The sequence below is a fragment of the Crocuta crocuta genome, unplaced genomic scaffold (genome assembly GCF_008692635.1).
Source record: "Crocuta crocuta isolate KB4526 unplaced genomic scaffold, BGI_CrCroc_1.0 scaffold64, whole genome shotgun sequence".
Lineage (NCBI taxonomy): Eukaryota > Metazoa > Chordata > Mammalia > Carnivora > Hyaenidae > Crocuta > Crocuta crocuta.
The window spans coordinates 10,637,914-10,747,696 of NW_027530640.1; the positions used below are offsets into that span (position 1 = coordinate 10,637,914).

Sequence of the window (109,783 nt, forward strand, 5' to 3'; positions counted from 1 at the left end):
GTATATAACATTTTGGGGCACCTATGTGGCTCAGTTGGTTAAGCATCCGACTCAGGCTCAGGTCATGATCCTGTGGTTCAGAAGTTTGAGCCCTGTGTCGGGCTCTGTGCTGACAGCTCAGAGCCTGGAGCCTGCTTCATATTCTGTGTCTCCCCCTCTCTCTGACCCTCCCATGCTCATGCTCTGTCTGTTTCTCAATAATAAATAAATGTCAAAAAAATTTAATAAAAAATGTAAAAAAAACAGGTATATAACATAGGAATGTCTCATTATCAGTGATGTGAAAAATTTACCACTAGATTATGGTGATGACAGTCAAATCTTTTCTTCTCTTGTCCCCAACTCTATTTATGAATAAAGTACAGAAAAGTTAAAACAATAGTACAATGAACACTTAGGGTGCTCACCACCTAGACTGAATAATTGTTAATTATTTTGCTAACTTCACTTTATCAAAAATGTATAAAAAATATTTTTAAAAAAAGGGGGGGCGCCTGGGTGGCTTTGTCGGTTAAGCATCTGACTTTTGCTTAGGTCAAGATCTTGCGGTTCGTGGGTTCGAGCCCCGCGTCGGGCTCTGTGCTGACAGCCAACTCAGAGCCTGGAGCCTGTTTCAGAGTCTGTAACTCCCTCTCTCTCTGACCCTCCCCTGCTCAAGCTGTCTGTCTCTCTCTCTCTTAGAAATAAATAAAAATATTTTTAAAAATGTATCAAGATTTCTTGAAAAACCATTTGAAAATAAATTGCAAACATCAAAAACTTAATCCTAAATATTTCAGAATGTATCATCTAAAAATAATTACATTCTCATTATATGATCATTTTTGACCCTATGAAATTTAGCAAGTATTCCTTACTACCACCTAATATTTAATCCATATCTAAATTTCCTTAATTGTCCTCTAAAGATTTTTAAAAAATTTTTTTAATGTTTATTTATTTTTGAGAAAGAGTGCAAGTGGGGAGAGGCAGAGAGAGAGGGAAACACAGAATCCAAAGCAGGTTTCAGGCTCTGAGCTGTCAGTGCAGGGCCTGACACAGGGCTTGAACTCAAAAATCATGAGATCATGACCTGAGCTAAAGAGGGAAACTTAATGATTGAACCATCCAAGAGCTCCAAGATTTTTTTTAAGTTTATTTATTTACTTACTNCAGAGAGAGAAGGAGAGAGAATCCAAGCAGGCTCTGCACCAACAGTAGAGTCCAATGTGGGGCTCAAAGACATGAACTGTGAGATCATGTCCTGAGCTGAAACCAAGAGCTAAATACTTAGTTGACTAAGTCATCTAGGAGCCCCCAAGGATCTTATGTATAGAGATAAATATTTTTAAGTTTACTTATTATTTATTTTGAAAGAGAGAAAGCACAAAGTGGGGAGGGACAGAGAGAGAGAAAGAAAATCCCAAGAAGGCTTCACACTGCCAGTGCAGAGCCTGATGTGGAGCTCAAACTCACAAACCATGTGATCATGACCTAACATGAAATAAAGTGTCAGACACTTAACCAACGGAGCCACCCAGATGCCCCTATGTGTATGTGTGTGTGCGTGTGTATATATATAATATATATGTATACATAATATATATAAGATTTATTTTTGAGAGAGAGAGAGAATACAAGCGAGGGAGGGGCAGAGAGAGATGGGGACAGAGAATCTGAAGCAGGCTCTGCATTGACAACAGCAACGCAGGTCTCAAACTCATGAACCATGAGATCATGACCTGAGCCAAAGTCGGACGCTTAACCAACTGAGCTACCCAGACACACTACTTTAAAAAAACAAAAACACAGGATCAGGTCAGGATCTCATGAGATTTGGTTACGATGCTTTTAGTTGCTTTTAGTTAAGATGCTTTAGTTTTAGAGGTCTCTTTAGTCTCTTAATGTAGAAGTTCCTCCACATTTCCAATTTTTGTTTTATTATGACATTGACTTTTTGAAGAGATTAGGTCAGTTCAAAATTCTGTTAATAAAGCGCTTTACAAACTGTTTTTGAGTAAATTAAAATTTAAGAACTGCTCGGTGCCTGGCTGGCTCAGTAAGTAGAACATGCAGTTTTTGATCTCAGGATCAGGAATTTGAGCCCCACGTTGGGTGTAGAGATTACTAAAACAAATAAACTTTTAAAAAAATTTAAGAAGTGAGAATTTTACATTTTCTTTTGAAATGGGTACCTTACCACAAAAACATAACTGGGAAACACTAACCTAAGGACTGTTTGGTAAAGTGACCAGCATTTCATTTTGCTCAGAGCTAAGAAAGCTCCAGGATGCACAACTTTCAGTTATACAACCAGGAAAATCCTAGGTAAACCAAGATGAATTGTTACCCTACTCTCTGGTAGCCCTTGGAGTGCACTTGTTGAGGAAATAGTTATATACAACTGATTGGATAAAATCATAATCTGGTTCTGACCATTTTAATTATACAAAGTGATTTACTTAAGCTTTTTGAATGAAACTGTCTCAAATGTGGATTAATTACGCATTTACGTATAGGATAAATGCTTAGGAAAATATCATAACCAAAATTCTTTCTTGGGGTGCCTGCATGGTCATTCAGTACAGCATGTGACTCTTTTTTTTTTTAAACATTTATTTTATAATTGAGGGAGAGAGAGAGTGTGCACGCATGAGTAGGAGAGGGGCACAGAGAGAGGTGGACAGTGAATCAACATGGGCTCTGTGCTGACAGCAGAGAGCCTGACATGGGATGTGAACTGAGGAACCATGAGATTATGACCTGAGCTGAAGTCATATCCAGGGCATATACTCTTGATCTCAGATTCATGAGTTCAAGCCCCATATAAATCTTAATTTAAAAATAAACTCCATGTCTTACTTCTCTGACTTAAAAAAATAATAATACAGCAACATTTTCTATCAGTCCCCTATTACTTAATGTTACATCATTGTTAAAATCATACCATAAACTGACAGCCATTGTAGTAGACTGAGCTCCATAGAGACAAAACCAGGGTAAGTGAGAGTCAGATGCGCAACGTGTGACTCTGTGTCACACTGAAAAAAAATAACTAAACATGGGCAAAGATCTTAAGAGACTGAGAAGCAAAATATGCATTCTTTGTGCAAGCTTGCCAGGAGGAACACAAGCAGCAACGAGAAGCTTCAGTCACCTTCTCAGTTTTACAAAAAGCTCTCAGAGATGTGAAAGATCATGTCAAAGAAAGGTAACTTTGAAGATATGGCAAATGCAGACAGGCAGGTATAAAAAAGATAAAAACCAACATTATTCCTAAAGAGGAAACAAAACGAAGTTCAAGGATTCCAAGGCACTGAAGAGGCCACTTTTAGTCTTTTTGTTTTTGAGTATTGGCCCCAAATCCAAGGAGAACATCCTGGCCTATGCATTAGTGATGCTGCAAAGAAAGAGAGAGAGAGATGTAGAGTAACACTGCTGCAGAGGACAAGCAGCCTTAGGAAAAGAAGGCTGCTAACCTGAGGTAAATTATATAAATGCAGTTGCTGCAATACCAAAATATGAAAATACGCCTAGGGAGCAAAATAAAAAAGTCATCAAGGCTAAAAACAAAAAAAAGAAGAGAAGAAAGATGGGGAGGATGAGGAAGAACATGAAGATGAAGACTATAAATAAACTGGTTCTACTTTTTTTCTCGTCTATAAAGTACGTGAGCTCCCTGTACACAACTCACTCCTTTTGAAGAAAAAACCTGAAATGTAAGGCTGTGTGAGACTTGTTTTTAAATTTTTAAAAATGTTTTATTTATTTCTGAGAGAGAAAGAGAGAGAGACAGCGTAAGCAGGGGAGTGTCAGAGAGAGAGGGAGACACGGAATCTGAATGAGGCTCCAGGCTCTGAGCTAGCTGTCAGCACAGAGCCTGAGGCGGGGCTCGAACTCACGAACTGTGAGATCATGACCGGAGCCGAAGTTGGATGAACTGACTGAACAACCCAGGTGCCCTGAGACTTGTTTTTAAACTGTACAGTTTTGGGGCACCTGGGTGGCTCAGTCAATTAAGCTCCGACTTTGGCTCTGGTCATGATCTCACAGTTGGTGAGTTCAAGCCCTGCTGACAGCTCAGAGCCTGGAGCCTCATTCAGATTCTGTGTCTCCCTCTCCTGCTCATGCTGTGCCTCTCTCTCTCTCAAAAATAAATAAACATTTAAAAATATTCAGCTGTACAGTTTCAGGGTGCCTGAGTGGCTCAGTTGGTTAAGCATCCAACTCGATATTTTCTCAGGTCATGATCCCAGGGTCATGNAGCTTAACCGACTAAGCCACCCAGGCGCCCCAAAACACTAAGTTTTATATTATGCAAGACTATCAAGTAGAGATCCAAACTGACAAAGAAGTGAACTATTTCCTTTTACAGAGGAAATAATCCTATATATATAGAAAATCCCAAAAAATCCACAAGAAAGAAACTACAACTAATAAATGAATTTAGTCAGAGTTGAATGTAGGTAAGATGACTTCAAAGACCATGTTTAGTAAATGGAACCATAGGTATCTCTTTCTTCTTTACATTTTTCAGTAGTTTCAGTTTTCTTACTAAATGTATGTTACTGTCACAATGAAAAGAAATCATTAAACAGGGGAGCCTGGGTGGCTCAGTCGGTTGAGCATCCAACTTCGGCTCAGGTCATGATCTCGCAGTTCGNCTGCTCATGCTGTGCCTCTCTCTCTCTCAAAAATAAATAAACATTTAAAAATATTCAGCTGTACAGTTTCAGGGTGCCTGAGTGGCTCAGTTGGTTAAGCATCCAACTCGATATTTTCTCAGGTCATGATCCCAGGGTCATGGGATCCAGCCCTCTGTGCTGAGTTTGGAGCCTGCTTAACATTCTCTTTGTCTCTCTCTCCCTGCCTCTCTGTCTCTGCCCCTCTCCCTGGCTTGTGCACTCTCTCTAAAAATTAAAACAAACAAACAAACAGTACTGTATCTTCTTTCATATAGTGATAACACTATCGAATGTATCTTTAGCTAGCCTTGTCCTAGTGGCATTTTCATCAGCCACAACCCTTGCTGGGTACAGTGTGGGAGTGTAAAGTAGCATGGAAATTTAAGACAGGCTCTTGTTGGCACACAACATAATTAGTTATACATGGAGACGATAGTCTTTTCATCTTCAGTTATTACTAATGCATCATTTTTAATGTTTATTTATTAATTTTTGAGGGAGGGTACAAAGAGAGAGAATCCTGAGCAGGCTCCACGCTGCAGTGTAGAGCCTAGTGTGGGGCTTGAACTCACAAACCACGAGGCCAAACAAAGCCAAAATCAAGAGCTGCCTGCTTAACTAAATGAGCCACCTAGGCCTCCCTCTAATGCATCTTATATGAATTAACTGTTGTTCTCTTAACCGAGTACCAGTCTGCAATTGCAAAACACAGCTGTTTCATTAACATTACAAATACTTCTAGATAAAATCAATTTTCTTGTTAGAAAGCAAAAACCATAACTGAAACCTGTATTTTACCTTAGATAATGTTATCTTATGCACAGAACAGTCATTCTTTTAAAACTTATATTTTTATAGACAATTTATTTTGCATGCAGTTACTTAAACCCTTAGGAAGGTTTGTTTCTTTTAAAGTAGAAGCATGTTTTTTATAGTAAGATAGTGATTTGCTATTTGAGGAACTTTATTTTACTAAGGTTCTTCTGCATGTGGATTGTGATAAAGCTTTGGTTTGTTGGGATTGTTTTTCAGCAGCCAATCAGCTTTCCAAATCTANAAACAGGGGAGCCTGGGTGGCTCAGTCGGTTGAGCATCCAACTTCGGCTCAGGTCATGATCTCGCAGTTCGTGGGTTCGAGCCCCACGTCAGGCTCTGTGCTGACAGCTAGCTCAGAGCCTGGCTCGTTTCGGATTCTGTGTCTCCCTCTCTCTCTGACCCTCCCCTGCTCATGCTGTCTCTCTCAGAAATAAATAAAACATTAAAAACAATTTTTAAACAAATAACCTGGGGGTGCCTGGGTCGCTCTGTTGGTTGAACATTGGACTCTTACTAATTTCATCTCAGGTCATGATCTCATGGTTCATGGGATCGACCCCTGTCATATGAGCTCTGCTGCCAGCACAGATTCTTCTTGGGATTCTCTCTATCCTTCTTTCTCTGTCCCTCCCCTGTGGGAATGTGTGCATGCTCTCTCTCTTAAAATAAATAATTAAACATTTAAAAAAAGAAAGAAGACTTACCTAGGGGGACCTAGCTGTCTTACTTGGTAGAGTGTATGACTCCTGATCTCAGGGGTCGTGAGTTTGAGCCTACGTTGGATGCAGAGATTCCTTAAAACAAGTAAATAAAATATAATAAAAAAAGAAATATCCTATCTTTTGTTTTTGGTAAAAGTGACAAAATTACTAGGAAAAATTAAATCTTTGTCTTCCAAAGAGTATTCCCTTTGAGAATGGTAAAAGAGGCTACAGATATTATTTTATCAAGGCTGATACTGAAATAACCTTCCGCAGGGGTGCCTGGGTGGCTCAGTTAGTTAAGCATCTGACTTTAGGTAAGGTCATGATCTCGCAGTTCCTGAGTTTGACCCCTGTGTCAGGCTCTGTGCTGACAGCTCAGAGCCTGAAGCCTGCTTCGGATTCTGTCTCCATCTCTCTCTGCCCTCCCTACTCATGCTCNTAAATATGTACTATAGCAATTTATTTGTTGTTATTGTTGTTAAGTAGGCTTCATGCCCAGTGCAGAGTCCAACACAGGGCTCCAACTCATAACCATGAGATCAAGACCTGAGTGAAGATGAAGAGTTGGATGCTCTTCTTCTAAGTTTATTTATTTTGAGAGAGAGAGAGAGAGAGAGAGAGAGCACGTGCATGAGTGGGGGAAGGGGCAGAGAGAGAGGGTGAGAGAGAATCCTAAGCAGGCTCTGCACTGTCAGCACAGAGTCATGTATGAGGTTGGAGCTCATGACCTGAGCTGAAACCAAAAGCCAGATGCTTAAACCACTGAGCCACTCAGGTGCCCAGGTACTATATCAATTTAAAACTTAGCTTGCAAAATCATTCGAAGAATGAGAACATGACTATTAAAAAATTGAAACACAAAGTTTTTTTTTTTTTTTTAATTTATTTCTAGGAGAGAGAGAGAGAGNCTTCGGATTCTGTCTCCATCTCTCTCTGCCCTCCCTACTCATGCTCTGTTTCTCTCTCTCAAAAACAAAATATACATTAAAAAAAATTTTTTTTAAATAACTTTTCCTGAGGTGTCTGGATGGCTGAGTGGTAAGAGTATGCCACTCTTGATCTTGGGCATAGAGATTACTTTAAAAAAATAAAATAACCTTTCCTCATTGTCTCTGAGTCTTCAAATGAGTGAGAGTACCTGTAAAGAAGGGACCAGGAAGACATCTGGCCCTGGACAAGCACCCTAGTTCCTCTTATCCAACCATCTTTCACCTGACTGAGCAATATTAAAGTATCTAGGGATGTGAATAAATGTAAATTTTCTAGGGGTGCCTGGGTGGCTCAGTTGTTCCAACTTTTAGTTTCAGCTCAGGTTATGATCTTATAATTCATGGGTTTAGCCCTGGGTCAGACACCATGCTGAGAGGACAGAGCCTGCTTGGGATCCTCTCTTCCTCTCTAACCCTCCCCTACTAGCTCTGTCTCTCTCTCAAAATAAATAAGTAAATGTTTAAAAAAAAAGCTTTCTATGAAAAAAAGTTAGATATCATTAAAAATAAAAATGTTGAGAGGGGCTTGGGTGGCTCAGTTGGTTAAGCATCTGACTCTTGATCTCAGCTCAGGTATTGATCTCAGGGTAATGAGTTCATGTCCCACACTGGGCTCCCTGCTGGGCATGATGCCTACTTCAAAAAGATCATTTTAAAAGCAATATTGAACTAAATTTAAATATATATCTAATTTTATCATTTGATTATATAAATTATACACAAAAACAATGCTCTGCAATTGAAGGACGCAAAAACTGAAAATGTATTTAGAACAATGTTTTTTCTTTGTTTTGCTGGAATGTTTTTTTTAATGTTTATTTATTCTTGAGAGAGAAAGAGCGGGTAAGTGAGGGAGCATGAGCAGGGGAGGGGCAGAGACAGAGGGAGACACAGAATCCAAAGCAGGCTACAGGCTCCGAGCTGTTAGCACAGAGCCTGATATGGGCTCAAACCCATGAATTAAGAGATCACGACCTGTGCAGAAGTCGGATGTATAACCTAGGCGACCCTAGGATCAATGTTTTTTAAGAGTTAAAACACAGTAAGAGAATAAGTAATCAAAAGTTATACATACAAGGGTATCTAAAATGTATTTGAAATATTTTAAATGCTCTGAATACCTTCCTGTTTCAAAAAATTCAGTGTTTTAAATATGAAAACTATAGACAATTTCTTTAGGGTGAATAAAAACATTTCTTACAAAAGGATCTGCTGGTTTCTCCTTACAAAGGGCTGTGAGTCCTTTAAGAAGAGTTGGTGTTACATATAAATTTAAATAGTCCTTAGCAGCTTGTCCAACTGGAATGGGCTCAATAATCACTGTAAATACAAATATATTACCATTAAAACTAATACAAATGATGAAATATTATATAATCATTACAAAGGGAGAAATTTTAGTGGCATGATATTTAAAAGTTTTGTTTTAAAGGAAACAGAACTAGATAAATAGCATACATAGTTTTTTCAAAAACACACAAGCACATGCAGAGAAATAAGACTACATAAGACTGGCAAGAAACATATCAGAATGCTAACAGTGATCATGTACAAAATTATGATGTTGTTTTCTACTATATCCTTGCCTGCATTTCCATTTCCATGTTTTTTATAATAAATATCACAATGGACAATGTCATGAAAAAGAAAAATACAAAGATCATGTAAAATCTAGAAGATTAATTCATTCCAACAATTAATTCCTGCCACAAAATAGCAGGCACTTTACAAAGTGGTATAGATACAACAGTGTACATACATTTTGTGCTTATAGACTACTAAATATACACATAAAACCTATTTCTATGTAATATATATTAACATTCCTGCTTATATTTCAAGTTTTTAAATAAATTATGTAAGATCTAGGAAAATTTTAGTCTTTTTAGCTTTGTTTGAACACTATGCAGGTCAACCAGACCTGTAGTATCACAAATAATATATTTATATAAGGAAGAATGTAGTTTATAAGTCTTAGTAAGTCTTTTGAGGATGACCTCCATCAATGGGCTACTTTTTTTTAAAATAGTTTGTCAAGCTGGTTTCCATATAACACCCAGCGCTCATCCCAACAAGTGCCCTCCTCCATGTCCATCACCCCCTCCCCCCTTCCCCCACCCCCATCAGCCTTCAGTTTGTTCTCAGCATTCAAGAGTCTCTCATGGTTTGCCTCTCTCCCTCTCCCCCACTATTTTTCCTCTTCTTCTCCGTTAAGTTCCTCCTAATCCTCCTATATGTGGAAACATGGTATCTGTCCTTCTCTGCCTGACTTATTTTGCTCAGCATTAACACCCTCAAGGTCCATCCAGGTTGCTACACATGGCCAGATTTCATTCTTTCTCATTGCCATGTAGTATTCCATCGTATGGATAAACCACATCGTCTTGATTCATTCGTCCGTTGATGGACACTTAGGCTCTTTTCATGTTTTGGCTATTGTTGAGAGTGCTGCTATGAACATCGGGGTACATGTGTCCCTATGCATCAGCACTCCTGTATCCCTTGGGTAAATTCCTAGCAGTGCTATTTCTGGGTCATAGGGGAGTTCTATTGTTAATGTTTTGAGGAATCTCCACACTATTTTCCAGAGGGGCTGCACCAGTTGACATTCCCACCAACAGGTAGGAGGGTGAATGGGCAACTTTTGATAAAGAATTTGAAAAGCTAATGGTCTCACATGTTCGGATCTAAATCATCACTGGCCCAAGGAAAAAGAGGGTGGGAAGACATATTTCTGTACGACCAATATATGGGCTCAGTCTCAATGAGACAACTAACAATAGGAGAGTCCTTTCCCAGGATGGCAGGTAAAGCTAGAAAATGTCGCAAAGGACTTGAATAAAAGGTTCCTTTCCTAGTAGTCTCATTATAGCACTCTTTTTTGTACTGATCATTGTAATAATTTTTAGTTACATAAATATTTCTTTTATTTTTGAGGAGACACAAGAGCACATGAGAGTGCATAGGGAGGGGGCAGAGAGATAGGGAGACAGAGAATCCCAAGCAGGTTCTGCACTGTCAGTGTAGAGCCTGCCATGGGGCTTGAACTTACAAATCTTGAGATTATAACCTGAGCCAAAATCAAGAACTGGACACTTAACTGAATGAGCCACCTCAGTGATTATGTTTTTAACACATTTTCCATGCATTTATCAGCCATTCATGCATCTTTTGTGAAATGTTTATTCAAATCTTTTTTTTTTTTTTTTATTTCTAGGAGAGAGAGAGAGAGAGAGAGACAGCGTGAGCAGGGGAGCGTCAGAGAGAGAGGGAGTCACAGACTGAAATAGGCTCCAGGCTCTGAGCTGGCAGTCAGCACAGAGCCCGACGCGGGGCTCAAACCCACGAACCGCGAGATCATGACCTAAGCGAAAGTCAGACGCTTAACCGACTAAGCCACCCAGGCGCCCCTATTCAAATCTTTTATGTGGTTTTTATTTAAAAATTTTTTAAGGTTTTATTATTTATTTATTTATTTTAGAGAAAGCACAAGCACGCACACTTAGAGGAGAGGAGTAGTGGGAAAGAGAGAATCGCAAGCAGGCTCCAGGTTCAGCACAGAGCCTGATTTGGGGCTGGATCCCATGATCCTGGTATCATGACCTGAGTTGAAATCAAGAGTTGGATGCTCAAATACTGATAACACATTGAGGGCTGAAAGAGGTGGGGGAGAAGAGAAGGGGGGTGATGGGCTTGGAGGAGGGCACTTGTTGGGATGCGCACTGGGTGTTATATGGAAACCAACTTGGCAATAAACTATTAAAAAAAAAAAAGAGTTGGATGCTCAACTGACTGAGCCACCAAGGCGCCCTGTAAAGGTTTTATTTTTAAGTAGTCTCCACACCCAATGTGGGGCTTGAACTCACAACCCTGAGATCAAGAGTCATATGTTCTACTGACTGAGCCAGCCAGGTGCCCCTCATAGTAAGTTTTGAATTCAGGTTAGTGGAAGTTATCCAACTTTGTTCTTCTTTTTAAAAATTGTTTTAGCTTGTCTAGATCTTTTACAATAACATATAAATTTTAAAATCAGCTTATCAACTTCTGCATAAATGAATGCATGGATTTTGACAGGGATTGCATCAATTGATCAATCTGGAGAGAAGTGCCATCTTGATAACACTGACTCTTCTGATACATCAACATAGGGGGTCTATTCACTTTAGATAGTCTTTGATTTCTCTCAATAATGTTTTGTACTTTTCATTGTATAAGAATTGCATTTCTTTTATTAAATTTATTCCAAAGTATTTTAGTATTTAATTCCAGTATATTTATATACAGTGTATTACATTAGCTTCAGGTGTACAATATAGTGATTCAAAAATTCTATACACTACTCAGTGTTCATCAAGATAAGTGTACTCTTAATCCTCATCACCTATTTTACCCATCACCCCACCCAGCTCCCCTCTGGTAACCCTCATCTTGTTCTCTCTTTTTTGTTGTTGTTCCTCTCTATTTTTAAGTGTCTACTTTTTTGGTCTCTTTTTTACTTTGTACATTTTGTTTTGTAAATTCCACCTATGAGTGAAATAGTATTTTATAATTTTTGCTACTATTGTGAATGAAATTATTTCCTTAACTTCAGTTTTGGATTGTTCCTACCTCATCTATTTTTTCTGGCCATTTATTATTTGTCTTTAGCAACTAGTGATGGATGGATTAATGTGAAAATAAAGTTTTCACGTTTCTTACACATATGAACTTTCATTGAACTTTTTGAAGCTTTCTAATAACATTTATGGTTTATACACTGCATTGTATATTTATTTTTATAGATTTTTAAATGTGATCATCTTGAGAGCAGGGACATATTCTTATTCATCTTTGTATTTCTATCACATAGTAGGTAATACAATAAATTCGTTGAAGGAATGGAATATAACAAAACTTTGAATTAGTCCTCTCAAATGAAAAGGAAGCAAACTACATTTTTCAATGGTTAGGAACATATCTTTGAATATCTTTATAACTTGCTTGAGTGACTCATCATCCTGGGTTTTGCACATAGTTCTTTTTTTTTAACGTTTATTTTATTTATCTTGAGAGAGAGAGAACATGTGAGGAGGGGAGGAGAAGCAAGAGAGGGAGAGAGAGAACCCCAAGCAGGCTTCACATTGCCAGCGCAGAGCCCAATGCGGGACCCAAACCCACAAACCACAATATCATGACCTGAGCCAAAACCAAGAGTCAGATGCCCAACTGACTGTGCCACCCAGGTACCCCACTGCACATAATTCTTCAGTGACTGGTAAGCAAGAGGGAGCTCATACCCCAAACTCTTCAGAATTTACTCAAAAGAACTTCACATTCTCAGCAAAAGATCTGCAACATGGTAGATAATTAATCATTTATATTTATCTTGCAACAGCTGCTTCTCAAATGTCTAACTTTATTTCTTAAACTCATGTTTAGATGACTAATTAATGGTAAAATCAAAAGCAATCTAAAATAACAGTTTAGGAACAAAATCCTATGAATAAGAAGACCTTCAAAAAAAAAAAAGGACTAGAAAAAACAAAACACTAATAGGAGTTATGCATCGGACATTTTAAGAATTTTACATGTATGTGAAACATTCAACCCTAACAATATCCCTATTAGGTAGGAAGGTACTAATCTATTTGCATTTTACTGATGAGAAAAACTCACAGAGAGGTTAGATGTCTGGAGTCAGAGGAAAGGTCTAATTCATTAGTAGGACTAAATCTAAGTACTATCACATTAAAAAGACATTTCATGGGGGCACCAGCTGGCTCAGTCATTACAAAATGTGACTTTTGATCTTGGGGTGGTGAATTTAAGCCCCAGGTTGGACATGAAGCCTACTGAAAAAAATAAAGGGGGTAGGGTGTGTGGGTGGCTCAGTCAGTTCAGTGTCTGACTTCAGCTTAGGTCATGGTCTCGTAGTTTGTGAGTTCAAGCCCCATATCAGGCTCTGTGTTGACAGCCTGGAGCCTAGAGCCTGCTTCAGATTCTGTGTTCCCCCTGTCTCTGGCCCTCCCCTTCTTGCACTCTGTCTGTCTCTCTCTGAGAAGTAAATAAACACTTTGGGGCACCTGGTGGCTCAATCAGTTGAGTGTCCGACTTTAGCTCAGGTCATGATCTCATGGTTAGTGAGTTTGAGCCCAGCATCGGGCTCTGTGCTGACAGCTCAGAGCTTGGAGCCTGCTTCAGATTCTGTGTCTCCCCCTCTCTCTTGCCCTCCCATGATCATGCTCTGTCTCTCTCTGTCTTTCAATGATAAATAAACATTTAAAAAAAATTTTAAAATACATTTCATGTTTGAGATATAAGTCAAAACAATATAGAAGCATGAGAAGTATAAGTAGAGGTTATAGATGAAATAAGACTGACTACAATTGTTTAAGTTGGGTAATAGGTTCATTAGGGGTTTATTATACTATTCTGTCTACTGTTAGTTATGTTTGAAGTTTTCCACAATAAACAACTCCAAAAAGATACCCTAATGGAATAGATATGTGACAAAAATTAGTAAGAACACCAATCTAACAACGAACAAAAGAGCAGTTCAAAAATCAGAGGAGGGGCGCCTGGGTGGCTCAGTCGGTTGGACGTCCGACTTTGGCTCAGGTCATAATCTCATGGTTACTGGGTTCGAGCCCCATGTCGGGCTCTGTGCTGACAGCTAGCTCAGAGCCTGGAGCCTGCTTCAGATTCTGTGTCTCCCTCTCTCTATGACCCACCCCTGCTCACGCTGTCTCTCTCTGTCTCTCAAAAATAAATGAAAACACTAAAAAATTAAAAACAAAAATCGGAGGGAAAAAAAGAAAATTCTGAGGAATAGGTCTAAATGACTTAAGAAAAAAATAACAGGCCAAAAAAATATTCAAAGCTCCCCAATGCTGTAAGTTTTTAAAATATATATTTGTTTGAGAGAGAGAGTGAGCGCACACATTTGGGGGAGGGTCAGAGAGAGAGGGAAACAGGATCTGAAGTGCAGGGCTCCAAGTCACCGTCTGTGAGACCATGACCTCAACCGAAGTTGGATGCTCAATAGACTGAGCCACCTAGGCACCAAAATGCTTTACATTTAAAAAAAAATGTTTATTTCTTTTGAGAGAGAGAGGATACACACAAGCAGGGATGGGGAGAGAGGGAGGGAGAGGGAGAATCCCACGCAGGCTCTGCAATGACAGATGGGGCTCCATCTCAGCAACCATGAGTCATGACCTGTGCCAATATCAAGAGTCGGATGGTCAGAGTCACCCAAGTACCCCTACATTTTTTCTTTATAACGGAAATCACGAAATTTTCTTCCTGATCTAAAAATATTACTGAAATAAACTAAAAATCTCAATGTTCTTTATTATGCCCAATTCTAAAAGGTTGACAGCATCCATAAAAGGATGGAAAAAAAAAATGGGCCTGAAGCTATTAATTTCACAGGTGCATGAGTGTTCATTAGGCAAACAGTAGAGAAAATGTTAAATCTATCATAATTTCCCAAGGAGATCCTTTTTTCATGTGTAACAAACTTTACTGATGCTTTAGGGATAACTTAAATAACTGCAACAAAGGAGAAGAGAAACCCTACATAGAGCTAGTCTAAGAGAAAAGAAAAAAAAAAAGAAAAAAAAAAAACACCTCTTCTCAAAAGATCCCCTAGAGGGCACAATTTAGTTTTGAGGGAAATAGTGAGTTATCCATTCTTGGCTTTAGGTTTTTAAGTACCTATAACTTGAAAATATGACAAAATATATTGGAGAAAACTCCTATTTTCCTTCCCAGCTACATCACCCAAATAAAAGAAAAAACAACAGGAACATTGTAACTCACCTTCAGGAAACATGAATCGAATTTCTCTTTCTGCTGCAGCAAAGTCATTACTCCCATGAAGTGCATTTCTTAGGTCATCTGTGCCATAAATTGCCCTTAGACTAAAAGCAAGTTAGAGATAATAACCATCCAATTTGCTGTCTTTTCCTTACTCTTTACATATCCATTCTATTCAGGAAATTTACAGAATCATTAAGCTTAAATCTATCTAGAGGGTCAAATATATTTAAATCTGCAGAAGGAATACACTGGGAAAATAGGAGTTCTCTGGGTGAAGAAGAAGTGTTGTTTTGTGAGAAGTGAAAAGGCAATGTATATTCAAAAGTGCCAGAATTCAATGTCCTCAAGTTTCCAAACTTTAAAGATAATGCTGAAAATCTGGTTTTATGGCCCTCTATTACCAGTATTATTTTAAAAAGCCATGACAATTTTCCTATGAAAAATCCTATTTCAGTGATGACTTCATTCAAGGATGACAGAAGAATGAGGCTAATCAACCATAAATTAGACATTCCCTGAGGCTTTGTGGTATTTGGTATTAAGATAGGCATTTAAATAGGTACACTTTAAAAATGATCCCCTCACCCCAACCAAAATACCAAAAAGCTGATTTAGGAAAACTTTCAAATGAAAAGAGACTCCTATTATAATGAAACCAGTTTTGGGGTTTTTTTTTTTTCGTTTTTGTTAGATTCTCTTTCTCTCCCTAGGAAAGTTACCTGTCTGGATGTGTCTCCTTAGCTACGAAGGTATTACTTGGTCCCAGAAGTTCTTTCCAGTAAGAGATGGCATTATGTCTAGCTAATATCATAGCAACAAGTGGTCCAGAACTCATGTAAGCTGTTAAATTGGGGAAAAACATTTTCCCATACTGTTCCACATAAAAGTTACTACAGTGCTCAGGGCTGAGGTGTAGTTTTCTTCTCTATAAGAGAAACAAAGTCAACAAGAGTATTTAAAATGACAATTCAATAATAACTCATTGTCATTAGTAACGATATTAATACCAATCTGATTACAAATTTGAGATTTTTGTATTATGAAGAAAGGGAGAGGTAAGAAAATTAAATGTAGGGTATTAAGTTATTTAACCCTTGTTCATTGTTGATGTGAATGTAAACTGGTGCAACCACTGTGGAAAACAGTATGGAGGTTCATTAAAAAATTAAAAATTAAACTACCATATGACCCAGTAATTCTACTACTGGGTACCTAACCAAAGAATACAAAAGCACTAATTCAAAAAGACATAGGCACCCTTATGTTTATTGAAGCATTATTTACGATAACTGGACCATGGAAGCAACCCAAGTATCCATCTAGAGATTAATGGATCAAGATGTTGTGTGTATGTACATTTGCATATATACAATATATACACTTTATATATATATATATAATAGAATATTAATCAGCCTTGAATGAATGGTATCTTGCCATTTGTGACAACCTGGATAGACCTAGAGGGTATTATGCTAAGTGAAATAAGTCTGAGAAAGACAGATACCATGATTCCACATACATGTGAAACCTAATAAAACAATCAAATTAAAACAGATTCTTAAATACAGAGAACAAACTGGTAGTTGCCAGGGGGAAGGGAGGGATGAGCGAAACAGATGAAGGGAACTAAGAGGTAGGGACTTCTAGTTAGAAAATAAATCACAGAGATGAAAAGTACAGCACAGAGAAGAGAGTCAGTAATATTGTAATAACCTCATACGGTGACAGATGGTGACCACACTTACGGTAGTAAGCACCTAGTGATGTATAGAATAGTCAAATCAGTATGTTGTATATCTGAAACTAATATAGTTAAGTTAATTATACTTAAGTAAAAAAGAGCTATCTAACTTACTGAAGAAGAATTATTCCTATTTGGCAGTCTCCTTCAATATATGGTTTAATGATGAATTCAGCTTATCTCCTTCTTAAAAAACTCCTATCACCAATATTTTCTTAATACATACTTTGTATACATTAAAGTAACAAAATAGGATTTTAAAATATTCCAAATTCATCTCTATCTATTTGTGTGATATTTTATTTATTATGAAATTTCCCTACATTATTTTAGGAAGCTGGTCTCTTTACGGTAATCAGAAATAACACACAGTAAAGTGATGCTGTAAACAAGTTTTTCTCTTGAATGTGAAAATTGTGTATTTATTCTGGTTCTGCCATAAATATGTTGATTCACTGTGATGTTGAGAAAAAACAGTTGGGGGGTGCCTGGGTGGCTTAGTCGGTTAAGTGTCTGACTTTGGCTCAGGTCATGATCTCATAGTTTGTGGGTTCGAGCCCCGCGTCGGACTCTGTGCTGATGGCTAGCTCAGAACCTGGAGCCTGTTTCAGATTCTGTATCTTCCTCTCTCTCTGACCCTTCCCTGTTCATGCTCTCTCTCTCTCTCTCTCAGAAATAAATAAAACATAAAAAAGAAAAAAAAAATAAAAAAATAGTTGGTATTAAGTTTCTCAATTTGAAAGAATATAAAATGTTGGGGGCAAATAAATGATATTTTTCTTCACAAAAGAGACTATATGAATCGTTAAAAAAATCACAGAAATGAAGTTAGCCATCCTTCTGATTAGAGATCAGCTATCTGAATGCTTTTTAAAAATCATCCATTAACGGGGCACCTGACTGGCTCATTTGGTTGGTGTCTGACTCTTGATTTTGGCTCAGATCATGATCTCATAGCTCAGGAATTCGAGCCCTGCAACAGTGTTGAGCCTGCTTGGAATTCTCTCCTAGTCTCTGTCCTTCCCCTGCTCACGCTCTCTCAAAAATAAGTAAATTTTTAAAAAATCATCTAATACTACTGTTTCTCAGTTTCAATAAAGGTGGATCATGAAGGAAAAGACTCAGAAGAGAGGGGTTCGAAGTCCTCATTAAGGAAAACTTGTGGCTAGAATAAGGATGATGAGAATGTGAATAAATCACTAGGTCAAAGCTATAAATCTCCATAATTAAGGCAGAAAACTATCTTTCTAAAGTGGGTTAGATGTTCCTGAGAGTATAGTGCAAAATTTACCAAGTGATCTCTTAAAATTCCTTCTAATACTATCATGTGTTCTCAGGTTTCAGAAGCTTGGCAAATTTGCTTGGTTTGTAGTAAGGAATCAAAACTGCCCAAAGCAAGAAATGGGAAGATGCTTACCTAGATGGGTCAGCATTGCTGTAAATAGGCTCTACTGACAAACATTCTCACCAGCCAAGGACCAGCTACCACAAAATAGGTGCCTGTATCTGTTCTCATACTGAAATTCATATAGTCAAGAAAAAGAAACTCGAGAAATTATAAAACTGCCATTAAACATAAACATAAACATTGATTCTATTATTTAAAATTAAGATGTGTCGGGGACCCTGGGTGGCTTAGTCGGTTGAGCGTCCAACTTTCGCTTGGGTCATGATCTCGCGGTTCGTGGGTTCGAGCCCCGCGTCGGGCTCTGTGCTGACTGCCAGCTCAGAGCCTGGAGCCTGTTTCAGAGTCTGTGACTCCCTCTCTCTCTGACCCTCCCCTGCTCACGCTGTCTCTCTCTCTCTCCTAGAAATAAATAAAAAACATTAAAAAAAATTTAAAAAAATAAATAAAATTAAGATGTGTCAGTATTTATGATTCTTACCCATATTGGTATGGGGGGGGTTGTTGCTGAGTTAAAAATAAAAATCTGATCTGTTTAAATGTAAGCCCTTATCACACACCCCTTAAAAAGCAAGGGAACTCAACATCTGCAGGTGTGCCACCTAATGCAGCATACTTATAAAAATTAAGAGCTCCTTTTATTTTTTTTAAAGTTTATTTTGTGAGGGGGGCGCAGAGAGAGAGGGAGAGAGGAGAGAAATACAGGCAGGTTTTGCATACTCAGGGCAGAGCTCCATATGGGGCTCAAACCCAGGAACCGAGGGATCATAACCTAAGTCAAAATCAAGAGTCAGAAGCTTAACCAACTGAGCCACCCAGACACTCCAAAAGCTCCTTTTAAACTAAAATTGAGGGGCACCTGAGTGGCTCAGTTGATTAAATGTCTGACTTTGGCTCAGGTCATGATCTTACCATTTGTGAGTTCCAGCCCCACATCAAGCTCACTGCTGTCAGTGCGGAGCCTACTTCAGATCCTCTGTCCCCCTATCTGTTCCTCCCTGACTTGTGTGCTCTCTCTCAAAAAATAAACTGAAATTAACACTGAATCTGTAATTATATTGGTTGAATTAAAATTACATCAGGGACACCTGACTGGGTTGGTCAGTGAAACATGCAACTCTCGGTCTTGGGGTTGTGAGTTTGGAGATTTGTTTGAAAGTAGGAGCATTAAAAAAAAAAAAAAACAAACCATTAGGTAAAACTTTTTGGAGTCTGGGTGAATATTTTCACAAAGAAAAGCAGTATTAAATGATATCAGAAAAGGAACCATTAGTTTCTAGAAGAAAAAAGACTGCCACCTACTGAAAGGATACATCATTTTTTCAGAAGGTTTTCCCTAGACAGGACAAGAAGGCCTCAAGTTCAGTGGACTCCCAACTATAGTAAAGTCTGTTTTAAAAGAATAAATACTATACAACTCCACTTACATGAGATATCTGGAATAGTCAAATTCAGAGAGACAGGAAAAGCAGAATAGTGGTTATCAGAGGCTGGGAAGAGGGGTAAACAGAGTAATTAATAAGCGCAGTTTCAGTTTCAGTTGATGAAAAAGTTCTAGAGATGGACAGTGGTGATGGCTGCACAATAAAGGCAAGGTACCTAATGCTACTGAACTGTACACCTAAAAATGGTGAAAATAGTAAATTTTATGTTGTATATATTTTATCACAATTAAAACAAAGAAAAAAGCATATGTATATCAAGGCTTTGCTATGAAATTTACTGATTAGGAAAAGTGTTAAATTACACAAGTCACAATAATTTTTAATTCATACTTCAGTTTTCACTAATAATTTTTATTAAAAAAATTTTTAATGTTTAGTTTTGAGAGAGACAGAGTGTGAGCAGGGGAAGAGCAGAGAGAGAGGGAGACACTGAATCTGAAGCAGGCTCTAGGCTCTAAACTGTCAGCACAGAGCCTGACTCAGGGCTAAAACTCATGAGCCAAGAGATCATGATGTAAGCTAAAGTCAGACGGTTAACTGACTGAGCCACTCACGCGGCCCTATGTTTAATTTTTTTTAATATTTAATTTTTTTAATGTTTTTAAATTTATTTCTGAGAGAGAGAGAGACAGCATGAGCAGGGGAGGGTCAGAGAGAGGAGACACAGAATCCAAAGTAGGCTCCAGGCTCTGAGCTGTCAGCACAGAGCCTGACGTGGGGCTTGAACCCACAAACTGTGAGATCATGACCTGAGCCGAAGTTGGATGCTTAACCCACTGAACCACCCAGTTTTTTAAATATTTAAATTTTAAATCCATTTGGAGTTCACCCTGGTGTACACAGTATAATATTTGAATCCAGCTCTTTTTTAATGGTTATCCAATTTTCCTAACATTTATTAAAAATTTTTTTTACCTAGGGCGCCTGGGTGGCTCAGTCAGTTAAGCGTCCGACTTTGGATCAGGTCATGATGTCACGGTTCGCGGGTTTGAGCGCTGCATCAGGCTCTGTGCTGACAGCCAGCTCAGAGCCTGGAGCCTGTTTCGGATTCTGTGTCTCCCTCTCTCTCGGACCCTTCCCTGCTCATGCTGTCTCTCTCTCTCTCAGAAATAAATCAAACATTAAAAAAAAAAAAATCTTTACCTAAGTCTTTTAAATACATTAAATATTTTTATTATACATTCCTGCACTATTTCCTTACACTTTCTTGTACCATTCCTACCTTGAGCCTCTATGTATCCTTCTAAGCTTACCTGAAATCTCCCATCTTTCCTGAGGACTCAGTTAAAACACTGACAAAACAGACAATATGACACTGCAGACATATAAGAAAGTAAAAAACCCTGGAATTTCAAGTACGGATGGTTCAGAAAAGGATTATTTAAAATATCCAGGGGCACCTAGGTGGCTCAGTTGATTGAACATCTGGCTCTTAATTTCAGCTAAGGTCATGATCTCACCACTGGTGAGATGGCGCCTTGCACATCTGTACAGAGCAGGGTGTACAGAGCCTGCTTATGATACTCTATCTCCCTCTCTCAATCTCTCTCAAAAACAAATATTTTCAAAAATCCCATTATACCTGATAATCTTTTCCTAAAATTTTATTTATTTATTTAGAGAGAGAAGGAGAGAGAAGGAGAGAAAGGATCCCAAGCTGGCTCCACACTGTCAGCACAGAACCTGATAGGGGCATGAACCCACAAAACGTGAGATCATGACCTCAGCTGAAATCGAGAGTTGGACATTAATCGACTGAGCCACCAAAGCACCCCTAATGATAATCCTTAACAACACTCTTTTGACATACATTTTCAAACCTCTACCAACTGCAGAATAAGGCTTAGCACATTAAATGTTTGTAATAATTGAAAAAGAAAATATCAACAGTCCATCAATTGAGGAACAAGTAAATGAACTGTGGTTCATTCACACAGGGAAATATTATACAGAAGTTAGAATTAGAAAGATTCAGATGTAATAACATGGAATGTTATCTGAGCAACTTTGTAAAAGGGGGGTCAATGGAAGAGAACTGTATTATTTTATGGAGGAAAATGTTTATAAATGCATAGAAAAATCCTGAAAGGACAAAAAGTGTTAAGTAGATGCCTTTCCCTGGAAACTAAGACTTCGGTGGGAGAGGAAGGTGATGGAAAAAGGAATTTTAATTCTCATTTTAGATCCTTTTGAAGTGTGAAAATTTTTAAAACAAGCACATACAACTTTTATACTTAAATGTTAAGTTTAAAGCTAAATACTAAGGAAATAAATAGGTTAACATATTTACATAAATATTTAAAAAAGAAGCAAAGAGAGGTAAAAAACATCATCATGCCCAGAAGTTACCTGAACAATGGTGAATCCAGATCTGAGAATAATATCTTGTATCTCCTCCTCTTTGTCAACAATATCTGGTTTGATAATAGCCAGAGTTTTTTCTACATATATCTGAGGCGGGGACATTGATATCTCCATTCTGCCTTTTTTTTAATGTAAATTTAGGAGATTCTCCGCAGGAATCAACTGCAATGACATGCATTAACCCCACCCCATACTTAATGTAATTGTGACTAAGAACAGTTATTAGGTGCTTGATTTTATTAACTTATAAAGTTAGAAACTGCTGAGTGTTTTTCTATGAGCAGTGTCTTGATAATATGATATGAGGTTGGGAAGGTGCCTGGCTGGTTCAGTTTGAAGAGCATGAGACTCTTGATCTCTGGGTCATGGGTTGGAGCCTCAGGTTGGGTGCAGAGATTACTTAAAATAAAGTAAAAAAAACCAAACTAACAAAAACCATTTCTCCTCTACTTCTAATTCATGCCCTTGGTATTCCTAAGCCCATTACTTGAGAGGGAGAGGCAAGGGGCAGTCTGAAGGCTTGGGTCTGGTGCAGACTCTAAGAGCTGCAGGTGAAAGCTCTGTTGGCCACTCTGCAGCAACTCTCTACCCTATTGGCAGGTAACCCACAGCCCCCCATTCCCGCCCTTCTGGGAAGACCACACATAAGGTCTGTCCTGGTTAGAAAGCAGGATCGCCAAACTGCAGTGCCTTTCCCTCCACTGCAGATTCTGAACACTCACCCTAGCGCCTGTTCCTCCAGTGCCACCTCAGCTTGTTGCTAGGAGACCTGAGGCACAGTTCAGGGACGGTGGCTGAACAGGGCCAAACTAGCAGAGGGCCAATCCAGCAGATTACTTCACAGGCTCTGGGTGATTTCTTTTATCCAAGAGAGGGTGCCAGCCTACAGATATCTTTATTTCCCCCTGGGAATCTTAAGAGCACTAGATGTTTTTTTAACATTTTCATCTTATTTCACCCTCCTAGCCATTTGAAGGATGCTTCAGTTATCTCAATCTTATAAATAAGGAGACAAATCATAAGATACTCTCACTTCATCCTACACCATCCTAGTGCAGACAGTATATGTAAGAAAATCCAAGCCAAGTACCTTACTCATTCCATCAGACATTATCCCCTCTAATCCCAGACTCTGTAATCAGTAAAAAGCAATCTATAACTTGTGAAATAATATTTATTTATAGAGCAGTTATAAGACGTTTAATTTAGTTACATCTAAATCAAGCCCATGGAACAAAAATGTGGGCAACATTTACAGCTTGGCCCCAAATCTGAGCTTTCCCTGCTTTATGTTATGTCCACAGGCACCCATGACTCCCTGGTTGTGAATTAAGGCATTTTTCTTATTAGAAAAGACAACAGAGAACTGGTAAACAAGTACTGGGATCTTCTCTAAGTCTCAATAAGAGGTCCCAAATCCAGAAAATGTCAGGATAGCAGCTCCTGGTTAACAAAAGAGGTTTTCCATCATCCACAGGGTTGACTGGTTCTCATTCCAAACTATTTAAGTCTCTTCTTTTGTCTAACCAAATACTCAGCACCTATAGAGACAAGGAAACAGCAAGCTATGAATCTTAAAAACTACAGAGATTTGATTGCAATTTCTTTTTCTGCAATAAGCTATGACTATGCTTTTTTTCTTTAAAGTATGGTCTTGCCCAGAAAAGAAACCCTCTGTCCTCTTTTGTCTATCATGTCTTACCCCTAGAGATGAGACAGTGTGAACATACATTAATACCAACAAGTATAGGAACCAAAAGATGGATAGTGATTCCAGCCTTTGGTTTACATGTTTAGCCCTCTAAGCTGAGGCTCTGAAAGTAGGAGCTCCTGTTACTTATCTATTCCCAGCTCTCTTGAGACTTCACTGCTGCTGGTCTTCCTATACTACTTTACTTCATTATCTATTAAAGCTGGTCCTACAGAGGTTTAAGGTTTTCCTAAGCAGTAGGTACAATGTCAATACCTCGGGGCTTTTGATCACACCTGAACATAAACTCTGAGAACACAACGTCATTTTAACATCAATCTTATTCTCAAAGACTTAGTAAAATGAGATTCCAGAGGCTGTACTCCCTTTTTCTTACAGCTCTCTTACATATAGTACCTGAATCTGCTCCAAGACTTCTCGCTGCATCTCCACAGCCATATGGTACACATGATGATCAGAGTCATTGTACATCACAGCATTTTGGAACATCAGCATCAGGTCACGCTGGAACTGAGCCATGGTACGAATCCGTCCCTTAGACAGATTCCTTTTCAGGCTAGTTAAGTCCATGGGTCTACAGGTGGCCAACAAAAACGAGAGGAAATCAAACTTTCATGTTGACTATGTGGGACCTAACATGCTCTCGTGGAGAACCAGCTCTCCAAGTAGTAAATGAATACAGTAGTAAATAAAACAGTAGCAAAGATAACAATTTCCATCAGATAATAAAATGCCAGCAGCAGCTAACATCTGACGTCTTACAACAGGGCAAGAGGTGTGCTAGGTACTTTCTATATTCACTCACCTGTTCCTCTCAGTAAAACGATAAGCTAGGCACCTTATTATCACCTATTGGCAAAGAAGAAACACATCTAGAGAGATTAAGTACTTGCTCAAAGTCACACAGTTTGGATTCCAATTCAGAGGCAGCTTGACTCCAGAGCCCACAAGCCCAGCTACTACATTCTATTACTGTGGGAAGAATGCTGGCCCCTGGTACCAAAGTTGTAAAGAGCTCCAACGATTAGTCTGTTCCATTGTACTGACTGACTCACTGATTGTTAACAATGTATAGTCATAAACTAGTTGTTTAATCTGCTTCTCTTACTATTTAATCAAAAGTTAAAAATGTTTTTCTCCTTGTGTGGAGATGAAAAGTGTGTGAATCAAGTCAATGTTTACCTAAATAATTACTGAATGAGACACAAAGAGTGGGCATATAATAGAAAACAAAGCACTGTAGAAAGAGGACTGAACTACAAGTTAAGAATTGGGTTTAGTAATCCCTATCAAAATAACACCAGCATTCTTCACAGAGCTAGAACAAACAATCCTAAAATTTCTAAGTAACCAGACAGACCCTGAAGAGCAAAGCAATCTCGAAAACCAAAGCTGGAAGCATCACAATACCAGACTTCAAACTGTATTACAAAGCTGTAGTCATCAAGACAGTATGGTACTGGGGCGCCTGGGTGGCTTAGTCGGTTAAGCGTCCGACTTTCGCTTAGGTCATGATCTCATGGTTCGTGGGTTCGAGCCCCGCGTCGGGCTCTGTGCTGGATGCCAGCTCAGAGCCTGGAGCCTGTTTCAGTCTGTGACTCCCTCTCTCTCTGACCCTCCCCTGCTCACGCTGTCTCTCTCTCTCTCCTAGAAATAAATAAAACATTAAAAAAAAAAAAAAAGACAGTATGGTACTGGCACAAAATCAGACACTCAGATCGATGCAACAGGTTAGAGAGCCCAAGAAATGGACCCACAAACGTATGGTGAACGAATCTTTGACAAAGCAGGAAAGAATATCCAAAGAAATACAGTCTTTCCAGCAAATGGTGTTGGGAAAACTGGACATCAACATGCAGAAAAATTAACCTGGACCACTTTCTCACACCATACACAAAAATAAACTCAAAATGGATGAAAGATCTAAACGTAAGATAGGAAGCCATCAAAATCCTCAAGGAGAAAGCAGGCAAAAACCTCTTTGACCTCGGAGGCAGCAACTTCTTACTCGTCTCCAGAGGTAAGGGAAACAAAAGCAAAAATGACCTATTGGGATCCCATCAAAATAAAAACTTATGCACAGCAAAGGAAAACAATCAGCAAAACTCAAAGGCAACCAATGGAATGGCAGAAGATATTTACAAATGACATATCAGATAAAGGGTGAGTATCCAAAATCTATAAAGAACTTATCAAACTCAAGACCCAAAAAAATGATCCAGTGAAGAAACGGGCAAAGAAATGAAGACATTTCTCCAAAGGAGACATCCAGATGGCCAAATGACACATGGAAAAATGCTCAACATCACTCATCTTCAGGGAAATCAAAATTAAAATCACAATGAGATACCACCTCACACCTGTCAGAATGGCTAACATTAACAACTCAAGCAACAACAGATGCTGGCAAGGATATGGAAAAAGGGGAACCCTTTTGCACTGCTGCTGAGAATGCAAACTGGTGCAGCCATTCTGGAAAACAGTATGGAGGCTGCTCAAAAAATTAAAAACAGAACTACCCTACAACCCAGCAAGTGTACTACTAGGTATTTATTCAAGGGATACAGGTGAGCTGTTTCAAAGGAACACATGCACCCCAATGTTTATAGCAGCACTACAGACAATAGCCAAAGTATGGAAAGAGCCCAAATGTCCCATTGACAGACGACTGGATAAAGAAGATGTGGTATATATACACAATGGAGTATTACTTGGCAATCAAAAAGAATGCCATCTTTGCCAATTGTAACTATGTGGATAGAACTAGAGGGTATTATTATGCTAAGCAAAATTAGTCAGAGAAGGACAAAAATCATAAGACTCCACTCATATGAGGAATTTAACATACAAAACAGATGAACATAAGGGAAAGGAAGCAAAAAGAATATAAAAACAGGGAAGGGGACAAAACATAAGAGACTCTTAAACACAGAGAACAAACAGAGGGTTACTGGAGGAGTTGTAGGAGGGGGATGGACTAAATGGGTAAGGGGCATTATGGAATCTACTCCTGAAATCATTCTTGTACTATAAGCTAACTAACTTGGATGTAAATTAAAAAATTAAAAAAAAAAAAAGAATCGGGTTTAGATCTAGTTCTGCTATTCACTGTTGAACATTCCCAAGTCATGAGAATCTCTAAACCTTACTTTCCTCATCTATTTTTTAAAAAATTTTTTCAATGTTTTTATTTATTTCTGAGAGAGAGAAAGAGAGAGAGACAGTGTGAACAGGGGAAGGTCAGAGAGAGAAGGAGACACAGAATCCGAAGCAAGCTCTAGGCTCTGAGCTAGCTGTCAGCACAGAGCCTGACGCAGGGCTCAAACCCACGAACCATGAGATCATGACCTGAGCTGAAGTTGGACGCTTAACCAACTGAGCCACCCAGGCGCCCAACTTTCCTCATCTATGGAATGAAGGAGTCTGTCTCCAAAGGTCCTTTCCTGATCTTTTACATTCTATTTACACACTGGTTTAGCACAGCATTTTAGGTGAACTAGGCTATAAAAATCCAAAATAGTGGTATCAACCAATGTTTGTAAATAAACATTTGGATTGGCATCTTTGCCTTAGCATCCCTATAACTGCTTGAAGGAATATTGCATTCTTTTTAAAGTTTTGTTCCAGGGGTGCCTGGGTGGCCAGTCGGTTAAGCGTACAACTCTTGATTTCAGCTCAGATCAGGATCTCATGGCTCATAACATTGAGGCCTGCATCAGGCTCTGCACTAATAGCATAGAGCATGCTGGAGACTCTCCCTCTTTCCCTCCCCCCCCCCACACCTCTCTCTCTCAGAAATAAGTAAAACATTAAAAAAAATTAAAAATCAATAAATAAATTTAAAGTTTTGTTCCAAAAGAGTCGTATCAAATATTATCAAAGACTAAGATGGATATTACTTATAAATCAATACCAATAAAGACAAAAGCCTATTATTATCCTTTGTCCCTTGCATTTCTTCTCAAATAAAGACCAAGCTTACCAATACTTTACAAACGTGTTCAGCTGTAAAATATATCTTGAGCTTATGAGTAATGTAAATGAGGGGCGCCTGGGTGGCTTAGTCGGTTAAGCGTCCGACTTTCGCTTAGGTCATGATCTCACGGTTCGTGGGTTCGAGCCCTGCGTCGGGCTCTGTGCTGACTGCCAGCTCAGAGCCTGGAGCCTGTTTCAGTCTGTGACTCCCTCTCTCTCTGACCCTCCCCTGCTCATGCTGTCTCTCTCTCTCTCCTAGAAATAAATAAAACATTTTAAAAAAATAAGTAATGTAAATGAAATAAAGAAATAATCAGGGCACCTGGCTGACTCAGTTGGTAGAACATATAACTCTTGATCTTAGAGCTCTAAATTCAAGCCCCACGGTGGGTGTAGAGATTCTTAAAAATAAAATGTTTATGGGGCGTGTGGGTGGCTCAGTCAGTTAAGTGTCTGACTTTGGCTCAGGTCATGATCTCAGGATCCACAGATTTGAGCCTCATGTTGGACTCTGTGCTGACAGCTCAGAGCCTGAAGCCTGCTTCAGATTCTGTGTCTCCTGCTCTCTCTGCCCCTTCCTCTCTTTCTCTAAAATAAATAAAACATTGAAAAATATATTTAAAAAATAAAATCTTTGAAAAAAGAAAGACAGGGAGAGAAAGAGGAAGGAAGGAACTAATAGATGGGAAAAAGAAGTATGAAAAGACAGGTATAAAAGCAACTAACCTTTTTTGACCCCTTTTCCACTAACCTTTTCACCACATCCTTGTATCCCGGGGCCTGCCTTTCTGACACAGGTTTCAGAAAAGGACTGCTGAACCTGTTAAGGAACAAACTCTGACAGGATGAAGAAACCCTGGGAAGTCACTCTAACTGCGAAGGGTGGCTGTGAATGCCAAGAATGGTGTGGAGACCCACCTGTGACTGGCAATCATCTTCCAGACTGGCAAGAGAGTCTTCTTAAATAGCAAGTGATCCTGAACAGGGTCACTGTGGCCTAGATCAGACCTATGGAATAAAACAGGACAGAAAGGAAGCAGTAACTTCACAAATGGTAGTCTGTCTATTCCAGGTGGGTAACGAGATATTCCTAATACATAGCACTCCTAGTTAATATCTGAAGGAAATACCACCATAGGAATAAAAACATTATTTAATGCTTCTATAAGACATTCCAACCTCTATAAATAGTCTCATTGATCACTAGTACTCGAGTACTATCACGTTTTGTATTCCAAGTTAAGAGAAGCTGTTTTAGTATTTTAGAAAGAAGTAGAGTTTGAGTATTAGACTTAAGGGACAACCTGACTGAGCAATGTTTCCTGAATAAATATAGTAATCAGAGAGAAAAGTTATATATCAAAGAGATTCTCAATGTTGATGAAACAGAATTTTTTTAAGTAGGCTCTACACCCCATATAGGACTCAAACTCACGACCCCAAGATCAAGAGTCACATTCTCTACTGACTGAGCTAGCCAAGCACCTGAAACAGATTTGTTTTTTAAGAGGAAAACATAAAGACTTTGATTTGTACAATAAAATTATATTTAATTCTACTTCTAGCGTTTTGCAATTCTAATTTCCTTTTTTCAATTTATAAAAGTAGTCCATGTTCATGGCAACAAATTCAAATAGGCATAAATAAAATTAAAAGTCTGAATCTTAACAACTTTGGATAAAAATCCATACTTACGACTTTGAGGAGGTAGCACGGCTGAAAAGGATATCCACCAGAGGAGTCTTCTGAATGCTGAAGCCATCATCACACTCACCTGAAGAGGGCTGGTCTTCCAACTCTGACACATACCCTTCACCCTGGTCCTCCTCTTTGGATTCTTGCTCAACCTCTCCCTGGGAACGCCAGGCAACAAAGGAAACTTTAGAAAGAGATTTACTATCAGCAAGGTAATTCTACCTGCATGGGGTAAATCAAAGCTGACCTTAAGATGGGAAGAAAAAAAGTAAAGCTATAAAAGAAATTAGAGAAAGGTGATTTAAGTAAGTCTACACATCAATGATTTCTTGGTAACAATATGGCTGGAGAACTGTGATTCTGTACCCCAAGAAAAAAATGAAAAAGCAATATATTAATTTCTACATGGATGCTGTATTCTTTTAAAATTGTCAGTATGACTTGTGGCCCTTGAGTTAACTAGTCTAGCCGATCAGATAATACTAATGATAATGGCATTCTAAATTTTACTGATCTCTTACTATGAGCCAGGTAATGTCTCATTTAAATTTCATTATAACCTAAGGTAGAGAAAGCACCATTATTTCATTTACAGGAGAAAAGCTGAGGTTCTAAGATGTTCACTGACACACCTAAGGTCACACAGCTCATGGGTGCTAAAAGCAGGATTTGGACCCAGGTAGCTAAACTCTCTGGAGATAGCCTATGTGCAGTAACCACCCTGTTCTGCCTCCCTGGGCAGAAGACCAATCAGCGAGATGGTTTAAGTTACCCACTTACTTCTTCACTCTCTGTGGATAGTTGCCGAATAGCACAAATATGTGAGTGAGCTGGAGCCACCTCTGGCCTTCCACTTTCTCCTACTGACTTCTCAGCTACTAAGGGGTCTACCCAGGCTGAAAGCTGTTTGGGCTCTTTGCATGGCTCCTCTCCTTTAGTAGCTTCAATTTCCCTTCTGTCCTGTTGTCTGGTACCAGATGAAAGGCAGCAGCCTTCACTTGATTCTTTGCTGCTGATGCACAATGGCTCCATTAAATAAGCTACCTGCAATGACAGTTTATTATTAGATGCAGAGGAACACCAATGGAAACCATCATCTACATATTATTCATGCTACATGTCTACACAGACTGTGACTAAGTTTGAGATGGAAATGGATTAATTCATTCATTCCTTTATTTAAAATACAAAAATATTGGGGTGCCTGGGTGGCTCAGCTGGCTAAGTGTCCAACTTCAGCTCAGATCATGATCTTGCAGTTTGTTGGCTAGAGCCCCACATCAGGCTCTGTGCTGACAGCTCAGAGCCTGGAGCCTGCTTCAGTTACTGTCTCTCTCTCTCTGTCCCTCCTCTGCTTGTACTCTCTCTCAAAATAAACATACATTAAAAAAATAAAATGTATAATATCTCATATACACATACACTTGACTAGTTGCTAGGGACTCAATAGGAAACAAGATACATATCGTTCTTGCCTCTTGAAGGAGCGTGTGCTCCAATTTTTCAAGTCTTGTCAACTGAGGAATTGGGATTGGCAGTCTAGAAAACTGGTGAAAATTTTACCCACCATGGACAATCCAGATAGGAGCATAGCACATAAGCTGGATTCTTGCTGATCTTAAACTAGGTTCTCCTTAATGTGTGAAATTGCCAGATGAACTGTCCAATTCAGTTTATTGCTGGTGCTCAACCCTAATAAGGACACTACGAAATACTGCCTTGAAGTCATGTTATAAGCTTCAAAAAGAGTTTGGGCATTGCCTCCAATGACTCAGAAAAACAAACTGCAAGGATATTCATAAGGCAGTCCTGCATAGAGAAATTCTACTTCCTATGACCTTGGGCTCCTCAAGACTAGGATCTTAGGTCAGTCAAAAGGTACGTATTTGGCACATATTTTGTATTAGCACCAAGTGCTAGAGACACTACCATTAACTTAGTTTTTGCCACTGTGGAGCTTGTGTTTTAGTAAACAATATTAAAAGTGGCAGAAATGTGTACAGGTAAGCATTCTCTTAGAAACTTGAGACTTCCAACTATGGAAATAATGGCTTCCCATTACCTCAGAAAGAAAGTGGAGGAGATTCTGGCGACTGACTTGCTCTGCCTCTTCCTGAGATTCCTCACTGCTTCCATCCCCCATAAGCAGCTCACTAGGTTCTCTCCCCGGGCTGCTTTCCTCTAGTTCATCAGCCCCTGGCTCCTCTGTTTCTCTCCAGCTTCCCAAATCAAGATCCAGACTGGAATCCCATGAACTGAAGAGGGACCTGCAGTCGTTGCTCAGCTCAGAGTCATTGGGATAGTCTTGCTCTGAATCCAACCAAACCCACTCATGTCCCATCTGTAAATACACAGGAAAAAAAATGCATTAAATTCACTCATATCGCTGTTGCTAAGACATTTCCATCTCCAAAGTTCAGTAGAAAGATGAGGGATCAGAAATTTCTTTCTACTCACCATTAGAAAGAATAAAAGTTAGCTGAAGGGAAATTAAAAAAAAAAAAAAATTTAAAAAGGGGCGCCTGGGTGGCTTAGTCGGTTAAGTNTTAAAGGAAATCTTTGTCATTGGGAATAAAATGAAAAAGCCTCAGGTCAAACAGTTAAACAGTTTAACAGAGGTATTAACCAGTAATTCTTTCTTGGGTTTCCCTACACTAAAAAAAATAAAAGGAAGGGACAGGAGCCTAGCTAGTTGAACAGAATTCCTCTATCCCAAATTACCTTTAAGCTTAACTGGAAGGCAATCCAACTGAAAGGCAAGATATTTTGCTCAGCGCATAGACATCCACTAAATCCTCAACACTTTAAAATTACCTGTGGCAATTTAAAAATTTTTAATTTTAAAATTACCTCATCATATCCATCGCTCACTTCTTAGAATAAGAACGGCAATATCAAGTTTTTAAAATATCTTATTACACGATCCTAGTTTTCTTACCCCTTTCTCTTCCCTTTCACAAGTTTCAAGAAATCCTTGTCTTCTATATATTCTTGCTTGGCCTCTGCTCCCTCATGAATACCTCCTTAAAATGATGTATTTTGAGGTTTCAACTTTGATCACATGGCTCCTATTCAACAATTCAGATGGCTCCTGAACCTCTACCTTTATTTATGTGTTCTGGTTTCATTTTTCCATGTACCCAAAAGTCAATTCCTTTTGGGAACTCTACCACCTGCTTCAACTCAACATTTCTAAAACTAAAATCACTTCCTGAGTATCTCTAAAAGCATATGCTCTCCCCAATTCTTATGCCCATCATCAATGCTATTTTCTTAATCCTCTTTCCTTCTCTTGTATTCAGTAAGCAAGCCCACATCCCAATTTTCAACAATTTTTCCAATGCTCATCCTTTGTTCCAGAATAAATGTTATAGCCTCCTAGTCAGTTTCTTAATCTTTGATCCAATCTGCTCTGCTAAGCTCATGCATCACCTTCTCTACCAAGCCAAAGTCTATGTCCTTTAATAGATCTACTCCACAGTCCTCTCCAATTTTTAGGGCTTCACTGCTTAGACCACATGCAAGTTTGTAGATTGCTTTGAGAATATAGCACAGTTACTTAATCTTCTAACTCCTGGATTGAGTGAACTCCTTTCTATCACCTCACAGGACTGCATCTTCTACTTGCTTAGCATCGTAAGCTATATAGTTTAAGCCGAAAAGATCTGTGACTTCTAAAAACTTTCTTAAACGCATCTTTCTTAAGAAGGTTCAACATTCTAGACAATACCCTGTCTTTTTTGGCCTATTTCTTTGTAATAAAAGGCTCGTAACTATTTCGCTTCACATAGTTCTTATTTAGTAATAAAAGTTGGAATAAACTCAGGTGATAAATTTGATAACTCTTAAATGGATTTCAGCCTTCCATTAACAATGAACTTTATTATTTTTATTTTTTAAAGTTTATTTTTTGAGAGACAGAGCATGAGTGGGGGAGGAGCAGAGAGAGGGAGACACAGAATCTGAAGTAGGCTCCAGGCTCTGAGCTGTCAGCACAGAGCCTGATGTAGGGCTCGAACTCAAGAACCGCAAGATCATGAGCTAAGCCTAGTCAGACACTTACCCGACTGAGCCACCCAGGTGCCCCAACAATGAATTTTAAAATACACAAGAACCCTACAAGTATTAGTAGGAAGTAGTATTATAACATCCTAGAAATAACATCTGCGAAAACAGTACACTAGGTAGAACCAATGTCTGAGAACAAGGTCAGGGCTACCTATGTTCATGTTCTAATATTCTTCAAAAGCAATGCCATGAACAAAACTCTGAAAATCTTAGGTTTTCCCAAACATTCAAGAAAAGCTGAATAAGATTATCCTCATTACACGAGGCAACACTTTAAGACGTTAATTATAAATTCAATTAGGTTACTTACCTTCTCCAAGCTCATATTTATAATACCACTCCCAACGCAATAATCTCATTCCCAGAGATGATAAAACTATCATGCAGAAAAAGAATCACAAGTTTCCCACACGCATATACACAGAGAACACACCAAAGGCTAGACTTTTCTTTCAGAGTTTATTGTGTATTGTGTACACACACACTTCACAGGTGGTTTTGTTTTTTGTTTTTTAAAAAGTCTGTACACTTCACAAGACAGTACAAACTAGCTACAATCTGCTAGCTACACATTAGGACATTAACATAGCCCAAGATTTTTGCCCTAAAACAGGCAACTGTGCTACTCCAACTCTCTGAGAGAGATTTCCTTAGCTCATGTCACAGGGCCCACGTGCCTCCTCTTCCATAACTTCCACTTCTGGAACTGGGCCCACAAGCCCAAGCTCTATCTTGTTTACTTCTACTTCAGGTCCAGCTCTGTGAGAGTACTCTGAAGCTTCACTTCTTCATCTTCATATCTGCTTCAATGGCGCAGCGGCGCCCCCTGGTTCCCCCATCCTAGATGACAGGCAGACAAAGAAAGAGCATGAGTACAAGTTGGTTAGGAGGTGAAAGAGAAGTTGCAACAACAATGTTGGGAATTTGGTTTCTTGGGGAAAGAGGAAGAGAATCAGCAGAAAAATCCAGGATATGAGGGGAATAGATCTGTCTTCCCACAGAGTGGGCTAAAACCTCCTGCCAACAGTTTGTGAGGAGAGATAATGCAGGACAGAGTATCTTGCTCCTGCCCACTAGAGTCACTAGGAGTCACCTGGAGTCCCAAAGAATGACTATTAGTCATCCCACCCAGGCCCCAAACCATGTTCCAAGGAAGAGGGAGAGTAAAAGAAAGGTGGGAGGGTCAGAAAGGGCAGTGGATAGTGAGATTCTTGGCTAACATACCTGTCCAGCTGTTGGTCCCTATAAGAAAGGCCTTTCCTGCAGACTGACCCTGGCACTAGTTCCCTAGCACCTCCTGACAGTTGTTTTCCATGAGATCAGGACAATCAGAAGGCTTCTTTCCATCTGCTGCTCTCTCCCTGCAGCCCAGCTCCTCCTTCCTCTCGTGCAATACTTTGCTGTCTTCAATAGATAAAAGATCCTATTAACCAGCTTTGCAACAGCCAGCCAACTGCTTGGGGATCCAGAGTCACTGTTGCAGGCCAATAAGAAAGCAGGGAGATTACAGTGTTCCGTCTGTGGTACAGGCTGAGGCCTGTAGGCAAGATGAATTAGTGAACACTTTTGCTGGGCTAGGCCATTTTTACATTCTTAACATGCAAGGACTCTAAAATTTTAAAAGCTCATGAACACAAGTTGCCTTTGAGGCGACATGAAGAATAAAAATACCACCTTGCATTTGTATAACACTTTAATATTTTTTTCAAGCCAGTTCCATACTTATTAACTCATTTTATCCTCACAACATCCCTGTGAGGTAGGCTGGACAGGTACCTCATTATATTAGCTCCATCACACAGATGAGGAAAACAAGGTTCCAAGAGATAATCCGGTGAGTTTCAGAACATGCGGCTTTTTAGCGTGATGTTCTTCCATTACATCATGCCTCAGTGCCCCGTAATGAACACAGAGCCAGAGGACTGTTCCAACTTTCAGAGGAAAACGATACTACTTTAGGGCTAGCTTTACTAAGTTTATCTCTAATTCTACCAGCCACTACTATATGCAGTAGTCACTTTTACTAAGATCTTATCTTAAATTTTATAGAGTGTATATCAGGCATCGGTCTTGCAATTTAATATTAGGAAAAAAGAAAATAATTATGTGCTGGGTATCTGCTGGTATGAGGAACAATTTTTAGAAGCCAGCGAGTAGCTGCTGCTCTGAGCAATCATTTATTTGTAAGAAAAGAATTGGTAAAAGGTGGAGTCAAGAAATGAGGAGCAGATGCATCCTAGATCCTTACCAAGAATACCTCATTCCAGCCCAGTGAACTCATAAATAGTCCCTACCCAGCCCACACACACACACATGCAGAAAGACAGGAATGCAGAAGAGACAGTTTCTGACTCAATGACTTGAATAAAGAGAAGTTCAAGACACTGCCAGAGCCTGCATGTTGGAATTCCCTCTGCCACCCGCCCCCAGCAGGAGCTGAGAATTTTTGTGGCAACACCACCCCTTGCAGCCATTCAATACTTACAAAGAGAGAGAGAAGGAAGGCAGGAGAGCCCATGGGGACACTGTCCTGTTAGAGGACAAACAAACACTGATCAGGTTCCACAGAAACTCTCAGCCACAAGCATCCCAAACCTCAGGACAGAGACACAAGCACCACACACACAAAGACAAAATTTAAAAACTCAAGAACGAGAGGAAAGAGATCCAAAAGCAGTCTGGCCATTCTGTCTCTGGAACAGGAACTGATGGTCCCCAACTGCTACAAGTCATTTCCCCGACCATGCAAGCACTCACGCAGAGAAATTAATAATTCACTCATTCAGCTCACAATTCCTTGTATGACTGGGTCTTTCAGTCACAGGAGGTTTCTTCAATGTTTGGATGCGTGCAAACCACCACCATCCTAAGATTTATAAATGTCTGTACACCACTGGAAGGTAGCAACCCAGCAGTTACCAAATAGCAAGTAGTAACATAAGGCTCCATGGATGCTTCAGACTTCTAGCACCGGAACACTGGCATACAGGCTCTTTCTTGGTCTCCTCACCTTCTCTGAAGAATCCTGTTTGCGGGTAGAATCTCTCCCTCGAAGACTTTTAGCACTGATCCCAGACTCAGATGTCTGCATAATCAACTGTGTGGCGAGGAATTGCTACAGGGAAAAGAAACAGGGTTGGCACCAAGATCTGATCCAGTATGGAAGAATTAAGACACTTTTGGCTTTGTAAACAGGACTTCATATAATGAGTACCCTTTTGTAAACAGCATTCAAACACTTCTCAACCGATTACAAGTTTTGCATATTAGGTTTTAATTCTAGTTACATATGCTAAAGAATCTAAAAATACTAAACATCTATAACTTTTAAAAACATATTTGTATTTGAGAGAGCAAGCGAGTGAGCAAGCAGGGGAGGAGCAGAGAGAGAGGGAGACACAGAATCTGAAGCCAACTCCAGGCTCCGAGCTGTCAACACAGAGCCTGACACAGGGCTTGAACTCCTGGGTTTTGAGATAATGACCTACACCGACATCAGATGCTTATTAAACTACTAAGCCACCGAGGCGCCCCTAAATACATATAACTTCTTTTGGGCTATCATACGGAATATCTCTTAAGAATGAGAAAGAGAAAAAAAAACCTTAGATGAACCAAAGGCAATTTAATTTAGCAGATGATAGACAGAGATATATAACATCCCTTGGAAGTCCAATATCCCAGAGTGCCTGGTAATGCTGCTATAGAAGTCGATTATCCATGATGGAAAGAATTATATGCTATTTACTATGTACATACTTAATGTAATTTAAAAATAAAAAGGTATTCGTCATTTCATAAAAAAATTATTTAAAAACTTTAGGAAACTGAAGTTATTTGCCCAAAGAAAGGAGAATATTCTTGTAACTCTTTTACCAAGTCAACATGAGAAAACCAACATGAATCTAGGAAGAACAAAATTTTATGTTCCTAATTGTGTCCCTGATGACTGTTCTAAGTAAAAGCCACAGCACCCTTTCTTGACCTCAGTATCAACTCTTCACCTGAGTATTTCCATTTCATCCTTACTAAAATACTAAAGATCCTCAAAGTACCTGGATTTGTTCTAAGACATCTCGCTGCATTTCTACTGCCATATGATAGACATCGTGGTCCGAGCTATTATACATTACAGCATTCTGGAACATCAGCATAATGTCACGCTGAAATTCAGCTGTGCTGCGGATCAATCCATTTTCAATGTTTTTCTTAATAGTTGACAAATCCATAGGCCTAAAAAAACCCAAAAACCAAAATGGGTAAATGGAGGGGAAAAGGATACTACTGGATCTGACTATATTACTACTGTATATATCTTCTCATATGTACCCTTAGTCTTAGCTGCCAGGACTCAAATACCAACCCTCTCACCCCAAAACATGCACTTAATCCAAAAACCAAAGTCACACTATGTAGTAATTATTCACTGAAAAAGGTAATAAAGGGGGTTAATTCTTTTAGACTATCTTTGGTGATCCAGCCACTGAAATGATTAGTTTGCCACCTGGTTACCCTTACTCACATCAAAAACATTTGCTTTAAACTTACTGTCTAAAGCAAAAATCCATTAAAACTAAACAATTTACCATTCAGGAAAGTCAGCATGCTGAATGGATCATGGCTTACCTCTGTACAATGCTATGGTAGCCAGGTGCTATATCATCTGTAACAGGCTGCAGGAAGACATTGGCATATCTGTTCAAAAAAGGTAAGGTACAATGACTTAGTTATCCTTCAGAAATAGGTAAGGGAACATGATTTAAGTAGCTGAAGATTTTACGAGCCAATGCCACCAATCCCATACCAACCTATTCAGACTTCTCTCTAGTCATGAACATTGAGTAGGAACAGAAGAAAACGTTCCCAGTGACTGCTAAAGCTCACTCACCTATGATTAGCTGCAGCTCTCCATACGAGCATGATAGCTTTCTTCCAGATTTTCTGTGCCTGAATAGCTTCCTGATCCTCACTACAGACAGAGCTGAAATAAAATAAAGGAGTCCCATTAAGCAGAAGTTTAAAAAAAAAAAATCCTCATCATTTCTTGTCAACTATTAGTTCCAGACCAAGAAAGAGAAGATGAAGAAGTAAGACTGAAGAAAGATCCTCTCCTACTTCTCTCACCTTCACTGTCTCGACCTCAAAGAAGAATCTCAGATACTCACAACTGTGAAGAAGCAGGGCTGCTGGGGATGGAGTCTGCCAGTGTATGGGACTGCAGCGTAGCATTGTGTATGCTAAAGCCATCATCACTCTCGCTCACAGGGGGTTCATTATCCATTTCTGACAAATAGCCTTCTCCTTGATCTTCTTCCTTAGCCTCCTCTAGGCTGGCCGCTTCACTGACTCCATCTTCCTCCTCATCCTCACCTGGGGCATCCTTAGACACAGTGTGCTCCGGTCAACAATTGCAAGCAAAGCTATCCAGCAAAGCGTCATTAAACATGATCTTTTGGGTTAGATCAGTTCTAGAAAATGGCCTCACACTGCTTCCTGACTGAGCTCTCTATCACTTATACTACCATCTACTTACACTAACTGATCAAGTAATTTAGAACCTGGACAAAGAATAAGACCCAGGATCTTTTTAAAAGGAAGAAAAAAAAAAGCTACTTACTTAAGACTAAGCTAAGAGGCGTTCCTTCTTTCCCCTTGCTCTTGAGAGGAACTCTGACCCTGGGTACAAAGTTATCAAAAATAGTTTTTATTTTGTGTCTCATCTGATGGAGCAAGCTCACATCGCATTACTTTAAATCTGTTTATTACTATTTATTACTACTTTTAATAATTCTAAAAAGAAAACTCCAGATAATTTTCTTTGGATAGAGTAACTAATAATCTGATTTCTTATATGATCTGCCTTATTGGGCATCCCTATTTACTCCAAATCACTCCAGAGGTATCAAAGTTTCTTTGTGCATTATATGCAAAAGAAAGCTCTGTGTGATGTTCACAAACTCTTTCAGACGGGAAGCACATGTGGCCACAATACTGCCAATATGCCTGTCCACTGCAACTTTTCCCCATGCAACTTCTTTAACAAGTCTCATCTCAGAAAAAAAATGGTGCACGTTTACTGAAATTCATTACAAAGGTAGTGCTAATGGGAAATCTAGTCACACAGCAAGAGGAATAAAGAAAAGTCTGAAATACCTTTATCTGGCTTCCAAAAATAGTCCCTGATTCTTCTTTCAATGAGTCTGCAGAGGAGAGAAAGACTACCTGAAGATTTTTCCAGCTTAGCCTTCCCCTTCCTATGGACAATAATCCCCTGCAGCTCTCCTTTCCATGCTGACCTATTCTACCTCCTCTACTTGCCCACAACCCACAATCCCTCAGAAGCCTAAGCAAAGGGTTTCAAGTTAGTTACAGAGTTCAGATTTCCTGGCCTTATGATTTACCTGACATTTCAAACTTGTGCTGAGTCTCTGCCTCTAAAGGATCTTCAATGGGATTTGAGCCATGTGATGGAGACAACATGCTTTCAGGGGATGCCTAAAGACCAAAAAAGAACATACCCTAAATACTGATATATCACTTCAACTTAGAGGTTTACTTTTTTAACATTTACTTATTTTTGAGAGAGACAGAGCATGAGCAGGGGAGGGGCAAAGAGAGGCAGAGAGAGAGAGAGGCAGAGAGAGGCAGAGAGAGAGAGAGAGAGAGAGAGAGAGAGAGAGAGAGAGAGAGAGAGAGAGAGAGAGAGAGAGAGGGGCACACACAGAATGTGAAGTAGGCTCCAGGCTCTGGCTTTCAGCACAGAGCCTGATGTAGGGCCCAAACCCATGACCTGGGAGATCATAACCCAAGCTGCAGTCGGATGCTTAACCAAGTGAGCCACCCAAGTGCCCCCAGAAGTTTATTTTTGAATGATGAGACTACAGAAGAAATTCTAAGTCCTACCCATGTGAAAGGAATCTGATGGTCACCTTACAAGGAACAGGATAAGTATATATAGCAATGATCGTACCTATAGGCTTTGGACATATCAACCATGTGACAATACAGAAATGCAACAGGAAAACCAAAGCCTAAGCAGTCACTTCTTACCTAAGGTATAACCCCCTCCCATCCTCCCAGCCCAATTTATTTATTTTAATGTTAATTTTTTAAACTTTTCGTTTTTTTTTAAGTTTTTATTTATTTTGAGTTAAGAGAGTGGCCATGGACAGGGGAGGGGCAAAGTGGGCGAGAGAGAAGATCCCAAGCAGGCTCTGCACTGTCGGCGCCAATTTGGGCCTCTAATTATGAACTGCGAGATCATGACTTGAGTTGAAACCAAGTTAGACGCTTAACCAACTGAACCACCCAGGCACCTCTAATNAAGAAGGCTCCGCTGTCAGCATAGAGCCTAAGCTGGGTCTCAATCTCAGGAACTGTGAGATCATAGCCTGAGTCAAAATCAAGAGCGGGCCACTTAACCAACTGAACCATCTAGATGCCCCTCCCAGGCCAATTTTAAATACCTCTGTCTTCACAGTTGTAAGTGGAGTCTCATCGCCTTTCCCACTGGAAACATCTGCTTCAACAATCTCTCCCGGGGCAATACTTCTCGGTTCCTCATCTAAGTCCTGACTTCTGAGTTCTGGTGGCTCCATACTTGTGGTTGGAACAACTCCAGCTACTATTTCAGGACCTGAGATGCCTTGTTCTGGTTCTGCAGGTTCCATTTTAATCTCAACACTGGGCTCCCTGATGTCCACCAGTTCATGGATTCCTTTGTTTTCAGTTTCTTCAAAGTCCAGTCTTTCTTGCTTGACTGTCATCTCCGGTGCAGGGAGAGATACTGGCTTGTCCCGCTCCTGCTGGATAGGGTGCTCCCAGGGGCCAGGCAGGGACTGGGGATCATCATTCTCTTCACAGAATGACAGTGCCGCTTCTACTGCTGCCACATCCAGCACTTCAGGATGATCATCTACCTGTCCCATAATACATACACTGCTGAAGTCAAAGAAAAAAGCCCAAGTCCCTCAATTCTGTTAGCACCAAATGAGATGACCTCAATCTGTAGCTTCTCTCTCCATCTTCTCCATGCAGAAGCAATGGACAGGCACCTGTCCTGTGCAAACCAGTAACTCAGGGATGGCTGGGGAGATGACTAACATGAGCACCAAAGGGCTTTGGGACCATGGAGACGGAGATGGGAAGAAGCAGGAAAAACGTTTGTTTATGTAGCTACAAGAAGCAAAGAGAGGCTGAGGAGAGAAGCCTATGTAGGACTAATGAGAGATTCTTTTAGGCTTTGCTGAATAGTTACCTTGTCCTCAATGATGGCAATGATGTCTCCAACTGTCTCAAAGTCCAGTTCTTCACCTGTGTAAGATACAGCAATATCCATCTTTTCAGCTAGATCTATATCTTCCTTCCCATCTATGCTGGGAGGCTTTGATCCTCCAGGAGCCTCTGCTACCCCTGATCGGAAACACTCTTCTTTGATAGAATTGATGATCATGGAGATTTCGCTGCTATCCATGGAAACAGTCACAGTATGTGGATCCCCCACAGCCTCCATGGGGACACAGGTGTCAGGCTGACTCACTGAATAACAGGAAAAGAAAAGAATTTCAGAAGCTTATCTGGTACCAAGTGATCACCTGGAGATCAACCAAGGCAATAGAGAGATGTCAAGTACCCACACACTTAAACTCAAAAAAAATTACCTTAGATCTACATGTGCCTATGTCTTCTGGTCCCCACTTTTATCTAGAAAGTAGGGTGAAAATACTTTCTCAAGCCTACTCAGATGTGTACACTTAGCCCCTTTCCCCCAACACATAAACACCCACCCACATCTTCTCACATTCCTGTTTTTCTAAGGATAGAGATGTCCATGGAGAACAGGATAGAAGCATTTGAATTGGAGATGATGCTCTTGGTCCGCTTCCTCTAACTGAAGTTCGAAATGAAATGTTGGACCTAATGGCTGCTCAGGGCGTGGGTCAGGGACGCACCTGGAGCTACACTCTCAGGAGTGGAGACAGCCGGAGCAGAGGATGGTGCTGGCAGCGCAGGCATCATGACAATGGTAGCCTGGGACACAGACTCTACAGGGGGTGGCACAAGTTTAACTGGAGGTTCACTGGCAACAGTAGTGAAGGAAGCAAGAGGAGTGGTGAACTGTGTAGGACCAGCTTCTAAAAGCCGGGAAAGAGTAGGAGCACCTAACAGACAAAGAGGTACACAAAATGAGGTAAGAGGAAAGCACGTGAATAAGAAGCAATAGCCATTTTAAGACTCAACCAAGAAAAGTTTTAGTCTCAAAGGATGAAAGGAACCCCTCTTTTGAATAAGCTCATTATCTATTTCCTTATTTTTTCCAACCCTACTAATAAAGATCTTCTTCCAAGTTAGGAGTAAACCAAAGTACTAGCATACACAACATACATGAAAACTGGATGGAAATTCTTCCCCAGAAGAAAATTAAATAACAACAAAACCACAAAAAAGTGGTATGAATAAATCTGTCACTTGTGCTGCAGTTAAGCATGCTGTAAACCACCCAAGTTCAACACCATTCAAATATCAATACCTGAGGTTTGATATTTTGTAAAGCTTTTCTCTTTGCTTTACTTTTTCTATCTCACTCAATTCTCTCAACATCCTTGTAAAGTACGTATGTCATAGTTANACAAAATCAGTAATGTGGGAGACCTGAGACTCAAGTCCAATTCTGTGGCTCCAAATCTTGATCCCCTGTACTATAGTCTCAGGTATATCTAGTGCCTTTCCATAATTTTGCCAGCCCCAGAGAACCAACTTCACAACTAACTCCACTATTCTTCTCATCAGTATCTATGATGTGGTCATCCAAGGCTATCACTATTTTGAAGACAGAACGGATTTACAATATGGGGCACTAGGTGGTTTAACAGGTAAGGTAGCTCCAAAAAGAGTTGGGCTTTACATCTAGGATTGACAGTTGCTTATTATCAAAGGCTAGAAAACAAAGATCGCCAATACTAAGGTCAACATCTTTGCAGTAAAGTATGTAATGGAAAAGTGTTGACTTACCTGAGGCAGCAGGGGAGGCTGCAACAGTGTTGGGTGTTTGCTGCATCTCCCCACCATGTATCATGGGAAGAACCCCGCCTACCTCCAGGAGGACACCTGTACTGTTCAAGTGGCCAGAAGCCACAGCCATTTCACTCTCATTGACCTATTAGGGAAGAACAGAGGTGAAGGATACACTCAAGCTTTCCTTTACTACCACTTCCCAAAAGCGCTTCAGCAGTTGACCAGACTTCATGGAGTTAATATTCATAGAGAATAATTTCAGATCCAAGGGAATCTCTAATTTTTAAAACTTATTTGACAGAGTTCTCTGTAGAAGAGAACCAAAACAGATGTGGTTTCAGATAACTCAGGACCCGAGGATACTATCAACTTACTGGTTTTTTGTTTCTGTTTTTGTTAAATTAACATTTAATTAGGAAATTCTTTCTCTTTTGAACTTTATTTTTTCCATGTCATATTTTAGGTCCCAGGTACTCCCTTCCAAAGTACTAAATCACCACAGCTCTCAAACACCCACAGAAGTCTCCATACCAGTCTGGGGCTAGTAGGCAGGAGGCTGCCCTTCTTCAAGAGCTCTGACAGCAGAGGGGAGGGGGGTGGAGTTGCTTTCTGTCCAAGCATCTTTTTCTGGGGTGAATCATCTGTTACTGGGGTCATGGGGGCTTCTAAGGGTGCAGAGCCTGGAGGAAGGGTGTCAGGAATCCCAGGAAACGAGGTGACTGGGGTACTCGGCAAAGTCCCAGGGGTTACCTAAGAGACAACAGAGAACCTTTATCTGACTTCTCATACTCTGGAAGGTTCCCTACTAATCTGGATGGGTTAGTGTGTCTAACTATTACTTTATTAGTCCTGAGTGAAACTGCCCAGAAACCCTCTACCCCTCCTGCTCTCAGCCACACCTTTCTTCCACAATTCTTTTCTTCCACCCAAACTCACAATTCCACCCAACCTGCCTTTTACAAACTCCTTAACCATTACCAATATTATATTTACAAGAAAACCATCCCTCATTTCAGCACTTACAAACAACTCCTTGACACAGTATTTTTACCTATCTTTCAAAAGGTCAAAAGGCTCAACGTTTTTAGGTCCATTCTTATCTTAGAGCACAGAACATGGTAAATTAAGTCTTTGGCATTGAGACCAAGAGAGGAAATTGCCTCTAGGCCAAAAGTGGTTTCCTCATCACTCAGCTCTCTGCTGGCTTATTGCCCCTTTGCTGATCGATTCCTGCAGACGAAAATATACTCACTCCAGAGGTGGCCTCTTCCATTGTAGTTGTAGTCAAGTCTCCAAGTGGATAATCACCTCCTGGGGAGGCAGAATCTATAGGAGAGCGGACCATCACAGTGGGTAATCTCCGAGGGGGTGTTTTTACTGCTTGACGAGCTAAAACATAAAAGACAACAATTTCTAAGTTTTCAAGATTAAATGAAACTAGTCACAATTCTGCTATCACATAATAAAAGACAAATAGGGATGTTGCCTAATTAAAGAAGTATTCTGAGTTTGGATTAGAAAACTTTAACACTTTTGGGAGATGGTAACTTTTTTTTTAAAATAATCTCTACACCCAACATGGGACTCAAACTCACAGCCCTGAGATCATGTGTCACACACATGCTCTTCCAACTGAGCCAGCCAGGCACCCTGAGACAAGTAAGTTTTTAGACGCATTTTTCCTAAGCGTAATTCTCACTGTAAGCAAACTCAATGAACTATCTCATAGGTCCTTGGAATAGGAAAGTGGTTTAAACATCCTTCAATATCCTCTTCAACAACTTATTATTAAGATTTTGTTTTTAACAAGAGGAAAGACCTCACTAGTTCAGAGCATATATTCCTAGTTACAAATGTTTATGCTCTTATCCAGTGACTGGGCTATTCTTAATCTTCTTATAGAGGGTTGCTTTCTAAAAACTTAATTATATTCAACACCTATATTATCAAGCCTTTGAAACCTAAAAGGACTCAAAGTCTAGAGAGAATGAAGAACTCATTTTCCAAGAGTTTCTTCCTGGATATAAAGGGGTGTTTTTATTCTGGTAAAAAAGAAGAGGATATAGAAAAGTGCACAAATAAAACAGAATTAATGGATTCTACGTTATAGTATAGACTTCAGTGGTTATTAATATGCAGTACCATATATATAGTTAATTGCTAAACAGAGTCATGAGGAGGTTCCATTTACCTTGATATGCAGCATCTGTAGCCTTCCTCTTTACTTCAGCCTCCTCTTCCTCCAATTTCTTTTTCCTAAAGAGGGAAGTAAGGGTAAGATCCTAGACAGCTCCACCATAAGTCATAGTGTTCTCACAAAGTAATTTTTGTTAGGTTAGCACTATGGAAGAAAAACCTAAAAAAAAAATTTCCTGTTCCAGCCAAACAGGAAATTTTTAGTGTACTGCCAAACTACCAGCTCTTCACTCAGGCAAACTAAAGCCATTTTTAAGTTAAAACTAAGTTACATCCTCATGGTGAAACATTCCATCACATTATCATCTATAACTCATTCTCCCCTCCCAGCTACCAGGCCATTCTCCAGCTTTTCCCTTCGAGAATCACTCAAGACTAAAGGGATGGCAGACGGGAGGAGATAAGCCAGATTACTTGAAGAAAAAAGGTGATTAAAACAGCAAAAGGTACATATATAGAAGGAAGAACAATATAATATAACCCACATCACAATGTCATTGCAAAGCTCATCCAGCCTGCTGTCCATATGGCCAGCTTGAATTAGTTCTGCATCTCTCTTCAGCCGTCTAGAAAGAAAGAAAAAGAAGTTAAATGGGTCTTTTAATCTATTATTTAAAAAATTCTGATGAGTACCAAAAGTCAGCCCCTTTGGTCTCTCCCAACCATTTGACATTCTAAGTACCTATATTTTTCTTGGGTTTCCTTTATCACTTTCTTTAGTTCCTCAACTCGTTCGGCAGTCAATTTCCGAACAATGACATCTTCAACAGTTTCCACCACTTCTCCCTTTTCACCTCTTTTCCGTCTGTAGAAAATTTTAAAACAAAAACACACATTTGAATAGAAGAACATTTGTTCCCACTCCCACTTGATTTCTTTGAGCCTCTCCACCATCTAACCAGGTAACATCTGCTCTATTTTTATCACCCAGTAATATTAATAGATATAAAACAGAATTCCACAGTAAACATTTTCACTAAAGAGATGTGGCTTGAACACCTGGCTTTGTACTCACTTTGGGGTCTCAGTGGTCTCTAGAAGCTCTGAGTACTGGGAAGCACAATGCTATGAAAAATAAGTAAAAATATGATGAGCAAGCCTGGAAAGGAATGATCTTTCAAAGTTTTAACGTATCAAACTAAGGCTACAGAGGAGAGCTATATGTAAGATAGGAGTGGTCTCTAAGAGGGCAAATTACTTTGCAGTCAAATCAGTTCAAAATATTCAATATCAGGACACCGAACAGGGAGTCTTCTAACCTAGAATTTATATATGCAAGGAAAAACAACCCAATAGCCAATATATAGTTAATGTCTACTGAATAGTTACCACATGCAAGGTATTGTGTAAATGCTTTACTGGTATTCCTTCCAACTATTTCTTTACAACAATCCTAAGTACTTTATCTCTATTTTAAAAGTGAGAAAACGGAAAATCATAGTCCAAAGATTCTAAGTGAAGTAATATTAAACTCAGATCTTTATAACTCCCAAGCTTGGGCCCTCCTTACTGTTAGTTACACAGACAACAGTTTATAATATGAATATACATGGACAGATTGGCCAACAGTGGGAAAAAGCAAAAGGTATTCTCAACTATTATCACAGCCTTATGATTAAAGGGCAGGGCTTGGAAGGGAACACATTTCACATCTCTAAGACTACTCTAAAAGAGCACTTGCTTGGAAACTTACTTTTTGAGAGAACCAGTCTGGAGGGCGGCCAGGTTCTGCAAAGGGTTTGATCGCTCTGCTAACTGATACCCTACACAAAATGAGAAAAGCCTATTACACACTAAATAAGAAAAAAAAAAGGGGGAAGAGGGGAAGGTATACTAAGAGTTCAAGGTCTGGTGTACAGAATTTAGAGTAATAAATTGCCACCACAAAGTATTCTAGAATATGTGACTATAGAAAATGACACAACTACTTTAAAGTCATTTAGAGGGAAAGAATCATTGCGAAACCGTTTTCCCAGGTGATATATTTCCTGGCTGAAGTGAAGGTATTAGAGTCTAGCATATTATCATTTCTGTTCATTTGGAGAAGTATTTTCATGTTGATTTTGGCTCTTTCAAAGAGATCTGTTTTTTGAAAATAAGTTTGTAATATATTCCAGACTAAGAAGTTATCTTTTAGGGTGCATGAGTGGCCCAATCAGTTAGGCATAAAACTTCAGCTCAGATTATCACCTGGAGGTTCATGAATTCCCCACATCAGTCTCTGCACTGACCGTGAGAAGCCTGCTTGGGATTTCTCTCTTTGCCCCTTCCCTACTTGCACTCTGTCAAAATAAATAAGCCTAAAAAAATTCTTTTAAATAAAAAAGTTATCTTTTGGTTCACTAATACAGCTCACAGGAATGTAATATATAAAAAATAACCTAACAGGGGAGCCTGGGTGGCTCAGTCAGTTAAGCTTCTGACTCTTAGTTTCAGCTTAGATCATGATTTCAGAGTTCCATGAGTTGGGGTCCCATGCACCAGTAATGCAGAGCCTGCTTGGAATCCTCTCTCTCTCTCTTTGCCTGACCCTTCCCCACTTGCACTGTTTCTGTCTCCCTCAAAATAAATAAATAAATAAACTTTAAAAAGGTAATAATAATAATCTAACAAAGAAGCAAGTACCAAGAGGCAAGCATAATGTGGACTTGATCAGACCAACAGTTAAGTTTTTCCTAAATGCCTCCAAGGGATTTAACTTCACCTCAACAAAACATTAAATAGGCCATAAAAATAACTATAAAACGTATGTGGCAAAAAGGAACATATGTACTACATAATATTAAGTGAAAAAATGACACAAATTTCTGCTATGATGCAATCATGGAATCTTAAAAAGTTGTAGATAAAAAGACAAAAAAATAGGCTGAAATAAAAACAATTCTAGAATGGGATCACAGAAGTGTGTAAAGGGGCTTTAACTGGGTCTATGTTTCTTTCTTTAAAAAGATCTTAAGAAGGGGCACCTGGGTGGCTTAGTCGGTTAAGCGTCCGGCTTTCGATTAGGTCATGATCTCGCGGTTCGTGGGTTCGAGCCCCGCATTAGGCTCTGTGGTGACTGCCAGCTCAGAGCCTGGAGCCTATTTCAGAGTCTGTATCTCCCCCTCTCTCTGACCCTCCCCTGCTCATGCTGTCTCTCTCTCTCTCCTAGAAATAAATAAAAATATTAAAAAAAAAAAGATCTTAAGAAAACATGACAAACCATTAAGACTTATTAAATCCATGTACTGGGTACATGGATACCCTATATTATTCTCCACACTACTCTATATGGTTAAAAAGCTACATAGCTTTAAAAAGAAAAAATTTTTTAATTTTGTGTTCAGATAATGGTATCACACAGCTTTTCTCCTTTATAAACTTCAATATTGTTATATGAACAGCTATCAGCAAAAAATAAAGTTTGATACATAATTTACACTTTGTGCCAAGACAAGCCCCAAATGAATCAAAGATTTAAATATTTTTAAAACCTTAAGTAGGGGCACCTGGGTGGCTGTCAATTAAGCATCAGTTAAGGATTAAGTTATTCCTTGCTTGGGATTCTCTCTCTTCCTCTTTGCCCCTTCCTGCTCACCGGCTCCCGCGGAGTGCTCTTTCTCCCTCTCTCTCAAAATAAATAAGTAAACAAACATTAAAAAAAACTTAACCATGGATGTACTAGAAGAAACATAGAATTATTTTTAATCTCAGACTAGAGAAAAACTTTCTATAAATATGTCACAAAATCCAGGACCTGTTAAAAAATTATTAATAAGCTAAATGTATTTTAAGAGTCTTAATGTAAAAATATTACCAAAAAAAGAAAAATGGCACACTTTTTTTTTTAATGCATCTCATAACTCAAAGAAATGGCTAATCTCCCTAATATATAAGAAGCCCTCCCCCAACTAAGGACGAAAGACAAATAATCAACAAGAAAAAAGGAAGAAAGCACCTTACAAAAAAAGGCAATATAAATGACTCTTTAACACACAAAGATATTCAACTTCACTCACCATAAGATAAATGTAAATGAAAAATATAAAAATATGAAAACTATGTCTTACCTTTTATAATATTGTGAAAGATCAAATATATCTAACAACCAGGACACCAAAAAACAAGCACTGCGATGGATTACCAAGGGAGGATACACAGAAACAATCTCTGAATAAGTCAATTTGAAATACTTATCAAATTCTATAATGTCATATATTCTTTGACCCCATAATTCTAAAACAGTTTATATACAATTATGCAAAGTCCTATTTGTATTAGGAAATGTCCATCAACTGAGCTACAGGTAAATAAATGACAGTATAGCTAGATCACAATATCACACAGCTAATTAAAAGTCAGTTAAGGGGCACCTGGGTGGCTTAGTCAATTAAGCATCTGACTTCAGATCATGATCTGATCCGGGTTTGTGAGTTTGAGCCCTGCATGGGGCTCTGTGAGGACAGCGAGGAGCCTGGAGGCTGCTTCGAATTCTGTGTCTCCCTCTCTCTACCCTTCCCCCACTCACGCTCTGTCTCTCTCTCAAAAATAAACATTTAAAAAAAGTCAGTTAAGGGTCTGACTTCAGCTCAGGTCATGATCTCGTTATCTGTGAGTTTGAGCACCGCCTCGGGCTCCGTGCTAATAGCTCAGAGCCTGGAACCTGCTTCAGATTCTGTGTTCCCCCCTTCTCTCTCTGCCCATCCCTCACACACACACTCTCTCTCTTTCAAAATTAAACATTAAAAATAAGAACAAATACATGTATTTGCTAATGTATATAAAATTAATGCCAAAGATACACAAGTAATGAACACTTTAAGAAAATGCTAACAATGGTAGATGAGGTATAGCAATGGAAGACACGGTGTGCCATTCTGAATTTTCAAACTAATGACTTAGTACCTCCAAAAAAAGAAATGCAATTTAAAATTTCAAAGTTTTACATGTTATTATACTATTTTTAATCTGTGATTTATCATATTAGTGTGACTCATTTTGTCTTGGGGTTTACCATTTAATTTGGTTCAAGAACACCTATTACCTAGGATATTCAGATTTCACCTTTAAAAAGTTATTTGAAGGGTACCTGGGTGGCTCAGTTGGTTAAATGACCGATTTCGGCTCATGATCTCACAGTCGGGCTCTCTGCTGACAGTTCAGAGCCTGGAGCCTGCTTTGGATTCTGTCTTCCTCTCTCTCTGCCCCTCCCCCGCTCACACTCTGTCTCTCTCTCAAAAATAAACATTAAAAAAAATCCTTTTTAAGTTATTTGGAAAATATATAAAGCTACAGAAATGCTAAGTATAAGCAGAAATGGTGCCTCTACAGACTCACTTGAACAATTAAAAGAGTAGAGATCTGCCACATAAACACATATTGGTCTATTAAATAATTGTAAGGCTTAAAACAAGTAAAAGGTGTCTTTAAATCCAAAGGAAAAGAAGAGGAAAAACAAGCATATGTTAAAAAATAAAAATGGGTATGACCTAGAAATAAAAATTTACAAAATTTGGAAACTAGAGTCCTTACTTCTTTGAAAAGAAATACTGAGTGCCAAGACAATTTCAATAGGCAAAGAACAGGGGCGCCTGGGTGGCTTAGTCGGTTAAGCGTCCGACTTTTGCTTGAGTCATGATCTCACAGTTCGTGGGTTCGAGCCCCGCGTCCGGCTCTGTGCTGACTGCCAGCTCGGAGACTGGAGCCTGTTTCAGTCTGTGACTCCCTCTCTCTCTGGCCCTCCCCTGCTCACACTGTCTCTCTCTCTCTCTCCTAGAAATAAATAAAAATATTAAAAAAAAAAAGATAGGCAAAGAACAGCCTTTATAACAAAGACTGGGACAACTGCAAATCTATGTGTAAAAGAGACCCTTACCTTACAACCTACAGAAAAATTAACTCAAAATGGACCACAGACCCACATATAGAGAGCTAAACTATAAAGCTTTGGGCACGCCTGGCTGGCTCAGTTGGAAGAGTATGGGACTCTTGATCTTAGGGTTTTGAGTTCGAGCTCCACACAATGGGTAGATAGACTAAAAAACTACAAAGTTTTGAAAATACAGAAGTAAATGGTTTCTTACCTATGACACCAAAAGCATAAGCAACACACAAAAATACTAGACATATCAAAATTAAAAGCTTTTGTGTTATAAATGAAACCATTCAAGAAAATGAAAAGACTCCACACAAAATAAAAGAAAAATTTGCAAATTATCTGACAAGCTATTTGTGTCCAGAATATTTACAGAATTCTTAAAGCTCAATAATATACAAATAATCCAAAGGATCTGAGTAGACATTTTCCAAAAGATATACACATGACCAATAAGCACCTGAAAAGATGTTCAACAACCTTAGTTATCAGGGATATACAAATCAAAACCACAATGACATACCATATGGTACCCACTAGCATGACAGACAGTAAGCGCTGTCAAGCATACAAAAGAAAATTCATTGCCTGTGGGAATGTAAAAAAGATGGGGCCCGTTAAAAAAAGTTCTGCTATTTCTCAAATTATATGATTCCATTTATATGAAGTGTCCAGAAGAGGCAATCTAGAGAGACCGAAAGTAGACCAGAGTATTTGCCTGAGGGTAGGCGTGGGGGTGGATGTTAGGGAGGTGGAGAGGAGACTGTCAAGTGGCAGCTAAGGAAAGGATAAGAGAATGCTTTTAAGAGTAATGAAAATGTTCTAAAATTAGACTGTGGTGATGATTACACAACTTTGCCAATATACTAGGTAAATATTATGGTATTTGAATTAAATCTCAATAAAGCTGTTAAAAAACAAATACTGCTTAAAGATTAGTAAGATTAACTTAAAAAATCCACTAGTGTAATAATAAAATACCCAACAGTTTCTAAGATCCAAGAAAGCAGCCATCTTAGATGCCTTACCAATTTTGATCTCCACTCCTCATGACCGAAGAGGCTAAACAGAGCTTCTCTCGGATGGACCATGGTTCTGTAGGGCCAGTACTCAGCAGCTTGTGTTCTAAAAGGAGAAAAGTCTTAGAGAACAAACCACTGAGACACTAGTTCTAAGGCCCAAAGGAAGGACTAAAAGCCTAATGCAAAACATCCCTACTTGTAAGAATAGAATGAGTTACTATCACCGAATCTTGATTTTCACCTAATAAAACACTACCGACAAGGTACCTACGCAAATTGCACTGAACACCTGACAAAGCATTTTATTTCTTCAAATGACATGCCTACTTCGTTTTATTCTAAAAATGGAAGAGGATATCTGAGTAAGATAAGGCAGCTGCCGGAGAGGCCCAGTTTTAAGAATACTTTATTCCAATTAGAACGCAAAGGCTTATTTCCCAGGATTCCGAGCGACTACCCCTTTCTCCCACTCGAGCGTACTGCCCTGCCTCCTTCTTAGCATAAACTTGTTTACTTCTCCCAGTACATCCACCCCCACGTAGCTGTGGGGCCTAAAAGACCTTTTCAATGTATCAAACAGAGGAAAATGGCTGAGATGCACAAAATGCAGTTTCCGAGAAAACAGTAAAGGTACCCAGTTTCTCTGGGAGATAGAGTACGGGCCTCGAAAACGTTAGAAAACTAAAGGCTTTTTGAGAGCAGGCTACTCCGTACGGCTCCCAGCATTTCTTCGTCGGCACACTCAAGTCTCCAGAGTCCCTTTATCTTTCAGCACGCTGAGCTCCCAAACACACAAGGATTCGGCGAGCTGCTTCTCTCAAATCTCCGCAGCCTTCCTGAGACACAAGACTCTTCCCTTCTGGGCGTCTAATCATTGGTCTTCACAATACGATCAAGGGCAGGTCTTTGAAGACCCTGGGCTCTTGAACAAATCACTGCCCCTATTCCCTAAGCGCGTGACAGAAATCTGGTGCCTAGTCTCCGGTCTAAGAGGAATTCCACACAAAAACAGCGGGCATACTTACTACCGGTTCCAGTCGCCATCTTGGCCCCGAAGACTCCAACCCCCTCCCAGGGAGGACTGCCTGGTGGGGCTGAAGCCCGGGAACTCTGGGAAATAGAGTCCAGACGTTTGTTCGCGGTGCCTCCTGGGAAGCGTAGTCCCAACCTTCAGGACGAGCAAGCTCCCTAAAACAGGTTTTTTGAGCGCTCTTGGGAAGAAATGTGTTAAAAAGGATGGCGCTAAAGCCTCAGAATTTCCTTTAAGTTTCTTAGAAAAGAAATGCCTAGGATCCAAGGAAAAGTGTTAAGCGCGAAGAATTCTAGGCTGTCCCAAATCCAAACTCCGACAGTTGGTAACCCGGACCCGTATTACCACGGTAGAGGTCAGGACAGAATAAACGGTCTACGAGTCTCCGCCGCTTCCTTTCCTTGCGCTGATTGGCAGCGGTAGGCTTCGCTATCTGATTGGCCGAACGAACGCAATGCGTAATTTAAAACATTGTATCAGTAACAAAGGTGCGCCTCGTGGGTGGAGTTGTGCCCTCAGACCGCGAACGTCCAGGTTCGGCTGCAGGGTGTGAGTGAGCCGGTACCGGAGGGGGAACAAACGTCGCTTCTTTGGTGAGTTTGCGGGTCTCCTGGAGCCAGCGGCTGTACGAGCTCTTGCCCTCGCGGGATAGGCTTTCAGAAAGCGAACTGCCGCCATTCCTTTTTTTCTTTATATGTCTGTCCTGCCTTTGGGCCTGGGGGTGAGCTTGGAGCTGGAGCCTAAAGCTAGTTATACCACCTCCTCTACCGGTGATGAGGCACCCTAATTAGAGTGGGGCTTCTGCTTTTGGAGCGAGTTATCTGTTCATTCCTATTGATGGTCGGAAATGCCTGCTGGGTTACATGATTAAGCTCTCTTCATCCCCTTCCCTTCTGCTGGCATTTGAAGGGAAAGGGGAGTAAGAATTCAAGCAGCGAGAGGAAGATGTCGTGGGGCAAGGAAATTGTTTCTTACCTAGAATTTGCGGGCCTTGTGTCCTTTAAGGTTCTCCTCCCTACCCACTCTTGTCTCTTTGTAGACCTAAGCTGCCCCTGCTGTCATGTCGCAAGGGATCCTTTCTCCTCCAGCCGGCTTGCTGTCAGATGAGGAAGTTGTAGTCTCCCCCATGTTTGAGTCCACAGCTGCAGATTTAGGGTCTGTGGTACGCAAGGACCTGATATCAGACTGTTCTCTCATCTCCACCTCCCTGGAGGATAAGCAGCAGGTAAAGGAGTTGGACAGTGGCTTGGCAGCAGAAAGTGATATCCTCAGCCTACTAGTTGTCCATACAGAATTAGTTTGAGGGCAAAGACCAGCAATCTTGACGGTCTGGGAGATCACTTCAAAATTAAGGTCATGACAAGTAAAAAATGTAAATTTTTGTGTTCATAAGAAGAACCATTACTTACATTGCATAAATGAAACATTGTCAAGTGCATACTCTTAGTTAATCTGTGAAGTTCTCTCTACTTCACTGTGAGGAAGAGAGGATGTATTAAATAATTGACACAAGAGCGTACTGTCATTAAGTAAGGTTTTAATACCAACCGTAGCTCCCATTTATGAAGACTTTTTGCCAAACTGGTGTTTCTCAGCTGCAGCATTATTGACACTTGTGGCCAGATAATTTGTTACAGGGGGCTGTCTTGTACCTTGTAAGATGTTTAGCAGCATACCTGGCTTCTACCCACTAGATGTCACTAGCTCCTTCCCACTTGTGACAACCAAGGACCTTCCCCTGACAGACCTAAATGTCCATTGGCAGGGGAGATGGCTCTGGTTGAGATTAATTCTATTTAGAAGGCTCCTCTTTTATAGAGAAGGTTTCCTGAGAGCAGGAGCCTTGATAAAGTCCCTGACTACAGACTACCAGAGCCTATTGAAGTTTCTGGGCCACAGTAGACAGATCTCTACATATCTGTTAAATGAATGAGGTGGGTTCTATTATTAACCCCATTCTACAGATAAGGAAACAGGCAGAGAATCTAAAGAACCTGCTCAAGGTGTCATTGTTCTGAATGATGAAATTGGGACTCAAATTTAGGTGTGTCTGCCCCCAGGGTGCTTAACTAACTACTGTGTTTTGCCACAATAGCACATGTTGATTTTCATGCCAGTTAACCAGTTCTAATTCAAAAAGTCAATGTGGCAAACCAGGTTTCTAAGATACTAAAGATAGCAAAGAGTGATAAAGTAGTGAAAACACCCATGTGGATTAGAATGATTATGGAACTATAGAGTAGCTATACAGGGACATTTGAGGTGAAATGGGGGTAGTGGTAGCACGATTCTCTGGAACTATGGTATGTTTGCCCATCTGTTTGGAAGTAACTGCTGATTCCAGCCTGGAATTCTGCCACAGGTTCCATCTGAGGATAGTACAGAGAAGGTGAAAGTATACCTGAGGGTAAGGCCCTTGTTACCTTCAGAGTTGGAACGACAGGAAGATCAGGTGAGTTTCTGAGGAGGGAGGATTCAAGATGGAGTGATGCAGTACAGAAGGAGTTCCCAATATTGTTTCCTTCTATGACACCTGTTTTTCCCCCCTTCTCAGGATTGTGTCCGCATTGAAAATGTGGAGACCCTTGTTCTACAGGCACCCAAGGACTCCTTTGCCCAAAAGAGCAGTGAGCGGGGAATTGGACAAGCCACACATAGATTCACCTTCTCCCAGGTATGGAGGTACTGGTTTATGAGCAAGGGACCAACATGTAGGGGCAGCTTTATTCTCTCTTTAAAGGGAAGCTTTTTACCTGTGAGTTCCTTATATATGCAGTTCTACAATTTTGGGGACTCTTGTTATGTGCTAATCAGTGCATCAAGTACTTTATGTGCCGTAATTCCCAACATTTCTATTATTATTATTGTCCCTATTTACTTGATAAGGATATTATGGCTCAGTGAAGGTAATGTTGCTGAAGCCATGTAGCTAGTTGTTGGTAGCGTTAGGACTTGCACCTAGATCTTCCCATCCCCAAAGCGCACACTTGTGATCATTGTGTTACCCCATTGTGTGTGCAGTGTTAGACTTAGTGGCTAGTATTCCTTAAGTATTTGTTGATTTGGATTAAAGATGCACTGGAAGAGAGTGGTTTAGTCTTCAGTCTTTATAGAGCAGCTAGCAGCACTGTAGAAAGAAATTGTTTGAGTATTGTCCAGGACCAGTCACCCAGGAAGGGATGCTTCTGCTGCCTCTGCACAGGAGGCAAGTGGGAGATGAGGGATGGGTCTTTGAGAAATTGGGTCTGTCTGTAGATCTTTGGGCCAGAAGTGGGACAGGCATCCTTTTTCAACCTGACTGTGAAGGAGATGGTAAAGGATGTCCTCAAAGGGCAGAACTGGCTCATCTATACCTACGGAGTCACCAACTCAGGGAAAACCCACACAATTCAAGGTGAGTTAGTAGGCCTCACAGAATTATTGATTAGCCGATAATGGCGTTTTCTTTGCCTTTTGATGCTCTGAATTGGGGAACAGCACTTACCTGTCCATCTTTCATATGCTTCCAGGTACCATCAAGGATGGGGGAATCCTACCTCGATCCCTGGCTTTGATCTTCAGTAGCCTCCAAGGCCAACTTCATGCAACACCTGATCTAAAGCCAGTATTCTCCAATGAGGTTATCTGGCTAGACAGCAAGCAGATTCGACAGGAGGAAATAAAGAAATTGGCCCTGCTAAATGGAGGTCTCCAAGAGGTAAAGTGTTGGTGTTCACAGAGGTAGGACAAATCTCTGGAAAGTTTTGTGCTTATCTTTTCCCTGGATCCCTCCAGGAGGAGCTGTCCACCTCCTTGAAGAAGACTGTCTACATTGAAGGACGGATGGGTACCAGTAGCACCTTTGACAGTGGCATTGCTGGGCTCTCCTCCACCAGTCACATGACCAGCAGTAGCCAGCTGGATGGTATGTACCATGACTGGGCTCTGTGCCAAGTGACAGTAGAAAAACCTACTCCCTTGCTCCCAACAGCTGCCAGGGGTAAAGACCAGAGGTTGCAACCCGAGTTGCTCCTAAGGCCCCTGCGGGCCATAGGGGAGATGAATTACTCTAGGGTTGATGCCCTATACATGGGCTTCTTCCCCAGAAACGAGTCACCGATGGGCACAGCCAGACACTGCCCCTGTGAGTGTCCCTGCAGACATCCGCTTCTCCATCTGGATCTCCTTCTTTGAAATCTACAATGAACTGCTTTATGACCTGTTAGAACCACCTACCCAGCAGCGCAAGAGGCAGACTCTGCGGCTGTGTGAGGATCAGAATGGCAATCCGTATGTGAAAGGTATGGGAAAGTGGGAGGTGGGCAACAACCCTGAAATGGGACTTGGGAGAAAACGGGAAAAGTTAGGTGCTCCCATTTTATGTATTCTTTTCTCTTCTTTGCCTCAGATCTCAATTGGGTTCATGTTCAGGATGCTGAGGAGGCCTGGAAGCTGCTCAAAGTGGGTCGTAAAAACCAGAGCTTTGCCAGCACTCATCTGAATCAGAACTCTAGCCGCAGGTGAGTGGATATAAGAGTCAGCTTTTCACTCTGTTCTAGGAAACATTAGTCTTCCACGTGGTCATGAAAGATACACAGTAACTTTTCTTTGTTTCTTGATTTCCAGTCACAGCATCTTCTCAATTCGGATCCTGCACCTTCAAGGGGAAGGAGATATCATTCCCAAGATCAGTGAGTAAGTTTTTCCATTTAGAAATTTGGGCTTCAGGGTGCCTGGGTGGCTCGGTCAGTTGAGCATCCGACTTTGGCTCAAGTCATGATCTGTATTGGGCTTGCTGCTATCAGTCCAGAGTCCCCTTTGGATCCTTTGTCTCCCTCTCTCTCTGCCCTTCCTCCTCTTGCACGCTCTCTTGCTCTCTCAATAAATAAATCTTTAAAAAAAAAAAAAGAAATTTGGGCTTCTTGCTCATAAGTGGTATTGGAGGAGATAGGGCATAAAGGACGGCCTCAGGAATTACTTCTGCTAGAGTCTTGCTCTGCTTCCTTGGGTACAGAGATTCTTGGTGGATCCTCCCCTCCCCAGAACTATATGAAGGGCTGGAAAACTCCTAATATGTGAGGTCCATATGTCAGATCCTATTCAAGGATCCTATCCACTATTCAAGGTTGTCACTTTGTGATCTGGCTGGCTCAGAACGCTGCAAAGATCAGAAGAGTGGTGAGCGGCTGAAGGAAGCAGGAAACATTAATACTTCTTTGCATACCCTGGGCCGCTGTATTGCTGCCCTGCGCCAAAACCAGCAGAATCGGTAAGCTTCTGATTACAAGCCATGGGCTAGGATGGTCTGGAGTACTAGTTTGCTGAGAGACTTACTGGTCACCATTGGGGATGGTGCTGGGGTACCCCAAAGGCTGAAGTCTGCTCACGGCTCTGTTCTCCCTGCTAGGTCAAAGCAGAACCTGGTTCCCTTCCGTGACAGCAAGTTGACTCGAGTGTTCCAAGGCTTTTTCACAGGCCGAGGCCGCTCCTGCATGATTGTCAATGTGAATCCCTGTGCATCTACCTATGATGAGACCCTTCATGTGGCCAAGTTCTCAGCCATTGCCAGCCAGGTAACAAGTTGTAGGTGTGATGGTTGTGCTCTTTGGGCTGGTACCTTTATTTAAGGAATCTACTAGGGACTAGTTATGAATTCAGTTGATTTCCCACCCCACCCCTAGCTTGTGCATGCTCCACCTGTGCAACTGGGATTCCCATTGCTACATTCATTCATCAAGGAACACAGTCTACGGGCATCTCCCAGCTTAGAGACAGGAGTTAAGACAGATCCAGGCCTTGATGATGACACTGAAAATGAAGCTGACATCTCTATGTATGGCAAGGAGGTGAGAATGCAAAAAAGCTTTGGTGTAGAAGTTTGATGGCTACCTATTTTCCATGTTGCCTTCCATCTGATCACCTCTGCCTTGTGTGTTCTTCTTAGGAGCTCCTACAAGTAGTGGAAGCCATGAAAGCACTGCTTTGTAAAGAAAGACAAGAAAAGTTACAGCTGGAGATTCAGCTCCGTGATGAAATTTGCAATGAGATGGTGGAGCAGATGCAACAGCGCGAACAGTGGTGCAGGTACCAGCTGAGTGACAGCTCTTGGTCTGTCAACAGGACTAGAGGGTGGGAAATAGGAACTATCATAAATCTTGTGCCTCAAGATCTGTTTCCTAAGCTTACTTCTTAGAGTCTTCACCCACTTATCTTCTGTTTTTTTAAAAAGAGTATATTATTGAAGTATAAATGACATGCAGTGTTACATTAGTTTCGTATGTGCATCCATCTGGGGCACCTGGGTCGCTCAGTTGGTTAAGCAACTGACTCTTGATTTTGGCTCGTTATACTCTGACGGTTTGCAAGTTCCAGCAGAGAGCCTGGTTGACATTCTCTCTCTGTCTCCCTCTCTTTGTCCATCCCCCACTCATGTATCCATGCTTTCTCTCTCTCAAAATAAATTAAAAGAAAGTATAGTCACCATTGGCCAACCATGTTATTATATTTTTTACTGTATTCCCTATATAAGTGAAATCCTATGGTATTTTGTCTTTTATTCATTTTGAGAGAGAGAAAACATGAGTGGGGCAGAGTCAGAAGAGAGAGTGAGAATCCCGAGCAGGCTCCACACCAACAGTGCAGGGCTCAAACACAGTGAGATCACAACCTGAGCCACAGTCATGCTCAACCAACTGAGCCATTCAGGCGCCCCTCTGATTTCACTTAACAAAATACTTTTTTCGTTTCATCCATGTCACTGTAAAGGGCAAGGTTTCATTCTTCTTTATAGCCAAGTAATATTGTATTGTGTTTGAGTGTGCATGTGTGTGTATGTATATCACATCTTCCTCATCCATTTCTTTTGTCCTCTTGACAGTGAACATTTGGACACCCAAAAGGAACTATTAGAAGAAATGTATGAAGAGAAACTAAAGATCCTCAAGGAGTCACTGACAAGTTTTTACCAAGAAGAGCTTCAGGTGAGTTGTCCTGAACCAGCCCCAGCCAGCTACTGATTCCCATCACTAGGTTGCCTGAGGTAAATAGATTTTATAAACTCCGGTACAGCAGGAATACGTAACTCAAGTTTTTTCTAATGCCTTTAGTACTATATATGTGTCATTCTATGAATTAAGGATTTGGTTGGCCTAGAAAATGGTATAAGTGATAATAGGCTTTTGAGGCATAAGTGTCAGGGAAAGTTTTATTCACCATTCAATCATTTGTTCCTGCAGGAATTGTCTGACTGTGGACGAAATTGTGCTCTCTGCTTTCCTCTTAGGAACGGGATGAAAAAATTGAAGAGCTAGAAGCTCTTTTGCAGGAAGCCAAACAGCAGCCAATAGCCCATCAACAATCAGGGTCTGAATTATCCCTTCGGCGGTCACAAAGGTTGGCAGCTTCTGCCTCCAGCCAGCAGCTCCAGGAGGTTAAAGCTAAACTGGAACAGTGTAGAGCAGAGCTACGCTCTACCACTGAAGGTGAGGAAGGAGAGAGGTCACAAAGCATAAAAGTGGTTCAGAGAACTGTTCTTCAAACTTGGGCCTTCTAACTCCAAATCCAAGATAATTTCCTCAACTTGGACCTATAGTCCCCTAACCTTTCACTCTAGATTGCACATGGCCTTTCTGTGTTTTTTGCAACCTACTGTTAACTCAATTAAGAGGTTAGGTCCAAGGCTAGAAAGCCTACATTTTGAAGTTTCTCTTTTTTCCTTCTCTCAGAACTACAGAAGTATCAGAAAATGTTAGAACCTCCACCCTCAGCCAAGCCCTTCACCATTGATGTGGACAAGAAATTAGAGGAGGGACAAAAGGTAATTTATACCTTTCTCTGTTGCCAAGGCTCTTACATAAAGTAACTTCCAACCCAGCTTCTCTTCAAATGGCTATCCAGTTCCTCCAGATCATTATCCTGGTTTGTCTTGGCCAATGTGGTTCCTACTCTTGTTTTTTTTTCTTTTTTCTTTTTTCTTTTCAGAATATAAGACTGCTACGGACAGAGCTTCAGAAACTTGGTGAGTCTCTCCAGTCAGCAGAAAGAGCCTGTTGCCACAGCACTGGGGCAGGAAAGCTTCGACAAGCCTTGACCACTTGTGATGACATCTTAATCAAACAGGTAAGGACACCCTATATATTTCCGTCTCTCTCATCAGCCCACCCCAGAGTATATGTGAGAAAGAAGAATGAGGAGCAGAAGAAAAAGGCAGAGATTTGAGGGCTAATTTTAGAATGGAGTGAGTTTGTTTTCTTTACAAAATAAAAATAACCATTCACTAAGTACAAGGCACTATGCTATGTAATTTATAAGTATTTTGTCTGTTGTAACAATCTCACGAAAATAAACACTATCGTATCTCATTCAAAACGTGTAGACTTTAAGGGGTGTCTGGCTGGCTCAGTTAGTAGAGCATGAGACTCTTGATCTCGATTGAGGTCCTGAGTTTATGTTTAATGTTTTTTCTGAGAAAGAGAGAGTGCAAGCAGGGGAGGGGCAAAGACAGAAGACAGAATCTGAAGCAAGCTCCAGGCTCTAAGCTGTCAGCACAGAGCCCAGTGCAGGGATCAGACCCACAAACTGTGAGATCATGACCTCAGACAAAGTTGAATGCTAAACGGACTGAACCACCCAGGCACCCAAGTGGGTGTAGAGATTAGCAAAAATAAATAAACTTCAAGATACACAGCTTTTTTTTTTTATCTTAATTTCTTTTTTTTTTAATTAATTTTTATTTTTTTCTGAGAGAGAGAGAGAGAGAAGCAGCGTGAGCAGGGGAGGGTCACACAGAGAGGGAGACACAGAATCCGAAGCAGGCTCTAGGCTCTGAGCTAGCTGTCATCACAGAGCCCAACGTGGGGCCCGAACCCACGAACCGTGAGATCATGACCTGAGCCGAAGTCGGACGCTCAACTGACTGAACCCACCCAGGCACCCCAAGTGTATCTTAATTAGATACCATGCACTAAAGTTCTTGGAGGTTAAGTAAACTTATTCGACCTCATGCAGCCTCAGGTTAGAAAATGTCTTTCTCTTCAATGCTATGTGTTTGGGTTTTAAGGAAAATACCCCCTACTCAATTGTGAGTTCTGACTTAAAGAAGTAATCTTTTTAAAAACAGTTGTTAGTAATGGATAGCACTTACCTTGCCCTTTTGTTTCTGTAATAAACCAGACAGAATGCTTTTCTATAACTTTTTTCATCTTCCTTAGGATCAGACCCTGGCTGAGCTGCAGAATAACATGATGTTAGTGAAACTGGACCTTCGGAAGAAGGCAGCATGCATCGCAGAGCAGTATCATACTGTACTAAAACTCCAAGGTCAGGCTTCTACCAAAAAACGCCTTGGTGCCAACCAGGAAAATCAGCAACCAAATCAGCAGCCCCCAGGGAAGAAACCATTTCTTCGAAACTTACTTCCCAGAACACCCACATGCCAAAGTTCAACAGATTGTAGTCCTTATGCACGGATCCTGCGCTCACGGCGCTCCCCTTTACTCAAATCTGGGCCTTTTGGCAAAAAATACTAAGGCTGTGGGGAAGGAGAGCAGTCGTCACTCTGAGGCTGGTCAGCTCCTTGAGAAATAGGTCTCTTTTAAGCTTTACCATATACCTGGAACTGTATCCAGAATGCAATATACAGGTACTAGTTATTTTCCTCCCTTTTGTAATATAATCACCTATGTAATCTCATTGCTTTTTTACTTATATGGTTCTATGCACAAAATTATATTAAATAAACATTCACATTTTTGTTTGAATTCCAAATTTAACAAATTCATTAAAGCAGAACTTATAAAATGGGGAAAAAATTAAAAATTCAGGCCCCTTGGAACCTTGCATAGGAATGGCAGTAGAGATGTGTAACTAGAATACAGCTAAGAAAGCTTGGTAAGAAATGAATTCAAGGAACATTAGATACTCTAAACTTTTCTTAATAGAAAATGAAGTGTCAGACTTTAGGAGGTGATGGGTAACAAACTTGTTCTGGAAACAATAAAGGAAGGCTAGGCCCTGAGTTCAGAATAATCCATGGCATCTATAGTTCATATTCATTACAGCAGACATTATAGGCTACTGTAATATTACCTCCTACTTAATACACATGCACAGGCCTGAAACCTTCCAAGAGCACAAAAAGAATGACTCCCTTTGCCTTGTCTAAACAGGTGAAGGCTGAAAGGGACCATTCTGTCAAATAACTGGTGGGGTGCAGGGGAGAGCAGGGAACATAGCTACAAACATATTTATTACAACAGACCAGGCTGAAATGAGTTTATTCTTGTCTATACAGTCACAAAACTTAACACTCCTGAATGTCCATGAAATTATTATCTGTAATCCCGTCTCCTTGTTTTGCTTTAGTAAGAATATAGGTTAATTCCAAAGGCTCTTTTGCCATCAACAGTTCCATGCAAAGTATGATTCTTTTTGCCCCTTCTTTCAATTCAATTATGGTTAAGTTAATTCCAATATGAAAATTTCTAGGAAGAGTTCTTAAAATGTTTTGGAAGAACGTACCCCCAGAGCCAAAAACAAATGTGTAGCTTCACTCCATTTAAATCTTATCTCCGACAGCATAGTCATGCTCAGTAAATCCAAGAATGAGGAGGTCATGTCTGTCCGGTGCTGTGACCTTCCCAGGGTGTCCAGTGCCCCTACTGCCTGCAGAGGGTAGAATGGCACACTTTTCTCCCTTCCTTCCCTCCCTAAAGAAAGCTCTCACTCCCAGCAGCATTAAAACTTGGTTCCTGTAAGCTTCGCCTGTGCTAAAGTGCTGGTAAAGGGATGTTTGTTAGAGGGGGGAGAAAAGGTCTGGGAAGAAGTCCCAGATTCATAGCCACTCTCTGAACAGAAGGGAAATAGTGCTTCTGACCGGCAAAAGACAATGTCTGATCCTGCCAAAATTCTTCTGTCAGTCTACACCAAAGGTGATTCTGTAAACTGTCCCCAAGGAGCTGTTTCCATCTGTACAAATGAAAAACTAAGATCCTTGGAAGAACAGACATGGCCATTCCTTTCACAGAAGTAAGGCTTAACATGGGTCTAGTAAGTGTGCTGGCTTGAAAACAGCCAACTATGGTGTGACTGAAGACAGGTTGAGCGGAGAAACTCTGCGTGTAGGAGTGTTGTTAGCAGACAGCGAAGCTGGGAGGAAAAAGGGAGCAGGCATCTCGGTAGAGGGAGTCTCCCCTTGGTTCCGAAGCTGTAGGATTTGCCGGAGCAAGGCCTTCCCTTCTTCCCGGGTCTGAAACAAAGTCAGGAAAGTGTCTGAAAGTCTATCCAAGGCTGTTCTCAAAAACAAGTTCTAAAATACTAATATAAACATTTCACAGATCAAGGTAGCCTTTTCCACTTACCTTATTACGCATCTTGCACCCTCAGATGATAGTAAACAATATATGTTTTGTTTTTAAGTTTATTTATTTTGAGAGAAAGAAGGCACAAGCAGGGAATGGGGAGAGAGAGAAGGAGACAGAATCCCAAGCAGGGTCCATACTGGCAGCATGGAACCCAATGTGGGGCTCAAACTCATGAACCGTGAGATCATGACCTGAGCCAAAACCGAAAGGTGGCACAAATGACTGAGCCACCCAGGTGCTCCTTAAACCCACCCAGGTGCCTCAATCGTATGTTTGAGCCTAAAATCCAAACCCTTGAGTGAAAAACTGCTACTCACATCATTGAATGCACAACACTTTTGAGCACAAGTTGAAGCTTCATCCCACAGCTTGCACTTAAAATAGTACTGTGCCAAATAGCGGAAAGCAGTGCTCTCCTCCAAGTGCTCCACTATTTCCTAGATAGGGAAAGCAAGAATGACTGAGGTAATGAGGATACAATCAGCAACCCAATTCGCATGGTCATGAAACATACCCCACAGGAGTATATGTCTTGGATATATTTGATGTAACACTGGGCAGCTTGTTCTGACTCAGTCAACTGTTCATGAAGCCTACAAAATAAATTGGTCTGTAAGTACAAATCAGATCTCAGAGCAAAGCACATGATAAAGCAAAGCACATGATAAAGACCCAAAAAATGGCAATAGAGAGAACTGCAAATTTTGACATAAATGGTACACATAAATGGTACACTGGGACCCAGAACAGTATTAGTGTTCCAATGTGATGGTTATCACATCAAAGCTCAGCCTCATTCCTCTGCTACTAGTGATGGTGGGAGAGTAGGTAAATACTTAAAGTGAATAACACGCCTTTCCAAAATTCTCTTGGTAATACTCTGAGCAAAATTTTAAAAAGATACCAAGCAATTCAGACTTGAATTCTAAGAATCCAGAAAAGAACTGACAGGAATAAAATTGCATTTATGCACTTCTTTGCCTACTATTTCTGAGTCATTCCTTATTTCCTTGAGCCTTATCTGGAGATCAGTACTTAAAGTAGTTTTCCTAGACTGCTTTGACATGAAAATTTTATTTCTCTCAATTCATTCTTGATCCCTTGACTCTCAGGAAAAGCAGTTCCCCCTTTAGAGATGAGTCTCCTGAGTCAAGATGACTTAACTTCCAGACCAATATTCATACACCCTGCTGCACCTGCACACTCATGTAGGATGACGATGGGGCCTCTAGAGCATGCAGGATACACCGTACCAGAGAAGCCAGCAGAAATAACAACAGTTTTTCACTCCTTTCACTCACTTAGCCAGTTTCACCAGAGCCATTTTCTCCACATCTCCCACGGCGTAAGCTCTCCAATAACACTGTCAAAATAATAAACTGTCACTTTGACCATTGTCCCAGGACCACATGAAGCCTCAACTCCTACAAGATTCCCAGAAGTTCAGATCTACGGAATGCAAACATTTTTAATAGAACAATAATCCCACTGATGATGTCAGCCCCGCTTTGTTTTTTAGCATACGCATCTATAAATAGTTAACACTTTCCTAGGTAGATGGATCAAAATGAAGAGGAGCACAGAGAGCCCAACAATTCATCCAAACAGCAGATCTCCACTTGAATTCTCCAGGACCCAAATTATGATACCTTTTTGGCTTCCACTAGTTGATTGAGTTTCTCATAACACTCTCCTAAAGCAACCAGCATACGAGAATCATTGGGCCTAAGAAAGAAGAGGAACAGTCTGATCAAAGACTTTAAAAATAACTAAAGTCCAACCTTGAGGAAACACTACCACCAACCACTAATTCAAATCTATTCAGGGATTAGCCTTTAATTATAATATTTTGTGTTCACAATTACACTATTAACTAACCCATCAGAATATACTACATAAAAATACTACAAAGAGCATCTGGAAGGTTTAAACCCAGGTCTCTAAGAGTCAAAACCATTCATTCACTGTGATTCTTCAGTAGCTATCAAAAGATAAAAGTATCAGCTCTTCTCATCACAAACACATCATCAACTGGTCAGACTTACCGAAGCTGATGGGCCCGTCTATAATAATAAAGGCAGTAAAATGGCATCTTAAGGATTTCATAGGTCTGTCCAAGCCCATACCAGGCTCTGTAGTCCCGTTTATTGACTTCAATGGCATGTCTAAGAAATGGAAGAGAGACTGGTAAGAGGGCAGGATCAAGGTTAGCGACTTGTAGGCTCAAGAGAGGTTCCAAACATCACAGTAATCCCCTCCACCTCACCGCTCAACTATAAGCTCACCTATATGCCTGAATAGCAGCAGATGTGTTCTTCATTTCCATGTACTCATGTCCCATCAGTGTCCAGGCCCCAAGATACCGAGGATTCAATTTCAGGGCTCTCTGGAAATATAAAGCTGCTTTCTCATGCTGAGAACGCAAACTATAGTAATTGCCTGATTGAAAAACAAAAGACATATGAATAACTAGAGAAATAAAAGTAAAAAGTGCCCTAAAATAGCATTCCACAGAGCAGGCATGAAACTATAACCCATTCCCCGAAAGCATTTGCAGAAAAGCCAAACTGTACATGAAGGGCACATCATTATTCCCTTGGGAAATATACTGCATCTATCTATCACACAGTTTGGTTGAAAAAAAAAAGTGCTCCTTAACACTTCAAGTTTTTCTTCAGTTTATTTCATCTGGATACATCACTTATACATATTTTCCTAACAAAGAGTAGGAATTTCTATAGTTTGGTAGTTTTCCAACTATATTCCTAGGTTTCTAAAGAGGTACTTCAAGGGATAAAAAGGTAGAGCTCTGAGCTCCTTTCTCCCATAAGAATCAAAGCACATCTATCAGCGTTGGTCTTGAAAAGACAAGTGAAAGCTTTTAGGAATCTGTGGAAGATTTTATTTGCAGGAAGGGTATAAAAGACATTTGTCTTAAATCAACTGGTAAATGGATAAACAAAACATACATATCCAAACAATGGAGTACTACTCAACATTAGAAAGTACTAGTAAGGGACGCCTGGATGGCTCAGACTTCCACCTCTTGATTTTGCCTCGGTGGGTTTGAGCCCCACATTGGGCTCTGCACTGAGCCTGCCTGGGATTCTATCTCCCTCTCTCTCTCAGCGCCTCCCCAACTTGCACATCTGCTGAGCTCTTTCTCTCTCAAAATAAATAAATAAACTTAAAAACAAAAAAAAAAAACTATTGAAACATGCTACAAAGTTGGTGAATCTCAGAAACAGCCAAGTGAAAGAAGCCAAACAAGAGTAAAAATTGCAAGATACCATTCATATGAAAATTTCTACAAAAGGCAAAATATAGAGATAGAAGGCAAATCTGTGTCTGCTAAGGGATGCAAGAGGGACTGACTACAAATAGACTCAAGGGAACTTCCAGGGGTGCCAGAATGTTCAAAACTGGATTTATGGTTATCGTTACACGACTGTATAAATTTACAAAAACTCCTTGAACTATAAACTTAAACTTGGTAAATTTTATGGTATGTAAATGATACCTCAATAAAGCTGTTTTTTTTTTAATTAAAGCTATTTTTTAAGTTTATTTATCATTTTTGAGAGAGGGAGGGGCAGAGAGCAAAGAGAGAGAGAGAGAGAGAAAATCACAAGCAGGTTTCACACTGTTAGCACAAAGCCCCAGTGGGTCTCGATTTCACGAATCATGAGATAATGACCTGAGCTGAGATCAAGGGTCAGACGCTTAACCAAATGAGCCACCCAGGCGCCCCAGGAATAAATTATATTTTTAAAAAGGATGAATGAATAGATAGAGGGGATTAAGAGGTACAAATTTCCAGTTAGTCACAGAATTCAAAGTACAGCATAGGGAATAAAGTCAATAATACTGTAATAACTCTGTATTGTGACTATGCTTATCATGGTGAGCATTCAATGATATACAGAATTGTAGAATCACTGTTATATGCCTGAAACTAATATAACATTATACTTCAGTAATAATTTTAAATCCCCACAAATCCTGTTTGTAATGTAGCTATGAAGCAGAATGTTTATAATAGTAAAAATGAGAAAAAAATAACCTAAATAGTCATCAGCTGGAGAGTAGGAAAAGGGAAGAATTAGAGCTATACATATCAGCATGGTACATTTCTAGGCCAAAATACTGATCCTCACCCAGGAAAAAGGGTATAGCCCTATACATGCCTTAGCTTCTAAAAGAGTGAGAATGACAGAGATATTAAAGAACTCAGAATAGTCCAAGTTTTAAGCAAAGATCAAGTAGATGATCTCATTTGGAGCAGCTAAAATATACTGAATGATTACAAGTGTACTGGGCAACCTACACTGTAGTAAGTGCTTTGTAGGCATTTTTATCCAATCTTCACGACAATTACATGAGAGAAGGAATCCCCTGTTATTCTTTTGATTTTTCTGAATAATTTTTGAATGAGAAAACTACAGCAGAGACAGGTTAGGTCCAAAGTTACACAACTAGTTAGTAGTAGAAACCAAGATTTAAACTTGGGTAGTCTGGTTCCAGAGTCCAAACTTAACTGTGCTACACTATAGTACAGGCTATTTTACACAGTACATAAAACCCTGCCTCTCAGACATTGGGACTCCAGAAAAGACACAGAAGGAAACAATCAATTCACATCAAGACATAAAAGCAGACACAAGGAGTAAACAAGAGATCCATGCCACCACTCCATTCATAAGAGGGTTCATTTTCTCTCAGCTCCTTAAGATTTTTTTTTCTTCTCTCTACCCTTTTTTCTCCTTTTGTTTCCTCTGAACTGGCTATACTGTGAAAGCGGAAGTATATTTTTTGTCATAAACTAATACTCCTTATTTTTCATTCATTTTTTTTTCAATGTTTTATTTATTTCTGAGAGAGAGAGAGAGAGAGAGAGACAGCGTGAGCAGGGGAGGGGCAGAGAAAAAGGGAGATACAGAATCTGAAACAGGCTCCAGGCTCTGAGCTGGCTGTCAGCACAGAGGCCAACGTGGGGTTCGAACCCACAAACTGTGAGATCATGACCTGAGCCGAAGACAGACGTTTGACTGACTGACCCACCCAGGCGGCCCCCCTTATTTTTCATTCTTAAAGTAGGTGGGCTGAATTTAACAACAATTTATTGACCATATGACAGACACTGTGCTGTACATTTACAGATATACGGAGGGGAAAAAAAAACAGTTCATTAAGGAGTTCACCTCAAATGATTATTAAAAAAAACAAGTCACTCTTGTGAATGCTAACTGGTGCAGGCACTCTGAAAAACAGTATGAAGTTTCCTCAAAAAGTTAAAAATAGAACTACCCTACAACCCAGAAATTGCACTACTAGGTATTTATCCAAGGGACACAGGTGTGCTGTTTCAAGGGGGCACATGCACCCCAATGTTTACAGCAGCGCTATCGACAATAGCCAAAGTATGGAAAGAATCCAAATGTCCATTGACACTTGAATGGATAAAGAAGATGTAGTATAACATGGCAATGAAAAAGAATGAAATCCGGCCATTTGTAGCAACGTGGATGGACCTTGAGGGTGTTATGCTGAGCGAAATAAGTCAGGCAGAGAAAGACAGATACCATATGTTTTTACTTATATGTGGATCAGGAGAAACTTAACAGGACCATGGGGGAGAAGAAGGGGAAAAATAGTTGGGGAGAGGAAGGGAGGCAAACCACAAGAGACTTGAATACTGAGAACAAACTGAAGGCTGATGGGAGTGGGAGAGAGGGGAAGGGGGGTGACAGGCATGGAGGAGGGCACTTGTTAGGATGAGCACTGGGAGATATATGAAAACTAACTTAACAATAAACTATGAAAGAAAAAAAAAGATGTAGTTTATAAATACAATGGAGTATTACTCGGCAATCAAAAATAATAAAACCTTGCCATTTGCAACACTGTGGATGGAACTAGAGGGTATTATGCTAAGCAAAATTAGTCAGAGAAAGACAAATATCATATGACTTCATTCATATGAGGAATTTAAGATACAAAACAGATGAACATAAGGGAAGGAAAGCAAAAATATAAAAACAGGAAGGAGAAAAAACATAAGAGACTCTTAAGTGTAGAGAACAAACAGGGTTGCTGGAGGGGTTATGGGAGAGGGTCGGCTAAATGGGTGAGAGGCATTAAGGAAGACACTTTATGGGATGAGCACTGGGTATTATACATAAGGCATGAATCACTGGAATCTACTCCTGCAGTCATTATAGCACTATATGCTAACTAACTTGGATGTAAATCAAAAAATAATATTTTAAAATAATGAAAATAATAAAACCAACTATAAAAGCAAAACAAACAAACAAGAAACTCCTGAATCACTACTCTTCATATGTAAGTCTCCTTTGATTTTAACTGGCTTTAAGTCACAGGGTTTAAGAAAGGATTATTCCTCACCTCCCCCACCTCTATTTCCTTTCTTCTTGTATAGGGCACTGTTATCCATCTGGTTGCCCAGTCACCAATTCCTACTTGTTATACTTCCTAAATAGCTTTAAGTCCAACAGACTCTCTCCATCCCTGTTAGTAATACTTCAGGCTACACTCTCATCATCCCTAGACTGGATTATTATAAAAATCTGAAAAATCTGAGAACATTCATCACTTTCTGGTTTAAATTCCTTCAGAAGACTCCTACTGCCTTCATAATAAAATCCTAATGTTCAGCAAGGCATAAAAGCCTCTTCAAGATAGGGCCCCTTTTTGAACATTCCCAGCTCCCACAACATGCTTCTAGATGCTGAGCTACTTCAGGCAGAATGCCTGTTTCATACTTTGGTGCTATGCAGTGCAATGCCCTTCCCAAGTCAATCCTTTTGCTCCCTTACTTAACTCTTTCACTTCTGCCCAGGCTTCAAGCACCACCTTCTCAAGAAGACTTCCCTAATAATCACAGACTAGAGTAGATACTTACGTACTCTCTTAGCATCTTAGGTTTACCTCAATCATAACCCTCAACCCAATGCATTATAGTTATTTTCTTACGAGTCTTCCTTGATGGGCAATAACGGTAGTTACTAAAATGGAAAGCACAGTGTCTGGCACTCAGAAGATACTCAAAAGATGGAGCACCTGGGTGGCACAGTCGGTTAAGTGTCTAACTTGATATTGGCTCAGGTCATGATCTCGGGGTTTGAGTCTGAACCCTGCACTGGCTCTGCTGATGGTTGTGGAGCCTGCTTGGAATTCTAACACTCTTTCTCTCTGCCCCTCCACAGCTGGTGCTCTCTCTCTCCCTCAAAATAAACTTTATATAAAAAAAAAGATGTTTTTGAATAAAATGGGGTTCTGTCCTCACCTTAATGGACTTTATATTTTCTTTATAATGCTCTGATACTGAAAAGATCACTTATTCCTATTCTCACCCACGTTCCAATAGAACCTATTACATTTTTTTTTAATGTTTTATTTATTTCTAGGAGAGAGAGAGAAACAGCGTGAGCAGGGGAGGGTCAGAGAGAGAGGGAGTCACAGACTGAAACAGGCTCCAGGCTCTGAGCTGGCCGTCAGCACAGAGCCCGACGCGGGGCTCGAACCCACGAACCGCGAGATCATGACCTAAGCGGAAGTCGGATGCTTAACCGACTAAGCCACCCAGGCGCCCCGAACCTATTACATTTTTAAAAATGTTTACTTATTTGGGTGCAAGGAGAAGGTACAAGCACATGTATGAGCAGAAGACGGGTAGAGAGAGGGAGGGAGAGAGAAAGAAGATCCCAAGCGGGTTCTACAGTCTCAGCACAGAGCCTAACATGGGGCTCGATCTCACAAACTGTGATATCATGACCTGAGCCAAAATCCGAAGTCAGAAGCTTAAATGACTGAGCCACCCAGGTACCCCAGGACCTATTACATTTTTTTTAATGTTTTATTTATTTTTGAGCAAGAAAGAACAGAAGAAGGGGAGGGGCAGAGAGAGAAGAGGACAGGGTGTCTGAAGGGGGGGCTCTGCACTGATAGCAGCGAACCTAATGTGGAGCTCAAATTCATGAACTGTGAGATCATGGCCTGAGCTGAAGTTGGACATTCCCAGTAGCCCTAGGAACTATTACATTTTTTAATGCCTATTTTCCACACTGAACTACAACTTACTCAAGGGCTACAAATATTAAATTGATGGATACCTGAGCCGAAATCAAGAGTCAGACGCTTAACCAACTGAGCCACCCAGATGCCCCTAGGATTAGAAATTCTTATAAGCTTTTTAGTAATATTAAGGTTAAAATATATGCACTTTTGATCCAACCTTCACTGGCAGGAATGGATCACATAGCTAATAGCTGGATAAATATGCAAAACTAAATGTACACGTACAAGGATGTTTCCTGAAACTATTTTTATTATTAACTATTTAATAATAAAATAAACTTTAATATTTAACTATTAATAGAGTGCCCACAACTTATACAATAGAGAATGTTTAAATAAAAATAAAAATGGTACATCTATAGAATAAAATACTAAACAGTCATCAAAAATAAAACAAATCTGGATGTACTAAATAAAAGGTGAGAAAGCTGTATTGTTAATTTTTTTAAAAAGGAAAAATTACAAAGTAGTGTTAATAATGATATAGTTTTTACAAGCAAATTATACACACACATGCACCCACACACAAATTTTTAGTATTCACATGTATTCACACAGAAAAATATTCTGGAGTCATGCTCATCAAATAATCTTGGAGTTGGGATTATACTGTGTTTTACATTCTATAGTATATATTTTGTTATCTTTGACACTTTGAAAAGTTTGTTTATTTTTGAGACAGAGAGATAGAGCACAAACGGGGCAGAGAGAGAGGGGACAAAGGATCTGAAGTGGGCTCTATGCCGACAGCAGAGAGCCCAATTTGGGGCTGGAATCCATAAAGTGGGAGCTCATGACCTGAGCCATAGTCAGATGCTTAACCAAATGAGCTACCCAGGAGCCCCTCATTGACACTTCTTTTATTTTCACATTTGGATTACTTATAGTAAAAATAAATCCTAAAAGGAAAAAAGTAGTGACTCTTACCAATGACACAGCATGTTTCTACACGATATTTATCAATCTCACAGAGGTTGTGAGCCAGATAACTCAACTCTGATTTCATGCTCTGGAAGAAAAAAGAAAGACAATCTAAGCATGAGTTAAGGAACCCCCTAAACTATTTTTCTCATACCTAATGCAACTCATGACAATCCAACCCAGGAGATTAAAGCACAAAAGAGCTTTTATCAATTCTAAGCGAAGGAAGCAGCTCACCCTGACATAAAGAAGGTTGGAGAATGTGTCCATGTTTTCAATCCTGTAAGGGTCTTGTTTCCTTAGCTCATTAAAAATAGAGAGGGCTTTGTCAATATCTGCAGAAAAAAAGATAAAGTTTAGAAAACAACATAGTGCTACATTCAGGATGTGATGGTATTTCATTATCCTTATTCACTCACCTCTGATATTGTGATAGGCAACTGCAATTTGGGAAACAATATATGAGCTCTTAGAGAAGCCCACATCAATGAGATTCTGATACTTTTGCAGGGCCTCCTCTATCAACTGCAACTCTGTGTATATATGAGCCAGAAAAAACTCTTTCATCCAGGTGTCTGGCAAAGACAGGAACTTCAGCTGGCAGCAGGAGAGAGAGGGACACACTTAATATACTTTGACCTCTCTCCCAAATGAACATCAAGGAACTATCTTTATTGTCTAAAGAAATTTATCACCAAAACTTTATGAGAGCATAACAAACGAACAGAGGGCAGTTCAATTAAGTGAATACGAGGACTTACAAGCACAGTAGGAGGAATGACCTAGTTAAGGAAGACTTCAAAGAAAAGACTAGGGTTTCAGCTGAGTTTCATAGGATGTGTAGAACTTGAAAAGAAAAAAAGAGAGAAGAAGAAAAAAAGATGGCATTCTAGGCAGGGCAACACCATCAATAGAGGCAAAACAATCCTGAGTGTGAGTGAAAAGGAAAAGTTTGAGAGGAGAGTATGTGCTCAAAAGTAGTGAAAAAAATAAAACTGAATGGGTAGGGAAGGTCCTATGATATAACAGGAAGTGGGATGCAATAGGAAACCACTGCAATTTTTGGCAAAAGAATGACATGATGATGTGGGTGTTTTTAAGAGTAAGTGTGAAAACAGTATCCACAATAGCTTGGGAATGGGAGTGTACAAATGGAAAAAACAGATAGGAAAGGAACTATTACTTATAACTAATCCAAATCTAAGATGAAAACCAAGATGGCACAGAAAACCAAGAGATGCATACAAGAAGGACACCATGGCAATGTCTGGAGACTGACAAGATAAAAGGAGATAAGAGAAAGAGAATAACAAATATGAGTGTGAGGCATCAAGACTTGGTGTCTTGAGAAACAGTGATGTATCAAGGGAGTCTATCAAGCTAGGAGGAAGAAAGAGAATTTGTTAGGCAAGATCAGAAATTTGGCTTTGCATATTTTGAGTTCAGAGAAAAAACAAACTCAATGAAAGTCTAGTAGGCAGTTAGAGATAATAAACAGGAGTAAACCAAAATAAGACTTCAGACCCATATTTAGTAGCATGTATCATTACTGAGGGAAATCAACCAGCCTTTGGCTCTTTAGAGCCAACAAAAGCAAGTGTATTATCAATTCTACTACAGAATGGCAAAATAAACTCTATAGACAATGTCCTATAATAACAACTAATAAAATAACTGCAGTTTATAAAGCAATTTCATATACTTTATTTCATTAAATAACAAATCTCTAAATCCCTACAAAGTTCTAGAACAGCTCAGAGAAGATCTCAAAAATGTTTTTAATACAATCCTTGATATCACAGAAACCTTTCCTATGGTATCTTGGGAATGAGGAAAGAAAAGTATAATAGCATTTAGTCTATACAGCAAGTTACAGTAAAATGTGAATGTGAATCATGAAATAATGACAAGATATTCTAACATAACTAGACACATATCCAAGAGCATCTACCAAACAAGAGCCAAACATGAGTCTTTCAATGAAGACCGAAATTCCAACAATGAAAGAGACTAAAGAAGCAAAGACCTAACTACAAACAAAGGGTTAGCAAACCTCTCTCCTCCCACCCCATTACAGAATTACATAAGACTTGGAGCAGAGGGTCTTCCACATAGCTCTTCTCAATTTACCATCTCTTTGTCTGTAATCAAGTTACAGAGTTCTAGCCAGGCTCCCCAGTGCAAAGGCAAAACATGAGTAGCCTCCACAAACACATCAATGGCCTCTTTCACCAGGTCCAGTTTTCGAAGCACCACACCGTATCTAGGAAAGAGAGAAACAATCACAGAAGTTAATGTTTCTTTTTTTTTCTTTTTCTTTTTTTTTTTTTTACAAATAGTTTATTGTCAAATTAGTTTCCACATAACACCCAGTGCTCATCCCCACAAGTGCCCTCCTCCATGCCCATCCCCCCTCCCCCCCACATCCATCAGTCCTCAGTTTTTGTCAGCATTCAAGAGTCTCTCATGGTTTGCCTCTCTCCCTTTCCCCCACCATTTCCCCCCTTCTTCTCCCCCTTGTTCCTCCGTTAAGTTCCTCCTAATCCTCCCATACGTGCAAACATATGATATTTGTCCTTCTCTGCCTGACTTATTTCGCTCAGCATAACACCCTCAAGGTCCATCCATGTTGCTACACATGGCCAGATTTCATTGTTTCTCATTGCCATGTAGTATTCCATGGTATAGATAAACCACATCTTCTTGATCCATTCGTCCGTCGATGGACACTTAGGCTCTTTCCATGTTTTGGCTATTGTTGAGAGTGCTGCTATGAAACAGAAGTTAATGTTTCATAACACATCCCTTCTACTCTGGAGAAAATGTTATAGAAAGATTGAAATTACTCTAACACTTACAGATAAAGGCCAAATCCATCAAGTTCCCGAGCCTGGTGTTTTTTGCTGAGCTCCACTCTCAATTCTCTAAGTGCCTCATTTTTAACTTGTCCTTTCTCCAGGGGACCTAGGAAAGAAATAAAATCTCAGATCTAAGGAAAGACTGCCAATCTTCATTTCATAGACAGAGACATTCCCCTTGACATCAACCAAAGTTACAGCTGTAATTCCCAGCAAATACTCAGAAGTGGCCAACAACACCTTATGCCATCCACTTTAATCTAGAAACTACCACTGATAAATGGTCTGCAGTCATATTTTGTTAGGCTCACAAAGGTTTTTGGGTTTTTTTTAATGTTTTATTTATTTTTTATTTTTGAGAGGGGAGGGTCAGAGAAAGAGGGAGACACAGAATCTTAAGACAGGCTCCAGGCTCTGAGCTGTCAGCACAGAGCCCGACGTGAGGCTCGAACCCACGAACCGTGAGATTATGACCTGAGCCAAAGCCTGACGCTCAACCAACTGAGCCACTCAGGTCCCCCAAACCCACAAAGGTTTTTAAAACTTTGAAATAGGTATCAGTGTTTAAAAAGAAGAAGCCTCGGGGCGCCTGGGTGGCTTAGTCGGTTAAGCGTCCGACTTTCGCTCAGGTCATGATCTCGCGGTTCGTGGGTTCGAGCCCCGCGTCGGGCTCTGTGCTGACTGCCAGCTCAGAGCCTGGAGCCTGTTTCAGTCTGTGNTAAAAATAAATAAATAAATAAATAAATAAAAAGAAGAAGCCTCAACTAAAACCCTGAATTTCCAATTTCAGTTTCCAAAGAATGGGGTAGGGTCAAGGGAAGAAAGCATTGACAACACTAGGCCCACATTTCCTCAAGGGAGCTCTCAGCAGGGCTGGGTAACAAGTAGGTTACAAGTTGCGCTCCCCTATTTGCAATAGTCCTCCTAGGTCCACTTCACGCCTTTATATTACCTGCCTGGCTCATATAGGCATTTGATTATGCAACCTCTGCTTTCATCCAAAAGGTAAAAGAAAGAGATTCATACCTAGGCTATCAACGGTTTCATCATCCTTCTTCTTTTCTCCAGACTGTAAGAGAAAATTAACAAATTGGTCTTTTCTCAGTTTATTTTGAAACTCATTCTAAAACTAGCAGTCTGATTCTAGCTAAAGGGCCCAAGTCCAACCAAAATGGCAACTAATACTGGTCACTACTTTTAAGCAATAATTCAGGGGCTCCCACTGGCAAAATCTGGAATAATTTGAGCAATGAAATAATTAAGTACAGTAATAAATTATAAACAATTAAAAATAAAAGAATCATTGAGTTCATACTGAAAGTAAATAAATGGGGATGGGGAGGGAAAACTTTTGCATAGAGTAGAATGCCAAGTGGCTGGGAACAAACGTGGAGAGAATACTGGAGTGGAAAATCATTATTTTGTAACATCACAGTAAAAGATACTTCAGGCAAGAATTAACAACAAATTGGGGCGCCTGGGTGGCTTAGTCGGTTAAGCGTCCGACTTTCGCTTAGGTCATGATCTCGCGGTTCGTGGGTTCGNTATATATTTTTTAATGTTTATTTATTTTTGAGAGAAAGGGGAAGAGAGAGACAGAGACATAAAACCTGAAGCAGGCAGGCTCCAGGCTCTGAGCTATCAGCAGAGAGCCAAACAGGGGGCTCGAACTCATGAACTCTGACACCCAACCACTGAGCCACCCAGGCACCCCTTGACTCATGAATGTTTAGGTTACTGACATTTTATGGCTATTACAAAAAATACTTTAATAAACAGCCCTGTTTATATATCCTAGTGCACATACTGAACCCCGTGTTGGGCTTGCATTGGGATTCTCTCTCTCCTCTCTCTGCCCCTACCTGCTTGTTCTCTCTCTCAAAATAAACATCTTTTAAAAATTAAAGAGGGGCGCCTGGGTGGCTTAGTCGGTTAAGCGTCCGACTTTCGCTTAAGTCATGATCTCGCGGTTCGTGGGTTTGAGCCCCGTGTCAGGCTCTGTGCTGACNGATTGAACTTACAACCCTGAGATCAAGAGTCACATGCTCCACCAACTGAGCCAGCCAGGTGCTCCTATCAATATTTTTAATATTTTCCTTCATATTGCCACTTTTTAACTTTATTTATGACATCTTCTTTATTACTGTTAAGTATTTATAAAGTAGGTTTACCAAGTAGACTACTGCTAAACTATTTAAAAGATTAAACTTTTCCCCCTTTGTTCTAAATATGGATGCGTCACAGAAGGCAGATGACATCTTAAAATGGCCCTCACCAGGTATCTAGAATACATGTACAGAAAATAGGCTTTTTTGCTATTGCAGCCATGCAGGAAATGTGCTGCCCGATCATACTCTTTAACATCAAAGTAGGCTTTGGCCAGGGTGTAAGCGTCCATATCCTGGGCATCCTCCTAGAAGAGAGACAAGTTTTTATAAGTGGTTGGGAATAAGACAAAAAAATTCAAATTCAAGAAGGATATTCATTAATTTCAAGATGTAAGAAAAAGTATTTTCTTCCTCCCAAAAACCTAGCATATATATGTGTATGCAGATATGTATATATATTGACATATACTTATGAACTACTTTTGTATATTTGTCTTATTATACACTAAGGTCATGGAACTTTTTTTCAAAATAAAAAGTTGAGAAAAATTAAAAATTTTAAAAACTGAACGAAGACACTCAAAGTTGTACTCTTTCTTTAAATGCAGTGGGAAGTTGCATAGGCTTTAGTGTTAGGGAACTGGATTCAAATCCTGATTCCTTGATTTTCTGGTTTCATGACATTAGTAGGGAAGTTACTTAGTTTCTCTGAGAATTCATTTCTTCATGGGTAAAATGGAGCAAGTAATAAGATTTGATGAGGAAAAGGTGGAAAAGTCATGGAAAATGTCTAGCATTAATATCTGACGTTTGCTTCCTTTTCCAGGCTTTCAAAAATGTACAAAAATACAATATACTGTGCAATTACTTTTATTTTTTATACTTCAAGAAAGTTTGACATGCTAGTATTGTAAAAAGCATAGAACGCAATCATAGTTCAGTATATAAATAAATGAAATGAATGAAATGATGCACATTTAGGTTAAAAGCATACAATCTCCCAAATTCTAGGGGTAAGTCAATTAAATCTTCATTTACTACATCTCCTCATCCTTCTTGCCCTAAATATTACCTGAACAAAACTGGAACCAAAACATGCTCAGTGTTTTCTTCAATGAATTAATAAATCCTAAATGTGTCCATTCAATTTAGGAGTCTAGTGGCCTTTTTCACATCCACTCACCATTTCCTTATTTCTTCCCTCTCACCTGCATTATTATACCTTCTGAAGAAACCTTCACTATTTTTAGAGTGTGTGTGGAGGGGAGGGGAATCAAGAAATGGTATCTTCAGAAAAAACAAAATGGATTATAACGACAATTCTTCAAACCACACAGACGATGTAAAAATGCCTTCTATAGCTCATACATAAAATATATTCCTAACTTATATAATTCTAGCAATACTCCCTTAAAGTAGGTACTATTATCCGCATGTCACACATGAAAAAAAGCTGTGGTTCAGGATATAATCTAAGTTGCCAGAAGTCACTAGTGCAGCTGAGATCTGAACCCAGATACCTGAATCCAAAAACAGTTTTACACTGTTATTAAAACCTTTGATTCTTCTCATTGTTAAGAACACTGTGCTGGGCTACAAAAACTATATTAAAGACTGAAATATTAAGCAAGGACTGTTTACTAATTCTCTCCAGCTTAAGTAAAGCACCACCAAATCTTTACAAAGATCAACAAAACCACACAGATAAAAATCGCTGAAAACATCCAGCTCTTTAGAAGCTTAAATTCCCTCTACAAACATTCCTGCTAAGCAGGACGGGACACTCACTTCACAACTCTTGGGGTTGATGGGGAGCGCTCGCCGCTATGGAAGTGCTTACCTCTGTAATAGGCGGCGGCGGCTGCAGCTCGGCCAGAGGCAAGGCAGGGAGTGAGAAGGCCAACTCGGCGGACCTGGAACACCCAAAGAGTTAGTTCCACAAGCCCCAAAGGCCAAGTATCGAAACCCAGTCCTTTCCGACCCCGACGTCTCACCATTTACTGCTGTGCAGTAAACCCCGCTCCCGGGTAAGGCCCGCGATGAGTAGCAGCTGCTTCTTAATTTCTCGCAAATTTGAGAAATCGCTGCTCGCTGACAGGACGGGCACCACAGGAGCAGCCACCGGGACTACGGTGGGACTCGCAGCCATTTTCCTGTCTCTCTACTCCAGCCAATCACCAGCAATAATACTAGCGGTCCGTCCGCACCAAAAAAGTCTGTCAGTTATTGGTGGCCTTCCGCTCCATAAAACCCAATCAGAGGTGTTACTTCTCTTAACGTCACCAAGAGGCCGGGAAAGAAGAGGCAATCTTATCCCCAATTGGTCAAGAGCTACTGGGGCGGGAAAGTTAGAACTAGAAGGGCTAGAGGGAGGGGGAAAAAAGAAAAAAGAAGCGGGGCAAAGTGGAGCGAGTGAGCGGAATAGGTGTATTGAGAAGCCAGGGCTGGGAGTAGGACAAGAAAAGGTGCAGAAAGGAGAGTGCCCTGCACCTGAGGCGTGATGTCATTGGAAGGGAGAGTGTAGTTTGTCGGCAGATTCTGTACCACCGGACAACGAAATGATGTATGTGTCTACAAGGATGCCTGCTATCCTCTGGATTTTTCTTAATTAGGAAGATGTAGGGCAATCCGCCCCACGGAGAGGTGGAGAGCCCGTCCTCGTTATCCACCCCACAGCGGGGGGCTGGAGAACAGTTGACTTTTCTTGGGGATATACCCTGTAACAGGTTCTGTACTTTTACAGGTATAATCTGGTTTAACTTTAAAACAGCTCTATGATATTCGTACCATCCCAGCTCTACAGATAAAATGGAACCTCAGGCAGTTTCTATTACTCTTCCAAGGAAGGAGTCTAGATTATGAGCCAGATCTAACCCTAACGTTCTTAAATATTACATGAAGATTTTCAACCTTTCTTGTTTTTAACCCTTTCATGTTAATATATACTTATACCAGCTCCCTTGAGAACTTTTCAAATCGTTTGTCATTCCTTGGCTGTTATATAGAAGTACTTTTAGGTAAACATGTTCTTTTATATTAATATATGTTATTAAAATTGTATTATAGAGGTCCCTGGGTGGCTTAGTTGGTTAAGTATCTGACTTGGGCTTGGGGTGGTGATCTCCCCGCTCCTGGGTTTGAGCCCTACGTTTGGCTCTCTGCTGTTACCACAGAGCCTGCTTGGGATCTTCTGTTCCCCCTCTCTCTGCCCTTCCCCTACTTGTGTTCTCTCTCTCTCTCTCTCAAAAATAAAAACATTAAAAAATGTTTTAAATTGTGTATGAAGTCAACTTTATTACACCATGATATATAATATATAGGCAGAATTCTACTTTTTTCTTGTTACACAAATGGTGCACACTTTGTACTTGTTTTAAATTTATAATTTAAGAGAAAAAGCATGATTTGTTAGCAAATTCAAAAATTACATTATATCATACCCATTTGTATATATATTGAATATAAATTGGATATATACTGACATGTAGGATGAAATGTAATTGTTTATGGATTTATGGGCAGTCAAATAATACTTTCATAACTTGTCTAGAATTCCAGTTAAAATATCACATTTTTTACAACTATTTGATTTATAATTTTTATGTCTTGTTTTAAATTTTTTTTAATTTTGAATAAAATTTTTTTAAATGTTTATTCATTTTTTGAGAGAGAGACAAACACATACAGAGCATGAGGGGGAGGGACGGAGAACGAGGGAGACACAGAATCTGAAGCAGGCTCCAGGCTCTGAGCTATCAGCACATGAACTATGAGATCATGACCGGAGCTAAAGTTGGACACTTAACCGACTGAGCCACCCAGGTGCCCTCCCCCTTTTTTTAATTTTAAAGAGAGAGAGAAAGCGCGCGCACGAGTGTGAGAGACGGGTAGAGGGAGAGAGACAAAAACAGAGGAGAATCCCAAGCAGATTCCTCTCAGCACAGAGCCCAACACGAGGCTCAATTCCAAGACCCTGGAATAATGATCTCAGCTGAAAACAGGAGCCAGATTCTGAACCAAGATTCTGAACCAAGGGAGCCAGATTCCCCTATGTCTTGTTTTTAAATAATAAGAAAGTAAAGAAGTTTTGGGGGCACCTGGTTGGTTCAGTTGGTTGAGTGTCAGCCTCTTGATATCAGCTCAGGTCATGATCTTTTGGTAACAAGATCAATCCCTGCATTGGGTTTCTTACTGGGCATGGAACCTGCTTGGGATTTTCTCTCCCTCTCTCTCTCTGTCCCTGCCCCCTGCCTCAAAAATAAATAAATAAACATTAAAAAAGAAAAGAAAACAAACGAGATTTCAAGATGCCCGTTGGTAAGCACTTCTCCACAAACAACACATTTTGGGTGTAACCAGTCTTTTGTCCCAATGAACGAAAGGCTAAATAGGATAGAATTGTCACACACATTTTAAATTTTTTTTTTAATTTGAGAGAGAGAGAGCATGAGTTGGGGAGAGGGACGGGGGGGGGGGAAGGAGAGAGAGAGACAGAGAGAGAGAGAGAGAGCGAGGGAATCACTAGCAGACTCCATGCTGAGCTCCATTCCAAGACCCTGGAATCATGACTCTAGTTGTATCATTACTTTGTATTATGTTTTTAAATGTAATGTTATATAATATTTTTTCTTCTACTATCCCTCCTCCCCAATCCCTCCTATGACATGGCCTTTGTAGCTTTCTATTTTATAACTCATCTTTCCTATTACAAAAATTATGTATGGTCAGGGAGCCTGGGTGGCTCAGTAGGTTAAACTTCCAACTTTGGCTCAGGTCATGGTCTCATGGTTCATAGGTGAGAGCCCTCATCAGGCTCTGTGCTGACAGCTCAGAGCCTGAAGCCCTCTTGAGATTCTGTGTCTCCCTCTTTCTCTGCCTCTCCCCTGCTTAAACTCTGTATTTCTCTCTCTCAAAAATAAATAAACATTTAAAAAAATAATAATGTATGGTCAATGTAGAAAATTTGAAGAATACAATAATCATAAAGAATAATAAATATACCACTACACACCAAAACCCAGAACATTGACAACACCAAATTCTGGCAAGGATGTGGAACAATAAGAATTCTCATTCATTGCCACTAGGTATGCAAAATATAAAGACCCTTTGGAAGACAGTTTGGCAGTTTCTTACAAAACTTAACACACACTTAATATACGATCCAGCAATCATGCAACCAAGGGAGTAGAAAACTTATATCGTCCAAAAACTTCTTTATGGCAGTTTTATTCATAATTGCCAAAACTGGAAAACAATCAAGATGTCTTTTGGTAGGTGAGTGGATGAATAAACTGGTACATCCAGACAATGGAATGTTATACAGCACTAAAAAGAAATGAGGTATCTGGGGTGCCTGGGTGGTTCAGTCAGTTAAGTGTCCCACTCTTGATTTTGGCTCAGGTGATGATCTCACAGTTGGTGAGTTCAAGCTCTACATTTGGCTCTGTGCTGACAGCTTAGAGCCTGGAGCCTACTTCGAATTCTGCGTGTCTCTCTCTCTGCGCCTACCCCACTCAAGTTCTCTCTCTCTCTCTCTCTCTCAAAAATAAATAAACATTTTAAAATGCTCTTAAATAAATAAAAATAAACTAAAAAAATGAGCTATTAAGCCATGAAAAGACACAGAGAAAATTTTAATGCATTTTACTAAGTGAAAGAAGCCAATCTGAAAAGGCTAGATATTGCATGATTCCAACTATATGACATTCTGGAAATGGCAAAACTATAAAGACGGTAAAAATCAGTGGCTTCTACCAGCTAGGTGAGAATGGAATGAATAGGCATAACACAGAGGATTTTTAGGACAGTGAAACAACTCTGTATGATATGTAATGCTGAATACTTGTCATTATACACTTGTCTAAACCCATGTACAACACCAAGAGTGAATCCTAATGTAAACCCTAGACTTTGGGTGATAATGACATGTCACGGTAGGTTCACCAATTGTATACCCACTCTGGTAGGGAATATTGATAAGGGGGAAACTGTGCACGTGTGAGCCAAGGAGCATACAGGAAATCTCTGTAACTTCTGCTCAACTTTGCTGTAAACCTAAAACTGTACTAAAAACAAGAAGGCTATTAAATGAATGAATGAATGAATGAATGAATAGAACATTACCTATAACTCCCATACAAAAGAAATGACTGGTTTCTGAATTTTTTAATCCACCTGTGTACATAGCTTTATACTATCTTATTGCCCACATTTGTTACCTAATTCACTATGAGCAGTCTCCCATCATTAATAAATATCCTTTCTCATCATGTTCTTCAAAGTTGCATGGTAGTGCTCGCCTCGGCAGCACATATACCAAAGTTGCATGGTAATCCATTAAATGTATGTATCGTAAACATATATAACCAGTCTCTATGTTGGACCTATATCTTATAATCATAATTTTCATAACAATAATTTTTTAATTTTTAAAAATTTTACTTTTTATTTTAGAGAGAAAGAGCACAAGCAGAGGAGAGGGGCAGAAGGAGAGATAGAGAGCATCTTAATCAGGCTCCTTCCTGAGTGTGGAGCCTGACATGGGGCTCAATCAATCTCACAACCCTGGGATCATGATATGAGCCAAAATCAAGAATTAGATGCTCAAATGATGCTCAATTAGATGCTCAAAGGGACACCTAGGTGCCCCTATAGCCATAATTTTTATAGCACCTTGTAATTTTTAATTTTCTCATTGTCACATATGTATAATTACTAACAAAAAGTTTTTTCCTTTAATATTTAGGGTTATTCTGCAGGATAGATTCCTTGAAATAATGGTGGGTTTTTTTTTTTCATTTTGAAGTGTCAATTTTATTGAATGATTTAGGAAAAAGTAACTGAAGAACATACATTCTTGATTAGAATGCAAAACTCAAGTGACTTTTAAAAATAATAGCTGTAATGAGATAAAATTCATATACCACATGGTTTACCCATTTAATGTGTACAAGTCAGTGGTTTTTAGTATATTTACATAGTTGTGCACCCATCACTGCCATCTAATTCCAGAACATTTTCATCACCCCAAAAGGAAACTCCATACCCTTTAGCAGCCACTTCCCATTACCCCTCCTCTCCAGACTCTGACTATATCCTCTCTTTGTAACATTGCTCCCTGAAGACCTAGAGATCTCTTGATGTACTAGATAAGATTTTATATTAGATTAATGTAATTCACAAATATGTTGAACTGTACAAATTTGCATAGCTATCATTTGTAAACTCATTAACTAGTATTTCAACATCAAGGTGGCTTATGCTTATGAGTCCTTTCTTAAAAATATTTTTAGTGACATGTGGGTGGCTCAATTGGTGAAGTGTCTGACTTCAGCTCAGGTCATAATCTCATGGTTCATGAGTTTGAACCCCAAGCTGAGCTTTGGGATGGCAGCACAGAGACTGTTTGGGATTTTCTCCCTCTCTGCACCTCCCCTGCTCATTCTCTCTCTCTTTCTCTTTTCTCTCTCTCTCTCACTCTCTCACTCTCTCTTTCTCTCTCACTCTCAATAATAAATAAACATTTAAAACATTTTAATATTTTTGAATTTTATTTGAGAGAGGGAGAGAGCACAAGCAGGGGAAAGGGACAGAGGGAGAGAGAGAATCTCAAGCAAGCTCCATGCTCAGTGTGGACCCTGACACGGGGCTTCATCCCATGACTGTGAGATCATGACCTGAGCCAAAATCAAGAGTCAGACACTCAACCAGCTGAGCCACCCAGGCGCCCCTATGCTTTGGAGTCTTTAACTATTATCCATTGTGGGTACATTTTTATGTCTATATGACTTAGGATAAAACACTATAATAATAAAAACCACCTTGGAGACTTCTAGTGCTCAGCTGCATAATAAGCCATTTCATGTTCATCTGACCATCAGGAACCACCTCACACTCATTCTTTCATTTACCCAAGACTCAAAGCTGTTCCTTTTTTCAAAAGAAAAATATTTAAATAATTATCTTATTTGTGAAATGTTTTAAAAAATGAAAGCCATTGTCATTACCTTTAGTGATGTAGAGCCTGGGACACCTTTGTGACCCCCCCAAACTCCAACACCTTTTTATAGAAAGGTCTATTCCCCTCTGCATAATATTCAGCAGATACCTTGAAGGGGAGATAAGGTGAGAGGGGCCCAGAGTTTGTTCTCTGCACTACAGTCAGATTGTATTTTCACTTGTTGGATGCCTCCTCTTAAGTATGAACAAGGACATACAGCCAAGGTACCGCAGCAAGCAGCTTCCAAGCCCACAGGATGGGAATCTGAGAGCAGAGCTGTGCTCACACTCTGATGCCCAGGGGCCCATGTCCAGGAAGAGAGATGGCCCTAGCACTTCATTTCCTCCAAGAGGGCTAGTATCCTGGGTTTAACACACTAACCAGGAAGGTGCTTGTTGCCACCTAGTGGGTACATGATGAACACTTGCTGAACTGGATCCACAGTTTAGAGGCAACCGTACCAGCACACAACTATTTTTAAAGCCCCTGCTGGGAAGAAAATTTACTCTGTCAGTGAAGATGGAGAGAAACATTCTAACATATATTTTAACTGATGGCTGGGTACTTCATATGTCATATATTCTGATTCTCGCAACAGTCCTGTGTGATTAATTATTGACCATCAATATCATCACCCTCTATTTTATAACTGGAAAGGTTTAACTACTTGTATAAAGCTACTGCTTTGGTATATAACTGAACCACAATTTGAACTCATGTCTCTCTGATTCTCAAGTTCATGTGTATTTCCATTACACCACAGAGTTCTTCTGCCAAAGAAATGATAAAGAATAGAATAGAATAGAATAGAATAGAATAGAATAGAATAGAATAGAATAGAAGAAAGAACAAGAAGAAAAGCACTGCAAGAAGAATAAGAAGTTGCTAAATACAATGAGGCCCTAAATACAACACTTTAGGCCCTAACCCCAAACTTGTCACACAAGGCAGCTTCAGTAACAACTTTATCCAGTCTCTTGTTATCCCACTCACCATTCTCCAGCTGCTCTGGGGATGTTTAGTACAGTGAAGGATGACATACCTGAGGCCTCTCCTGGAAAAATCCATAGTCTTCCCTGCTATGACTTGGGCTCTGGCCGACAGATGGAGCCATTGTCTCCACACCCTCTATTCAAAATGCTTATGCAGAAAAGCTGTTGCTCAAAGCTGTGAGGTCCTGGGATAGGAGGACTGTGGCCACCACCAGACACCAGAGGCAAAAGAAGGGTGAGGATTAACTACGGCCAAGAAGAATTTATTACGTCTAAACCTGGTGAGGATTGAAAGAATAGCCGGTTTCAGCAGAGTTTTGGCCCTATCAATATTATGGGCCAGATAATTCTTTGCTAGAGCTGGGTGGAGGGCTGCCCTGTGCCTTGTAAGATGGTTAGTGTCTCTGGTTTCCACCCACCAGGTGCTAGTAGCATGCGCCCACCCCCAGCTGTGAAACCAAAACTATCTCAAACATTGCCAAATGACCTGAGGAAGGGGGACCCAAATCACCAAGAGTTGAGAACCACTGGTTCAGAGCCAACAGTCATGTTGGGACAAGTCCATATAGAATGGACTCCTGGTGACCTCTGGGGAATGTACTCTGCCTCAAGAATCCAGTTACTAATGCTGTAAAGTTGGGGGGAGGTTCTTAAAATAAGATAACTAGCAGCCCTCATGTAATGAATAAGAAAAGCCAAGAGGATCTCAAAGAAAAGAATTTGGAGAATGAATGTGGAGTTGAAGCCCTCATAGTTAAGACTGCACTGTGAGGTGGAGTTTATTTTTATCCCTACTTTAAAGATTTAAAAAACCTGACACTCAGAGAGATTAAGCAACTTGCCTAAGGTCAAATAGCTTGGAAGTGAAAGAAGTGGGATTCAATCCCAGGACTATCTCCAAAGCCTTGTGCTGCACCTTTGGGATTCTAAGAGCTTTATCTTCCACTTATTCATTCATTCATCCACCCATGTGTTCATTTACAACAACTTACCTAGCTCGCACCGTGTGCCAAGCTCTGGGAGAGTGTTGAATGAGACAGTCGACTCCCACATTCATGGAATTTGTCTAGCATTTTTTTAATGTTTATGTATTTATTTTGAGAGGGAGGTGGGGGGGTGGGGAATCTCAAGCAGGCTCCATGCGCTCAGCGTGATCTGATCCGAAATCAAGAGTCGGACTCTTAACCTAGTGAGCCACCCAGGCGCCCCCATACAAGGACTTATTTAGTAACAGTTATGACAAGAGCTGTGAAAGAAAAGCTTACGGAGCTATGTGTGTGCTAGCTATCCCTGGAGATGGGCCCTTTTGCAATGTGACCTTGCATCAAGAGATTAGTTACACTTTTCCCTGCCTTTTATTTGTGCTGACCTTGTGACTTTCTTTAACCAATAGAATGCAGTGGAAGTAACACTATTATGTGACTTCTGAGCCTTGGCCTCAAGAGGCCTTGTAGTTTCCACTGCCACTGTTTCACTGACTGAAAAATACCATGTAAGGAAGCCCCAAGTTAGCCTCCTAGCTGTCCCAGACATTCCACCTGTCCTAGCTGTTCCCATCATTCTGGCTAAGGCTCCTGACATATGAGAGAGGCTATCCAGGAAGAGCTAGCACCCAGTCAACCCAACAACTGATGGCAGCTGCAGAGTTCAGATCAGGCAAGACTGAGCCCAGTCAAAATCATAGAAGCATGAGCAAATACATGGTTGAGGGTGGTTTGTTACCCCCAGACAGAGATAACCAACTCAAAGCCCTACCCTGAGCAGGGGGTGGGAGTGAATTGGGGTGGCCTCCTCGAAAACATTAGATTCAAGCTGAGACCTAGAGTGAGAGTCAGCTTGGTAGAGAATGGGAAAAGAGTATCCAAGCAGCAGAGACAACAGTTTGAGGGCCTTGAGCTAAATATGAACTCAGGGGCGCCCGGGTGGCTCAGTTGCTTGAGTGTCTGACTTTGGCTTGGGTCATGATCTCGGAGTTTGTGAGTTCAAGCCCCACATCAGGCTCGCTGCTGTCACCCTGTCAGCACAGAGCCTGCTTCAGATCCTCTGTCCCCCTCTCTCTCTGCCCCAACCCCCACTCGCTCCTGCTCTCTCTCTAAAATAAATAAATAATTAACTTCAAAAAGATGAACTCTGTATGTCTGAGGACCTCAGCAAGGAATGGGCAGCATAAGATGGTGTAAAGAGAGAGCAGAGTCCAACGCTGCAAGCAATTAACACCAATGAGTGGAATGCTTTATTTTACTACCCACTCCCCATCTCCATCCCCAGATCTACTTTTTGTTTTTTGTTTTTTTAATTTTTTTTAATGTTTGTTTTATTTTTGACACAGAGAGAGACAGAGCTTGAGTGGGGGGAGGGGCAGAGAGAGAGGGAATCACAGAATCCGAAGCAGGTTCCAGCCCCTGAGCTGTCAGCACAGAGCCCGACCCTGGGTTCAAACTCAGAACTCACCAATGGCAAGATCATGACCTGAGCCAAAGTCAGCCACCCAGCTGACTGAGCTGCCCAGGTGCTCCCCAGATCTACTTTTTGTAACATTCTGGCTACACTCACAGACTGTGTCAAGGATATAAATTTCATATACCACATATGTTGAAGAATTAAAAAATTGAAAATATAGATGGACATTAACCTAGCTCCCAGAAGCTTGAGAAAGGTTGAGTAACAGACTTCTGAGGATGAACAATATGAATATGACAAGGCAGCCTGAGCACAGAGGGAAAAAATGTATTTTTAATAGCTGTGATGACCATCTAAGCTATTATGGCTGTACCTTCACTGATCTAAGCTCATACTTAAATGGAAATTTACTTGAAAAGCCCTTTCTTTGCATAATGGAAAGGCAGGCTTGTCTAATTTCATTTCCCCAAGGTAATAGCCCCAGAATGTAATGGGATGCTTTGCCTCAATACCAGCCCTGCTCATCAGGGAGTCACAGCCTGGGTAACCCCTTTCCAGTGTCCTTTATCCCTATGACTCAGGAAGGTCCCCCTAAGGATGCCTCACCTCCAAGGTCACTGCTGAGAACTGTAGGGAAGAGGGAGAATTGATGGGACTGACATCATTGTGTTGCTCATTCCCCTGATCTCTGGGGGAGATAATCCAGCAGGAGCTCCCTCAGCAGGGGCACCAGACTGAGCCTGATCAGGACACATTCCCATTAGGCAGGCTCTCCCAAGGACAAGGACAAGTCCCCACATCTAGGCCACCCATTGGTTCCATCTGGGGAGGATGGCACGCTGGGTATGGCTCCATTCTTATCCAACCTGGCAACTTTTGACTTTTCTCCTGTTGGGAAGAGGGTCCCACTGCTAGGCCCTACCAAAGAGAGAAGGGGTTTACATTTTAAAAAAATTTTTTTTATGTTTATTTATTTATTTGTTTTTGTTTTTTTTTTTTGAGAGAGAGAGTGAGCATAAGCAGGGGAGGGGCAGAGAGAGAAGACAGAGAATCCAAAGCTGGCTCTGTGTGGTCGGTGCAAAGCCTGACATGAGTCTTGAACCCATGAACCATGAGATCATGACCTAAGCTGAAGTCACATGCTCAACCAGCTGAGCCATCCAGGCGTCCCTACACTTTCTTAACTATAAACGTGAATATTCACTTAGAATAATAAAATGAGTCATAAAAAATTATCTTTTTAAGAAAACTGACAAATCCCAGAAGCACAACAAAATCCAGGGAAGAAAAAACATATGCATTTATTAATTAACTGCCTGACATCCATCCCTTCATAATACATTTTTCCCCACATTTTAGACTGCAAAGTTTTAAAAAATGTTTTGAATGGTTTGGGCACCTGGGTGGCTCAATCAGTTAAATGTCCTGCTTTTGATTTTGGCTCGGGTCATGATCTCATCGTTCTTGGGATAGAGCCCCTTGTCACTGGGCTCTGTGCTGACAATGTGGGTGGAGCCTGTTTGGGATTCTCTCTCTATCCTTCTCTCTGCCCCTCCCACTCACTCTCACTTGCTCTCTCTCTCACTCTCTCTCTCAAAAATAAACTTTAAAAAACAATTTTTTTGAAACTTTCACTTCAACCTGGGTTCACAGAGCTTCCTTTTGTTTTTCTTCTTCTTTTTTTTTTTAAATTTTTTAACGTTTATTTATTTTTGAGAAACAAAGATAGAGGAAGAGTGGGGGAGGGGCAGAGAGAGAGGGAGACACATAATCCAAAGCAGGCTCCAGGTTCTGAGCTGTCAGCACAGAGCCTGACCCAGGGGCTAGCAATGCCTGGGTTGCTCAGTTGGTTTAAGCATTTGACTTCAGCTCAGGTCATGATCTCATGGTTCCTGAGTTTGAGCCCCACATCAGGATCTGTGCTGATGGTGCAGAGTGGTACAGAGCCTGCTTGGGCTTCTCTCTCTCTCTCTCTCTCTCTCTCTCCCCCTCTCTTTCTGCCCCTCCTCTGCTCTCTCTCTAGGAAACTAAATAAAATAAACTTTAAAAAACAAAGAGAACCTTGTTTGTAGGGTTGTTTTGAGAAGGAGATGAGATCATGCCAGGCATATGGTAGGTACACAAATAGTGTTACATTTTTTTTTTAAAGATTTACTGATTTTTTGAGAGAGTGCAAGTGGGGGAAGGGCAGAGAAAGGCAGACAGAGCACCTATCTCTGCGCTGACAAGCTGACAGCAGCAAGCCCGATGTGGGGCTTGAACTCACGAACCACAAGATCATGACCTGAGCTGAAGCTGGATTCTCAACCAAGTCACCCAGGCACCCCAAAGACTGTTGCATTTTCTTTTTTTTTTTTTTTTTAATTTCTGAGAGAGAGACAGCATGAGCAGAGAAGGGTCAGAGAGAGAGAGACACAGGCTCTGAAGCAGGCTTCAGGCTCTGAGCTAGCTGTCAGCACAGAGCTTATGCAGGGCTCGAACCCATGAACCGTGGATCATGACCTGAGCTGAAGTCGAACACTTAACCAACTGAGCCACCCAGGTGCCCCAAGACTGTTGCATTTTCAACAGGCACAGGGTCTGGCATCCTTTCACACATGCCAGATTACCAAGTAGGTCCAGGATGGGAAATGATCAACTGCAATACATTTAGAAGTGGTGGCAAATAAAAACAAGAGGGAAGGGAGAAGAAGGGAGCCAAGAAGATGAAAGACCTGGGCTGAGTGAATGAAGTACAAGTTGAGTCCTGAGCTGGCACCTCAAGCTTAAGATTGAGCCTTTGGTAGAGCAGCCTGGCTCTGAGCATTGAACCTTTCCTTGTATTTACATGGCTTTCCAGATAGCTCACAGCTTGCACCTGTCTACACCAAGGCCCACCTGATTTTTGGAGGGCTAATGAAATCCTTCTTTCTCCCTTTCTCCTTGCTCTGGCCTTGAATCTGAGGCTGGTCCCAAGCTGACCCAAGTTCAGTAAACACATCCCCACAGAAGTGACCTCATGCTGAGGTAGCATCTGGTTCAGTCCAGACTTTGGCCAGGGCATACACAGAGACCTGCACAATAGGTCTTAGCAAGAGAAACGCAACTTCTCTCCTGTCTCTCTAATTTGGGATGGCAGACAAGAAGGCTAAATCCACTCCCCTTCCACAGTGCCCTAAGAAGAAGAAAAATCATGAGTGCCCATTGACTTAGCAGCATTGGGGGTGGGCCGGAAAGGGGGTTGCACACTTGCCCAAGTCAAAGCTAACTGTTATGCCTAATTTTCTCTAATCCTCACAACTCTGGGAAGGAAGTGTTATTTCCTCCTTTACATCTATGAGGAAATTGAGGCTCTGAGAAGTTAACAGCAATGGCATAAGGCCATTGGGTGACCAAGCCAAGATCCAAACCCAGACTTACCCCTAAAATCTTGTCCTTTTAACTAACACATTTCCATTTACATTAACCTTTGTAATTAATGCTAGTGTTCGGAGTTGAGAGTTGAAGAATCTCAGGCTGAGAGAAGTTGAGCAACTTTCCTGCAAGCACACAATTATTGTATTGCCCTACTAGTCTCCTTGCTAATCTCAGACATCCTGTCTTATGCCCTCAAGGAGCCTGTCATTTGTTGGCTCGATTGGAGCTGGCTGGGTAAGTGCCCAGTCTCCTATTTGCTCCACCATGGTGCCTAGAGTGTGCCTGCTTGTGGCCTCCATGCTTAGCCAGTGATTGCTAACTGAAACTAATCCCAAATTTCTGCCACAGCCTCTCCTCAGCTCCTGCCTCTGAGAGTCCCTTGGGTTCGTAGAAGTGTGATGACCTCAGATTCGGCCAAAGGCAATAAGTGGGAGCTGCCGGCATCCAGCCTGGGGTAGCAGCCAGAAGGCCCCAAAGCAAGTCTGATTTAATCCCATAATGGAATGTGACTCAGATAAGGTTTTTATCAATAATTCCTGAGCTGTGGGGGAAAAAGGGATCATCCTGGAGTCCTAAAGGCAAACTATCCTAGGGCCGCCCAAATGTGTGCAAAGGCCTGGCCCCACTGGAAGGCGCAGGAGAAAGATATCAAGAGGCTTTCGGAAATACTTTGCTCAAATTTTCAGGACCGAGAGAACAAGAGGGAGAGGAGGATACTGGTGAATCCATGTGTTCAGGTTAGAGAGGCCATCAAATCCTAACACTTAAAATAGTAACAATAACAGGGTACCTGAGTGGCTCAATTAGTTAAGCATTCGACTTTGGCTCAGTTCCTGATCTCTCCTTGAGTTCAAGCCCCATGTCGGGCTCTGTGCTGACATCTCAAAGCCTACAGCCTGCTTTGAATTCTGTGTTTCCCTCTCTCTACCCTTCCAGTGCTCAAGTGCTATCTCTGTCTCAAAAAAAAAAAAAAAAAGTTAAAAAAAATAACAATAACAGCAATTATTTATTAGGCATTGTACTAACCATTTAAAAAAATTATTTATTTTGAGAGAGAGAGCAGGAGCGGCAGAGAGAGCAGGAGAGAGAAAATCCCAAGCAGGCTCTGCATTGGTAGCATGGAGCTCGATGTGGGGATCGATCTCACAGTTCATGGGTTTGTGACCTGGGCTGAAACCAAGAGTCGGACGGTGAACCAACTGAGCTACTGAGGCCCTGCAGCTGTACTAAGTATTTAAATGCCTGTACAATAGATACCATTTCATTCTTATTGCGGAAGAGGAAATCAGACTCGGGGAGGTAAATTACTTGCCTAAGGTCACACAGTTGTTGAAATGGGAGAGCTGGGATTTATACCTCAATCTGCCTGATTCTCATGCCTTCCTGCCTCACCCTCGCACTGACTGCCGGTACACAATCACTCTTGCTCACAGATTCCTTCACCCCCAGAATCTGCCTGCACCTCAAGAGCTTGTTCTCTTCCTGGAAAAATTCCAGGAAACTTAATGAATCCTCAAGCTGCAGTGTCCCCATTACCCCAAAAGAGAAGAAGTAAAGGATAAAGGATAAAGCTAGGTGAATTGACCAATCAGGAGCAGAGGGGCTACACATTACCCACCTCCCAACCCCGAGGGGCAGCTTCACCAAAGGCAAAGTGGAGTCTGGCCTTCTGCCAACTGCTTTCTCTGTCCCTCCCTCCCTCAGCCCTAACTCCCCATCCTCATTATCATTTTTTCCTAGATAAACTTTACTTTCCAGGCTCCTACCTCACCAGCCTCGTTGATTTAAGAACACTTCTAAGTACCCACTATTAGCAATAGGCTAGGGATTCACCTTCCTTGCTGGAGAGGGACATGTACAATGCAATATTAATAGTAATAATAGCTAACACTTACTGAGCACTTACTATGTGCCAGTCACTTTGAGCTTTTTCATTTTGAGCTTGAAAAAGCAGGCAAAACAAGCAGTAGCTTTTAAGTCAATTATAAGACTAAGTCAGACAAAGGGAGAGAACTAACCTTTCCTAAGCTTTCTCTATGCCTTACGCTGGGAGACAGAGCAGCACTGTAACAAAGAACTTGGACTCTGGGCTGAGGCCCACTTGGGTCAGAGGTCTGTCTGTCCTACGACTGACTAGCCGTGTGTTTACAGACAAGCTAATACTCTGAGTCTCATAACATGTAAATAATAACAGTTCTTATCTCCAAAGGTTGTTGAGGGGATTAAATAATATATGCAAAGCACTTAGCAAACTCTCTGACACATAATAATCAATGTATAGTGATTTTTTTTTTTTTGAGAGAGAGAGAGCATGTGTGCATGCATGTGAAAGGGGGGAGGGAAAGAAGGAGTAGGAGAGAGAGAATCTTAAGCAGTCTCCACACTCAGGAGCCTGACGTGGGGCTCCATCTCACAACCCTGGGATTACAACCTGAGCTAAAATCAAGAGTTGGTCATTTCACTGACTGAGCCACCCAGGTGACCCAAACAATTATTACTTATTCCAATAACATTAATGTAAAGTAGCTAAATAATTCCAAACATTTTTTTCCCTAAAATTTTTTTAAGCTCTTCAGACCTAAGCAGGGATTTCTTTATGTTCTTGTTTAATTACATGGTTGTAGTTGACTGGGCTTAAAATGACTCTGCTCCTTGGCACTAATAGGTCAAGGGCTTCCCCAGTCATTCTGCCTGCTACTTGGAAGCATGCCTGACAGATGTTACAAGAGAAATGGTTCAAGGCATGTACACATAGATCTAAAACTGTGGGACAAGGAGAGTGGCGCAGTGGGAGCGTATTGGGCCCATAACTCAGAGGTCAATGGATCGAAACCATCCTCTGCTAAGCTCACTTATTGCTGTCCAATGACTGTGGGGTCTCCTCCCCAAACACCCATGGAACAGAGACCCCTCATACAGAAGGATCTCATGGCTTCTCATGCTCTCTCTTCCTCCTACCTTGTTAGGGGTGCCTGGGTGGCTCAGTGGGTTGAGCATCCAACTTTAGCTCAGGTCATGATCTCACTGTTCTCTCACTGTTCAGGAGTTCAAGCCCCATGTCCGGCTCTGTGCTGACACCTCAGAGCCTGGAGTCTGTTTCATATTCTGTGTCTCCCTCTTTCTCTGTTCCTCCCCTGCTAGTGCGCTCTCTCTCTCTCTCTCTCAAAATAAATAAACATTAAAAAAATTTTTAATAAAATTCTGGGCTTGGGTATGAATTACCACTAGGGGGCATTTTTGGATTTGTGTGTTTCATATATTAGTTTGCTAGGGTTGCTGTAACAAAGTACCACATACTGGGTGGCTTAAACAACAGAAATATATTGTCTCACAGTTCTGGAGGCTAGAAGTCGAAAATCAAGGTGTCAGTAGGGTTGGTCCTTACTAGAAGTTATTAGTTCCAGGCCTCTCCCCTAGGTGGTGGTGTGCTGGCAATCTTTGGCATCCGTGGCATGTAGAAGCACCTGGCTAGTAGAAGCACCATTGTGATCTCTGCCTTCATTTTCACATGACATTCTCCCTTTGTGCTTGTCAATGTCTAATTTTCCCCTTTTTATAAGGTTACCAGATATATGGGATTAGAGGCCCACCCTACTCCAGTAGCACCTTATCTGAACTAACCACATCTGCAATGGCCCTGTCTTCTGTCTGAGGGTTAGTGCTTCAACATATGAATACTGGGGAGATGCAATTCAGCCCATAACATGTTAGCACCTCTCAACTAAGCTCATGACCTCAAAATTTCAGAATTTGCTGGTGTTTCTTCCTGTGGGCCCCCCCCCTCCCCCCCCGCCAAGATTTTAGGTAATCTCTACACCCATTGTGGAGCTCGACCTCACTACAGGAAAGATCAAGAGTCACACGCTCCATTGATTGAGCCAGGCGCCCCTTGTGGCTATTTTGAAGTTGTAATTCTATGGATAACTCCTCTCCACCCTTCTCATCTACCTATTTTTCATTATCATTCCTGTCTTAACAGATGAGGAAGGGGGGGCTCCTAAATGTTTAGTCACAATGAACTAAGATTGCAACCAGGGTTTTTCTGACTCCAAATCTTGTGTTCTTTCTTTCTAGGGGTACAGGCTTATGCTATTGTGGTAAAAAGCAATTTTCAGCTAAACAGCTTACAACCATAACCTCAAATATATTTGTAAGGTCTACAAACTTCCTCAAATGCCATTTACATAGATGACTCCAAATGAGTCCCTAACAATCTGTGTGATAGTCAGGGCAGACTCAAATGAAGTTCCTTGTCCAAGGGTACAGATCGGACACCCCAGCCCCAGGCTCCAGGATGTGGTTGCTGAAGACCTAATCTGCTATCTGCAGTTATTTTGTCATCAAGGGTAGTTTCTGGTCTACTGGTTCTCCCAAGTCATTGGGATTGTGTAGGTTAAGAAGCTCCTCTCCTCAACTACCAACTCACCTTAAACACCCGTCTCTGGCAAACTTTGGCCTTTGTAGACTCTTTGTAGATAATAAGAGTTGGCACCACCCCCCACCCCAACTTCAGAAAGAGAGCACAAGAAGAATTTCTAGTCCAGGGGAAAAACTACCTCCTTTATACTTGGCTTTTTTTCCATTAAGATTGAAAGTTGCAAATCAATCAGGAGAAAATTGCCCTTGGGACTGTTGAGCAGACATCTTCACTCGAATCAGATCCTGGATGTGTGTGTCAAAAGCACCTCACGCTCTCATTCATTGCCAACCAAGTCTCTGGGGCAGTCCAATTGATTTAGGAACATTCACTCAGAACTAATAATCACTGCACACATCTTCTGCTGCTGGGCGAGTCCTCTGATTACTACTTCTCACTCACTGGTCCAACGGGCAAGGTGAATCTACAGCATGATAAATAAGAACAATGCTACTGAATGAAGGACAGAGCTCCTGTTCTCCGCACTCCAGGATTACTAAGCTGAAAAAAACTGTAGGTGCTAAAAATTCTTTTAGGTTTTAAAGGAATGGGGGAAGAAGTTATCATGGAACATCTACCACATGTCAGGTGTTTGGTGTACATTAGTTCATTAAATCTTCACAATTCTAGTGGGTAGATGCTATTAATATCTTCATTTATAGATATAAACAATATTTTAGCTATGGAAAGTAGAATTTTTTTTTTAATGTTTTACTTATTTCTGAGAGAGAGAGAGAGAGACAGCGTGAGCAGGGGAGGGTCAGAGAGAAAGGGAGACACAGAATCTGAAACAGGCTCCAGGCTCTGAGCTAGCTGTCAGCACAGAGCCCAACATGGGGCTCGAACTTACGAACCGCGAGATCATGACCTGAGCCAAAGTCAGATGCTCAACCAACTGAGCCACCCAGGTGCCCCAGAAAGTAGAATTTCTTAAACCTAAAAATAAATAATGAATAGGTTTTATGAGTGACCCATTATCTTTCATTTCTCTCACAGAAAGGACCTACAAAGAGCTCTCTGGACAGGGTGGTTAATGGTTATCTCTCCTGCATGGCTTTGCCTGCTCTCATCTTCTGGGAAAAGCTTTAAGCACTTTGTAGTCAAGACAGATCTGGATTCAAATCATAGCTCTTACAGGAAAATTAATTTACTCTATTTCAAACAGAGGAATTTTAATACAGAGAGTTTAACATTATGGCCACTCAGGTGACAGAAGAACTTTAAAGCCAAATGGGTAAGTGAGGTAACCCAGAGATTAGCAAGAGCAAGAAACCACTACCATCCTGGTCTGGAGGCTGGAAGATGACTGTGATGTTGGGCAGGTCACTTCATTTATTCGAGCCTTCATTTCCTCATCCTACCAATGAACTCACTGAGGGGATTCATTCTTCCTGCAAGTATTTACTGAGCACCTGCCAGATTCCAGACTTTGTGGGTGCAGGTAAACAAAACAGATGTACACTGCCTCACTTTTGCAGTCTGGTGGGGAGAAAGACATTAGCCAGAAAGTTGTACAGACAGCACACATATGATATCACACACTGTGGTAAATGCTATGGAGGAGAGGTAAGTACTGGGTGGGAGAGTTACAGAGTGTGGGGGTACTCTGGGGAGGTCAGGGAGGCTTCTCTGTGAGTAAGGTCACTGAGCATGAAGGATGAGTGAGTGGCAGGGGGCTCGGTGAGGCGCAGGGGTAGAGAAAGTTGGGGAACTGCAGGAGGCGCTCTTTGGAATGTTTAAACGTTGGTTGACCCAGCATCCTGCCCGCAGCCTCCCCAGGGTCAAGCGGCCATGCTCACCCGCGAGGACCTCAGGGCTCCGCGCCTCGCACCCGGCACCTCCCAGAGACTCCGGGCGGCGAGCAGGTGGTGGTGTTCGCCCAGGCACCGGCCCTTCCCAGCAGGGCACCGCGTCCCGCTCTGGCTGCCTGACCCAGGAGCAGCTCGTGCGCTTGGCGGCCTCGCGACCAGGGTGGCCGCTGATCTTTTGCTAATGCGTATCGAATTTTTGTTGAATGCGGTCCTGGGCCCGCGCTGAGAGCGCGGCGGCGACGCTGCCAGAGCCTCTTAATTCCCTTTGCATCGATCCCGCCGTTAATGACATAACCTTCTCCCCTAATTAACTGACAACTGCATTAGGCGGCGCGCCTCCCCGCACGCAGCCTGCGGCTTCCCACCGCGGTTGTGCGCGCAGGAGCCTCGCGCCAGGAGTGGGAGTGGGGCGCAGCCGTTACCGCCCTAACTAAACCCAGGGCCCTGCCATGGGGATCCGACCTGGGGGGATAGTGTTTCAGGTTTTGGATGCCCCTGTGGTCCTGATACGTCACTAAACGTTTGCCGTTGTTTATGCTGTTGTTGCTTAGTTTGTGCCAACACTGGGCAGAACACTTAACATGCTTTAGCTTACTGATTCATTGCAACGACCCAAGAGGCGGATGGAGGAAACTGGGGCTCGCAAGTGGAGGAATATAGCAATAACCAAGGCTGTGAAGCAAGCTGGTGAGGGACGTGGGCTCCCACCCCACCCTACCCAAGAGTGTGCCCTTATGTCCTAAGCTTCCTACCCTCCAACATATAATTTAAACTGTATTAAATGTGAAATTTAAACTAAATTTAAATGTAAAATATACAAAATGTGAAGTGCTTAGCAGACTAGCTGGCAGATAATAAGCACTCAATATTTAGTGTGACAGGATAACTCACTGAAATACTAACTGGGGTTTATTCTCCTTTCCCTTCCCTCTCTTGAATGCTCATTTCACCCAGATGGTCAGGGGTGATCCTTTGGGGGACAGTGAAAGCAGAGGCAGCTGCCTGTGGTCTCTTGACAAACACAAACACATAGGAGTCTCAAACTTTGTACTTCAATATAATTTACAAAGGATTTTTCTTCCATCTCCTTCACACATGTACATTATATGCTGGAACCAGGGCAGGACTTAACCTCAGTTTCATCTGTAAAATAGAAATATTACCTATAGCTCTGTTTAAGATAGATTTTCTAACCTCTACTACAGGGAAGCATTAAATGCTAGTGGTTCTGTGATAATGGGCAGGGCCTTTTCACAGGTTTTACACGTTACTGAAATGATCTGTCATTTACTGTTTTACTCTGATTCTCTCACCAACCTGATTTGTGGGCCTTTATCTTCATTTTGTTGTATTATTGTTATTTTTTAAAGTTTACTTATTTATTTTGAGAGAGAGAGGGAGGGGAGTGGCAGAGAGAGAGAGGAGGAGAGAGAGAATCTCAAGCAGGTTCTATGCTGTTAGCACAGAGCCCAACTTGGGGCTCTCAAGAGTCCTGGAACACTTAACCAACTAAGTCACCCAGGTGCCCCAAAATATGTATTTTTAAGTCACCTGAGGGGCACCTGGGTGGCTCAGTCAGTTAAATGTCCAACTTTGGCTCAGGTCATGATCTCACAGGTTTCTAAGTTCGAGCTCCAAGTTGGGCTGTGTGCTGACGTTCGGAGCCTGGAGCCTGCTTCAGATTCTGTATCTTCCTCTCTCTCTGTCCCTTTCCCACTCATGCCCTGTCTTTCTCTCTCAAAAATAAATATTTTTAAAAAATAATAAATAAATGTCACCTCAAATCTCCTCTAGGATGAGGCAGAATATGGAAAAATATATTTAAAAATAAAATGGATGAAATAGCAATTCAAGCATTTGGCCAATATCCATTAAGCTGACATTTCAAAGTGAGGAAACTGAGGCTGGGAGAGGTTCATGGAATTGTTCCAGCAAGGCAACAAGACTTCGGGACTGGGAACTCTGTCAATGCTTAGCCACCGTCTCCTCTCCTGGGAGTCACCTTCCCACCCAAGTGCGTGACATCTCATACTGTACCCTTCCTGCAGGAGAAACCTGGATTTGACAAGACCCTGAAACCCAATACTGAAGGAAATATTAGATCAACATATTCCCAGCCAGCCATTTCCTCTTCCTCTCTCACAAACCTATCAGGCACCACTTTTTAGCAAGTCATTTTCTTGATCAAAAGACTGAAGCTTCTTCACAAGATTAAGCGATTTGCTTGAATTCACCCAGCTGAGAGTTTTGCTCAAATTCAAACCCAGATCAGGCTGGATCTACTTTCCATTGTATTCTTTGCACTACAACATGTTTTTTTCTTGAAAATCTAGAGATCTGCGTTCCCAAACACAGGCTTGACATGTAATTCCTTAAGAATTAAGTGATTTAATTTGGCCTAGGAGGGAGTTCTCTTCCCCTATGGGAGGTGGGGGCGGATGGTAGGGAGCCAGCCTGAATTAGATGGTCTCTTTCAGAAGCCACAAGGCGGCTTTGTGATGGAGACTGTTAAAGGGCACAGGCAGAATTTGCCTGGGGCAAAGCTGGGAAATGAAGCCAGTCTCCTAAATGCAGGCCCACCACTCTTCAGAGGGAGAGGAGCAAGATTGCCTCTCTCTAGACATCCCACTGTGTGATGTGTTCATCTTCCTAAGAAATACTTCTGTTGCCCATCTCTCTGTCTGTTGAGCTTCTCTTATCCTTTAAGTTTCTACTCAAATGTAGCCTCCTCTGAATGAAGCCCCCCATGAACTGACCCTCCTGACTGTCCTTTAGGAGTTTCACAGGCCCTGGATCACATGCTCTTTCACAACAAACAGAACTTGCTTCAAATGCACTTGCCGGTGATTAGCTGTATGACTCTGGGCAAGAATTAACTTCTAGACATCTGCTTCTCCATCTGTAAAATGGGGATTATAGTGCCTGCCTCTGATTCAGAGGGCTGTAAGGAAGTTTGAAATGGATTATATACGTGAGATAAGGAAAAAATATTAACCATATATATTCATGGCATAAACCTCTACTGAGGAGCATGGAGAGAGGGAAAAGATTGTGTAGAGATGGCTGCTTTGTACATATAATACAGAGAAACAGATGGGGAAAGAAGGATTTTAAGTTTTGCTGTGTATTTTTCCAAAAGACTGTGCAATCATTATTTAAATTTGTTTCAAATATTGTGGATGCCAGAATGATACCATGTGGTTACATGCCCATGAGGCAGCTCAGCTTTAAAAAAGATATAAAGTTCTTAGTGCAGTGTTTGACACATATCAAGTACTCAAACAATGATGTCTTTATTATTTGTCTGTCTGTACCACAACACTTGTCTTCATCTCTGTGGCAACCTACTGGCTGCCCTACATGGTCCACGGTAGGTGCTCAGCAAGAAGAAGCCTCCATGGGAACCCAAAGCCAACCAAAGTCTTGGAAGACCATACTCCCAGAACAAATGCCTTGATACTTAAGCTGATCACAGCAACTGTAGTGGGGTCAGCCCAGGGAGGGGCTATTTGCTTTATCCCTCTGTGGGGGATGGGCTTTTATTTCTGCCTGCACTGTTCCCAGCCTAGACACAGTCTGGCTTCATCCTCTCCCTGCCACACACTGACCTCTGTGCCCTGGGATGTCAGCAAGGGGGCAAGGGGCCATGGAGCTCCCTATGGCCAGGGATGCCAAGCATGCCAGGCTAGAACTCTTCACATTGGCTCCCCAGGATTCCAGCCTGCTCTGTGGGCCTGGCTTTCAGAATAACAGCTCTGTAGTTGGTGTGTCTGCAGAGGAGACACCTCCCCCAGGGCAGTTGTTGGGGGGGGGGGATGAGTGACCCGGAAGACATGGGAGCACCTTCCCCCCACAGAACTTCAGCCAGGGCAGACTACTGTCATTCCCCCAACACTCCCTGCTCTTTCCAGTCTCTTTCAGCTCACTCTCGTTTTGGGGGTGCCCTTCCCCCATTTCTGCCTAATTAAACCCTATTCATTCTTCAGGGTCCAGCCCAAATACCTTCTCTTCCAGAAAACCATATCTATAGCCTAAAAGAGCTCCCCCTTCCCCCCACACTCCTCGTCATAGTCTCTATTATAATTTAGGACATAGGGCCTCACCCAAACACTGGATAAATGGGATGTGTATCAAAGATCATGCCTGGGAGTGAGGAAGGCTGAGGTTTGATTCCTGGATCGGTCACTTGTTAGCCCTATAATCTTGGACCAATTACTTGGCCTTGTTAAGCCCCTTGTAAAACAGGGGAGAAATATGGGATAGTTCTAAAAAGTAAATGAATTAATGCTCATTACACCATTAGCATTATGTTTTGCACACATGAAGCTCTTAATAAATGTCAGTCCTCCCTCCACACCCACTCACAGTATGTCAGTTAAGGCCTTGACCAGTTTGATATGTGAAAGGGGAATTTCATTGGACCTAGTCTCCCAAGTTCCAGATGTGAAGAGTCTTCCTCCTGAGAGAAGCAGAAATGCTAAGAAGAGACTGGACTTTCTTTTTTTAAAAAAATTTTTTTTTAATGTTTTATTTATTTCTAGGAGAGAAAGAGAGACAGCGTGAGCAGGGGAGGGTCAGAGAGAGAGGGAATCACAGACTGAAACAGGCTCCAGGCTCTGAGCTGGCAGTCAGCACAGAGCCTGACACGGGGCTCGGACCCACGAACCGCGAGATCATGACCTAAGCAAAAGTCGGACGCTTAACCGACTAAGCCACCCAGGCGCCCCGAGACTGGACTTTCTTACAACCAGAGATCTGAAGAGAGGAAAGAGGGTGAGAGACTCTGAGTGTTGGTCAGATGGGATGTAGAGGCAAAGATGGAGGGTTATCAGCCAAAGAAAGGGCAATGCTTTTGTCAAAGGGAGGAATCTTTTCTTCTATTCTCTTACATTCAGTATCAGGAAACCTGTGAATTAAACTAACAAACAGAAGATTAATAGGAGAAAATGCAAAAATTATATTAATATTTACCTGCATAGGAGTTTACAAAAAAGAAGTAAAAGTCAAATAAGACCTGGGGTTAAATTAGGGGTCTTATGTACCCTTTCAACAAAGTAAAGAGGGTTTGGGGCCACAGGACAGTAAATCGTGGGGAAGTGACTAGGAAGTACATGGGGGAAACTAATGAAAGATAAAGGCTATTTTAGGATGGTTGGTTTATGCAAACTCATCTTGGTGTTCGTTCCCCATCCTCAATTATGCCCTGCTTTCAGGCAGTTAAGAGGAGGGCACAGAACTCTTCCTGAATCTGTTGATTCTCTATTGCCTTCAAGTCAAACTAATGCTTATACCAAGTGGCATATTTAGGAGTGGCATTCTCTGATCCCCTTCACTTTGCCTTACTCTTCAACTGCCAGAACCAAAAACCTAGCAAAGCCTCCTTCTGCAGTCATATAGAACCTCCACTTTGGGGCACCTGGGTGGCTCAGTCGGTTAAGTATCTGACTTCAGCTCAGGTTATGATCTCATGGTTCATGAGTTTGAGGCCCGCATAGGCATTGTGTGGACAGATCAGAGTCTGGACCTTACTTTGGATTCTGTGTCTCCCTCCCTGCCCTTCCCCACGTGTGCTTTGTCTCTATTTCTGTCTCTGTCTCTCAAAAATAAACCAACATTTAAAAAAAATAAAAAAATAAAAAAGAAGCTCTACTCAGATCTAGCTCCAAGGGTACTTCTCAGACCCAAAGAGCCTCAGCACCTGGCGTGTGTTCCTACATTCCCATCCCTTCAGGGAATCCAAGAAGGAAGTTCAGAAGACACTCCAAGGCCAGGAAGGAAGCCACAAAAGAAGCCCTGACCTCAGGTAATTAAGATCCACTGCAATTCCCTGACAGGAGTCTATGCCTTTGGGGGTCCTGCTGAGCCACTCTGTATCCCTCACTAATAGACCTGGGACCCTGAATTACTTTAATAGTATGTGGATATAGGCTTCTTTTACCCAGATGGTAGGCCTGGCATTGTCCCTCAACCCAGAAAAGCCAGTCTAGAATCTATGGATAGGCAGTCAGATTTTCTGTGAATTTTTGAACTGTGACAGGAGATCACTTAGGTGAAGTTGAAGTAGGTATGCAAAGAGAGTGAAGTAGATGGTTCAGGATGTGTAGGCCTTCAAGAGAGGGCAATCAAGACTGGTTCCTGACTCGCCAGTCCCAGCACCCCAAGGCCTGGATGAATTTCCTGGGATTGGGTTGCAGGACATTCCCCTTTAACTAAGTAATTCCAATATTTCTGTTACATTCAGCCAAAAGATCCTTGACTAAGACATTGACTTTCTTTGACTCTATGCCTTGACCAAGGTCCCTCAGACCTGAGATATAGACCCAGAGTTCTGATTCCTATCTTGGAGTTCAGAGCTTGAAAAGTATCTCCCAGCACATATAGGAGGATTAGAAGGAACTTAACGGAGGACCATGGGTGAGAAGAAGGGGAAAAATAGTTGGGGAGAGGGAGGGAGGCAAACCATGAGAGACTCTTGAATGCTGAGAACAAACTGAGGGCTGAGGGGGATGAGGGGAAGGGGAGTGATGGGCATGGAGGAGGGCACTTGTGGGGATGAGCACTGGGTGTTATATGGAAACCAACTTGACAATAAACTATTAAAAAAAAGAGAAAGAAAGAAAAGTATCTCCCAGGGGCAGCCCCACCCAGAATTCAGCCCACAGTTGGAAGAAAAGCCAGCACCATCACTCACCACTGCTCCTGGGCAGAAAGCAGAACACCGGGTACCCACAGATCCCCTCCCAGAGGTAATGGTAGTAACAGCTGCCATTTATTGAGTATTCATCCTGTATCCAATGCTGTGCTGAGTATTACTTCCAGTCCTCAAAAGAACTGTTATTTTTTAATAGGTTTTAAATATTTTTACTATTATCTAACTTAAATATACATGGAGAACAAAACAAGCATAAATTCCTCATGTTTATAAGCTTTTATAGAAACAGGAAGCCAATGGGGCACCTGGGTGGCTCAGTCGGTTAAGCGTCCAACTTCAGCTCAGGTCATGATCTTCTGGTTCGTGGGTTCAAGCCCCGCGTCGGGCTCTGTGCCGACAGCTCGGAGCCTGGAGCCTGCTTCAGCCTCTGTGTCTCCCTCTCTCTCTCTGCTTGTGCTCTGTTTCTGTCTCTCTCTCTCTCTCAAAATAAATAAATAAACATTAAAAAAAAAAAGAAATAGGAAGCCAAAAACTTTTCAACAAAAATCATTAAAATTGATATAAACATTAGTTGATATTGCCAATTAGTTTTCTGGCTGAAGTTAAATTGATGATGTTATATTAAAAAAAAAAAAAGGCAAAACAGGGGCATTGGGTGGCTCAGTTGGTTTAGCATCTGACTCTTACTCAGCTCAGGTCATGACTTTCTGGTTTGTGGGTCCGAGATCCATATTGGCCTCTGTGCTGCTTGCAGCGTGAGGCCTGCTTGAAGAGTCTTTGTCTCTCTGCCCCTCCCCCACTCTCTCTCTTTTTCAAAGTAAAGAAATAAACCTAAAAAATTTTAAAAATAAACAAAGCAAAATAAAAACTGCAACCCTTTAAGTTAAGTATTCCTATTGGTATTTCCACTGGAGAGGAGGAAATAGTGCCTCAGATGGGTAAAGAATATTTCCCTAGGTCAGAGAAGTCAGAATAAATGAAAAATCTCAACTGCCCAAACTTGAGGTCTGACTGCTAGAGTCTTGAGCTGCCCCTTCACCAAAATGGCAGCTCAAAAATGTTCAGGGGACGATCTTGAAAAATACAACCTGGCACAGAGCCAAGTCCTTGTTAAAGGTTTGTTGAATGAGGGGCGCCTGGGTGGCTCAGTTGGTTGGGTGTCCGACTTCAGCTCAGGTCATGATCTCACAGTTCGTGGGTTCAAGCCCCGTGTTGGGCTCTGTGCTGACAGCCAGCTCAGAGCCTGGAGCCTGTTTCGGATTCTGTGTCTCCCTCTCTCTCTGACCCTCCCCTGCTCACGTTGTCTCTCTCTCTCAGAAATAAATAAAACATTAAAAAGAATTTTTTTTTACGTTTGTTGAATGAATGGGTGAATGACTGAATGAATGAGTGGGTGAATATGGAAGTCCTTGTTTAAAAGACAGTTTGCTCTACCCCAACCATGCAGAGGCCTGTAATTCAGCACTCTCCATTTACTACTGCTGTCAGTGGCCCTTCCCTCCTTGTTACCCAGGAGCTAGTCTAATGGCATTCACCATTCCAGTCAGCCAGGATACCATTAAAAGCTTCAGTCCAGCCACTGTGCCCCCACCCCAGGTCTTGGCTCTGGGCCCTTGGCTCGGGGAGTGGCCTGGTTGTTTACCAGAAATTTGGACCTTCTTCAGAGAAAAGCACAGATGACCTATTAGTCTAATTCAAGCACTTAGCAAGGAATGACTGTACCATTCACACCCCCAGCCCCAGGCTAATGGAGTCAAAGCAAATGGAGAGGCTTTGCCAGCTCAGAGATCTTCCTGGGAGGGGAGGAAGGGGAAGGTCCTCCAAGTGCCCCCACTGAAGTTTGCAGGGAGGAATATTGACCGAGCAGTTTCTGGGGGCAGTGTGGGCTATAGGGATACAAAAATGTGTAAGGAGAGGCTTCCCTATTCTACCCACCATTCTGGCAGCAACTCTACACATCCCAGTCACCTGCTCACTACCTTAAAACTTGGTTGAGAGAAAAATGGGAAGACAACCAAATATTCACTGATAAATAACCGGTTAAGTAAACTATATATGTAGGAATATGCATTCCTACAAGTCCATGCTCTGCACCTGATAAGAAGGATCATGTAGTTCAAGCTCTACTCATACATACTGAAGGATATCTGTGACTTACACAGTGACATGCAGTGTCTGATCCCACTTACATAAAATTATACATACCCACAGATTCTCATGTGCAAAGATAGGCAGAGAGCATTTGGCAGTTCGCAAGTGGGATTTTTTTTTTTTAATTTTTTAAATGTTTTATTTATTTCTAGGAGAGAGAGAGAGACAGCATGAGCAGGGGAGGGTCAGAGAGAGAGGGAGTCACAGACTGAAACAGGCTCCAGGCTCTGAGCTGGCAGTCAGCACAGAGCCCGACGCGGGGCTCGAACCCACGAATCGTGAGATCATGACCTGAGCGAAAGTCGGACGTTCAACTGACTAAGCCACCCAGGCGCCCCACAAGTGGGATTTTAAAGAGTATTTTACTTTCTTCTTTATAATTGTCTGTATCGTCCAAATTTTCTACAAAAACCCCACATACTGTATTTGCTAACTTTTCTGAGTTCTTACATTGTGTCAGTTCCAATGCTTTTACATGGACTATCTCATTCCTTATGAAGTGGGCTCTATGCTTTTTCACATTACAGATGTGGATAATGAGGTCTAGAAAGGTTGAGCCCAAGGTCACATAGCTAGTAACTAACAAAGTCAAATGTTGGAAGATCAAATTAATTAATGCATGTACTTGCATGCAGTAGGGGTTCAATAAACGACAGTTATTATTATAATTACTGTACAGCACTTATCACACTTCCTTGTTCTTCTTGTCATGTAGATTCCCCTGCTCTGGTGTGTGAAAGCCTTGAAAACAGTATCTGAATTATTTCCCCAGAATCTCCTGCATCCACCACAGTGCCTTGCTGAGCCAGCACTCATCAGATGCTTATGGAAAGACTGAGTGAATGAATTAATAGACAAATGTCCACAGCTCTATAAATATATTTTCCCAACTAATTTGTTTCCTTATCCCAACAGGATTGTAAATGGAATCGAGTACCAGTCTCTCCTATCCTCTGCCCCTGCCTCCCATCATGGTCTGGAGCAAGCCAATAACACAAGCAGGTGATCAATAAATGCTTTGGTTGACTAGGGATGCTCCCCTCTCAGCTCCTGTGGCAGATCCCAGGCAGTATCCCAGAAATGGCTGGATCTGGGACAGATACCATGTCCAAAGCCTCACAGAAGCTACTTTTTCTT

At 41.1% G+C, this 109,783-nt stretch overlaps 5 protein-coding genes across 11 annotated transcripts; 1 reads left to right on the plus strand and 4 right to left on the minus strand.

Moving 5' to 3' along the window:
- Positions 1-5,508: 5,508 nt before the first annotated feature.
- NME5 (NME/NM23 family member 5) lies at positions 5,509-22,703 on the minus strand. 3 transcript variants are annotated; one of them, XM_077768938.1, is made up of 6 exons: positions 22,657-22,703; positions 21,920-22,096; positions 15,696-15,901; positions 14,977-15,077; positions 8,375-8,493; positions 6,191-6,274 (listed from the first exon to the last, which is right to left on the minus strand). In XM_077768938.1, the coding sequence occupies exons 2-6, from the start codon at positions 22,046-22,048 to the stop codon at positions 6,254-6,256; spliced, it is 576 nt and encodes a 191-aa protein (XP_077625064.1). In that variant the 5' UTR covers positions 22,049-22,096; positions 22,657-22,703; the 3' UTR covers positions 6,191-6,253. The 3 variants fall into 3 exon arrangements, with proteins under 3 accessions (XP_077625066.1, XP_077625064.1, XP_077625065.1); XM_077768940.1 differs by lacking the exons at positions 6,191-6,274; positions 22,657-22,703 and adding an exon at positions 5,509-5,717 and having other exon boundaries at positions 21,920-22,604; XM_077768939.1 differs by lacking the exon at positions 22,657-22,703 and having other exon boundaries at positions 21,920-22,604.
- A 420-nt stretch (positions 22,704-23,123) lies between these two features.
- LOC144235328 (bromodomain-containing protein 8-like) lies at positions 23,124-33,708 on the minus strand. Its single transcript, XM_077768884.1, has 8 exons — positions 33,694-33,708; positions 31,378-31,656; positions 30,096-30,359; positions 29,316-29,473; positions 28,539-28,628; positions 28,372-28,440; positions 24,042-24,219; positions 23,124-23,475 (listed from the first exon to the last, which is right to left on the minus strand). The coding sequence occupies exons 1-8, from the start codon at positions 33,706-33,708 to the stop codon at positions 23,425-23,427; spliced, it is 1,104 nt and encodes a 367-aa protein (XP_077625010.1). The 3' UTR covers positions 23,124-23,424.
- A 115-nt stretch (positions 33,709-33,823) lies between these two features.
- Positions 33,824-53,788, minus strand: LOC144235223 (bromodomain-containing protein 8). Of its 5 annotated transcripts, XM_077768709.1 has the most exons (22): positions 53,495-53,784; positions 52,476-52,572; positions 47,287-47,356; positions 46,609-46,658; positions 46,276-46,398; positions 46,079-46,159; positions 45,589-45,653; positions 44,650-44,786; positions 43,929-44,147; positions 43,395-43,539; positions 42,335-42,544; positions 41,641-41,921; positions 40,850-41,302; positions 39,785-39,878; positions 39,537-39,583; positions 38,549-38,763; positions 38,272-38,364; positions 38,010-38,078; positions 37,439-37,616; positions 36,394-36,498; positions 35,869-35,913; positions 33,824-34,223 (listed from the first exon to the last, which is right to left on the minus strand). In XM_077768709.1, the coding sequence occupies exons 1-22, from the start codon at positions 53,511-53,513 to the stop codon at positions 34,164-34,166; spliced, it is 2,856 nt and encodes a 951-aa protein (XP_077624835.1). In that variant the 5' UTR covers positions 53,514-53,784; the 3' UTR covers positions 33,824-34,163. The 5 variants fall into 5 exon arrangements, with proteins under 5 accessions (XP_077624835.1, XP_077624836.1, XP_077624837.1 ...); XM_077768710.1 differs by lacking the exon at positions 35,869-35,913 and having other exon boundaries at positions 53,495-53,787; XM_077768711.1 differs by lacking the exon at positions 42,335-42,544.
- Positions 53,789-53,986: 198 nt separating this feature from the next.
- Positions 53,987-63,236, plus strand: KIF20A (kinesin family member 20A). The gene is made up of 19 exons (XM_077768715.1): positions 53,987-54,092; positions 54,539-54,724; positions 55,862-55,951; positions 56,054-56,173; positions 56,755-56,893; positions 57,009-57,196; positions 57,274-57,403; positions 57,585-57,779; positions 57,887-57,998; positions 58,105-58,173; positions 58,604-58,747; positions 58,886-59,051; positions 59,160-59,324; positions 59,423-59,562; positions 60,356-60,458; positions 60,761-60,959; positions 61,203-61,294; positions 61,459-61,596; positions 62,688-63,236. Exons 2-19 carry the CDS (start codon positions 54,560-54,562, stop codon positions 63,003-63,005), a joined length of 2,673 nt encoding a protein of 890 aa, XP_077624841.1. The 5' UTR covers positions 53,987-54,092; positions 54,539-54,559; the 3' UTR covers positions 63,006-63,236.
- A 499-nt stretch (positions 63,237-63,735) lies between these two features.
- CDC23 (cell division cycle 23) lies at positions 63,736-80,974 on the minus strand. Its single transcript, XM_077768716.1, has 16 exons — positions 80,820-80,974; positions 80,666-80,738; positions 78,993-79,130; positions 77,744-77,786; positions 76,718-76,823; positions 75,990-76,122; positions 74,279-74,456; positions 74,097-74,194; positions 73,866-73,947; positions 67,124-67,277; positions 66,884-67,003; positions 66,488-66,563; positions 66,140-66,201; positions 65,353-65,431; positions 65,156-65,275; positions 63,736-64,723 (listed from the first exon to the last, which is right to left on the minus strand). The coding sequence occupies exons 1-16, from the start codon at positions 80,972-80,974 to the stop codon at positions 64,553-64,555; spliced, it is 1,788 nt and encodes a 595-aa protein (XP_077624842.1). The 3' UTR covers positions 63,736-64,552.
- Positions 80,975-109,783: the final 28,809 nt, after the last annotated feature.

Excerpts from the sequence above, each read along its gene's own strand:
- CDC23 (XM_077768716.1), bottom strand. The coding sequence starts at position 80,974 with ATGGCTGCGAGTCCCACCGTAGTCCCGGTGGCTGCTCCTGTGGTGCCC. Across the intron at positions 76,123-76,717 it reads GATGGATTTGGCCTTTATCT|ATACGGTGTGGTGCTTCGAA; the intron begins GTAAGTGTTAGA and ends TCTCTTTCCTAG. Across the intron at positions 66,202-66,487 it reads AACTAGTGGAAGCCAAAAAG|TGTTATTGGAGAGCTTACGC; the intron begins GTATCATAATTT and ends TTATTTTGACAG.
- KIF20A (XM_077768715.1), top strand. The coding sequence starts at position 54,560 with ATGTCGCAAGGGATCCTTTCTCCTCCAGCCGGCTTGCTGTCAGATGAG. Across the intron at positions 58,174-58,603 it reads ATCATTCCCAAGATCAGTGA|GTTGTCACTTTGTGATCTGG; the intron begins GTAAGTTTTTCC and ends CCACTATTCAAG. Across the intron at positions 60,960-61,202 it reads GCTACGCTCTACCACTGAAG|AACTACAGAAGTATCAGAAA; the intron begins GTGAGGAAGGAG and ends TCCTTCTCTCAG.
- LOC144235328 (XM_077768884.1), bottom strand. Across the intron at positions 28,629-29,315 it reads CGTGCTACCTCCTCAAAGTC|GTCTGATCTAGGCCACAGTG; the intron begins GTAAGTATGGAT and ends TTTATTCCATAG. Across the intron at positions 24,220-28,371 it reads TACAAGGATGTGGTGAAAAG|ACCCATGGACTTAACTAGCC; the intron begins GTTAGTGGAAAA and ends GGCCACCTGTAG.
- NME5 (XM_077768940.1), bottom strand. The coding sequence starts at position 22,048 with ATGGAGATATCAATGTCCCCGCCTCAGATATATGTAGAAAAAACTCTG. Across the intron at positions 15,902-21,919 it reads CTGGATTCACCATTGTTCAG|AGAAGAAAACTACACCTCAG; the intron begins GTAACTTCTGGG and ends TTTCTCTTATAG. Across the intron at positions 15,078-15,695 it reads AAGGAGACACATCCAGACAG|TCTAAGGGCAATTTATGGCA; the intron begins GTAACTTTCCTA and ends ACTTGCTTTTAG.
- LOC144235223 (XM_077768709.1), bottom strand. Across the intron at positions 44,787-45,588 it reads TACAGATGCTGCATATCAAG|CTCGTCAAGCAGTAAAAACA; the intron begins GTAAATGGAACC and ends TTTATGTTTTAG. Across the intron at positions 37,617-38,009 it reads TACCATAGCATTGTACAGAG|GCCTATGGATTTGTCAACTA; the intron begins GTAAGCCATGAT and ends GGGTTTTTTTAG.